This window comes from Lithobates pipiens, unplaced genomic scaffold, assembly GCF_037356315.1.
Source record: "Lithobates pipiens isolate NorthernLeopardFrog02 unplaced genomic scaffold, aLitPip1_a1.2 Scaffold_13, whole genome shotgun sequence".
In the NCBI taxonomy this organism is placed as follows: Eukaryota; Metazoa; Chordata; class Amphibia; order Anura; family Ranidae; genus Lithobates; species Lithobates pipiens.
In genome coordinates, this window is record NW_027507718.1 from 451,596,489 (window position 1) to 451,740,667 (window position 144,179).

Consider the following 144,179-nt stretch of genomic DNA (forward strand, 5'->3'; position numbering starts at 1 on the left):
TCTTTAATAATATTGTCCACCCAAAAATGTGGGGGACAATGCCCCCAGCAAAGGATAGGAGGGACAAATGAGGAGGAAAGAGGGACTTTGTTCAAAATCAGGGACAGTCCCACAAAATCAGCTACAGTTGGGAGCTATGGTAATGCTATACCCATAAGAGGCTCTGAATAGTATAGGATCTCTCATTTATCTTTTATTGCTGATTGCAAATTTTTACTTATGTAGTGCTACCCCCGCAGGAGCCACTGGTGAATATGGGTATCTCCCACCCTGCACAGCCAGGCATAGGAGTTTTCCATTTACTCAGTAGACAAGAAGCAGTCCTTGGTTGGGGGAATTAAACTTGGATGGGGAAGGGTTGTTATGGGATGCCCACTTGTTATACTTCCAATTATATACACACTTCTCCTCTTCTACCTCTAGCACAGACTTGCTTGTAAAACTACAACTCCCAGGATCAACTAGCACTGACTGTTCGATCCAACAAAATCTAAGTTCGATCCTTGTGAATGCCCTTTGCAGGTAGGGACCGGACCTCTTTAGTAGTGCAGCTAAAAAATAGGTCTTTGGTGCTAGCTGTCCTTTCCTGTGGCTACTGCTCCCAGTGCCATCTCTTCAGGCACTGCCAGCTGCCCCTTACACTAGCCATCCTGGCTACTTCTGCACAGTTTTTTCAGACTGACTCTGCATCCATCCCAGACTGCTTGCACCCAGTCCCTTCAGGCATGTCTCTCAGTCCTCTGACTGTAACACTCACCCGCCCATGTGGCTGTCTTCCTTCCTGGAGATTTGACCCACAGTGTCTTCTTGCTGTCCTCTCCTCTTCTTGCTCCTGTGCCTCCTGGTCAGGATCCCTCTGTGTGTCATGAGAAGGGGTCCCTTCTGCACCCAAGTCCAGGCCTGAGTTCACCCCTCCGGACTGGGGGGCCACACTCAAAGCCCCCGACAGCCTAACACTCCATCTTCCACTCAAACTCCACACTGCCCCAGCTGGGCTGACACTGACAATTTACCTAACCTAACAAAAACTCCTATCAATTAGCACTCTAGCCACGCTAGGGGGTGCTATAATCATGCCCAAGGTCACCCAAGGTCATCAAAGGTCACACAAGGTCATCAGAGGGGACCGTCCATAAGGCATGGGTCAGAGTGACAGGCCAGCCTAATCTGCAAAGAAACAAACAGAAAAGCAGCACAGGCAGCTATCTCCCAGCTGTCCATGTGACAATCTCCATTTGTGAGTTATACACTCCAGCAGTCCTTCAGGCGTGGAGATTGGGATGAGGCAGTCTTCTGCTACTGCCATCACATAGTTGCCAACATTGTAAAAAAATGTATAGGGACACTTTTTTGCCTGTAGGCTGAGTCTTATAATAAGGAGCCGTGGCATTTGTTTGTAGGCGTGGCATAGCAAGGAAACAAAAATGTGGCGTGTGTAGCGAAAAACAGGCTTGGTTTAAGTGAAATATTGGGTGTGGCTTACAGGGGCATGGCTCAAAGGGGGTATGGTTAGAGTCTGAGATGTATGAGGGATGGAGGGAGAGAGAAAGGGAGTAAGAGGTAGAAAGAGGTAGAAAGAGGGAGAGAGGGAGAGAGAGAAAGAGAAAGAAAGAGATAGGGAGGGAAGGAAGGGAAGAAAGAGGGATGGAAGGATAGCAGACCCAGATCCTACATCACAATACATCACAATAAAAAATACATGTATTCTATAAAGTTTACCAACAAGCAGACAAAGACACCAGGTGTTAGCACTTCAATCATCCCAGCACCAAGGTTGTTATGGTGTCAGGATGATTGAAGTGCATTATTTCTATTATTACATTGTAATATAAAATGAAATCATTCAACTCACCATAATGCAGAATCAGTGGGAGCCTGAGCGTGTCACTTGCCATATCGCCTGCCACCAGATGCCATCAGGTGCCCCCAGCAGAGTCTATCCTTACATAAGGTGCCCCAGCAGTGTCCAATCTTACATCAGGTGCCCCAGCAGAGTCTGTCCTTACATCAGGTGCCCCCAACAAAATCCGCCCTTACATCTGGTGTCCCCAACAGAGCCCAACCCCTTACATCAGTGTGCCTAGCGGAGCTCCAGTCCTTCCTTGCATCATTGTCCCCAGCAGAGCCCAGTCCTTACATCAGTGTCCCCAACTGAGCCCAGTCCTTACATCATTTTTTTATATAAAAAATTGTATGTTGTTTTGGCACCTTAAAAGTCCTTCTTTTCCTAGTTGTTTCTATTTATCCAATGGGATGTGGTGCCTGATTCTTCATTGCCCTGATATATAGCAAAATACTCCCACACCAGGTCATCCTCCCACTCTCCCCGGGAGTCCTTAATAATGTCCATGATGTTGGGAGGGATAGTCCAGACTCCGCTCTAGAGCTGTTCTGCGCTGAACCTCCTGCTGGAACTTGGAAAAGCTGGGCAGTTCTCTTGGCTTCCCTTTTCCTGGCAGGACGCAAGCTTTGGGGGACCTCTTGACCCACTGATAGAAATCAGCTGCTCTGGTCTGGGTGGTGGAGGGTCTGTTGTAGAAGAGCTTTCTTGCACTGGTAGGGGTTCCTGTGGCTCCTCTGGTTCCCACAGCAAGATCTGGCACATCTAACACCTCGGACTGGACCAGGGAGCCTTCCATCTCCCATTACTCCTCCGATCTACAGTGTGACAACCAATCTGCTATCTCATCTTCCAGGGACCCGAATTCTGCCTGCAGTCTGGGGGAACCCCTATCTTTGGCCCTGTCTCTGCTTTTCCCTTCTGGCTCACCTGAAGGTACATCTCCCTCCTGCATTAGCTCCTTCCAGGGGGGGTCAGCAGAGCACATAGGAGCAGCCAGCATTTTAGGGACATTATTTGGTTCCTGCTGGGCTGTACTTACAGTTACCAGGTCCCCGACTGAGCTGCAGGCCACAGCAGATCTCCATTCTTTTTCCCCAATGTCGCTGGTTTTCGCAGGGGAGTCGCCAGGCCGGACTCAACCTTGCCTTGCTCAGATAGTCCAAGAGAGAGAAAGACACAGGCGCCTCTGAGTAAGACTGTAATTTGTAATAGAAGAGGGTGCATTTAAAATTCACATTTGAGGAATCTGTATAAAGGCACAAGAATGTCCAATGGTTTGCACTATCACCATCCAGGCTGTCTGCTGCAACCACGTCAAGCATGACAAGCATGACAAAAGAGCATGCACTGTGCACATCCTTCCAGTGTGCATGACCTGAAATGTGTCACAAGCATGTCCGTGATGCCATCCCACTCTGCGCTGCTCTCCAGCCCTCTCCTCCGGTCCCTAGCTGTGCTCCAACCCTCGGTTTGGATCATGCTCGAGCACCTGCTGGTCAGGACGCCAGCTCCATCTGGACTAGCAAGACTTGGTTGCAGCAGACAACCTGGGAGGTGACAGTGTGATCCATTGGCATTCTTGTGCCGTCATATAGATACCTCAAATGTGAATTTTTAATGCACCCTCTTCCATTAAAAATTACAGTTTTTACTCCAAAGGCGCCTGTGTCTTTCTTTCTATTTTTTACATGTTTGGAGTGTGGCTTCCACTTCATTTGCAAGGCTTGCCCTGGCACAGTGGACTGTTTCTCAGCAGAGGGCTGGTTAGCTCAAAGGACTCCCTATGGACTTGTATCTCATTTATATATACACCACAGGTTGCACCACTACCCCGTGTATTTTTATCAGATAGTCCAAGGCCTGCACCAGCCTTTCGGGACTTCTGCAGCTGTAAATGGCACACTCCTGACTGCAGGTCAACACGGTAGTACTCTGGCCCCTGTTCACTGGATACTAGCCGGGTAAGCTGCTTGTTGCAATGCCTGCATCGGATCCAGGCACTGACCACTGCAGTTGGTACCCGACATTCAGGACACAGCAGGCATAGTCACTCTGTCCACTCGATCATCCCAAGGTGGAATCCCCGCAATGCTCCAACTGGACACTGGTGTTAACCAGTGTCTGCTCCTGCAGATCAGGCAACCAGGTCAGCGCTGGAAACACACGCCCACACTCCACCATCTTGCTCATCTCTGCTACCAGGGTAAACTGGATCTCCTTTAGGATGTAGCTCAACCCCCAAGCTTACAGATGGGTTGGCTGCAAATCTAATAGGCAGGCCTCTTCCCGCGTGTGTGGCTGCAATCCCTTGTTAGCTTTACTGAAGTTTGCAGGCCCACTGATGCTTACAGAAATTGTCCGGACATGCCGCTTAGCAGACATTAGCAGATGCACTGGAAATATTTGTGATCCATGGGTGCGATTGTCCGCCGTTGTTGCAATGGGTGACAGCACATGGTAAAAGTTCACTGAATAGCAGGTTTGGATAAAAGTGTCCGTCCCAGCCACAGTTGAGGCAACTGGGTAAGCAGGGCAGCAATAACATTTGAAAGGCAGCTCCTACTGGTTGCTATGAACATGGGGCGTCCGCAGAACTTTTTCCAAGGGGGAGCATCGTTTTAAGGCCACCCATGCTCCGCCCCTTTTCGACAATCTCATGAAAATCTTTCCACTGGTAATACATATGTGGTATATAACAGATAATTCATCTTCACTTTGTATTGGAAGTTACTCTGGCGGCTGTGTTCCATGCCCATATAGCCTACAGAATGTACATCTTTTTACATTGCAATACATCTGTTGTGGCCATATTTTGATATCATACTGTTACTGTATAGGCTGTTTTCATCAAGATAAAAATATGGCAACAACAGATGTATTGCAATGTAAAAAGATGTACATGCTCTAGGCTATATGGGCATGGTACGCAGCCACCTGAGCAGGCATGTACTGGCCATCGAAACTACCGGGAGTTTCCAGGTGGGCCGATGGCTCAGTGGGCCACTCTGATGTAAGGGGGCTGCTGATGGGACTCTCTGATGTAAGGGGGCTGCTGATGGGACTCTCTGATGTAAGGGGGCTGCTGATGGGACACGCTGATGTAAGGGGGCTGCTGATGGGACACGCTGATGTTAGGGGGCTGCTGATGGGACACGCTGATGTTAGGGGGCTGCTGATGGGACACGCTGATGTTAGGGGGCTGCTGATGGGACACGCTGATGTTAGGGGGCTGCTGATGGGACACGCTGATGTTAGGGGGCTGCTGATGGGACACGCTGATGTTAGGTGGTGCTGATGGGACACTCTGATGTTAGGTGGTGCTGATGGGACACTCTGATGTTAGGTGGTGCTGATGGGACACTCTGATGTTAGGTGGTGCTGATGGGACACTCTGATGTTAGGTGGTGCTGATGGGACACTCTGATGTTAGGTGGTGCTGATGGGATACTCTGATGTTAGGTGGTGCTGATGGGACACTCTGATGTTAGGTGGTGCTGATGGGACACTCTGATGTAAGGGGGCTGGTGATGGGACACTCTGATGTAAGGGGGCTGGTGATGGGACACTCTGATGTAAGGGGGCTGGTGATGGGACACTCTGATGTAAGGGGGCTGGTGATGGGACACTCTGATGTAAGGGGGCTGGTGATGGGACACTCTGTTGTAAGGGGGCTGGTGATGGGACACTCTGTTGTAAGGGGGCTGGTGATGGGACACTCTGTTGTAAGGGGGCTGGTGATGGGACACTCTGTTGTAAGGGGGCTGGTGATGGGACACTCTGTTGTAAGGGGGCTGGCGATGGGACACTCTGTTGTAAGGGGGCTGGCGATGGGACACTCTGTTGTAAGGGGGCTGGCGATGGGACACTCTGATGTAAGGGGGCTGGTGATGGGACACTCTGATGTAAGGGGGCTGCTCAGGGCTGGACTTACCATTGGGCTTGACTGGGCTCAAGCCCATGGGCCCTGCCCAATAGGGGGCCCCACCGAGATACATAGCCGAGTGTACTCGGCTCCCCACCTCTCACAGTCCCGCCCTATGATGGACATAACACAGGGACTGGGCGTGACTGTGAGCCGAGCCAAGTACACTTGGCTACTCTCGGGACTGCGAGAGGACCCTTAGCCGCCGAGAGATGCCAAGAGACGCTTAGAGGATCCGAGAGCCGCCGAGATAAAGAAGACTATGTATCTCGGCAGCTCTATTTTTAAACTCCAAGACTGCAATGACAAGGCTACAAATGACAAGGCTACAAATGACACTGACAAGGCTGCAATGACACTGGACAAGGCTGCAGGTGGATGGGCAAGGCTGAAGATGGACACTGATAAGGCTGCATTGATGGGCATTTAAATGTAATTTTTTTTTCCTTAAACTTCCCTCCTAAACTTGGGGTGCGTGTTGTACGCCGCCGCCTGTTATAGCCAATAAATACAGTAATGTATAGAAGGTAGGGCCCGAAAGTGACCCAAGCCCAGGGGCCCCCACCACCCTAAGTCCTGTCCTGGGGCTGCTGATGGAACACTCAAAATGTAAGTGGGCCAGTCCAGCCCTGCACCTGAGTAACCTTGCGGATGCCCATGCTTTCAAAAACCAGCCCTGGAAAAAATGTCATACCAGCCTCACAGCATTATTATACCAGCCCAACAGCATAAAGTCATTATTTTTTTGTTCATGAAAGGTAAAAACCCATACATTTTAAAGCATATTTGATGAAGAGAGCATTAGATATAGATATGAAATCACATAGGGCTATATATATATATATATATATATATATATTCAAATTCCAGTTAATAGTGGTAAGTGAGCAATCATCAAGGGGTACCCCAGGAACTCAGAATGTGGGGGGGACCACCTTCTGCAGAAATAAATAAATACTCTGGGGGGGAACAGGGAGGGAGAGCACTGGGGGGGAAAGAACAGGGGGGAGCACTGGGGGGGGGGGAGAACAGGGGGGAAAGAACGGGGGAGGGAGAGCACTGGGGGGACAGAACGGGGGGAAAGAACAGGGGGGGAGAGAACAGGGGGAGAGCACTGGGGGGGTGGCTAGAGAAGGATGGGGAGAGTTGGAGAGCAGGGGGGGCAGCAAGAACAGGGGAGGAGAAAACTGTGGGGGGGGGCAGGAGAGTGTGGTGGTGGTGGAGGAGAGCACTGGGGGGGCAGGAGAGTGTGGGGGTGGAGGAGAGCACTGGGGGGGGAGGGCAGGGAGCACAAGGTGAACTGGGGGCAGTAAAATAAGTTGGATAGGAGAATTGTCAGATGGGCCCCCCTGCAGCCCCCCCGATCCTCCTATCCAGGCAATGTGGCACACAGGGTGGGCTGTACGGGTGGCATCTCCTCCTCTGGATCACAGCACTGGCTGGCTCTGTGTTTGGCGGCCACTCTGTGACATGGCCCCGCCCCCCCAGACTGGCTCACGTGATAGGCGGAACGTTGATTCTCTCTACTATCACACAAGCAGGTCTGGGGGGGGGCGGGACTGTGTTACAGCGCGGCCGCCAAACACAGAGCCAGCCAGCGCTGTGATCCACAGGAGAGAGAGGAGGATGCAGCCGCCAGCGGACTCCGTAAAAAAAAATGCATCATGGTGGCGGCGGCGTCAGACCCTGCTGGCTGCTGCAACACCTTGGGGATTCCAGGGGGGGGCACTTGACCCCCCTTGCCCCCTGCTGCGGACGCCCATGGCTATGAACAACAGCAATTTGCTTTTGAAATGACACTCACACACAGGCAGAGCACTTACAGTATCTCACAGAAGTGAGTACACCCCTCACATTTTTGTAAATATTTTAATATATATTTTCATGTGACAACAACAAAAAGAAATGACACTTTGCTACAATGTAAAGTAATGAGTGTACAGCTTGTATAACAGTGTAAACTTGCTGTCCCCTCAAAATAACTCAACACACAGCCATTACTGTCGAAACCGCTGGCAACAAACAAACCCCTAAGTGAAAATGTCCAAATTGGGCCCAAAGTGACAATATTTTGTGTGGCCACCATTATTTTCCAGCACTGCCTTAACCCTCTTGGGCATGGAGTTCACCAGAGCTTCACAGGTTGCCACTGGTGTCCTGTTCTGTTGTCCTAAAATCTGACCATTAGTACGCTCCTTCTGACAATTGTTGTCCAACTTTCGGCCAACAAATGGATGACAGGCTAGTACATTTTTGGAGGACAATGGTCTGTTGTCTGATTTTTGTATCGTCAGCACACAAGTCCGTCACATTAAGTTGAAAGTACAAACATGCATGATCAGAAACAATGCTCATCAAACACAAAATTATCAGAAGGGGCCCAAAGGGTGGCGCTCAAGAGCTGAAATTCCTTGTAGTACGTCACTACGTTTGTGTTTGTTGGCTGACAATTGTGTACCGTTAGTATGCAAGACAAGTTCCTGGCACATGCTCTTTGGACAAAAATCAGACGCACGGTTGGCTTACAATAGGATCATGTGTATGAGGCTTTAGAAGGTGTTGTGAGATTACATTGTAGTGTTTTAGCTGGCAACCCCCTTTGTAATTTAATTGCTTATTTGTTTATATGAATTCATATTCACATACACTATTCATTTTTGTGACTGCTGATTGGATTGGATTTGCAGGGCTTATAATTTTCCCTTACTCTATACAAAATGAAAATAAAAAAAAAGTTTTGATTTTCGTTCTACTTAAACTAGTTCAGATCTTTGGATGTATGAAGTATGTTTAAGGCCGCGTACACACGGGCGGACTGTATGGCCTACTTAGTCTGTCATACAATCCGACGGACAGTCCGTCATACTTTCGAATGAACGGACTTGACCACACACGGATGCACAAACAGTCCGTCGAAAGCTTGCGCGATGACGTGTACAGCACGTACGACGGGACTAGAAATAGGAAGTCCAATACACAGCAATGCAACCTTCCGCCGTGTAAATCCTTTCTGAGCATGCGCCATTCTTAGTCCGTCGAACTAGCCTACTCACGAGCGGATTGTCCGATGAAACCAAAGTATGACGGACAGAATTTCGAAAAATCCGAAATACTTAGTACGCCAGACTGCACGCTGAAAAAGTCCGCTGAAGCCCACACACGAGTGGACTGTCCGCTGAAATGTGTTTCGACGGACTAAGTAGGCCATACAGTCTGCCCGTGTGTACGCGGCCTAAGGAGTGAACTGTTGAGCACATGCTGATGGCTGCAGCATGTAAATGAGCTGATCTGTGCTAGGTTATATGCTTTGCAGCTTTGGAGAATAGGGGAGACACTCAGGTCTATTAGACCCCTAATGTCTCTATAAAGATATATAATATAATATATAAATATAAATTATATATATATATATATAATGTCACCTGCCCAAGGCTTGACAGACATCCCAAGCCTCCGGGGAGCTGCACACCCGCAAGTGCCTATGTCTTCTGTTCATTCATATTCAGTGCTGAGAAAGGGACTGGGGAAGCTGTGTCCTCAGTCCCATTCTCTGTCTCAAAGGGGAGATGTCAGCGGTCTGTTTAGACCCCTGATATCTCACCAAAGACCCCAAAAGATATTTAAAAAAAAATTCTAAATAAATTCTAAAAAATTAAAGTAAAAAAAAAAAAATAGCTACTGACACTACTGTCCCCTGCCAACACTGCTCACTGCCCCAACCCCCACCAACCCCCACCTGCAAAAAGCATTGTGAAAAAATGAAAAAGAAATTAAACTGTAAAAAAATCAATACGTAAAAATAAAAAACTATTGACACCTTCTACGTGTACATACCTCCACCCTCTTCCCCAGAAGCACTGTGAAAAAATTACAGAGGGAGGTCTCATGTAATCCTAGCAGAGTGGCTGGCAATGATTGGGAGCAGTGATGTGTGAGCTGCTGGGAAAGGTGATAGAAGGGGAGGGGAGGAGAGGCTCACACACTGAGATGGAAACAGAAAAACAAAGAAAAGGTGCCTCTAAGTGTAGAATTAAAAGCTGTTTAATTTCCCCAAAAAGGGTTAAAAACACTTACAAGATATGTAGACTGGCAGAGCATATCATTAATATCCATGTAGGTGGTCCAGCATGAATACAGTGGTCACTGGCATATACAAGTTCTTTAGGCTGTGTGTGTCCAGTAGCAGGGAGGTCCAGGGAATGCCAACGGGAAAACCAGCAGGGAGCTCCAAGAGAACTGACAGGCCAGCCCGCAATCACTGTCTCAAAATACAAGGATCCCGGAAGTGACATCAGCGGCAGGAGACAATAACCAGCAACCAGCGTGGACCACAAACAGGAAGCAAAACAGGAAGGAGTCATCAAAAAGGGACGCGTTTCGGAACATCTCATTGGTTCCTTTATCAACCTGAACCTACCTCACACACTGAGATGACAAGCAGGGAGGTGCAGCGATGAGAGCTGCAGACAGAAAGCTGCAGATGACGGAGGCATATAAACTGACCATGGTGTCAGGCTCAGCAGCCATGATACACCGTGGTCCGTTTACATGTTTACATAAGGGAGGGCAGAAACTGGCAGGATCGACCAGGTATTACAGGTGTTACAGTGGGCCAAATCACATAGCAAAATCACAAATCACATAGCAGAAGTACTGTGCTGTATAACATGCTTTAAAGAAACAGGATCAATATTATTTTTTTAGTTAACAGATGCTTTAAGTAATTTACAGCCAAAAATGCAGATTTTTACAAATCTGAAAATTTGAAAAAAAAAAAATTGAAAAAAAAAAATGCTCTAGAGCTGAAGTGGTTAAAGTGTAACTAAAGGCATTTTTTTTTTTTGGATAGAGAAAAGGAGGGTTATAACCCCTGTCAGGTTTTTTTTTCGCCATCTGCGTCCCATCATGGTGGAGATTTCTCTTTGTTTCCTGTCCCATGAACACAAGAGGAAGTAAGAGGAAACCCCATTCAAAGTGAGGGAAACTTGGGGTGTGACCAGTACTAATGTCCCCATTGGAAGATTTCCCCTCTATTACTTTTCTGAGGACAACCCACAATTTGGTATTTTCTTTTACTTTCAATGATAATGGTAAACAGTACAAATGGAGTGACTCTCCCTAACAGTGGCACAGGCAGCAGTCAAGACCTGGTAGGTGTTCTAATCCCTCTCCACTTGATCCAAAACTAAAATAAACATTTTGACTTTAGATAACTGCTTGCTGAATGCCTGACCGGATGGCAGTTCTACAGTGGATCATGTATATATATATATATATATATATATATATATATATATATATATATATATATATATATATATATATATATATATATATGTGATCCGGCCAAGACCATACAGCGCTTTAACAGGGCAGGTTCCACTCAGAACAGGCCTTACCATTGTTGACCAAAGATGTTGAGTGCATGTGCTCAGCGTCATATCCAGAGGTTGTCTTTGAGAAATAGACGTATGAGTGCTGCTGGCATTGCTGCAGACGTTGAAGAGGTGGGGGGTCAGCCTGTCAGTGCTCAGACCATATGCCGGACACTGCATCAAATTGGTCTGCATGGCGTTTGTCCTAGAAGGAAGCCTCTTCTAAAGATTATGCACAAGAAAGCCCGCAAACAGTTTGCTGAAGACTAAGGACATGGATTACTGGAACCATGCCCTGTGGTCTGATTAGACCAGTGTTTCTCAATTCCAGTCCTCATGGCCCACTAACAGGTCATGTTTTCAGGCTTTCCATTATTTTGCACAGGTGATTTGATCAGTTTCACTGCCTTAGTAATTACCCCAGCTGTTTCATCTGAGGGAAATCCTGAAAACATGACCTGTTACTGGGCCATGAGGACTGGAATTGAGAAACACTGGATTAGACCAAGGTAAACTTATTTTCTTCAGATGGTGTCAAGAGTGTGTGGTGGCAACCAGGTGAAGAGTACAAAGACAAGTGTGTCTTGCCTACAGTCAAGCCTGGTGGTGGGAATGTCATGGTCTGGGGCTGTATGAGTGCTACCCACATTGGGGAGCTACAGTTCTTTGAGGGAACCATGAATGGCAACATGTACTGTGACATACTGAGGCAGAACATGATCCCCTCCCTTCGGAGACTGGGCCACAGAGCAGTATTCCAACATGATAATGACCCCAAACACACCTCCAAGATGAGGACCAAGATGAGGACTGCCTTGCTAAAGAAGCTGAGGGTAAAGGTGATGGACTGGTCAAGCATGTCTCCAGACCTAAACCCTATTGAGCATCTGTGGGGGCGTCCTCATATGGTAGGTGGAGGAGCGCAAGGTCTCTAACATCCACCAGCTCCGTGATGTCGTCATGGAGGAGTGGAAATGCATAGCTCCCAACTGTCCCTGATTTGGAGCAATGTACCTCATTCCTCCTCATTGCACCTCATGTTTTTCTGATCTATATATAGTTGTATATAAAATTCACTTTTTAAAAAAAGTGTTTCCAGTGCTAAATCTTTCATCCAATTTCTAAATTGCTGCATTTGTACATTTTAAAAGCCAATATAAAGGAATAATAGTGGTAAAAAAAAGCCCTTGTGGATTTAATTAAAGAGGGAGTCCACTGGAAAAAAAATTATTAAAAGCCAGCAGCTATAAATACTACAGCTGCTGACTTTTAATAAATGGACACTCGATGGTCCAGCGATGTCGGCAGCCGAAGCTGATCGATCGCTCGGCTCTTGGCCGCCATTCTGGGTGAGGGAATCAGCAAGTGAAGCGTTGCGGCTTCACTTCCCGGTTCCCTACTGCGCATGCATGAGTCGCGCAGCGCAATGGGAATGGTCCGCGCTGTCTCTGGGACCCGTGTGTGTCCCAGCAGACTTAGACAGGTATCTGCACCCCCCTCCCCCCTGAAAGGTGCCAACTGGTGGGGGGAGGGGAGGGTTCCGATGAGCGGAAGTTCCATTTTAGGGTGGAACACCGCTTTAACCTTTTTTTTGGTTAATTCTCCTTTAAGGAGGTGTGGCAGGGGCATGTCCTATGCCTACCTACGTTTGGTAGTAGGTGTCCATCATTCCCATCTCAAAATGTTGGGAGGTATGGAAGAAAACTCCAGTGTCAACCTGTGAAGCTCTGGTGAACTCCATGCTCAAGAGGGTTAAGGCAGTGCTGGAAAATAATGGTGGCACACAAAATATTGACACTTTGGGCACAATTTGGACATTTTCACTTAGGGGTGTACTCACTTTTGTTGCCAGTGGTTTAGATATAAATGACTGTGTGTTGTGTTATTTTGCGGGGACAGCAAATTTACACTGTTATACAAGCTGTACACTCACTACTTTACATTGTAGCAAAGTGTAATTTCTTCAGTGTTGTCACATGAAAAGATATAATAAAATATTTACAAAAATCTAAGGGGTGTACTTACTTTTGTGAGATACTGTGTGTATTATAGCAAAAAGTAAGAAATATATATATTTTTTTTAAATTGTTGTTTTTTTTTTTTTGTTTATAGTGCCAAAAATAAAAACCGCTATCCAACAAATACCACCAAAAGAAATCTCTATTTGTGGGAATAAAATGATATAAATTTTATTTGGGTATGGTGTCGCGCGACCGCGCAATTGTCAGTTAAAGTAATGCAGTGTTGTATTGCAAAAAAATGGCCTGGTCATGAAGGGGGAGGGGGTAAATTATCTGCAGGTCATATACATACCTCCCAACTGTTTGAGAAGGGAATGAGGGACACCTATCAGCAAAAGTATGCAGGCATAGGGCACACCCCTTGCCACGCCCCCTAAAGGAGAATTATACAAAAAAAAAAAAAATTTTTTACCACTACTAACTGTTCCTTTATATTGGCTTTTGGCATTTAGAAATCAGATGAAAGGTTTAGCACTGGAAAACACGTTTTAATAGATAAAAAGTGCATTTTATATACAACTATATAGATCAGACCAAAATTTGGGACAAATGAGGAGTAAAGAGGAACATTGCCCCAAATCAGGGACAGTCCCTCCAAATCAGGGACAGTCCCTCCAAATCAGGGACAGTTGGGAGTTATGTATATTGTTTTCAAACCACAGAACTTTCACAGTTACATAATAGAAAGTAAAACTTAGGGAACCAATGGTAAGAAGCATGTTATTACAAGCTGTGCCTGTAGAGGGAGCTCCTCGCAGAACACACTCCCTCCATTCACATCTCCTGGCCGCTCTTGCCCGGGACTCGCTCGCTCCCACAATCCCCCGGTGTTTCCGGGTCAGGTGTCGCGGCTGCGTTTGTTTTGGGTGATGAGCCCGGGGCATCTTGCTTCACAGTATGGCCAATCTGCCGCCCGGGGATCCTAAACTGGTGTCTCTGATCGTCAATCACCTGAAGAGCCAAGGACTGTTCGACCAGTTCCGCCGGGACTGCTTGGCTGATGTGGACACCAAGGTGAGGAGGGGGGCAGTGCCTGCCTGTGTGTGTGATGGGGGTGAGAGCGGGAGGAGCGGTCACTGAGCCGGGTTGGGGGGCTCCGGACGTCCTCCACGTGGAGCTTGGATTGTGGGAGGAATATTTCTCACCGAGCCCTGCGCCCCTGCCAGTCTGTACCCCCCTCTGTATGGGGGGAGGGGCACACACCATCGTCTCCCTCTTGTCTGTGCACACCCTCCATGACTTATCATCACACTCCTCACAGCAGCCTCCTATTATCTGCTGATGGGCAGAAACATGGACCCTGTATGTCTGGGGGGGGGGGGGCCCTGCGTGTGGCGTAGCCATTGCATGTGTAGCGGCCATAACCCTTTGTAGGGCGGCCTCGACTTATTGGTCTTACCGGTTACCTCTGCTTGGCTTGTTCTTCCACGTCTAGGGCTTCCCAGGGTTGATGCTCAACAACTTTGGACGATGACACCAATAAAGTCCTTTTTTTGAAAGGTTTTATTTTGCAGGGATAACATCCAACAACACCGTCTCGTATAGGAACAGAGGGCAAGGGTGAAGAACTCGGGCACCTTGACCTGTAGACATAAGTCTGTAGTACCACCCAGAGAGCCACTCGCAGCTGGGCGCTTCAAGGCTGAACAAATCTCTAGCCAGAGATTATGGAAATCAGCACGTTGATTCAGAACTTCTAAAAATCTCTGAACGTGGACAGTTGTAACGGAAAGTGAACAGGAACCTTTTTCCTCAGTACCTGGAACGTTCTCTGCCTCCTTGACAGTACTGGAAAAAGCGTGAATTTGTCAATGTCCTTCCCAACTCAGTAACCAGGCACTTCTCAGGATGCCACTTGTTGGCCCTCCTCCGAAGAGTCTTCCCCCGGTAACTTCCACGAGCTGTGGTGTCCCTCCAATCCGAGAGCACACCCGGATGCCTTGAATCCTCTCTGTTACTGCGCCTCTGACCAGCCGGTTCCGAGACTCTGGAACAGATGGATCCCTACCCCAGACCAGGCGGGATGTTGAACACCCCGAGACCCCTCGCAGGGCTACCCTGGTCCTGGAAACAAGAACAGACCGCTCGGGCCTCACAAACTCCTACTGAACATGTGACCTCCACATCTTAAGTACCCCCTCCCTAGACTCCTCAGTGGGCCCGGCACTCCCACTGATTGGTTCATAGAAGGCCGATACCCAAAACATCCAACCAGGCCGGGTTCTGGCCTGTCATGTGCCCCTCACTTTTCACATGACCACGCTACCCAGCTAAACTGATGTCAGAGTTAACCTACATAATTAACCCTCAGAACCCCACTACTGTTCCAAGGCAAAAACTAAATTTACACATGAATGACACTTTGTCTAAAATGTCATCCGCTATACATGTAGTGTGTCCCCTCTATGTGAGGTGGTCTGTGCATGTCGCGAGTCGCTGTGTGTTGGGTGACCCTTGCATTTGAGGCCTGTGCCTATGGGGTTCCCCCTGCATGAGGGGGTTGCCCCTGAGTGTGAGGTAGCTCTTGCATGTAGCATGTTAGGAGGCCTGTGCTTGTAGGGTGACCACTGCATGTAGGGTCGTCCTTGCCTGTGGCATGGTTCAGAGCAGTCCCTGTGTGTGGTGGCATGGATCTCTGTAAGAGGTGTAGGGTGGCACTGGGTCCCTGTATAAATTGCATCTGGTGGCACAATTTCCAGTGTGTGGCGTGCGCTCCCAGTCCATATCATCAGTTTGCACACAGAAGTGATGAGTTCAATAACATGACATTCAGTCCAGGGGTAACAGCCAAGACAATGACTCTCCCATACTTCATTTTCATTTATAGAAGGCAGGGGTGTGTGTGTGTGTGTGTGGTGTTTTTTTTTTATTTTTTTTCCCCCACAAAGGTAACCTAGGTAGCAGGAAGGGGAGGGAACATTGTAAGACTAGTACAGTAAAAACTTTGGATTGTGAGCACAAGTCGTTCCAGAAACATGCTTGTAATCTAAAGCACTTGTGTATCAAAGCAAATTTCCCCATAAGAAATAATGGAAGCTCAAATGATTCGCTCCACAACCATTTATTTATCGGGCTTTCCATTTATAGTCCTTCTGAATAAAAAGATTCTAGCAATGTGATAGGTTGTGTAACCATTAAATGTCCATCTTCAAATGGCAGCCTCCACAAGGGAATTCTGAGTAAAATCCATCAGGAGCTACAGAGTATAAAAGAGAAGAGAGGTGCCTATAAGTGTACCAATATGGTTACATTTAATGGAGGTCCACCATTTAGTAACTCGCATGGCTCATAATTAAAACAGGCACATCTAAGTATGCAGGCATCCAGGGTAAAGCTGTCCACATAGACCATCCTCCGCACTGCTGGCTCTCAGTGCTGTCAGTCTGCAATCATGACCAGGAAGACTACCCTGCAGTAGAGCGATCTGAAAGCGAGGCTTCAAGAGTTCATGGAGCACAGTGTGCAAGGGATGACGACATTGGTGGTGTGGAGACTGGTCTATGTGGACAGCTTTACCCCGGATGCCTGCATACTTAGATTTGCCTGTTTTAATCATCACCCATGTGAGTTGCTAAATGTTGGACCTTCATTAAATGTTACCATATTGCCACACTTGGACCCCTTTCACACCGAGCTGTCAGCAGTAAAGCGGTGCTATTTTTAGCGTAGTTTTAGTGGCGCTGTTCGACCATTAGCGGGGCAGTTTTAACCTCCGCTAGTGGCCAAAAAGAGGTTAAATCTGCCCGCAAAATGCTGCCGCAGTGGCGTTCTATCGGTGGTATTACAGTGCTGCCCCATTGATGAGGAGCGGTGAGTTCATTGCTCCTTCACCACTCCAAAGAAGCTGCTGGCAGGACTTTTTCTGACGCCCTGCCAGCGCACCGCTCCAGTGTGAATGGAGCAGCTGTTCGGGGCGTTTTGCAGGCACTATTTTTAACGCTACAGTGCCTGCAAAAACGCCCCAGTGTGACGGGGATCATGGAGGCGCCTCTCTTCTCTTTTATACTCGGTTGTGACATGACACTACTTGTATATCAAGACATCGCTTGTATATCAAGTCAAAATTTATGATTTTGTTTGTCTTGTCTTGAATTGTTGCTTGTGTTGCAAAACGTTCTAAAACCAACTTACTCTCAAACCAAGGTTTTACTGTATTAAACATAATTCTACTTTAACCACTTGCTTACTGGGCACTTGAACCCCCTTCCTGCCCAGACCAATTTTCAGCTTTCAGTGCTGTTGCACTTTGAATGATTGCACGGTCATGCAACATTGTACCCAAATTTAATTTTTTTTTTTTTTTTTTCACACAAATATAGCTTTCTATTGGTGGTATTTAATCACTGCTGGGTTTTTTATTTTTTGCTAATAAAGACCAAAAATTTTGGAAAAAAAAAACAAATCAAACTGTTTCATAGTTTAAGTTTTGAATTATTATTTTTTTTTTCTCTCCATTGGTGTGCACTGGTAGGCGGCTCTCTCTGAGGGGCTGTTGTCCCTCTGACAGAAGCTGGTGATCGGCTCTTTCTTTACTTCACGCTGACAGCTACGGATTACCGATCTTCTGTACACATATGTCTTTGGCTGACAGCTAATCACATAAGGGGCTGGGATCGGCGATAACGGAGCTTACCACTCATGACCCCGCAATTAAGGCCTGTGCTGTGGCTGTCTTTCGGCTATAGCATGGGCAGCAAGTAGTTAAAGTGTAGCTATAGGAAAAAATATAAAGTTGGTGAACAGGCAGGATCTTTAATGCAGAAGAGACATGTCCATACAGTGAATGAGCTCCTAATCATCTGTGGGAGTGACACCATCTCAGCTCAGCCGATGAAAGTGGTCGGCAATCTGTACCCTGAAGATGCCAGCCGCTGACTTCACTGATGTGAAGGTAAGTATAGTTAGTCACTATAATCATCGGCTTCATCTAATGACCAGAAATCTGTAAATTTTCTCATTGAGGTAATGCAGAGAACTATACTGCATTTTCGCCATTAGATGGAGTTGACATTTGTAGGAAATAATCTGTTACAGAATATATGGGGAAAATTCTTCTAGGCTACGTGAAATTGTGTCATTCATCTAATGAATGTTTTATAAGTAGACCCCATGGTGTATTTCATCATGTGATTTACTAGCTGTTCTGGAATTATTGTACAAGTGAAAGGTGGTGTTTGTAGGACATAAATGCTTCACTAAGTGTCTAATGACCTAAGATGAGTTTCAGGATTAAACAAGATAATTGTAGATTTCCCTAAATCCTCTTCTGGGACAGCAAACTGAGATGATTTGCTTCTCCCTCTATAGAAAACATAAGCCAATACAGTGAAAACCCTCTTCCAACAACCCTTCCCCCGCCTCCTACCATCCCTTAGTTTTAAATTGTTTCCTAACATCCAGGAGCAGTACATCGTTTGTTGTTTATCCTGACCGGACCTGGTGTATTTCCTTTGTGTTGCCTTGGCCTTCCACCTGGTTCGGACGGTTCTCCCTATCTTTCCAGAATTGCGCTCCCCTGGCCAATAAGACCTGTCCTCCTTTTGGGGCCTATGTTATGATGTTGGGTGGCTGTCTGTGTGGAATCCTGAGGATTGCAGGATAGTGAGCACTTGTGGCCAGTCCAGGTTTGAGGACAGCTAGTACCATTAAAGTAAATATTTTGGAAATGTGTCATTAAACTGCAGCTAATGTGGCATAGCAGGCACATCCTGGAGTGTCAATATCCCATACCTTTTCCTATCGGTGACCCCGCTTTAGACTGTCGGGCCAGCCATCACAGGAGCAAGTTACACATCCGAGTCCTACAGTTTTGTGAGATCCCGGATCACTTGGCTAGAAATGGGCTTCAGTAGGGCTGCAACTAACGATTATTTTCAGAATTGTTTTGGATAATAACGTTAAAAAGTGTGATGTATAATTAATATGTAACGTTTAAAACCAAAAAAAAATAAAAAATTATTATTTCTAAATCTCTATATGCAGTGGTAAATATAAATGACCAACTATATGCTTAGGAGCAAAATCTCTAATCCACTCTGAGAATAACAAACAGAAGAGATATACTGTATATACCATTAGAGGTTGAAACTGGTAAAGATCAGACCAGTCATTGCCTGCATTCCTTTGTATACATTTCATCTGTCAGCGGGGGAATAACGATACTCATGGAAATGCTTAGTATCAGTGCAACCCTAGTTCAAAGCAAGTGAAATTTTCAAACATTCTTTCATTCAGCAAATGTACAAAGATTTTTCATATGAATATTCTCATCCAAAAAATCAATAGGTTTATGGCCAGCATAAGGCTCGGTTCACACCTGTGCAGTTTGCTTTTGATTTTTTTTCTGCTGTGCATTTAGTGACTTTTTTTTTTTTTTTTTCCAATTTGTTTCATAGTTAGTTAGGTTGAATAAAGACACCAGTCCATCCAGTTCAACCTGAGTGAGTGTCTACAATTGTCCCTTTTCCTGTACATTGCACACCCACATCGTCCCCTACCCTCAAGGAGCCCACAATCCAAGGTCCCCATTCATATACTAGGGCCAGTTTTGGACAGAAGCCAATTAACCTACCTGCATGTCTTTGGAGTGTGGGAGGAAACCAGAGTACCCGGAGGAAACCCATGCAGGCACAGGGAGAACATGCAAACTCCAGGCAGGTAGTGGCGTGGTTGGGATTTGAACCAGCGATCTTCTTACTTCTAGGTGAGAGTGCTAACCACTACACCACTGTGCTGCCCTTGCTGGGCATGTTAAAAACCACAAATCATGGCAAAAACGCACTACATGCTTTTTTGCAGCTTCTCCATTGAAGCCTTTTAAACCAAAAATGCACATGTTTGCATTTACAAAGTCTTTTTTATCCTTTCCAAATACGCAGCAGCTAAAAAACAAAGCATGGATGTGAACGTGTACCATAGAAAACTATGTTAAATGAACTGTAGTGCGATTCTGCAAAAAGCACCAAAAATGCATAGGTGTGAACCAGGCCTAAGAGTGGCGGTAGTAGTATACTGTGAAACGGTATATATATATATATATATATATATATATATATATATATATATATATATATATATATATATATATATATATATATATATATATATATATATATATATATATATATATATATATATATATATATATATATATTAATTAATATAATTTTTTTTTCTCTGGATTTACACAAAGGCACACCTTGAGCTCTGCAGCTCTCTTGGCCCTCTTATGACTCACCCCCCCCCCCCCCCCCCTTCCTGGCATACTCTCAGAGAGGGAGATGTGCATGATGAGCCTAGGCTAATAACCAGACAAACAGGATGTGGGCTGTATAAGGCTTTTACTTTTTAGGAGATTTAATAGAGGGCAACTTGGAAAAAAAAATGACAGTTCCGCTTTAAAGTAGTAATAAAAAGCGTCTTTTATATTTGGGGGGGGGCACAATACTAGTAAAGGCTTACTTTGAACGTAATTGTGATGCCTTTTATTACCTCCCACCTTCTCTGGGTTCAGATGTTGATCTTCCTGCACACAGTCTTTTATAAAGTGTTTGTTGTTTAGAAATGGTTTTGCTGACGTGTGCTGCACTGTATTTCCTGATATGTGAACAAATAATGCATTCTGTATGTAGGCCAACTAGTCAGTTAAGCAACTAATCGATTAAGAAAATAGTTTAAACTGTTTTTCATAATTATTAGTAGTTTCAGCCCTAGAATTCAGAGTGCTGCAGCATAGAATGGACAAGTGATTGGTGGGACGTTGAGTGGACACACAAGGCTGCAGAGGTGCCGGGTGCGGTAGGTGGGCAGCCACAACCTGTTCCTTCCAGACGCATTAAAAAAGTCAGTAGGGCGTTGGACTTATCCAATTTAAGCCATTTCATTTTTAAATGTGCTGTAATTCCTAATGCTCTCTTAAACCAGTTGTCTTGCCTTGCAGCTGGAAACTAAATGTAGTAGATGTAGGGTTTTTTTTTTTGCCTCTTGTATAATTACAATGGTTTAATGTCCTCTCTCTTCTTGCTTTTTATGTCCTGTAGCCTGCATACCAAAATTTGAGACAACGAGTTGACAATTTTGTATCTAACCACTTGGCAAATCACACCTGGAGCCCCCATCTGAACAAGAATCAGCTGAGGAATAATATCCGGCAGCAGGTGCTCAAGTGAGTTGTGTACAGAAAATGATATTCTACCTGTTTTTTCATTTTGCAGTTCATTTACTGCCTGTATTTTGCATTTTCAGTGTACATTATTGGTTACCATTTATGTTCGCTGATGGTCTGACTGCTGCATGATCTTTTCTTGAGTTGTAATGCAGCATGCCTGTGAGAACAGACCCTTTTCCCATTAATAACAAATAGAAAAATAGATTTGGCCAGAAAAAGTATTTTTAATCGACGTTCTTGAAGTCTAAGCAGTTGAAGAGCTTACAGTTTGACTCCCCTCACAGTTGACAAGCAATGTGGATTGCAAATCGAGAAATCCACACTCTGGAGGTAGCCTCATCCTTTCTAAAGACGGCTAACCCAGTGCTGCTATGACTTTATAGAGGCAGCAGGACACAGATGGAAGACATGCAGCTGAAATTTTATAGGTCATGTGCAGAAAGTTGCACATTTTGTACTGGTTTCAAAGATGTGTTTGGGCATGCCCAAAAATGTGTAATTTATCGTTCCTACTTGCAAGAAGTGTGCTAGGGCTGCAAGTAACGATTATTTTCATAGTCGATTAGTTGGCCGATTTTTTTTTTTTTTTTTTTTTTTTTTTTATTGTTTCGATTAATCGGTTAATAACCTTTAAAAAAAAGTGTGGTGTGTGTAATTTAGTTTGTAAAGTTTTAAAAAAATGCAACTTATTCTTAAGAGCTACAAGCAACAAGACTTCCAGCATGACTTTGGGAGGCAACTTGGACATGACTTGAGTATGAATTGCAGCGTGACTTGGGGCGACTTACAACATGACTTTAAGTCGCCCCAGGCCAGGCGACTTTGGCCATGGCCAATCACAGAATAATCAGCTTTTGGGGGGGGGGGGGGACTCCACGCCAAATTTTAAATAAAAAAACGGCATGGGTTCCCCCTCCAAGAGCATACCAGGCCCTTAGAAACCTCCTATGCCGAAAAACGGCATGGGGGGGGGGTCCCCCGAAAATCCATACCAGACCCTTATCCGAGCACGCAGCCCAGCCAGTCAGGAAAGGGTGGGGTCAAACCGATGTTCATTTTCAACCACAGTGACGGGAAAATTTGGAAATAATAGAAAACTTCTTTGTCAAAGGAATTTTCAGACAGTTTATGTGGTTTTCGGTCAGAAATGACATTTGTTTTAAAAACTCAATGTTAAAAATAAGTGAAATTCAAACCGCATTCCTTTATTCAGCAAATGTAAAAATATTTTTCATCTGAAAATTGAACCGTGTGGCCAGCATAAGGCTCGGTACACCCGTGTTAATTTTGGCAGCAAATTTTGATTTAGGCCTCATGCACACGAGACACTGTTAAACGCGTGTTCAGATGCAGTTGGACACTTTTTTTTTTTTTTTTTCAACTGCCCCTGAACTCATTCAATGTTATCCTATGTGTCCATGCACACAGTCTAATTTTTTGCCGTTTTTATGCAGTTGTGTTTTTTAACCTCGTTTTTCCAGAAGCAAAAAAAATGGGTTTAGACGCAAAAATTTCCACGTTTCAGATGACAAACGCGGCAAAGCGCAGCGCCTGTGTTTGCGTTTATAAGCGTTTTTAAAGGAACCCAATTTTTTGGACCTGAAAACTCAGAAATATGATCTGAGAATGACATTTTGTGACCCAACTTTGGGGGCCCATATCTTGGGGCCACTTATTTCCAGGAACCCCAAATTCTGTATGCAGACACTGTGGAACTAGCACTACAACATATCCAAATTTGAGGTTCCTATCACCAAGTGACCCCGAGATAGGTTATCCCAAAATCGGGTCGCAAAATGTCATGCACTTTTCTGCATCAGAGAATGACATTTTGTAACCCGACTTGTCAGGGTAGGTACGCAGCTGCACATACATGTTTGTGAAATATCCAACAGACATTCGCTGTCCCATCAACGGATGGGTCCAATATCAACGAGCTCTGACTCTGGACCTCTCACGAAATTTGCGACGACGTTGCTGTCTCATCAAGAGCAACATCAGGAACGTTTCCTGACATAAATTCAATATGGGATCCATTTCAAAATATATACCACAGAGAGGCAAATGCAAGTGTACAACTGCTCTCTATGCTTCTGATGCTCTCTCTGATCAAAATAGCAGAAATAGTTAAAAAAAACATGCTTTGGGAGCTTGGGGAGGGTCTACATGTTATCTTTATAAACATAAACACGGCATGCAAACGCACGTTTATAAGCGCGCGTTTCAGCTTTTTTTTAGCAGAGTTTTCACCTGTGTCTCGTGTGCATGAGGCCTTAGTCTTAGGTCTAAATTTTAGTTTTAGTCCAATTTTTAGTTGTCTGCAATTGTTTTAGTCTTATTTTGTCGACTAAATCTCCAGTATGTTTTAGTCTACTAAAATCGGATGGGTGTAATTCAATTGTAATGCATTAGTTAACAATTCTCTACAATTTACAAACTCTTTATATACTGCTGGAGTGAAAAATCTAATATGGTATTTATTACATTGAGGTATGAACATGCACTACAGACCAGTGTTAATTGTAAAACTAAATTGAAATTTGAGTCTTGGTCTTTTGACTTAAATGGCATTTTAGTGTTAATCCCATTTTAGTCGACTAAATTAACACTGCGGTACACACCTATGAAGTCTGCTTTTGATCTGTTTCTGCAGTGCTTTTTGCTGTGCATTTTTGAGCACATGATTTTGCTGCGATTTTAAGTTTTGTTTTTTTGCCAATTTTGTTGTTGGGGCAGATTAAAAAAACACAAATTGCTGCAAAAACGCACTACATGCCTTTCTGCGGCTTCTCCATTGAAGTATATTGAACCAAAAAAGCAGTTTTGCGTAAAAAAAAAAAAAAAAACTCCTGGAAGGGGTTCATTTTTTTTTTTTTTTTTTTTTTTTTTTCTGTAGGACTGTGAAAGTAATGTTTTACAGTAGTGATTATTTGGATTTTTTTTTTTTTTTTTTTTCCCCCTCTCCCATTGTTACTGGCCGAGTAATCAATTCATTTCATAATTGATTAGTTGTAGCTTAATCGATTTGTTGTTTCGGCCCTAAATTGTGCTATATAAGGGGTATGAACAGTTTGCAGTTTGGGACATCAGCTGACAGCGGGCTCCTTAACTGTCACAGGAGTGCAGAACGAACTGCACTCCTGTTATCCATAGAAGTATAGCCAAAGGAGCATTGCCTGTACTTCTCCTTTTTAAAACTCTGAAAGGGACATTACGTGTCCTCATTTATCATTATTTATGTGTCCTCATTTATCAGAAATATTTCTCCTGACCCCCACCATAGAAACCACAGAAAAGGAATGTCATGATATCCACAAGGTAAAGAGCCTCCAAGTTGTATATTTTCACTACTATGGATAAATGGGTTAATTTTAGCCCCAGGAGAATATCCAGGCAGATCATATATTTTGGGACAGTTCCTACTTGCATAGGTTAACTTGTACAGCATTCCTGATAGCAGCACCCAATGAAGACAGAGTAGGAAATCTCTCTACTTCAGACTGACATTCACTCAGCAATGCATTTATCAAGGATGAGGGTTTGTGAGAGAAGTACTAAAACATGGTGTGTGTGTATGTATATATCACCAATACTACATCACCAATCTTGTCTCCATATATCGCCCAAATTGTCCCCTCCTGTCTTCTCAAGACCTCCTACTCTCAAGCTCTCTCATCTCCTCCTCCCACACTTGTCTCCAGGATTTCTCCAGAGCCTCTCCAATCCTCTGGAACTCGCTACCTCCACCGGTCCGGCTATCCCCTACTCTTGCTACCTTCAGGCGATCCCTGAAAACTCATCTATTCAGGGAAGCCTATCGCGTCTCAAACTAATCTCCTACCACTTCCATCAGCTCATTCCCGACAGTTATAACCTTTTGTACAACCTACCCCACCCTATTAGATTGCAAGCTCTTTGGAGCAGGGCCCTCTTAATCCTCTTGTATTGTCTCCCTTTTTATATTGTAAAGCGCTGCGTAAATTGCTGGCGCTATATAAATCCTGAATAATAATAAAATAATATTATAACTTATATTAAAACATTTTTTTTTTTTTCAGTACCCTGTTGGCCCATCCCACCAGCTATGTTCTGTCTTCATTGCATAGAGAAGGGCAGATATCAGTGGTAACATCACTGAATCCAAAATGGGGTAAAAGTGCATGCTCCTTTCCCGCAGGTGCAGTGCGTTTTGAGCCATACAAAATTAATAGCTCAAATCTCACTGCAAAGAATCGTGTTAATATGAACTGGAATACAGTGGTTCCTATCCGAATTGCATGTGGTTCCCCTACCACAATAGTAGTATTCCACCAAATGATCAACTAAGGAAAATCCCAGACAGTAGCTCAAAATAAAAATGTCCATATAAAACCTCTAAGTATTTTATTCAAATTTCATTCAAATGAAATACACACATTAGTTTGGTACTGCTGCTTGGGCTAGAGTTTCTGCATACCGCAGCCACTCTCCTCTCACTCCACTGTGTGCAACTGACAGGTCTCAGCGCTCCACCCATATTTATGTTAGTCATAATCTGAAAACTGTTTGTTTTGTGTCATTTTACCATCATTGCTGCGACATACAGAATATATGTGTATCTTATTTTTATATTTTTCTTCAGGTCTGGAATGCTTGAAGCAGGTATTGACCGCATTATATCCCAGGTGGTGGATCCAAAGATAAACCACACGTTTAGACCTCAAGTGGAAAAAGTTGTACAAGATTTTCTGGCTACGCTACATAACAAGGAAGATGCCAGTGCAAATCATGAGCAGACTGAAGAGAAGTTTGAATCGTTGGTTTCTAACACTGGTAACACTAGTACTTTATTTTTCATTCATTTACAGGCAGTCCACCTTTACATAAACAAATGCACCAACATTGAATTTATACAAATGGGCATGTATTACATTTTTTTTTTTTTCATTCAAGCCTGCAGAGCATTTTTAAGTGTGATCCGTGCACCATGGGTGCAGTGCAGACCTCTGCATTGATTCATTTTAGCCACAGATCCTTATACAGGCAGGGGAAATAAACAATGGACTAAAGTGCAGTAACATCACAGCCCTGCTAACCAGAGGCAGGCAATCCCTGTTGGTGGATGATGTGATGGTGTGTGCTGTTTAGATAATGGAAGGGGGACTGTGTGAGATTTGGGAATGGGGTATATTTATTTATTACAGATACTTGTATAGCACCTTCAATTTATGCAGCACTTTACACATAGCATATTCACATCAGTCCCTGCCCGCAAGGAGCTTACAATCTAAGGTCCCTAACTCCCATACATACACATACTAGGGCCAATTTAGACAGGATCCGATTTCCCTACCAGCATGTCTTTGGAGTGTGGGAGGAAACTGGAGTACCTGGAGGAAACCCTTGCGGGCGCAAGGAGCACATGCAAACTCCACGCTGGTAGTGTCGTGGTTGGGATACAATCATACAAAAAAAGAGCTGTGCTAAATGTATCACTGCACACTAATTCAACCAAAAATATATAAATGTGCTGCAAAAAATCAAAATAAATGTAAACCATGACAATATAGTATAAAGTGAATTATCAAATCCTTATTAGTGTAATATATGCTATTTTGATAATACAGATATAAAAAAAAAATCACAAACTTATTAAATCATTTCACTTTAACTGTTTAAGAGAAGTCCACACAAAATGGCGATCACGTGCAATAGTGTAAAATAACATATAAAAGAAATATTAATAAAAATCGCAGTAAACATATGTTAATTGGTTTGCGCAAAAGTTAGTGTCTACAAAATAGGGGATAGATATATCAAACTTTAAATTTTTTTAAATTTATTTTTTAAACTAGTAATGGCGGCGATCTGCGATTTGTATCGTGACTACGACATTATGGCGGACAGATCGGACACTTGTCGCTATTTTGGGACCATTCACATATATACAGTGATCAGTGTGATTAAAATGCACCGATTACTGTGTAAATGTGACTGGCAGGGAAGGGGTTATCCACTAGGGGCGCTGCAGGGGTTAAGTGTGTCCTAGGGAGTGATTCTAACTGGAATGGGCTACGTGTGACACGACACTGATCACCGATCCCGATCACAGGGAGCTGTGATCAGTGTCCTGTCGCTAGGAAGAATGGGGAAATGCTTGTTTACATCAGCATTTCCCCATTCTTCCTTGAGTCCGCGGGACCCGCGATCACACAGAGCTTGCTGTGGGGCACGCACCCATAATTCCGCATCTTAAAGGGCAACATACAGGTACGCTAATATGCCTGTACAGGCCCTTCTGCTGACGTATATCAACATGAGCCAGTCAGCAAGGGGTTAATCAGTGTTGGCTAAATCTAATTTGCATACTTATCAAACCATTAACCCTGTACACTTCTTTTTTTTTTTTTTTATGTATTTTTCTATTTCATATATAGGTTTTTATGCAGACTAAACTGTTTTATTTTATGTAAAGGCTTTAACCTGCATGTGATTACTATGTCAGAGCTGATCTAGTCATCACATGATGGGGACCACTCTGGTTCCTGATTGTCACTGATGGATTGTACTCACTGATAATCGGGATTCATGTCCACCAGCCATGCAAAGTGCCAGGCTGTCATGGGGGGTTGTTTGTAAACGTTTTTCCAACTTGGAAGGTGCAAAAGCTATAAGAATACTTTTTAAATGCTTATCCAGTTTTGAGTTTCAGTTGTTATATGCATGGAAGTATTGCGACAAATCCTGATTCTTCTGTGTTCTTTCCCAAAAGGTTCCATCTCTACAGTTGGACCTAGCACGAGTGTAGCGAATGATGCCATGTCTATTTTGGAAGCCATAAGTTCCCTAAATCAAGAAGCTACAGCTGCCCGGGCCCTAACAGAAAATGCAAACCATAAAAATGCAGAAAAGGTGTCCAGAAGACTTGCACAGCAGAATGTAGATATGCCACTGGAGAAAGAACGTCCTTCAGAAGAGACCCAGGACAATGAAAAACCTGTCCCTGAAATCCCCAGTGACAGTGTTGAGCAGCTTGTTAAGCAGGAAGATGCAACTGACATTTTACCACCTGTGGAAGAAAATAAAAATGTAGTCAGTGAAATCATTGGCTCTTCTCAAAGCAAAGACATTGTGAATGATATTGATGAGCAACGACCTAAAGCAGCTGAGAAAGCAGAGAAAAAAAATGAGGTAGTTGAAAAAGTTGAAAAGAAGGATGACAAAAAAGAAACCAAGACAGAGAAGAATGAACATGTAAGAAAGACTGATGAGGCCACAAAACAGAAGGAGGAAAAATCTGTGAAGGAAAAAGAGGGTGATGCAGAATCTGTAAAATACATAATTGAAAAGAGCAGCAGTAAGCCGAAGCCTATTGAGCCGCTGAAAGAAGGTATGTGTCTGTAGGTCACACTCCTTTCCTTAGTATATTATGAAGATGTCTCAGAAACGAAAAGAGCATGCTAAAAACCATCCAAGCTTACTTGTAAAAAAAGTGAGTGCTGGCCAGCTGTGCATGCTTTATCCTCCTTCCCCGCCCCCCCCCCTTTTATAAAAAAAAAAAAAAACTCAGCTTTATAGGCCATCCTCATTAACGGCTTTCCGTCTGGTCTATAGCAAAATGACATCCTCAACGGGCCGCTCCTATGTGCCCCTGGTGGTCCCTCGGACACACCACATCATCGATCTCGGTAAGAAGCCTATGATGTAGGCTCTTTACCATATGATCAGCTACGTCCAGTCACAGCTGATCAGTGTAAATAGGCAATGCCAGTTATCGGCTCTCCTCTCCTCACACAAACCATGCGTGAGAAGAGCCAATAAGTGGCTTTCTTCACAGAGGCGATGTGCCCATCAGTGCTTCACATCAGTAGTACCTCCTCTTCAGTGCCGTCTCATCGTTGTAGCCTATCAGCGAAGGAGAAAAATTACTTATTTGCAAGATTTTATAACCGAAGGTAAGAGTTCTTCTCCCTTGCCATCGAAGAGGTGTGCGGGGGCTGGTGGCTTTGTTACATGTTACCCTGAATATGGGGGTAACATGTTACAAAAGGTGAACTTATCCTTTAACCACTTCAGATCCGCGCTATTGCCAAATGACAGCATTAGCGCGGACCTACATTTCCAGGACTACGTCTATTGACGTCGTCCTGGTTACGAGCGGCCTGCGCGCCCCCTGAGGGGCGCGCGCGGCGCGCTCTGTGATCGGCGAGTCCGTGAGACTCGCCTGATCACCGATCCGTGTAAGGGGTCGATCCCGACCCCTTATCACGTGATCAGCTGTCAGCCAATGACAGCTGATCATGTGATAGAACGGAGCCGGTAATCGGCTATTATTCCTCCTCGCGCTGACAGCGCGAGGAGAGAAAAAAAAAGCCGATCACCGGCGGCCGTGATCGGGACATCAGTCCCGATCACGGCCATCAATACAAGGGACCACCTGCCACCTGCCTGTGCCCACCTGCCTCCCGCAGTGCCATCCTGAAGTAAAATAAAAGAAAAAGTGCCCCCTGTCAGTGCCCATAGTGCCCACAGTGCCACCCCACAGTGCCACCCACAGTGCCACCCAATCTGCCTCAAAGGTGCTGCACCCCAGTGCCGCCCATCAGTGCCCAGCAGTGCCGCCCATCAGTGCCCAGCAGTGCCACCTATCAGTGCCACCTATCAGTGCCCATCAGTCCCATCTATCTGTGGTACCTATCAGTGCCCATCCGTGCCACCCATCCGTGCCACTTATCCATGCCACCCATCTTTGCCCATCGGTGCCGCCTTATCTGTGCCCATCGGTGCCGCCTTATCTGTGCCTATTAGTGCCGCCTTAACTATGCCTATCAGTGCCCACCAGTGCAGCCCATCAGTGCCCACCAATGCAGCCTATCAGTGCCGCCTAATCAGCGCACTTCAATGAAGGAGAAAAATGACCCGTTTGCAAAATTTTATAACAAACTATTAAAACATGATTTTTTTTTTTTTTGCATCTTTTTTTGTTTGTTTAGCAAAAAATAAAACTCCGAGCTGTAACTAAATACCACCAAAAGAAAGCTCTATTTGTGGGAAAAAAATGATAAAAATTTCATTTGGGTACAGTGTTGTATGCCCGCGCAATTGTCACTCAAAGTGCATCAGCGCTGAAAGCTGAAAATTGGTCTGGGACTGAGGGGGGTTTAAGTGCCCAGTAAGCAAGTGGTTAAAAAAGGAGGCTGATGGTGTGTGTGTTTCTCTATGATTTAAAAAAATAAATAACTTGCATAGGTGGATGCAGCATTGGTCCCCCAGTGCCTCTAACACTGAGAACCGAGCAGAGCTGTTCGCTCAGTTCTCGCAGCTCCATGAGCAGAGAGCTCCTGAGGGATCTGGTGTATCTCAACTCTGTGGCTGTAATGACACGGTGCCTGGATTGACTTCTGTGACGTCAACAGAGAGCAGTCTTCAGCCCACGCTCTGTTAAATACGGGTCGCAGGAGTACAAAACGGACTGCCCTCCTATGGTCCACAGAAGTACAGCCAACCAAGCTTTGGCTGTATTTCTCCTTTTATGATTCCATTGACTTTCCTCAGGAAGTCAGGGAATTGACTCAAAGCGCTAATAAACCCAAAACCAAAAATGTAATATATTGCAGCTTTCCAACCAATAATTTGTTGTGGTGGCTGCATTTGTTTTCTAATTCTCCCCCTCCCCCTTTCTGTTTTCACTGGGTGATCTGTCAAGGGGCACAGCAGACAGCAGCATTGTCAGTCTGGGGGGTGGGAAGTGATGTATTGGCAGATTTAGATACACTAGACAAAATGAAGCCAAACTCCAGCTAACACTTTTTAACCGTTACAGCAACAATTTTTCTGAAAAATAAAAATAAAGATATTTCATAAATAAAAACTGACAATTGTAATTCTAACTGCAGGACGGAAGTGGATCTCCGTCATGATTCGTCACAAAAAAATTGTGGAGTTGGGGGTGTTTTAAACTAAACTAGGACCTGTCCAATCTGGTGCAGTTTGCTTCTAAAACTACACCGAGTAATTGGAAATCTCCTACTCCTAATGTGTGGGTAAGGTCAGGGCTCTGTTCTGGAATCGGACACAGAATAGTATAAGGAAACAGACCAAAAGGTAGCGGCAATGCTCAATAATATAAGACTGCAAACAAATGCATTTTAAAATATAACAACCTGGAATGAGTCTCAAGGTTGAGCTACAAATCCATAAAATTCTGAAAGAATTTTGTGTAATTACAGATTTGCTGCTGTAATTTACAGAGATATGTCTGCTTATTAATGGCGTTTGTCTCTCAGAAACCAGCACTTTGGCTATTCTGAATTCAACACACTCCACTAAAAAGCAGTACCTTTCAGTGCACACCACTGCAACACAGCGGTATTTGCTGACTTAATGGAAAACAAGGCAAATTGCCTAGTCTGCGCATTTGGGGTTGTGTTGGGCCAAGCTTTCAGTGTAGCCCAAAAGATTTTGTAAATGGACCTTAAAAAGTTGGTGTGTGTGTGTGTGTGTATATGTATGTAGTTTTGTTTAAAGAATACCAGTCAGGCCTATTAATGGTTTTTCCCATATTGTTTTTTTTGTTGCAGAATGCCCATCTATTGATTCAGACCTGGATACTCTGTCAGATGTGACGGTTAGTTCAGTCCACACCAGTGACCTGTCCTCATTTGAAGAAGAGAGTGATGATGAAGATGAGGCTGTGTCAGACAGCACAGAAGAGGGTGAAATTACTTCTGATGGTAGGTCTAGAGCTGATTCTCATTTCTGATAAAATAACAGCAGCTTAATTCTGTCTGGGTGTTTTTTTTTTTTTTTTTTTATGTAAAGTGGAGCTTATGCTTTCTCTTCACTACAGTATGTGATTTTATTTTTTTAGTATGACTTTGGGGGTGTAGTGGAAAATTGGGGCATTACTGTACATCTAGTTCCTTTTTATGGCTTACTATGCAAGTTTAATTTGATGCTAAAAATCATGCTTCTATTTTCATCTTTTTTTACTTTTTGGGTTGTTAAAAAAAATAAAAAATAGTTTATTGAATTAATAAGTATGTTTTCTCTCATTTTGTGACCATGTTTGGTGATACCTGTATTAATCCTTTTTGTTTTACTTCAGATGAAGAGAAAGCAGCTACTCAAAATAAAGCTGGTGAAGCGGGTGAAACCAAGGCAAAGGGCACTCGGCACTCCTATGTGCACAAACCCTACCTGTATTCTAAGTACTACAGTGACTCTGATGATGAGCTGACTGTGGAGCAGCGCAGACAGTCTGTGGTAGGGTTATGCTTCTTTTAACGCACAGGCTGCCAGGAATCTATTTTCCCATGCTAGTAAAGGAACGTCAGTTTTGGTTATTGGCAAATGTAATGGAAAGATACGAAAAGGGCTGAGTCTGCAGATTGTAAAAGTGGATTAAAGCAAAGCCTTGTGCACACTTCAGCTGACCCCTCTTTTTTTTTTTTTTTTTTTTTTTTTTCTGCATCTAAACTCCCCTGAATTTTAGCCTTTGTGTTGATGCACATATAGGCCTTTACAAGAGTTTAGCAGCAGGAGAGTTTATAGACTGGGGGGACTGGCTGAAAAAAAAGCATAAAAGTGCCTAAGAGCTAGGAGTGATTAGCGATTGAGATTATTATTCATTTCAATGGCCAGTATAATTTTAATATAGGCTTGATGCGCCTAAACACGTTTTGAAAAAAATGTCACTTAGGTTCATTATATATATATATATATATATATATATATATATATATATATATATATATATATATATATATATATATATATATATATATTATATAAAAAAAAAATTCTGCTATTCTCCTCCCTGGAGAAAAACATTTAGATGAAGCCTAAGGCCCCTTTTACACGGGCGCCTCCGTGCAGCGAATTCTGCTCGTTCAGCTTGGGAGTTCCGCTGATCCCTGCTGAGCAGGCAGATGACAGGTCCTATCCACTCCACTGTGCAGAACGGACACAGTCCCACTCTAAGGAGAAATGGGATGGAAACGGGACCGCCTGTCCGTTTCCATCCACTCCGCCAGGCGGGTAGAAAATAGGACCACCAGCTGTCTGTTTTTTGCAGGATAGGTGGGTGTCGTATATGCGCCCACTGACATCTATCGCTCCATAGAGGAGATTGCAAGGTTTGATCAGCTCCCCCTGAAAACCTCACAGGCGGACCTGATCGGACAGCTGTGTGAAAGGCTTAAGCTTTGCTAAGAGAAACCTGAGGAATGCCATTTCTTCTTGGTCTCAAATGCTAGTTTCCTTACTGTCACATTTTACCTTCTTGTGTCCATTCTTTGCGTCACCTACCTGGAACAGATAGGCAAATAAGATGAATGGCTTTACTGATCTATATATTTGTGTTGCTGCAATGCACATGTGAAGTGGCCTTAAAACTGAACAAATGCTTAAAATACCTCACGAATCACTTTGTTTCAGTGGTCACATGACCTCAAAGCTGCTGCCTCTTCAGCTAGGGGGGGGGGGGCTGCATGACGAAGCAAATCTACTCTTGGGATGGCACAACTTGGTGTGCATTTATGATATGGTGGTAACTTACCTCAACTCAGTTCTGGTCAATTCTTAGAGAAAAAAACATTTCCTCGCACAGCCTGTTTATCACCTTCCCGTCTGGCCTGTGGCAGAATGTCGGCCAGGTGGTGGCTTTACTGTTATGAGTGGACATCCTATGACTATGCATACTAGTCCATTAAGACCTAAATTGCCCAGCGAACTTTTTTTCCTCTTCTTTTTTTTTTTTTTTTGTGTATTTTATTTATTTTAATTGCCGTTTACTACCGCTTTAATGAACAAAAGGCAACCTATCTCACAGTTCAGTAAACATCTGTTGGCACACAGGTATCAATATAGTGGTGTATAAGAACACCCCAGGATTTGGCATTTACCACCTTCAGTCTGTATGATCCCATCTTTATAGCATGCAGCCCAACCGTACCTGGAGTACCGGAAAGGCATTATGAACTAAGGGGAAGATTGGGCTGTACAGTTTGTTTTATTTTATTTTTTCTTGTATGCTATATTTGACAGGTTGGCGTGGCTTTAACTTGAATTTACTTCTTGCAGGCCAAGGAAAAGGAGGAAAGACTTTTAAGGCGGCAAGTAAAACGAGAGCGATTGGAAGAAAAGCGCAAACAAAAAGCAGCGGAAAAAGCCAAGGCCTTGAAAATGAAGAATCAAGGTAGGGTATCTGGATGAAAGGGTTTGAACAAGATAACTGGTTCTGTCTAGAAAAATACAGGGGTTGGACAAAAATATGGAAACGCCAGGTAAAAGGGCAAAATAGTTACCCAATATGGTGTTGGACTGCCTTTGGAATCCAAAGACCTCCTGAATTCTCCTGGTAATGAAGCAATATGTAGTGGATATAAAATAAATCTACACACTCCTGTTAAAATGTCAGGTTTCTGTGATGTAAAAAAAAAAAATCAAAGGGAAATCATTTTAAACCTTTTCCCTACCTTTAACGAAACTGTACAACTGAAAAACAAACTGAAATCTTTTAGGAAGGGGAAGTAAAAATAAAATGCTAAAATGTGGTTGCAGAAGTGTGCACACCTCTTATAACTGGGGATGTAACTGTTCAGAATTAAGCAATCGCCTTCAAACTCATGTTTAAATAGTAGTCAGTACCCACCTGTCATCATCTTAAAGTTCCTCTGATTAACCTCAAAGGTCAGCTGTTCTAGTAGGTTTTTCCTGACATTCTCAGTTGCATCCTATAGCAAAAGCCATGGTCTGCAGAGGGCTTCCAAAGCATTAGAAGAATCTCGTTGTTAAAAGGTAACAAAATAATTTTCTAAGAAAAAGCTATACCGTGAAACACAGTGAAGACGGTCATCATCCAGTGGAGAAAATATGGCACAACAGCGACATTACCAAGAACCGGAGGTCCCTCCAAAATTGGCGAAGAGACGAGAAGAAAACTGGTCTGGGAGGCTGCCAAGAACCCTACAGCAACATTAAAGGAGCTGCAGGAATATCTGGAAAGTACTGGCTGTGTGGTACATGTGACAACAATCTCCTGTATTCTTCATATGTCTGGGCTATGGGGTAGAGTGGCAAGATAGAAGCCTTTTCTTATACAGGAAAAAACATCCAAGCCCAGCTACATTTTGCAAAAACATATCTGATGTCTCCCAAAAGCATGTTGGAAAATGTGTCATGGTCTGATGAAACCAAGGTTGAACTTTTTGGCCATAATTCCAAAAGATATGTTGGGCACAAACAACATTGCACATCACCAAAAGAACACCATACCCACAGTGAAGCATGGTTGTGGCAGCATCATGCTTTGGGGCTGTTTTTCTTCAGCTGGAACAGGGGTCTTAGTCAAGGTAGAGGGAATTATGAATAGTTCCAAATACCATTCAATATTGGCACAAAACCTTCAGGCTTCTGCTAGAAAGCTGAACATGAAGAGGAACTTTATCTTTTAGCATAACGACCCAAAGCATACATGAAAATCAACAAAGGAATTGCTGCACCAGACGAAGATTAAAGTTTTGAAATGGCCCAGCCAGAGCCCTGACCTTAAGCCAATTGAAAATCTGTGGGGTGATGTGAAGAGAGCTGTGCACAGGAGATGCCCTCGAAATCTGGAGTGTTTTTGCAAAGAAGAGTGGGCAAATATTGCCAAGTCAAGATGTGCAATGTTGATGGACTCATACCCAAAAAGACTAAGTGCTGTAATAAAATCAAAAGGTGCTTCAACAAAGTATTAGTTTAAGGGGGGTGTACGCTTATGCAACCATATTAGTTAAGTTTATTTTTACTTCCCTAAAAGATTTCAGTTTTTGTTCAGTTGAGTTGCAGTTTATAGGTCACATTAAAGGTGGAAAAAGTTCTGAAATTTTTTACACGTCACAGAAACGTAAGTCTTTTGAGGGTTAATGGAATCTGATGCCTCAATCATTCCAGCTCTCGCGGAGGTGCCAGAGGCAAAAAACTGACCTGAGGCTTGTACTCCAAAATTGACCATAGTGGCTCTATGATGAGGTCTGATGACTGCAGCGCCCAGGGCAGGTGTAAGACTTTTGTCTGTATGTTTGTCAAACCACAATTTGACGATGCCAGCTATGTGAATCGGAGCATTTTTGTCTTGGTAAATGGCACTCAATTGCAGCTTGCCTTTGAATGTTTTGCTTATCACGTTCCCTCTGCACAGTTTTTGTGGACATGAGCTTTTGAAGACTGAGATTGAGTTCTGCAGTCACTTTTGCAGCAGCAGTTTTCTTATTCTGGGTCACAATCCTGCACAGCATCCTTTGTCTTTTAGTTTGGTTGACCATGTCGACTGCGCTTATGCTTGTCGAACAACGTTTTCCCAGAAACTGCATGAGCTGCTTATAACCTTTGCGACAATGCAAATGGTCAACTTCAGTCACAGAGACACCAGCTAAGCGGACACCAACTATTTGCCCTCAATTAAACTTTGTAAGCTCTGATATGACTCCGTATTACTAGCAGCGCATGCAGTGAATGACAAAAGTGAGGCTTCCCACCTGTTAGCCAGTTATCTTGTCGCACTACAGAAGCATAAGAATGTTGCATCACTTTCGGTTTCAACATGGAACGTAGTGTCACTCTCGCACCTTCCAATTATAGTTTTTTTTTTCATGTTTTTGTCCAACTCCTGTAGTTTTTGGCTTTTTTTTTTTTTTTTTCTCTATAAATAAGCCCCAACATTTAAAATGTAAATTGTTTTTTATTCACATTTTTTACTTTTACTGCGCAATATAGGTTCATCAAACTCTGTTCATAAATCTCCGAAGGATCAGAAGGCAAAGTCTGCCAGTATGAAAGAGGTTCTCAAAGAACAAATGTTTTTAGAAAAGAAAGTTGCAATGAGTAAGAAGAGGAAGAAGGATAGTAGTGGGTATGTTTTTTTTGGATTTACTGCTATTTTATTGGTTTTCATTGCCCGCCTCCTGGCTGCGTCACTCATGCGCAGTGTCCTGTGAATGCAAAACTACAAGGTGAAATGCTTTGAGGTTCCAGAAACAAAAAATAATAAATGCGCATTCATTTTTTTTTTTCCCCTGCCAAAAATATGCATTTGTTTTGTTAAAAGTTGGACTTATCCTTTTACTGTATCCATTATTTAAACAGGTCATTTTCTTATTTTAATATCTAGATCTTTGAAGATAAAAACTGATGTTCTTGATGAAGACTCTAGAGATACCCAAAAGTCCAATGAGGTGAGTGATCCACGAGTAATTCAAAATACCCTCACTGGAAGTACTATTAGGAATGTACGGTCAGTGAAAGCTTATAGGAATGATCAGTATATCTAATCAGATGAAAGCATATGCAAATCTGGAATTTTCATGAAATAGTTGAACTTGGAACCCATTTCTTCTACTGCTGAAACTCCCCTTTGGTCAGTGAAGCTGTCCAATGAACGCTTAGAAAGAAAGAAGGTGGAGGCAAGCTTATATTTTTTGGGGGGGAAAAAGTTGAGATTTGCATATAATTTTAGCTCTCAATCTCCACAGATCAACTTATTTTGATTTAAAAGAAAATCTATTTTTGTTGAAAATGAGTCCCTGCTTGGGCAGTTTTTTTTATTTTTTTTTTCTCCCCCCCCCCCCCCCCCCTCTTGGGCTCAGTTTGCACTACTGTTAAGAGTATTCACAGGTGAGCAGAGTTAGTCCTGTAGGTCAGTCTCGTAACAAGGGGGGAAAAAAAAGTAAGACACCTTGTACATGATCTTGAACGGGAATTTTCAGTTTTAAACCAGTTTTTGTTTTTTTTTTCAAAGCAAGTCGAAACGGAGGATGTTACTAAGTGTACAAAATTCTCGAACAACACAGGCTTTTTATTTTTTGTTTCTGATCATACAGTCTTTCCTATCTGATTTTTTTATTTTATTTATTTTTTTTTCTCATGTGTACCCCACCTAACAGTTGTATTTGTGTATGCATATGCTACATCTGTTGCTTTAAATTGCCTGTATCAAATTATTATTATTTATTTTTAATTTTTTCTTCTTTTACTAGTCACAGGATAGAATATCCTCCTCCACAAAAGACTATAAATCTGGAAAGTCTGATGGCAAATCCTCAAAAAAATCACTTGACCAAGCAGAAGAGAGTAAAAGTGACCCCAAAACCGAAAAAGAGAGTAAAAAGAAATCCCCTTCATTTTTAGAAAAAATTCAACAAGATGCAGCGACACAGGATACTAGAAAGCAACTTGAGAGACTTGACTCAAACTCTGAAGAACATCAGAAGGCCAGAACACCCAGCAAACCAGACAAACCTGACAAATATTTAAAAAGAGAAAGCATTGACAGTGATTCACTGAATGCAAAGGTTACACCAAGAAAAGAGTCTAAATCTCACAGGAATGAACGTGAACGAACTTTCTCAGAGGATCGTTTGTCCAGCAGACTAGAAGAGCGGACATCCACCAGGCAAGAAGAGCGGTCATCATCAAAGCCTGAAGAACGTTCATCTTCCAAACAGGAGGAGCGGTCATCCTCTAGGCAGGAGGAACGTTCTTCCTTCAAGCAAGATGAGCGTTCATCTCTTAAGCATAAGCACAAGACAGATAATGGACATAAACAAGGAAGTGATGAGTCAGACTCTCAGAAATCCAAGAGGACTTCTACAGTTGACAACCACTCACAGAAACGCAGTAAATCCAGTTCAGAAGAGAGGTCTGATCGGAAAGGGAAGCAAAAAAGTGACATAAAGTCATCTTCATCCTGTAAAGATGAAAGAACATCTGAGCATGCTAGCAAAAAAGAGGATATCGCTCGTCGTGATAGTAGTAAAAAAGACAGACCTCAGTCATCTGAAAAGTCCAGATCTGAGCACCGTTCTAAACGATCAGCAAGTGATTCCAGGGACCACAGAGAATCACAAAGTATTTTGAGGACACCCGGTTCAACTCAGAAGAAGTCGAAGAATTCTTTAGATGATAAAAATGAAGCTGACAGTTCTGATCACTCCAGACAAGAGGAAAACAAAGACAAGAAAAAACTACATAGTTCCTCAGATGAAAGGCTCCACGTCAAAGCCAAATTTAAAAGCGGTAGTAGTAATAAGTTGTCAAAACCAAATGACCAAGAAGAGGCTGACAGTAAAAATGAAAAAGAGAGGGTTGCAGTTGACAGTTCTAGTGAAAAGTACAGAAAATCAAAATCTGAAGATAAAGATGGTGGAGAAAGAAAGGACAATAATTCTCAGGCCTCAAGCAGCGCAGCAAAAGAAATGAGCCACAAGTCTAAGCATACAAGTGATAAATCAAAGGAAAGGCTTCGTCTTGACAGCAAGGAACATGGATCTTCTAAGCTGGACAAGAAATCATTTGGGGAAAGCTCCAAGAGTTCTAACTTAAAGCATATTCACAAAGATTCAAAACGGAAGGAAGATGGAAGGAGAGCAGAAGAGAGATCTGTAAAGAATCCAGATGAAAAAAGAATTCCGGAACGAAGCAGTAGCTCAGATGGAAAGCTTGGTAAAAAAACTGCCTCAGAGTCAAAAAATGAAACCTCTAAGGAAACGGGCCTAAAGAGAGGCTCCAAGTCTGAAATTGATGTTCTCTTAGCTGAATCAGGATGTGGGGAGAATAAAGATCCCAGAGAGAATAAGAAACTTGGGAGTCTAACGGGTGGAAACGAGAAGGCATCTGCAGAGGCAAAGGTTACAGATGCCACAAAAATAAATTCTAACAGCAAATCTCAATCCGTTTCTGAAACCCCTTCTTCCAAAAAGTCCACACCGCTAAAATTCAAGTCAAAACATGAAAGCAGTGACTTGAAGGACAATAAATCTAGTGGTCCTTATGAAAACACTTCTACAGCTTTATTAGGGCATGATCTTGGTTCCATCAAAGACTTGGATACTTCAGCTTCTGAGAGCATAGAGGACAATGAAAAAACTGTCTTCAGGCCAAAAGATGGTGCTGATGTTGCAGAAGAGTCTGATCAAGGAATGCCTTCTAAAACAGCCAGAAATTCACATATGGAGAGAGATGATCTTGCTGGATCTAGCACAGCAAACGGTTCTGCTCAGGAGCCAATGGAATCTGCTCCCACCTCACATAGTAATGACTATTCCTGTGTGTCTCCCAGAGAAGTATATCCTGATGTAGCAGACTCAAATGATGGGGAGATTTCTACAAGTGACTTGGCAGAAAAAACTGGAAAATGCTTGGAAGAAAAGAATATGGAAAGTGACAATATTCCAGTACAATTGGATATGTTAGAGGTTGATGATATTGTTACAGGAAACGAGGTTGAAGGGGATGTGTTTGAGGTAAAAGATTCTTTGTTGGAAAGAAATGAAACCGTTTCAGCTGAAGTAGAAGAACAAAGTAGTTCTACTAATGTGACTGGCACAGAAAGAAATGGAAATATAGGCAGCAGTATTATGGAAAACAATAACAAAGAGATTAATGGCGTTACCCCTAGAGAGAGCAATGAGAGTAGAAAGGAAGCTGAGCATGATGCAACTGCTACCTCTTCCAGTTTCATAATAGAAAATGAGTTAAGACAAGGTGTTGAGGATACTGCCTCGTCTTCCAGTACACCAGTTGATAACAGTACAGATGAGACTTGCATGGAAATGGAAGGGGCAAATCTGGATAACAGCAGGGAATACACCTCTTCAGCTTCTGCAGATGGTAATATTGTTGAAGATGATGGCGATATTGCAATGTTATCAGAGAATAGCTTTGAAGACACTGCTACCTCATCAAGCTCTGATAGGAAACATTACAATGAGGATAGCTTTTTGGAGCCCTTACTGTCAGAAAAAATTAGAGAAAGTACCGCCACCTGCTCCCAGAGTACAACAGATTTGGTGCCAGAAAAAATTGGTAATGTTACCTTTAAAGCTGCTACTTCTTCAAGCGCCCATAGAGAGCTTTCACAAAACACCGGCGAAAATGCTGCATCTTCTTCTGACAATGCAGAAAGAAGTAATATTGCGTTAGAAATTTTAAGTAATGTCAGTGAAACAGCCACTTCTTCTGATGCCAATGCAGAAAGTGCTAGCTCTTGTAGAGCTGAAATTGTTAGCCATGTAGCAACGTCTTCAGAAAGCGATGGAACAGTTGATATTTCTGGAAATATTGCAGCTCAGTCAGCTACCTCATCAAGCTCTTCAGGTATTCACTATGGCCTTGGAATTTCGGAAAGGCATACAGCCACCTCATCAAGCAGTATGATTAATAGTAGTAGAGAACTAAACTTTGGCTCTTTGGTTTCCTCTGAAATAGATAATGAAAATCTAGCAGCATCATCCAGCAATGTAATGGATAGCAGTATAGGCGATGATTCCAGTGAATGGCTTAAAGATGCTTCAGAAAGAGAAAGTGAAGATGCAGCAAGTTCTTCTAGCAATCTTCCAAGTACTTGTAGAAGCAAACCTAACTTTGGTAATGTAGAAGATAGTAAGAATACTAGGGCCACCTCAAGCACCCAGCAGGATGGTGTAAATGAGGCGGGTATGGACATAATCTCCTCAGGCACAATAAAAGAATATCCAGGAAATTCATCTGATCTTGCCATGGATAGCAGCACCGAAGCATCAGTTTCAGTCAGCAGTGAATTTTATTCAGGTAGAGCCACGGGATGTTCCAGCAGTAGAGGGGATCAAAGCCCTGGGAATGATAAATATTTGGAACAGACAAAGGAGAAAGACAATGCAGCTTCTTCCAGTAGTGGAGCATCTTTAGCTCAAACACAGACTGCAGGTGATGAAGCCGCATCCTCTTCAAGCTCTTTTACAAGTAGTGACACTCAGCACAGACAAATTAGAAGCACAATAAACTCTGACAACACAGAAGCCACAGCATCGTCAAGCTTTGCTACAAATAGCAGTAGCGAGCAGTATTTTAGAACTTCTCCAGGAAACAGCTCTGATACTACAGCAACTTCATCTAGCAGTTCAGTTAACAGTGGAACCTTCACAGATGTAAATCACAACACACAACCCACAGCATCCTCAAGTGTTTCAATGGACAGCAGTACTGGTGAAGATCTGAACATGAGTGTTGCACATTTGTGCAGCAGAACAAATACTGCAACATCCTCTAACATTATGGATAGTGCTTGTCTGGAACGTATTACAAAAGAAAGAGGACCTGCCTCTTCGAGCATAATGGGAGTAGACAGAACTGAAGAGAATGTCGAAGGTATTGTTTTTGCAGATAAAGTTAATGAACAAGCAGCTACATCCAGCAATTTGATGGACAGCAGTATGGAAGATGATAAAGCATGTGATGCTCTTTCCAATAATAATCCGTATGCCACAACTTCCACGGGCACAAACCTTGATTTGGATACGGATAAAGATATGGATGATGGGTGTGATGTTAATAGTGAAGCCGCAGCAGCAAGTTCAAGCAATACAGTGGGGTCACCACTGGACAATGGTGACAACGCAACCTCATCAGATTATACCATGGATAGCAGTGTGGAAGGTGTGGGACAGGCTTTAAGCCTGTCAAAGAATATTGAAGCTGCTAGTTCTTCAAGTTTCCAAGATATTGTCACCGATGCATCTGTTAACAGACCAGTGGTCGATGATGCCACAACCTCTTCCAGCATTGAAAGGAAAAATGAGCTAGTTATTAGTGGCATTCATGAAAGTCCTAGCAATGAAAGCAGTTCTAGAACTATAGAAATGGCTGCTGAGTCAAGTTTTGTTGCTAATCATAGTAGTAATGCTATTTCTGGCACGTTACAAGAAGCTGTTGCTCCATTACGGTCAGATGAGGATGATGGACATGTTGAAATGAATGCCACTGATGGAACAAATTCAGTAAATTATGAAAATGATGAAAAAGAGGACACTGTCAGTAGTGCCAGCTCGGAAGAACAAAGGTTTGTTGGCAATTCATCTAGACAGGCCACAAGACAGCTTGCGGATGGAGAAACTGATAGTACTGTCACAAGTGCTGGTACAGATGCACGAGAGTCATCTGTAAATGGAGAAGAGGCCTCTGATCATGTCACCTTTGCAGATAAAGAAGTCATTAATGTTGACGTGAGCAATGTGGAGGCGAACGTTGCTGTTGAGGAAGCTTCTGTTTCCCATGCAAGTGATCAAGATTTCAATGATGATCAAGTATCTGAAGCATCTGCTGACAACAAAATGGCTGAAGAATCTGAAGATGTATCTGTTGAAAATGAAATGATTGCAAACGTAGGTACTGAAAATGAAGTTGCACAGACTAGTCAGTCAATAACTGAAGAAGGTGAAGGGGCTGTTACGAGTACAGGTATAACTGAAGAAAGCTATGGTGATAAAGTTTTACAAGGACAAGATGAAGTTGCATGTTCTGAAGAGACAGAAACAAATGAAAGTGGCAGTATGAATATAGCTGAAAACCTTGGCCCTAGAGCGATTACTGAAGATGATGAAAGTGCCATCACAAGCACTGGTGCTAAAGAGGATGAGGAAGAGGGTGAAGGATTTGTTACAAGTTCTGGCACCCCAGGTGAGGATTCTTCATTTTCAAACACTGTGGAACACAGCCCCTCTACTTTGGTACATTCTGCTGAAAAACCTAAAGAAAGCATAGCAAATGCCAATGAAGAAACGGCTGGGGAAATGGAGGAATTAAACTCGGAAAATCTTGAGTGTGTTACAAGCTTCACCACGACACCAGAACCTCGGGAGGAGGATAACCCTTCTCACGTGAGAGAAGAAAGCACACCCTCTCCTCCTGACAAAAATATTTTGGTGCCCGAAGATGTTTCAACCCAAAATTCTGATTTGGAGAAAGACGACAAACCGGAAACTCAAGAATTCTCAAGTTCTGATATTTCTGAGGGGTCCCCAGGTTGTCCAGTGCAGAGCAATGAAGTCTTGCTTGAGTCTGATTTAAATCGTGGCACTTCACATTCTGAAGTGGCAGATCAGTTATGTGTAGAAAGCTTGTCGCAGTCAGTTGATGTCTTGCACGAGAACAGCACTCCATCAGAAGATCATTTGGAGCACAGCAAAGCACAAATTCCTTCAAAAGATCACATTGATGCCCCTCTTACAGCTGTAGACGTAACTTGCACATTGGCTAAAGATAATGTTGGTTTAAACATTCCTTCAGAATCTAAATCTGAAAGAACTTCAGATGTTTATGATACATCAAGTGGTGATCGTGATGATCCTGCAGGTCAATCTACAAACTCTGATGTGATTTTTACACAAGTAGAAGAAACACACAATGCTACCTCATCTAATGCCTCTGAAGATGGTATCCTTAACTCAGATAAAGGTTAGTCACTCTTCTGCATTTTGTAAACCTTTATTCTCAGTTCACACTGATGCAAATTCTATGTGGCACAGATGCGATATGCAAATCTATGCTTTTTCAGATCGTCAATGAAGGCCGTTCACATATATGTGCGATTCTGATCCGATTTAAAAAAAAAAAATTCGGAGTTTAGTGCCGTGCGCATTTCAGCTCCATAGACTTCAATGGGACGAGACTGAAATCGCAGTCTTGTGTTCACATAAATACAAATATCAGCAATTTTTTTTTTCCATTTCCCAACTCCTGCTCCTTCCCTCCTCTCAAAAACAAGTAACCAATGACTCATCAGCTGTCAGGCATTCCCGCTGACGGCTGCAATTTAAACAAAAGAATGCTGGCAATTTAAAATTTATGGTGGGGGGGGGATACAGTGTAGGTCCCCCATACCAAACACTTAACAATCAGCTTGGTCACAGCTGCTATTAAAGTTCACATTGGAATCCCACCTGATAAACAGAAATCACACTCTGAATTTGCACCAAAACCCCACTCAAAAACAGATGGAATTTGCACTTTTTTTTTTTTCTTATGAGTAAAATGCATAATAATTTTTTATTTCAGAATGTGCCCCGCAGGGTGAACAACCTCAGCCAGAAATCGAAGCTCATGTAAGACTTTATTATTTATTTTTTCTGTTTATTACTGATCTTGGCTCTTATGTATTATGTTTTGGGCTCCTTTCCCACTGGCGTGCTTTTGCCATGCTTTTCCAATACTATTCCCCACTAAATCTTATGTAACTGTTGACACTGCAGGTGCGCTGAAAATTTAAAAAGTCCTGCAGGATAAATTTTTGGTGCAGGCTTTCAAAAGCGCACCAAAAAGGCACCTTTTTTGTTGTAAGTCAATGGGAAGGCATCAAATGTGCATCAGTGTGAATGAGCTAAGCCCTTATGTGCGTAGCTCAGATTTCATGACTAAAGTTTACAACCACTTTAAAGGGGTTGTAAACCCTTGTGTATTTATTATTATTATTATTATTATTATTATTATTATTATCTGTCATACTTCCTTCCACTGTGCAGTTCGTTTTGCACAGTGTCCCTGGTCGTCCTCTTCTGGGGTCCCTCAGCTGGTGACTCCTCCCCGCATCGAGTGTCCACATTGGAGAAGCCCGCTCCTTGGTGGATAATCGTGCAGGTGCTCTCCTGATTCCCACATCTGTCAATTCACAGTGAATGCAGGACTTTGCGCCACGTCATTTGATTGACAGCAGCGGGAGCCAATGGCTGCGCTGTCAATCAGTCTATCCAATCAGGACACTAGTCATTTTCACAGCTTGTGAAGAGGCCTTCCTAAGTGATTGTAATATTTTAACCTCTGCACTACAGAAGTGATTCTGCTATATACCTAACTAAATACATGCAATCAACTGCTAACACCACTGAGATCACCAAGCACAGCAAAAATTATAATATACTCGGTGCAGCCATCCTATATAATACATTTCTATAGAAAATGAAAAATAAAACGACATCTATATGCACTATTCCAATCGATATGCAAATATCATATGCTACAAATGTGCAAATAGTGAAATTACAGTGGCCAAAAAAATATTCGGACCATTGTGAAAAGTTTCATAAATCCAGTATAGTAACATTTATGTGGTAGTTCAAGAAAGCACATCTTCCTCCTGCATTAGAAAAAAAAAATGGGGAAACCCTAAGACATAACCAATAGAAAAGATTTTGATGTAGTGAAATAATATACAAGTTGTAATAGGATTTCTCATCCATTATTGTGGGTTTTATGCCTGTTTTGCTTTATTACATTAGTCATAGATTGTAATGGGGCTTAGCTTGATTTAGCTTTTTTCAGTTGATCCACTTGCATTACATTAATTTATTTTTTGTTATGAATGCTTAGATACAGGTTTTAGAAGATGCAGAAAACACGGAGGTGGAACGGCCAAACAAGAGTGAAAATCTTGATGAATCTGAAGGTTAGAATTGTCAGTCTCCTATAATGAAATGGGGAATATGCAGTGATTCACCGCTAAACATGCAACATACTGCTCCAGGTGATAGACTTGCACTCTATATTTTCATCTCAGGCGCTGGCTTGGATCATCTCCATTAAATCAGCATCAATTACAGTATACAGGACTACATACAGAGATGTAAAATGACAATCTTCCGTTATTAAAATTGCTGGCAGAAAAAAAGTTTTTGACAAAGTGCTGTGAAGAACTTGTTCTTGACGGTTATTTTGTATTCCCGCATTTGATTTGAAATAATCCTAAAACCTAATAATATTAGGGCTAATAATCTACAAATCTGATTTGACCTTCCTGCTAACAAAAAAAGTATTTTATTGTGTTCTTATTGCTCAGGCCAACAGACCAAACGTATAAACACAAGGGGTCTTTGGATTTGAATTCAGTTTTAAATTGGCCCCTGAAAACCAAAGTGGTTAAATCATGACCACCAGGAAATAAAATTTCCCCAAAGGAATTGAAATGTGTCAGATTTGTGATTTGCACTCACTGCGTTGATTTAAAAAAATATATATTTTTCTTTAAGGGTCTAAACAACATATGGAAGAAGATGAAAAAAGTCTAAAGGAGGAGGAGAAAACAATAGAATTGCAGCCTGCTACAAAGTCTGAAGAGGCAAGTTGCTTGTATTAAATGTGTAAAACCACATACACCTCCCCTTTTTTACAGGGTCTCAAAATAGCATCCTGTATGCTAAATGTTGTCCTTTGCTTGCCTCTTATCCGACCCTTGGAGCACTATTCCTTGCTGGTGACACCAATGATGCAATTTTTGTTTTTAACACCTCTGGCCACCAATCGGGATATATTTCATTGTTGTGCCTTTCGACAAATTGAATGTGGCCCGCCCTACTCTTCCTAAAATGACACCAAACCATGTGGTGTCCAACATGGTGGATGGGGGGGTCGGGTTATCGTTGGGCACCCCCTGTTAATGAGGACTAGGGCCCTCTTGCCCAAAATCTTTACCTGTGGTTATGGGGGTCTGTTCGGAATCTAGAAGCCTCTTAAGGACAGTGTGGCTGCATTCTCGGATAAGGATCTAATCTATTATGTATTTTCTTTGCCTCTTTGTTCACTTTACCTGTCATCTGTGAATCCCTGGCTAATCACCACACACACACACACACACACACACACACCCTATGAGGAGGTGAGTTGCCAGCTAGATGAAGGAAGCCCCGTAGACGTGGTGTATCTGGATTTTGCAAAAGCATTTAACAGTTTCCCCATAAACGTTTACTGTAAAAAATAAGGTCCGTTGGCATGGACCATAGGGTGAGTACATGGCTTGAAAACTGGGTACAAGGGTGAGTTCAGAGGGTGGTGATAAATGGGGAATACTTGGTCAGTGGCGGGTATTGGTGCCCCCCAAGGTTCTGTGCTGGGACCAAACCTATTTAATTTGTTCATAAGCGACCTGGAGGATGGGGGTCAATCTCTGTATTTGTGGACGATACTAAGCTAAGCAGGGCAACAACTTCTCCACAGGATGTGGAAACCTTGCAAAAAGATCTGAACAAATTAATGGGATGGGCAACCACATGGCAAATGGGGTTCAATGTAGAAAATGTAAAACTGCATTTGGGTGGCAAAAATAGTAATGCAATCTATACACTGGGGGAGAACCTCCTGGGGGAATCTAGGATGGAAAAGGACCTGGGGGTCCTAATAGATGATAGGCTCAGTAATGGCTGCTGCTAACAGAGCAGACGGAATATTGGCATGCATTAAAAAGGGGATCAACTCCAAAGATAAAACAATAATTCTTACACTCTAGACCAGTGATGGCGAACCTTGGCACCCCAGATGTTTTGGAACTACATTTCCCATGATGCTCCACTACACTGCAGAGTGCATGAGCATCATGGGAAATGTAGTTCCAAAACATCTGGGGTGCCGAGGTTCACCATCACTGCTCTAGACTCTGGTTCGGCCGCATTTGGAATATGCTGTCCAGTTCTGGGCACCAGTCCTCAGGAAGGATGTTAGGAACTGTAGCAAGTACAAAGAAGCGCAAGAAAACCGATAAAGGGTCTGGAGGATATTAGTTATGAGGAAAGGTTGCGAGCACTGAACTTATTCTCTCTGGAGAAGAGATATGACTTCAATATACAAATACCATACTGGTGACCCCACAATAGGGATAAAACTTGTTTGCAAAAGGGAGTTTAACAAGACTCGTGGCCACTCATTAAAATTGGAAGAAAAGAGGTTTAACCTTAAACTACGTAGAGGGTTTTTTACTGTAAGAGCGGCAAGGATGTGAAATTCCTTCCACAGGCGGTGGTCTCAGCGGGGGGCGTTGATAGTTTCCAGAAACTATTAGATAAGCACCTGAACGACCGCAACATACTGACATATAATCACACGCATAGATTGGACTTGTGTCTTTTTTTTTTTTTCTAAACCTCACCTACTATGTAACAAATCCTATGCATTTAGTGAGAAGTCCTTATCCTGTAATGTGCAACGTGTCCATAAATTAAGATCAAAGAATATTTTTGAGATTCATAATTTAATTTAAGGCATTACTCCACCACAGTGTAGGTAAAATTAATCCACAAAGTGCTCGTGTTTTATGTCCTTTGGTCTGGCCTTCCTCAGGTGGCCTGTTTGTTGAACATTTTCCTGCCTGCTTTCTGGACTGATCCTTTGCCTGTGCAGATGGGTCGTTTATTCTGATGATAGTTCTAGCCATTCCCTGCACTCCTGGAACCACAGGAATTCTTTTGTTCAGCCTCCTGTACCCCCTGGCCTGTGAACATGATATTCCTGGGTGGCAGCCATGTATCAGTAGGCTAAGCTTTTTTGACCTATAGGAACTGGGACCGTTCTAGGTGATGCTACACAAAGCCATATTCTCTAACCACTCGTACAGAGGCAGCCATTACAGTATATCAGTTTTGAAACAATCTGTTTATTTGTCTGATGCGCAAAATACAATGTTCAGTATGTAAACAATCCAAAAAGTGAAAGTCTCATACATGTGGTATCGCCATGCATATGAGTAGTATTTAGAATGTGTTTTGAGGTGTAATTCTATGTATGCCATGCTATGTGTGAGAAATGTATTAGATTGACAACTTTTGTATTTAAAAGGGGAAAAAAAAGTAATTTTCTTGTATTTTCTGAACTTGTGGCATTAAAATTAAGTCTTCAAAAGACTCTCCATACTTAAAAACCTTGTGGTGTTTATTCTCCAAAATGTAGTCCTTGTGTTTCCACTGTTCTGCTTCTCCTGTACTTCCAAAAATGTGAGGGAAAGTCAGAAAATTAGAGATGTAATTTTATGCCCTTGAAGGTGCTCTTTGGATTTTGGGCTGCTTTGTGGCTAGGCTGTGAAAGTCTCACGTGTTTATCGCCATATTTTGAGCACCAGAATGTGTTTTGGGGGTGTAATTTTAAGTATGCTTAGGATGTGGGTTAGAAAGATTTTATGAATTGACAACTTTGTTTAATCAAGCCGGCTGAATGACGGCTCGCCATATTAACAAAAGCAATGTTGGGTCCTTCTGTTCCGACAGGGGAGCCTTCATCTGCAAGCCCTAATCTTGTCGGAACTTACAAATGAGCTCCTGGAACGGAACTTGTTCTTAAGTAGGGGACTTGCTGTATACCATAGTTTGTAGAATCTAAGGGGGTTATTTACAAAAGGCAGATCCACTTTGCACTGCAAGTGCAGTTGCTCTGAATCTAAAGGGGTAGATCTGAAATGAGTGGAAGCTCTGCTGATTTTATCATCCAATCATGTGCAAGCTAAAATGCTGTTGTGTTTGTTTGTTTTGTTTTTTTTCCTTGCTTGTCCCCCTCGGATCTATAGCGACTGCACTTCCAAGTGCACGTGCAGTGCAAAGTGGCTTTTCCTTTAGTAAATAACCCCCTTACTTTCCTACAGACTAAATATACCTTGATTTTAGGGTTTTGCCTAAATTAATGAAGGATTATTTGCAAAATTTTTATAACCTAAAAATAACTTTTATTTAAATTTTTTCCAAAATTTTCAGTAATTTTTTTCGTCTGTGGCAAAAAAAACCCCTAAAAAACTGGTGATTAAATACCACCAAAAGAAAGCTCTGCCTGTCTCTAAAAACAATTATATACATTTCTTTGGGTACAGTGTTTCATGCCTGATTAATTGTCATTGAAAGTGTGAGAGCGCTGAAAGCTTGTCTGGAAAAGTAGAGGGTGAAAATGTCTGGTCTTGAGGTGGTTAAGGAGGCTAGTGTGCCCTGGGTCAATGGGCAAACCAGAATCATTTTGGAAGATATTAAATTTACTTTCAGAAATCTCTTTAGTACCATGCCTACTCTTCAGCAAACTATTTATTTTTGTATGTGTGTCAAGTTCACTTTCAATATCCAAAGGCCAACCGCTATGTTCACCTTTTGTAATCACCCACACTTTTCCTGTTTTTAGGAGCCGCCTAAGAGAAAACGAGGGCGACCTCCAAAGAAGCGTACCCTGTCGTTATCTTCAAATGCAGATGCTGGTAAGGTTCTTGAATTTTACATAACTCTTACATGTTTTCGTGTGAGACATGGAACTTATTCTTTTAGAGATGCTGTCAGTTTGCAGACAGTCACTTTTCCTTGACTGAGCACTTGGCTCCCCCCTGACATATATATCCCCAGACACACGTCTTGTTGCCTTCCTGCACTGCCAATGTCTTTGTAAGTAGGGCATGGCTTCTGAATCAGGGGTGGAATGTGCTATCCCAATGTGGCAGCCAGTAAGGGGATGCCATGACATAATTCCTATGTCTAAGCTTCAGCACCAATCAATACTGCCGCTTGGACAGGTGGGAATGCTACAATGGAATGGCAAGGAAGAAGTATGGCTGGTTAAGTGTACATGCTTGCAGTGCCCGGACAAGATCATCCAGTGCCCAGGGCAAAGATGCCAAACTGTGCCAGAGAAGAGGGTGAGGGAGGGCACAGCCTCACATCTTTCTTCCTCTCCTTGCTGCTTCCTGCACTGGGCTGACAGAATTGATGCCACTGTCCCTACTCCTGTCAGCCTTATAGTAGAAGGAAGTTGCGCGCCCCCATCCCTACAATACTCTGTGCCCAGGGCAGCTGTTGCTTCTGCCCATCCCTTGTCCCTGCCCTGCATGCTTGGAAGGGTGGGCTGCATGAGCAGAGTGGGTTCGCTTTTTAAGCTGATCACATTTTAAACCCATTGTATCCTAAAAGCCACAAGGCTACATTCATTTATTTAATTCATTACATTTTTTTTGTTGTAGAAGTGAAAAAAGTAAGTTCTGAAGAACATGCTGTCCGTGTAAGTATTTTAGGAAACCCTAAAAATCTTAAACAAATCATTTTGAATTCAGATCTAAGTAAAATGACTGTTTAATTTTTGGTACTTTTTTTTTTTTTTTTTTTTTTTTTGTTTAGTTTGGTTTGTCATTTGCTTGATTAACATATATATGTGCTATATTTTTTTTGTTTCTTTTCTAAATCCAGCAAAAAAGACAAACTGAGGATGCAGCCAATTTGAATGAAGGTATGTTAATAAATATCAGTGCATTGTTATAGGCCATGCTTAACGAACACCTTGAGAGAATTTTTGTTTAGAAAACTACAATTACTAATGCATACATGTATTAGCAGGAATTATGACTGCTAATTCAATAGCCATGAAATGCATTCTGACAATTTTGGCCTGCCTTGTACATGTGTCCAGAAATTGACAGTCAGACCCTCTGATGCCTTCTAGATCAACATGTCCTAGCACCAGCCAGTGTTGTAAAAAAATTTGGGGGTTTTGCTCAACATTCTGGCTCTGTGAACATAAAGATGCAAACTTAGTGGGTATAGAAAAGAAACTCCCTCTTAAAATAAAATGTTGTTGCTTTACAGCCTGAAGTAAAGACAGACACAGTTTTTGGTTTTTATCCAGCTATATTTACTCAGTCCAACTTATAACATCCAAGTGAAAGATAGAACACCAACATAAGAGAAAAAAAATCACTAAGTTGGAAACGCAATCCGGTATAGCCAATCACCTTCTCAATGGCAAACAAAGCAATATGATGTTCAACTGTTAGCATTTTGATTAGCGAAGCATGAAAAGGGCTTTTCTGGAACTTTAGTCCCTGGTAGTGCTAAACAATTATGGGTGACAAGGTGGTGTCAAAAGATCTCTGGGATAAAGTTGTGGACAGGTGTAGTCGGGAGATGGAATCACAAAAAAATAAAAATAAAAAATTTGGAGGCTTTATCAATGCTTGAAGCAGTGTCTATTAGGAAGTCTATTAAGAAGTGGAAGGTATTTGGTATAACAGACTCTCCCTGGATCAGGACGTTGCTCCAAACTGGATGAAGGAGCCAGGAGGAAACTAGTCAGAGGCTACCAAGTGGCCTACCGCAACACCTGAAGCAGTTGCAGGAATTTATGACAAAGTGGTCATTGTGTGCATGTGACAATAATATCACAAATTCACCACAAATATGGCTTTTATGGGAAGGTTGCAAGAAAAACACCACTCCTCAAGGCCACATGGAGTTATGACTGAGCTTTGCTAAAACACACCTTGAAGATTCTGAGGACACATGGGAAAAGTGTTATGATCAAAAAAAACTAAAATTGAATTGTATTGCCACAACACCAAATGATACCTGAGGGGGAAATTCATCCAAATAACACCATTCCTACAGTAAAGCCTGTAGCTGGTAATGTCCTGTTATGGGGGTGTTTCTCTGCAGCAGAGACTGAAACATTTGTCAGGATGGAAGGAAAAAATAGATGGGGCAGAACAGTCAAATTCTTGTGGAAAATCTGCTGCCCTCTGCCAAAAAGATGCCAATGGGAAGATGGTTTACCTTCCAACATGACAATGACCTAAAGCACACAGCAAAAATGCAGTGTTTTAAAGAGAAAAGTGAATGTCCTTGCATGGCTTAGTCAGAGCCCAGACTTAAACCCCGTTGAAAATCTGTGGAATGATTTGAGGACTGCAGTCCACAACCGGCCATCCTCAAAGGAAAAAAAAATGTGTGTGTATGTATGTATATGTGTGTGTGTGTGTATATATATATATATATATATATATATATATATATATATATATATATATATATATTTACAGTTGGTAGTGACCTATCCCAACAGAGTAAAGGTTGTAATTTAAAGCAGTAGGTGGTTCAACAGAATACTGACACAAAGGGCCGATCGTTTTTCCAACTCTCTGATTCTGTTTCTGCCATATTGGTGTTATATCTTTCTTTCTTTTTTTTTTTTTTTTTTTTTTTTTTTTCTTGTATGTTCTAAGTTGCACTGAGTAAATACAGCTGAAAAAAAAAAAATTCTTAAGGGAGAGGGGTTGGCAGTACCTCCAGGAATTGTCTGTGACCAGCCCAGCATGGGAAAGGGGTGCTCCGGTGCCAGCAACCTGCCTGTGGGCATGCATGCTAATAGAGCCCAGAGCTCTCGGCATGTCGGGTCCGAGTCCCGGAGGGAGGGTGATGTCAATCCGGTAGGTGGGACTTCCAAGGTGGACATATGGCAAGTGGTTCTGGCCATTGGAATGCAGGAGGAAGAGGCTGGTCAACAGCTGGTGCATCCTTCCGGCCCTCGAGTGGTAAGAAAGGAGAGGCTGCCAGAAGGATACTTTTTTAAAGAGTCAGAATGACAGCAACAACCGATGCATAAACCTGCATTGGAAGTATTGCTACAGCGGTTGGAGTGGATACAGGAGCACGATGTAGTAGACACAGAGGTGCCTCTAATCTTACTCGCTGGGTGTTTGCTTTGTTTTGTCCTTCCACAGAAGCCTGGGCTGTCTGCTAGAGGGTTAATGTTTTAGCCGTACAGCAGAATGGGCTAGCTCTGTTACAGGAAAGGGGTGGTTCCTGGCTACATCTCTCCTTTCATTAAAGGCTCTGTGGCACCTGGTTGGACCGTGGGGTTGAAACCACTGCTAAATAAGAGAAAGGTCCTTCTGAGAGGGAAAAAGCACCTCCTGTAAGAATCCGCTGGGGGACTCCTGGCCTAAACCACTCTGTGGGCTATTGCAGGGATAATGAGGGAATCCGTAGTAGGAGCATGCGGAAACCGTGGGGTCTGTACGCTCTCAGTTGAAGAGGAGTTCAGGTTTGGCAACAGAGCTACAGCTCCAACCTTCTGCCACCCACTTCAAAAAGGTGAGAGTGAATCGGAGGAAGAGAACGTTTTCTTTAATCGTACATCACAGGACACAGAGCCATAGTAATTACTATGTGGGTTATAGTCCACCCTAAACAGGAAGTTGCCTCCCATACAGGAGTTTCTGGGTTTTTTTTTTTTTTTTTTTTTCTCGCCAGTGTCTAAGGTGTTTGTCACGAGTGAAGATGTGCTGTGCTGAGCTCCTCTGGAGAAACCCTTGCTGTGGCCAGCTATGCAGCCGGATCCATTCAATGTGTCTTTTAGGCCGAATTGAATGGTACCTGGGCCTTGTGTCCAAAGAAATGAGGTTTTGCCTGTAAATGCTTCTCTTTTTAGAGAGCTGGACCCCGGGATCCAATACTTTTTGGTATTAAGGTCATAAAGTTTTACTGGCGGAGGTGCTATTACAGGTCCAGGTTTGTGGGTTTCCCCGAGGATCCCCAGTTCCTGAAGGTTTAACGGAACCCACTGTGAAGATTGGGTCTGTTGGTTTTACCACAGAAAACCTTGCAGCGGGAAAGGTAAGTGGCATTTCCTAAGAAATTTTTGAATTTTCTTATGAAATGTCTCCTTTCATTAGTAAAGGTTATCATGCCTATGTGTCACCACTGGGGGCTGTATGAAGCACATACCTTCTCATGCTTCCTCAAGAGAACACATTGTGTCCGGAGCAGCAGGCTTCTTTTTCTCTCTAGCCAGCGGAAGGACCCATGGTAAGTCTGGGGGGTTTTCTTTCTCCAGACCCCCCACCTGTGCTGTATTCTCCCCCTCTTCACGAGGAAGAGTGTCGGTAGAAAAACAGGGGTATCCTCCAACGTCCAGCGTGGGAATGTGTTTTTAAAGCACCAATATTACTGCTGTAAGCTGATAGAGGGACACAAGAGGGTAGAGGGGCATGAAAGCGGTTTGGTGACACAAGCATTCCCTTTGACGCATTTACTATTGTATCAGGCTGAGCAATAATGGCAGCAGCAGGGCTGGATTATTGCTAAAGCAATAGATGCGATTTTCTTCTGGTGGTACCTCTTTGTGCATTGGGCTATGTTCAGAAGGGGTGGGGGTTAAAACACCCCCAAAAAGGAGCTAAAAGGGTCTCACTCAAGCTCTGGAAAGCCTACTCTACAAATGGCATCCTCCCCTGAGAAGGGGTGGCTGGTCAGAGTGGGCATCGGGCCATGAAACGTTTGCAGCTGTTTTCAACACTGCAGCCTCTGTTCATTTTACTAAAGATCTTTTTCCTTAGCCATGATAGGTTTTAAAAGAAAATTAAAAATTGCGACTTTAATCGCATCCCAGTGTGGTCAAGATGTGACAGGTTCTCTTCCATTTTCGCAGGACCCTCTGACTGAGGAAATAGGGGCCGGAGTATACGAATTCCCTCAGGGAAGTCACCCAGAGTAGCATTATTTTCCTTTCTAAAAAGCTTTATCCTATGGTAGCAAATTCGCTAAGTAGGGTATACCAGCAATTAACGCTACTATATCCTTTTGTAAGCAAGTTTGACTTGTCCGGCAGACAATACTCAAATACTTAGGGATCCAGTGGATAAAAGGTTGGAACTTCTATTAGAAGAAAAAAAAATTTCTCTGGCAGATTGACTGTCCCAGCCTGCGCTGACAGTAAATAGTTAATCATTGAGAGACCAGTTTAAACAGGTATTCAAGGTTATCTTGCTCAGCAGGCCCAGGAGGCAGCTTTAGGTTTGCAATAGTCGCTATGACAGATTCTATCCTTTAGTCCTTGTGCCCATCGCTAAGTGTCATGCAAGAAGCACCTGCCTAGTCTTCCTTTTTGCGGTGAAACTGTTATCTGGGACTATTTTTGGATATCCAAAGAATTTCTAGTAAAAAAGTACCCATTTTGTCATTTAAGTGAAGGAGTAAATGTGTTTTCATTTCAAAGCTCCTTCTGTGCCAGGGGCATCAGCCTCCAGGCAGTCATGAGGGCTTCTGACATCAGGTTTAAAGGTTAATCCTCAGGGTTAACCCCAGGGACAAGAGCCCCTGCTTGCTTAATGGGGAGAATTCTTTTGCAGTTCTCAGGGATCTGGCAGAATGAGTGTCAAGATGAATGGGGGACTTCCTCAATAGCTCCAAGGTACAAATTGGAGTTCCAAGCGTTTCCGTCTCCTCGTTTTTCTCAGCTCAAACGTGCCTAAAGGTCCAGAGAAAAAAAAATCTCTCTCAAGCACTGGACCATCTTTTGGTCCACAAGCACTGAGGTTCTGGGTTCGCAGCCCAAACATGCCACTTCATGTAAAGAAGTTCTGTTCTTTCTATGTTAAACATAACGCCTGACTCCAGGGACTTCCCTAAATTTATAAAAGGAAGATCCTGCAATGGGAGAGAACAAAGGGCGATTCAACCAAGTCCCCCCCCCCCCCTTTTTTTTTTTTTTTTTTTTTTTTTTTTTCCCCTTTTTTTCCTTTTGTTGTTCCAGCAGTCCTTAGAAAATCAGCATGTTCAGATTCTGTTGGGCAACATGTCAGCCGTTTTTATACCTATACTAGGGCAAGGCGACTGATGGAGCTAGCACATCAGATCCCCTGGGCAGAATCAAAATCTAGTTTCGCTGTCAGCAGTGCACTTGAAGAGCACACAAAATGTCTCCTAAGCCGAAAGATAAAGGAGTCATTGAATCGGGAGATCTGATCTTTTCTAGCTGATACTTTGTGGAGGACCTACTAAGATTTGCTGTCCAAAAGCTTTTCAGCACCCTTTTGTCAAGCAGGAAAAAGGTAACCAGGGCAATTTAGTCCAAAGTTTGTAAGTATTTCCTCTTCCCTCTCCCAAGACAGAATAATCTTAGGGACAGATCTGGGTTTTCTTCCAAAAAATGTCTACAGCGTTCCACCGTATGGGAAAAAAATTATACTGCCCACATTCTGTCTGGCTCCTTCTGGGCCGGGAGAGGAGCCCTTTCACATTACGTCAGAAGAGGTCTTTTAAAATATCTTGATGTAAATAAACACCTCAAAGTCTACCACTCTGTTCATCCTGGCAACAGGAGCACGCAAAGGGAGAGCTTCCAGAAGTACTTTGGGAAGGGGGCTAAAAGCAGATTATCAAAGAAATGCCTGACCTTTATAAGGCACTACAGGTTAGATCTGCTGTCTGCCTTGGATCAATCCTTTGACAGGAAGGTTTTATAAGCTGTGGTCCCACCCTGACGTAAGTACTCTGTTATCTCCAAGGTGTTGTCCTGAAAGGCGAGGGGAGAAAACCTTAGTTACTTACCGGTAACAGTATTTCTATGACCTTTTCAGCACAGCAGCTACTTCCCTCCCTTGCTTATTATATGCATTTATATAGTATCTCTGGTGGTTGGTGTTTTCTATGCTTATATTTTCTAGCATGTCGGAGGAATTCTCGGGGATGACTGATGGCATGGTGGAAGCAGCTGCTTTTAAAGGGTGGTGTCGCAGCAGTTTTTCCTGTGAAGGGTGGAGCTATGCTCTCTCCCAGGTGCTATCCTGCAAGGCTCATAGAAATGCCGTTACCAGTAATTAAGTTGTGTGTTTTTGTTTTTTTGTTTATATGCTTTGCATTCTACTTGAATAAGAACCAGTATACAAATATATCTGTATCGAATAATATAGTGGTTAATTAACATTTTACTTTATATCCATAGGCGCATCTGATCAAGAAACGAAAGATAGAGAGTCCAAAAAATCTGAGGTAGGTCCTTTTTACAGATTGTATATTATGTAACAGGAGGTTGTACCCTCTAAAAGAATTTAACATTTTATTGTGACCTCCCTCCCACAACCTTGTTCAAATGCCGCTCTGAAACAGAACCAATCGGAGAAAGCCTTGTAATCATTCATAAAAGGCCTGAGGCACAGAGAGAAGCTAAAAACTATGCCACCTGGAGTTTAAATGCTTGTTGGGGTCACCCATGGCAGACCAGTTTGAGTAGAACTGTCAGACTAAAACCTTATGCCTATTATTGAGCAGCATTATAGGACCATCTCTATGTTGGATAATCACTAAAGTGACCACGGAGAAGACATTACCTAAAATTTCTCAAAAGAAGGCAATGGTAAACCACTTTGGTATCCTACAGGAAAACCGTAGTGATAGTTGGACTACAATGACATTAGACCCAACAAGAGATTTTAGAGAAACAGTATCCATGTGGTTGCCAGAAGTCAATTTGAGAGAGCTAAATATATTGTGGTGCGCCGCAAGGATCGGTATTGGGTCAGGTTGACATTTTTTCTCCTTCTTTTTTTTTTTTTTTTTTTTTTTTTTAATTAATTAATTTTTTTAATTAATGAGGTGGTGGCTGGAATAGACAATCTTTACTGATTGCACGTTTATGATTTATTAAAACTTAGAAAGTAGTGGTAACCTGGGCAGTGGCCATTGTGACAATGGGTCCTCGTTCTGCAAGGCTTAAATGCTCGTATAGTCTAAATTACTACTTTCCAGACTCCATGATCCAGTGTTTATTATGGCTCGAGTTCCAGGTTTGCTCGGAGCCACCAGCTTCTCTTGTGTTCTCTTCTTTACCTTCTCTCCCTCTTTGTCTCTTCACAATTTATTATATATATATATATATATATATATATATATATATATATATATATATATATATATATATATATATATATATATATATATATATATATATTATATAATTTTTTTTTTTTCTTTACACCACCAGTACAGCGGTACTTTACCTCCTGTTCACTAGTGCTGATGTTCCCTACATAACTTGTTCTGTTGTTGACTTTACTATTGTGTGTTTTCTATATACCCCAGAGGCCTTGTGCCACCAGTTTCATGATTTGTTTTATACTCCTTGTGAACGCTTTGTACTAATAATTCTTCTTAAGACTTAACGAATTTGTGCATTATACAGTACACCTTATATTGGAGAATAATTTTTTTTTTTTTGTGTGTGTGTGTGTGTGTGTTTGTTTGGTTTTTTTTTTTTTTTTTTTTTGTCGTTATAAAAGATTGAACAAGAACAATATGTTGGGCAGCACCACTGCCAAATAGCGGATGCAATCTTGAGATATGTAATGCTAATTTTTTTTTTTTTTTTTTTTGTAAGGCTATCTGGGGTGTGAAATATGCTGCCATAATACTGTAAGAACGATATTCGATTTTACCATTATATAGAAGGGCCTTTTTTTTTTATTTAGATGAATTGTGAGGGCTGATTCAGGGGTCCAGTTTTAAGAAACTGTAAAACTTTCTAAAAAAACGTTTTGGGTACAGTCAATGGAACTGTCTTGATATTTTCTAGGTTACAGATTCTGAAAGAAGTCCTGGAACTGTACCGCGCAGAGGAAGAAAAAAGAGACGTTCACGAAGTTCTTCTGATAATGGTATTCAATGCCCAATGTTTGATCACAAGCACTTAACACTACTGCGTTTTTTTTTTTTTTTTTTTATGCTTATAACTATTCCAACTGCGCTCCAGCAACATTCTACTCTACTGGCCAGATGCTGCAACAATTTTATCATCTTTCAGGCACATCAATCTGCAACCCAAGACTTCATTTGTTTCCCTGTCTTAAAGGGACGAATGATGTTAGAAATTGACCAAAACAACTCTAATCCTGCATATCCTGTAAACTTCAATGCTTTTTGATTTAGTCGTTCAAAATTTGGAAACTATTAAAACTTTGGCATGTTGCTGTGGCTAAAAACTTTGGGAAGCTCCCTAAACTCCCAAGTTTAAGGACTGAAATTGGCTTTTCTTGTAGTCCATATATGCAGAGTTAACCTTTTTAAAAGTGCCCCTATTTTAAAGCAAACCCCCTGTCAGATCTCAGATGGAAAATTGTCTGACTCTTAGATACTAGTTCTGGGACAGTGATCGAAAAGTATTTTGTACTAGTGCTCTGAAGCCACCGTATAGCCTGGGAATTAGAAAATGCTTCCATCTGATGCATTTTTTTGCTTTACGGCAAAAGGACTGTTTCCAAAGTCTGCTCTTAAATATACATCTATTTTTATAAAGCATTTTTAGACTTTTATAGCACACTGAAGTTTTGTTTTGATGCGCTTCCGAACATGCGTTGTAACTGATTAATTTTTTTTATTTATTTTTTTTGGTCAGAGAATTTTAACATCCTCTGGATATCAAGATGCACATAAATGCATACATGGTGCACTTTACACGCAGTGTTATTCATTCCTATAAGAAGTGCACTTTCTGGAATCTGCACTCCACAAAAAGTGTTTAACGCTCTTGTTGTAATTCCCAACAAAAATGAAAAGCTGAATTTGATTTGGCAGCAGCCTCTTGTAATTCTCTTCATAGTAAAACCCCAGGCTGGGAGAAGGAGGGTGAGTGTTGTATGCCAGGTGTGCTGCATGTACACTTGCACACAGGGGCAGTAGTTATGAGCTCATCAGTAATGATACTGCTCAATCAATGTCCAATTTCAGACTGAAGATAGATTATTCACAGGTCTCTAGCCTGTTGGTGCAGTCTGGCAGGACTTTACTCTTAAAATAGGCTGGAATAAAAGAGATCACCTTTTTAGGAGATAACTGCTCCCACGCATTTTAATTCTATATTTATCTATTTGAAGTTTGCTGCAGATCCCCTGCTTTATAACCTTCTAATATCGCATTCCAGGAAACCTTTTGTGTTTTCTTTTTTTTTTTTTTTTTTTTTTTTTTAGTAGTGATTTGCATGAACATATTAAAACCATGTAATAATGGTCATCGAATCAGAAGATTCATTAATGTGTGAACTTCTGATTACCTAAATATTTGCATACTGATCTGCATAAAATCAAACCACTTTGGAATCCAGGTCATTCAGCCTCCTTCACACGGCCGTTTAGCTGCAGCCACTGGATTCCTAAATGGCCATGCAAAGGAGGCCTTATGATTTACAAATTTTGAAATTTTGCCTAAAATCAGGCTGAATAAAAATTATTACAATGTAATTTGGCCTGGTTTATTAGTTGAGTCACTCAGCATCACTGTTTAACTTCTCACACAGCAATATATATAATATACTTTTGTCTGATTTTCCATAACAGAAGGCTCCGATCCAGAGAAAAAGCGCAAGAAGACGGAAAGTACTGAAGAGGATGAAGATCAGGAAGATAGTGATAGCGAAGAAGACGAAGATGACGAAACGCCTAGAGGGGCGACAACAAGAGCTGCCTCCCGCCTGGAAGCCCAGAGGTACACAACATGTGGATGATGGCATAGAACTTGCAGGCCACCAGAGCATTTTACTGTAGAGTTTTGACCTTTTTGTCCCTTACCACATTGCTTAAAATAAACAAAACCTCAGATAAAGTGTTATTGTGAACCACCTTCTGAAAATAGAAGCTTGGTTATACAAAAATACAGATAAAATCAAAACCTTCCTTAGCAGCATATTGGTCAAAGAGGGTCACCATGATGGCTGTGTCGTAACATTTGATATACGATTTAGCAGATGCAGAATTCATGTTTATTTCAGATTAGACATGCTTTCACATGTACGTTTGCGGCTGCTTAATGTGTTTGAAACTGATCCTTCCTCTCTATCAAGTGTTCAGCTCAGGGCCATACAGCATATATAATGGCCTCTGCAAGTTGGTTTCAGTGAAGAAGAAATGGTGGGCTACAAGCATATAAAAATGGTAAGAGCATCCTTGGCACATTGTCAGGCATGTGATTACAATGACTGAGATTTGGGCAGTAACAGTCATGGCACAATGACCAGCCTCTGTACATTAAAGGATACTGCAAGTAGTTTGTGCAATGGTTTAATGACCTAATATCTAGCAGAATATGATTGACTAGCATAGGAACAAAGATTGTAATGTATGGTACATTGATAAATTACTGGCAGAGCAGCTGACTTTCTGGCTTAACATGTATAACTGAATAAGTAACACAACGCTTTTCTTTATGTAATTAATGCACTCATTGAAAATTTCTGGGGTGTTGATTTGATACCTAGTTTAACTTAAAACCATTTGAACAATTCATCACACTCTCTATTAATTTGTACCCCTCTTGTTAAAGCGGAGCTCCATCCAAAAGGAGAATTCTTAGGGGAGGCGTGGGGCTGGAGCTAAGCCTTAAAAACTGTTTTGCCTACAGCCTATTTAGCCAAAACAACCATATGATTTCTCCAATCTCAGGTTCCTGGCAACTCTTGAAATGATGCTGGCAGCCAATGATTTAGCTATTAGGACAGTCAAGTGGAGAACTGACTGCCCCACAGAGCAGATTCTGACCCTTCTCAATCCATCCAAAAGAAAATTGTTTGGCTGGAGATGCACTTTAAATGCAGCTCTGTTTGTTTGCTGGCATCTGGTTATTTTGGAAAATTCTTCATGGATCATATTCACTTTTAATAGCAAGTCCTCTCGGAACAAAAACCAGTATGAACAAAGCTTGTTCACACATGATTCAACTTCATACCTGCATTGCCTAGTGCTTCATTTCATTTGTGCATTTATCATTATGGACACGTGATGCTACGTTTGGGCATTTTTAGATGATTGGGACTAGAGATGGGCTCGGGCGTGTTCAAAATCCCACATTGCCGACACTGCACACGGCTAATCGCAGGCAGTGAGACATTTCCCGGTTTGCAGCTACACAGATTGGGAAATCTCACTGCCTGTGATTAGCCGGCTTCCTGGAGGGATCGGGCACGTGGGATTTCAAACACACCTGAGCCCATCTTGAGTTGGGACTAATAATCATCCATCTGCCTAGTATGTATAGTATCTGTAACTGATTTTGTAATATCTACTTTTAGTAAACTGCCACACAAGCCAACAACCCGAGCAGCTGCAAAATTAAACAGCCCTGAACGACCTTCTTTAGCTGATAGACGACGTAAAATTAAGTCTCCTGAGTCTGGAAAAACAGCAAAGCGGTGAGTTACCCTTCAGTGGAAAAGACAATCTCTTACCTAATTTTTGAAGCCTTGAGTATTTCATGTGGACTTTTAAAAAAAAAAAAAAATATATACATTTGGCAGGTAAATATGAATTATACCATGTTTTTATAGTCTACTTTTGAGCCAGCAGGTGCATCTTTAAGTGTCCATGTTTTTTCAGGTCTATAACGAAAGAAGCCTGTTATTTAATCCGCTCAATGAGTCCTCAGCAAAGATTTAAGGTTTTATGGAGGAGAGTACCAGGTTACTTTCTTTTCACAACAATTATATGTTTGCTTTCAATAAAAGGGTTGATGTGTTCTGGAATACCCTAAACGCACTGGCTTTGAATGCAAACGAAATTGTTTCCGGAGAAATTTTTTTTATTTAGGCTCTTCTTCCTTTTTTTTTTTTTTTTTTTAAGTAGGCTTTGTTCAATATGGTAAAAAAAACCTAAAGCATTTAGACAAACCATAAAAGGGCAAAAGAAAGTTATAATTTTGGGTAGCAGGCCCAGCAGGAATTCAACTTGGTACATGTAAAGGGATCTGACTGACCATCCAACATAAGGGCATATTAGCCACATGCTTAGTATTAATTCAGATAGATCTACACATTATGACTTGTCATATTCTTTTCAGTGAAAACCCAGTGTCAGTTAGCCCCCATCTATATATGTTTATAGCATTAATGGGTGATGTAAGATAACCATAAAGTTAAAAATAAAATAAAGTGGGGGGGGGGGGGGTCGAAGCAAGGACACTCTAGTATAAATACTTGGATAAGATGCAAAAATAGCATTGCATATTTACATTAACTCTTAAACTATCAATCAACTACAACCAAGTCCTTCATCAAGAAGTTGACTGCTGGGAGTCCCAAAGGGGAAGCACTAGCATAGTGATTCCATGTAGCCCGGGTACTGTAAAACTTGTCATGTCTGTCTTTGCGTGTCACCATCCACTCTTCCGCGCCCTTAATTTTGTTTCCTAAACGTCGCCAATCCTCCCCACTAGGAATTTGAGCTGATTTCCAGTTAACTGGAATTGGTTGTCTGGCCACATTCAGGAGATGGGGTAGTACTGATTTATGGTAATGACCTGGAGGGATGGTAGGGACATGCAACAGAAGCTCCAATGGGGTGTCTGGTAGTCTAAAATCACTCTGACCTGAGTTCTGATATCTTGCCAGTAGGGTCTAATCCTGGGGCACTCTCACCAAATGTGCAGGAATATACCCCGTTGTCCACAACCCCTCCGGCAAGCATCAATGTTTGGTAGATTCTACATTTTCCTATCTACAGAGCTGGAATGTGTGAAGCGTTAAAGATGGTCTAATTGTAACTCGGTGAATTTTGCATTTCATGTCTCTCTCCCATTCTCTTATGTAGAGGGTTTCCCCCTTGGCTCCAGTGATTGCAACATCCCATATAACACAGAGATAAAATCTGGGGTCATAGAGGTGGACATACAGAGCTTCTCGAAGGGAGTAGTAGAAGAGTGTGAGCGAATGGCCTGAGGAAAACTGCTAATGAATTAGCAGAGCAGTCCATAGCACCACTCATCCATAGGCAAGCACCCATATTGGTCCCTGAGAGCATCTAGGGTGAGCAGCCCTTGGTCTTGAACAAACCTGCCCCATCGCGTCTCTCCCTCCCCCTCACCCTGATACTCTCTGGATACCCAAGGTGCCCAAGCCCATTTTCAACCCACTCATTTTTATTTTTTTCAGGGGAACCCACAGTTTAGTCTTTTCCCCATGATGCCAGTCCAATATCTGTTGTAAGACAATAGTCTCGTAATATTTGCGCATGGTAGGCACCCCCCAAGCCTCCCGTCTGCTTGGAGCACTGTAGGGTACCGAGGCCAAACGTGGGCTCCTTCCATGACATGTATATCTCAGAAACAGACTGTTAAAGGTCGAAGGATCTGGGCATCGAGATGGGCACCATTTGCAAGTAGTAGATGATTGTTGGTAGCACATTCATTTTTAGCACACTGACGCCCATCCACGAGAATGTCACCCTGTTCCATTTTTTTGTGAAAGTAAGACAGGGTGGCTGGTCGGTCTGTAGTCGGGCCCAATGTATCAACTGGATGGCACAATTGGAATTGTCCCTGGCTTTTCTTCCCGTAATGAAACCTGTCTGGCCAGGATGAATAATTATGGGTTTGAGGCGGTTGGCTAGAATCTTCGCTAATATTTTTTAATATCGTTCAGGAGCGAAATTGGCCTTTAGCTGCTGGGAGCAGTAGGATCTTTCCCTTCCCTGGGAATTGCTGAGAATGTGGGCAAGTAATCCCTCTTTAGGTATTACAGTCCCCGCTGCCAGAGCATTAAATGAGGTACACATTGGGTTAGCTAGTAGCGAGTGAAAAGTGCAGTAATAGGCATTCATTAACCCATCAAGTTCTGGGCTTTTCCCTTTCGGGAGGTCTTTACTTTGTCAGAACTGGCAGCAGTCATTAATCGGTGTTTCCAATTGTGTACTAACCTCCGTACTGAACTGCGGGGAATGAGCTTGTAGGCCAGAAAACGTATTGTGTAGCTGAGTTAGGCATAATAGTTCCAAAAGACTGCAGCTATCTTTTGAGGTGTGAATTACAGTAGACCCTGAAGATATACGGACCTTACATACATATTCTGAGGCGTGTTGTTGTCTAATGGCTCTAGCCGGTAGTTTCCCACATTTGTTCCCATACTCTAAAACTTATGGGAAATGTGTCGTAGATGGGCCCGAGTGTAAAGATTGAAGTTCCACAGCCGGGGTAGTATTGTCTTTGTATTGTGCCTAAGTTCTGCAGATCGGATTTTCAGCAATAGTTTCTGCAATTCCCCTTCCCGTGTCCTTTTTAGTTTAAACCCTTGGGAAATGAGCTCACCCCTGATTACTGCCTTATGGCCCTCCCAGATGGAAGCCACCATGTCGTCTGTGGAATTCTCCGCAAAGTATCGAGATATTGAATCCAAAACCTGTTTAAGCACCACCACCACATCATCAAAGATATTCTCGATCAGATGCCAAGTTCATAACTTTTGGTCAGGGGAAAGGGGATGTGAGTTGATAGAAATTGGGGCTGTGATCAGATCTAGTTAGTGAGCCGATCTATGCATCGGATAGAGACTCCAATGAATACTGATCCATCAGCAGTAGATCTATGCGAGTGTAAACGGCATGGGTTGCCAAGTAGTAGCTGAAGTTTTTATCAGTAGGATGGAGTATCTTCCAGCAGTCGATCAGATGGTTGTTGGCATGTAGGGATTTCCTAAAGTGTTTGAGGAAGGTAAAGGAATAAGCCAGCTTTTTCTTTGTCTGCTGGGTTTGCTGAGTTTTGATGTGATCTTCCAATAAAGAAAGGTGGTTCTTCTGAAGAGTGCGGCAGTCCAGAGTCTATTTTCGTCTGTTGCTGTCGGCAGTTGCCAGCACCTGTGGCTTCAGGGCCAAGAGAACATTTCTGTATGTGCTCCTGGAGCGGTGGGACTTTATTTTCCGCATTATAATCCATGCTCCACTAGTCGGGTCTCCACCTCTCCCGATCAAGGAGGGAGTGGAGGCCAGTGACCACGGAGAGGCCCCAAAACAGGGACATAACTTCAAGGACGTGACCTATTGGGGGTAAGTCAGACAACACTCAGAGCAAAGGAGAGGTCCAGCTCTAAAACCTATAACATTAGTGATATCAAATTCAAACAAACTACTACAATAGCAAACTGGGGTGGGGGCAATATCTCAAAAATTGACAGGATTGCAAAACATAGAGATGACTGAAGAGTTCCTCAAGGCACCATCCCAGGTGGGGAGGAATTTGGAGACTGCTGTGTGGCCCGTGAGGGGCCCCTTCTATTCCTGTTACGACCTCTGTACCTTTTGCCTTTGTGATTTGCCAGGGCTGTGAGCAGGATGGAAGTGGAATCTCGGGGGGGATTACCTCCCATCTGGAATTTCAATTGTTGGCAAATTAAGGTGCTTCAGGTATTGTGGGTAGGTCATCTTTATTCCTCAAAACGTATTGCTGGCCATCCTTGGAGATGGTCAAGTGGAAAGGGAAGCCCCATCTGTAAATAAGCTTAGCATTTTGCAGTGCCTTCAAGAAGCTGTTTGAGCACTTGATGTTGCATCAGGGTTCTGGATAAATCAAGAAAGAAATATAGTTTGGCTCCATCAAAGTCCACGTGGCGGGCACCCCAGAGACTCGACTCGATCCGTTCCTTTATGGTGTATTTCTGGAGTTTGCAAATGTCCCGTGGCTTATCCGGAACTGTGGATAGCGGGCGAAGTGCTCTATGAGCCCGATTGATTTCAATATGATGAGGCGCCTCATGGCCCAGGATTTGCCTAAAGATTCCTTGTCTGTCGGGGACTGTCCCGTGGCCCTGTAGCTTCTGGCAGGCCCCTGATAGAGATATTTATACTGCAGCTCTTATTTTCAGTCATCCATTTGATCTAATAGAGTTAAGCCGTTGGTCTTGTGTTTTGCATCTTTCAGTAAGGGCTTGTTGGTACATGACACATCCTCCCACTGTTACACCGGGGCTTCTACTTTGCCTCCAAATATGTGCTGTGTCAGCCTGCAGGACTTCTATATCCTGTCTCAGTGTCTTCTCCACTCTGAGCAAACCGCTTCAGATCAGTTTTAGTGGGGAGGGACAGAATATGTGCCCGTAGATCCCTAGCATCCAGGGCTTCTCCTAATGCAGAAGGTTCAGCAGGACTGTCTGAGCCTGAGGGTGAGGTAGGGAGGAGGAGCGAGTGCACAGGGACCAGTGGTGATGGAATCGGAGATGCTGCACATGCAGCACCAGTCTTCTCACTGGGTGCCATCTTGTGTCCTGGTGGTCCCCATTGGGTCTCTGTAAAATGGGCATCCAGCGGCCCCGGGAGGTCCGCTGTGGTGATGCCCACTGCTTAGGGGGCATGACTTGAAGTTCCACCCGGTTAAGCTGCCGTAGGTGCAGCTAAGACTGTGGATCTTGCAAAGTTCGGCAAACGCACGTCCTCAGTCCGTTGTAGCCCAGACGTTCGAGGAGTTTGGATAAGAAGGGAAGCAAGGAGGTGGGGTGTAGGTTGTTAGGATTGGATAGGTCCAGGGAGGGCTTTTTAAGTATGGGTGCATATTTTAGAGAGTTGGGGAAGATGCCAGAAGAGGGAGAGATTGAAGATGTGGGTTAGAGAGTCTAGCATAGAGCCAGAGGGTGAACGTGGCATTTGTGAGGGAACAGTATCCAGAGGGCAGGTGGTAAGGTGGACATTACCAAGTAGTAGCAACTTTGTCTATAGTGGTGGGGTTGAAAGAGGGAAGTTATGATTGTGCCTGTGGGCATGAAGTGTTGTGTAAGGTGTGTGTGTGTAGTGTTGTTTTTTTTTGTTTTTTTTTTTTTAGACTTCTAGTAACATCTGTTTGCCAAGGTTCAATGGGTCAGGGCTTGATTCTGTGTTTAGTCAGGGGGGCCAGTGAGGCTAGAAGTGAAGCGTTGTAGACAGAAGTGGCTAGGTTGGTGCAGAATAGGTGTGAGATTTTGTCGTGGAGGTTGTCGATAGCGGAGATGAGAAGGGTTGAGATGACGTAGGTTTCTGCGGTTAAACTTTTTTTTTTTTTTAGGTGGTTGGAGGAAGAGGAGGTGAAGGAGAGGGAGCGAATAAAACTAATAAGGTGGTGATCAGAGAGAGGGAATAGATAGTTGGAGAGGTTGCATGGAGTGCAAAGGTGAGAGAAAACGAGACCAAGGATATTTGCCTTCAGAGTAGGAGCATGTATCCACTGCTTCAGGTCAGAGGAGGAGGTTGAGCTTAGAAATTTGGAAGGGGCAGGATTGTTAGTATTAATAGGGATGTTGAAGTCCCCGAGTGATTGTGGGGATTTCAGAAGAAAGTAGGGTAGCCAGGCAGAGAAGTCATCAAGAAATGTTGATACTGGTCCAGGGGGCCTCTAGATCAGGCTATCCTTGGAGAAATTGGAGTGAAAAGATGAATGCAGTGTGCTTCGAAAGAGGAGAGTGACAGGGAGGTGGCTGAAGTACCTGAAAGGTGCTATGTGGGGCTATAAGTATTCCGACACCTCCTCCCTTACGTCCATTGGATCTGGGGGAGTGAGTCCAGAGAAGACCACCATGGGATAGGGCAGCAGAAGACGGTGTCGGATTCGTGGAGCCAGGTTTCGGTAATGGCTAGTAGGTTTAATGAGTTGGCGATAAAGATGTCATGGAGAGAGGTGAGTTTGTTGCAGACAGAGCTGGAGTTCCAAAGGGCGCAAGAGAAAGGGAGTCTGGTCTTGGGAAGAATAGAAATGGGAACTAAATGTTGTTGATTGCGGCTGCTGCCAGAGGGTGCAGGGTGATGGGTGCATGGGGTACAGTTTGATGATGGAGGCCCAGGGTTTGGGGATATATCTCCAGAGGTTGGAAGAAGCAGGAGGGTGAGGGAGGTAATATGGGTGTGGGATTTATATGAAGGGACATGGCCCAGGGTCGTGGAGATATTCTTATTTTATTTTTCTTAAAGTATTTTATTGGTACAAAAAAATCAAGGTAACATACATGTTCATACAAGAACCATAGCTTACAGCATAAAAAGAAAAGTACAGCTCACTTGTCAATGCAACGTACCCCTACAGTATAAATGCTATTGTCTCCCTTACATACAGCATTCTAGCTTAAGTAAATTATATGGCCTATCAGGCCTCAACACCTTGGAGATTTTTGGTGTGTGTGTGTGTGGATTTAGAATTAGTAGGAGTTGATGGGTGCAGTAATAAGGAGAGGAGAGAAGTGAGGGTGATATATAAATGCTATGGGGGGTAGAGGAGGGGTGAAGGAGAGATGGTTTTTAGGATAGAGGACAGCTGTCAAAAGGAGTGGTAGAGTGCATAGTACAAGGAGAAAGAGCTAAAGAGGTAAACAAGGTCACCTGACGTCTGTTTGGTGTTTTTCAAAGTATTTTCTTGTGCCCCTTCGCTTTGTGCATTCGCTGATGTGCACAGTCAGAAGTGCTTCCACTTAAAGAAATCGCCACTTTGAGGGAGAGCCCCAGTTGCAAATGTGCCCCCTGCAATAGCTTCCCTCAAAAGAAGCTTATCTTTATACTGATAGGGGTGGGGTGTGAGTGGATTTCAATTATCACTCAGGAGGTAATAGAATTTTGCCTGTTAACCAGCCAAGCTTTAACTTCTCATGCCAGCCCTCTTCATAATTTCGCCCCCAAGCACACCCACTTTAATGAACTGGAGGAGGGCTGGCATGGATCAGCACAATGAACTTAGTGGGACGTGAGCCTGATCTTCCTGCTAGCACATCTGAGGTGGCAGAGGCATTTCGCACATTAACCTCTTGCTGACCAGCCGCCGTCATACAGCAGCAGGTCAGCTCTCGGTCTACAGGGAGGTTAGCAGGTGCGCGCATGTTGCTGGAGCATGCCCTGCAGACGGTCTGCCGGCAACCCGTGATCATGGCGTACAGAGGCAGAACAGAATGGTCTAATGGAAACGAGGCAATTCCCCATTCTGCCTAGTGAAATACAGAGTAAAAATTGTTTCAATAAACTGTTTTAAATTGACAATTAATATATTTAAAATCAAATCTTCATTATTTTTTGGCAATGACATGGTGTAAGTGGATTTCTGCCAATGACAGGCTGTGTCACACCCCTCCAGCCTGTGTCTAATTGTGTTTATGTGCTTAAAATAAGAGGGAGGTGAATCGCTCAAATATCCCACCTATATTGTGGTATGTGGGCATGGAGGAGGGAGGGAGTGGGCTGTCATTTACCACTGTGTATGTATGTGTGGATAGAGATATAGTGTGTGTGTGTGTGTGTGTGTCTATAGTCATATGGCCTGCTCAGATGTGAGACATGGACAGGAGGAGAGGGATAGAGAATAGCTGCATCAACCAGGTTTTTTGCAGAATACAGTAAAATGTGGGTTTAATGGCACTCTAAATATTTGGATATTTTGGCTATGCTGACCATGTAAATCCATGACAAAAAAGTACTTTAGAATTTACACATTCTATAACACTGATCATATAAATATTATGTTTCATAGTCTTGTCATTATTGATCTCTGTTCAGGTCAAGCCCACAGCAGACACCGCAAGCAAGTGGAATAAAGAGGAGGAGAGAAGCCAGCCCACCAACACCAAGGACTAGAGGACGGCACACCTCAGGAGAAACGGCAGGGAAAAAAATGAAGCGCCAATGATTGTATAAATTTCATAGGTCATTTTTGTAGTATTGTATTCTAATTTAATACACTGTAAAAAGTTTGGTGTCAAATAAGGTGCTTAGAAATGTAAATTAATATACAATATTAATGCCATTCTATGGGGGAAATGTTTCATATTTTGTTTAGTTGTATGTAGGAGCCCCTCCCCCACTTCATTGTAACTCCGGATTTATTAAATGTACAGAAGAGTCACTTAGGTCTCAGATATAAAAACTGAAGAGCAGCAAAGAAAAGTCATAGCCAATAGCAGCCAATCAGTTCCATCTGTGATTTTTTTCTCTTGCAAGTTAGAAAGTGAAGCACCTGGTTGCTATAGACGACAACAACCACTTAATTCCTTTCCACTAATTTTTCTGAGGTCTGTAGTGTAGTTGCAATATATATGTATAAATATGTAAGATATTGTTTGAAGAACTATAAACAGAAGTCATTGGGCAGTATTTCTGAACCTCTTGGGTTTATAAATTCTCACTTTTTTTTTTTTCATTTTTTTTTTTTTTTTTCTTTCCATGGACCATTCTCAATAGTACATGTATTCAAGGAATGTTTAAACTTTTAAAGATAACACTCACTGAAGGGGTTTCAGAGGTTGGTCAGAAAGTTGGTGTGGTCAAATGTCTTTCATCTCTGTGACGCTGTACTGTGCACATTAGATCCGATCTTCCTCCAGACACTTCTGCCAGAGTGTCAGAGATTCCGAAGACTTCTGTAGATCTAGTAGCCTCCATGGTCTGCTTAGAGACACTGCCAAGTTTCCCATTCAAGGTATAGTGAAAGATCTTATTGCTGGCTTCTTCCATCTCCCAGCAAGGTATACTTGCCAATTCACACCCCCTCACCGCACCCACATTCCGTTGGAGCCCTTGATTCATTGTTTAACAAAGTGGGGTTTTTAAAGATGGGGGAGCATGTGGTCTCTTCCATGTGACAACAGTGTTCCTGAGTTGGTTAGTCACCAGACTGGAACAATGTCATGTGGAGGTGGCCATGACGCTATTTACCTAGGTAAGCTCTGACATCAAACTTTACCCAGAGTGAACACCTGCAGTGGGAAAGTGACAAGGGAGCTTGCATTTCATGGGATTACCTTGCTGGGAGGGAGAAATGGAGAGGCACTGTAACTCTATGCTGAATGGGAACTAACTCTCTTTAAATACAGCTAGAAGTAGCTGTAGAAAGACTGGTTTTGGAGGAACAGACGCATTAAAGCTAGCAAAGTGCCTTCATGTTAAGGATAGCGGTTGGGTGTACAGTTAGTCGGAACTACCTGTGACTCAAAATTTTTCTTAAATTAAGATTTACTCAGCTAGAGCACTCGGAAACCTTGTGCAGCTGTGCATTGTAACCAATCCTCTTCCATATTCAGCTTGTTCAATTAAGCTTTGACAATAAAATCTGGGAGCTGGTTTCTATGCAGAGCTGCATCCGATTTTGCATTGTATTTTTAAAGCATATCTCTGATGCCTAGTCTTTTCTTTGTCCTGGAGGTGCCCAGGCTGTGACTTCAAAAATGATTGCACAGAGGTGAAGGATGCAAACCAGACTCCCTTCCTCCCACTACTGAAACCCTTGTAGTGCATTTCTCTCTTAATGCTTCAGTTACATGTTTCGTTGACAAGAATGTATATTTTGTGAAAACTTTCATGATATAGCCATCACTTATAGAATATGGACACAAAGTTTCTATATTTTTGTTCATGGGGAATAAAAATAACTGGGAAGCTTCTGATGATGCCACATTCCTGGCCTAGAGTAAAGGTGAACTGAAGTCTTGGGAATAACCTCACCATCCTACAATTGGCATGCAGCCCTGGACACGAGAACGTCTATTTCCATCTGAAGTCTTTCTTGCCATGTGTCAGATTCCCATTTTTGTGTTTGATTTAGCTGACAAAAATAGCAATTTACTCTAGTTTTTTGATTTTAATAGGGCAGGGCCAAGATTACTAGTGTGCTGTGTTTACCAACAGCCCATCAAATTTAAACGTTTTCTCCAGAAAGAACAAAATGGAAACCTGTTAAGATGTGTCTTCTGTACATCAGAGTAAAGTTTAAATCGTGCTTGCTTTCATAAATGTATATGATTATAATGCAATGAAAACTAATATGCATTAAACTTTAATTCTGGTGTGCAGACAACTTTACCTACATGAATTTTTTGTATACAGTACCTGCCACAGGTGTACCAGTACAGTGTGATCAGGTTGATGACCTGACTGGTTGCTAGGACTTAAGACATTTTGACATTGTCTTATGAAATTAGCCTTGACATCTTGCCTTTACAAGAAATTGGCTTAGTAATTTCTAGGTAAGTCTTTATTTTTATTTTTTTCGCCTCATGCTTTAGACATGTCTATCGCTCTTGTAGAATCGATAGACTCTTTTCTCATAAATGCAGATTATAAAGCAAAATCGAAGCCACCGCTGTATATAGATGGCAGGCAGTTATTTATTTTCACAATTTGCTGAAATGTTCATGTCCTTTAACTATAAACCGCTGTAAATATACATTGTTGAAGGAGTTGTTTTTTTATTTGTGTTGGCTGTTCTTCCTGTATGTTGGCTGCATGTACTTTTCTTGTAGGACTTGTTGGAGAAAATTAAAAATGGGTAGGCAAGGGTAATGCACTGAAGAGCACAACGGTAAGAATAGTCTTTTTTTTTTTTTTTTTTTTTTTTTTTTTTTTTCTTCATTGAGGGACATCAGAAGTTACCTTTCAGAATTCAGGAAGTCTGTTACCTTCAGGTTATACTGCTGCCTACAAGTGGATTACGCACTGGCAAAAATAAATGTAGGCCAGCCCAGGATAACCCCTCCTACTACCAGCATGCCTTGCTAGTGTGCTAAGAGCTCTGCTGGTTAAAATATCAAGGACGTGGGTTGCTGTGCACTGTAAAATGCAGTTTAATGGCCTTAGCAAAGTGACCACCATGCCAACAAAGGGTGGACCTGTCTGAGGACCCAACCAATAAATTGTTGGAAACCCTCTCTAAAGCACTGTTCTCACTGGTAGGCCCTGCTCCACACCCCATCTTGGCTATGTTTGCCAAACCATAGCTGACTGGTCAGTGTCCCTTAATAAAGGTTCTTTCTAGTGCTGTAGTAGAGCCCTTTGTTATAGAACACTTGGAGCAAATGGCTGTAGCCATAAGCTACAACTGAGATGGTCTGCTGGAGGTTTCTCATCTCCCACATGGGGGTCTTCTATCACACAATGCAAAGGATGCTTTTGTTAAAAGTGCTGGACTGCAGAGCGGGCATCTAGGAAGTGTCAGATTCTCGAGGCCTTCAAAGGATGACACTTTATGCTACCAGTAGGATCCTTGATAATGGTATCCAGAGTAGATCATAAACACCCATCTTCCTCAGTAGAAGAGAAGCAACCCAAGAAACAGACTGCAAAGTCTTCAGCCTCACTATCGGTTACGAAATGTCCACATTCAGTCTCTGCAAACATAGTCTACAAGTTCTGGGGCTTAAAATCTGCCATATCTTCAGACAATCCTTCCTCCGCATGAAGCTGCCTTTCACCTCAACTAGGACATCATTGTTGCTTTGCTCTCTCCAGCTGCAGTTTACCAAAAGTAAAATTCCCTTCCTTGTCTAGATGTGTCTCAGTCTGTCAGTCTATCATTCAGCCACTTTTTTTTTTTTTTTTTTTGCTTCATAAAGACTAATTGACTTTGCTGTTGCACAGTCATCAGATGCCACCTTTTGGACATTAGGTCCTTTTTAAGGAGGCTTTTTGAGCAACAGGTAGTCAGTTTTTTTTTTTTTTTGTTTTGTTTTTTCTTGGGCCTGTTTGGCATTTGCTGTGTTGCCCATTCCCCTGGTTAGACTGCTTTTGGATGCCCCAAGCCTGAAAGACTTCCTTCATAGATGAAAGAAAATGTTTTGTATTCACCATTTAAAACGTTTTCTTGAAATCCATTGAGGGACAAGTCCCACCCATCTGTGTTTATGATCACTCTGTACTCTTTTTTTACTAAAAAAGAGGCCTGCTGGGAGTAGTAAGTTACCCTAGGCAGGTCTATTTTTTTGTTTGCCAGTGTCCATTCCTTCTGTTGGCAGTACAGGCCGAAGGTGAAAGACTTCCTGTGTCCCACAGTGAACGCCTAAAATAAAGGGATTAATGGTGGGTACAAAAATGTTGTCTTGACTGCAAGGATAATTCTGCTTTTCTGACTACCTTAGAAATATAGAAAGACAAAATACCAGAAAATCTCAACTGCATGAGATGCTTTCTCTGACAAAGTTCCTGAATAGGCAATGTCAGTCCCAACTAGATGCCTGCAATGGTCTCAGTAATCCGCCGTGGATACCTGCATACCAACAGATCCATGTCCTGAATCCCCCAAAAGCATAGAAATGCATTTAAAGGAACACCTAATGCTTCTGCCTTTTTATTACAGACTGACGAAAACCTTAACTGCAAAGATTTTGATAGATCTCTGCCCCCGTGTAGAGTACTAGTCCCAGATAGCTGGCCAGTTGTAATCACACCTACTGTATTGCTGCTAAAGGTTCTGATAGTCAACACTTCATTAATGATGCATAACAGTTTGCGTTCACGGATTTGAAAGGGTTGTGATGCAGGTAGCCATGTACGTTTGTTTGCGACTTTCAGTTCAGTATACAAATATCAAGGTAGAAAAGCCATTTCATATGTCCAAGCGTTTTCTTGTTCCAAGTGCAGGAAAGTTTCATGAAAAGCAGAATTCCACCCAAATTTAATTTCTTTTTTACGTTCAGTGTAGTGAGGCTCATTTCAGTCCCACTAGATGTTTACTACGGTATTGTCGTCTAATCCTTGTTCTCCTCTAAAGTTATTTCTCATACTTTACTGGCTGCACAAAATGCTAACGCATGCTTTCACTGCATCCGTTTTGCTGCCTATAGTGGATTATCTAGGACAGTGATGGCGAGCCTTGGCACCCCAGATGTTTTGGAACTACATTTCACATGCTGCTCTCATACACTCTGCAGTGTAGTTGAACATCCTAGTTCCAAAACATCTGGGGTGCCAAGGTTTACAATCACTGATCTAGGAATACATAGGAACCCTGTATGGGGATTGATGAAATTGTCTCCACTTGAACATAATCTTTCCTGGCCAAGACTGGTTGTGTGTATGTGGGAGGTGGGTTTAATTATGCCCCACATTAGTGATTTTATATCCAGTTCAGCTGTGTGCCCCGTAAGACCAATCCTTACACGGAGAACAGTAGTTCATTATGGGTTTTTTGTTTTGCTTTCTAATCTAGTGTGATGAAGGAACAGTTATGCCTGGGTGATCATAGACTACCTTTCATTTGTAAATATGTTTACAGTGTTTTTTTGTTTTTTTTCCTTCCACTCTTTGATCAACACTTGTATAGTCTGTGTTCTTATATTGCTCTCCATGTACATTCTGTCTGTTTCTTGCAAATTAGATTATTTTTAGAAGCTAATGCTTGGATTCAGTATTTTTTCTCTTAATGATACAGGCATGTTAGCAAATGTCATTTTCATTGTGGAAAGTATGTTTTCATTGCCTTTTTGCTTTTATTATTTATAACATATATGTTGAGATTGTTGCCTTTTTTTTTTTTTTTTTTTTTCCTTTTTTCTTTGCACAGTTGCTATTTTTTGTGAAACCTTAATTTCTTACTGACCTTTTCTACATAAATGATAAAAACCATTCGAAAACACTTCTTTGTAATGCATTTTTTTTTCTGGTTTACGTTTGTTTTTTTTGTTTTGTTTTTTTTTATTGGTTGAATGACAATGGTTATATAAACCTTCAGTTATGTTTATTTCCAGGTTCTGGCATTTGGGCACCAACTAAGCTGTCTCTAGATGCAAATTTAAAGGAAAATTTACTTTCAAAACATGTTCCAGCTCCTGCAGCTCTCCCTGTGAAAGTGGAAGGGGGTTCTTCTTTCTACGCCCAATGTCAAAATTTGAATAGCGTGGCTGTGTGGGTTTCTGCCCACACGGGCACATCATTCATTCACACTTTACTGTTAATGAATGCTTACAAGTTCTGTCAGCTATTTTAGCTGATGGCTTGTAGTTCTCAACAAGCTACCAAGGTGCTGGTGAGTGCTCTGATAGTCCATTGATTTTATTACTGCTTTCAGGTAACTGCCTGCCCATGCAAAGAACAGGCAGCCAGCAATGCGAAGAGCCTGCAGGAGATGGAGATTGCACCTGCAATTGCAGGTACAATGTGGTACAGGCTCCTGGGGGAAAAAGTATGTATATACATACACACACATTTCCCACATAGTTTGGGATTTCAGTCTGTGTGATAAATTCATTGCTTAGTACACTGGTTTACCCACGTGACCTGATCTTTGCATGTAAAGGTAGTTTATCTGTTTTCAGGCATTTTTAAAATGCTGTCATTTTATGTAACATTTTCCTTCATATCAATACATTTACATCCCTGCCCTCAAGGAACTTGCATTCTTCTTATGTCTATGATCCCTAAATGGGTCTGTTGATGTTTATTTGCTGTGTTGCCTATCCCTCAATCGGACTGCTTTTGAATGTCCCATGTTTTTATATGAGAGGTTTTACTATAAGAAAACAATTTTTGACTTGCCAGTAAAATGCATTGCATGGTGTGCAGTGCATGACACAGGTCTTTACCCACACTTCTTATGATCTCTTTTGCTTGCTATAAAACTGAAGCTTGCGGTTGGGAACTTTAAATGAGGAGAGTGGCCAACAACCAAATAAACATTGTATATAATAACTTGACATGTTTTATTGTCCTAAAATAATTTAGCAATTCACAGTAAATATGTAAAAGTAATATAATATAGGTACAGTTCATATAAAAGTATGTGTGTTTGTATGTATTGTGCTCCATAAGTTTACATACTCGGAATGGCAGAATTTGATTTCTAGTGACGTTTCTGGATTCTGAGTCATGCAGAAAGCAAAATAATTGTCAAAGGATCTGGGGGGGAGGGGAGGGGGGGAAGGTAGTTGAATTGTATAAAACAGGAAAGGGATATAAAAAGATATCCAAGGAATTGAGAATGCCAATCAGCAGTGTTCAGTCTCTAATCAAGAATTGGAAAATGAGGGGTTCTGTTGAAAGCAAACCATGATCAGGTAGACAAACTAAAATTTCAGCCACAACTGCCAAGAAAGTTGTTCAGGATGCTAAGAAAAACCCACAAATAACTTTGGGTGAATTACAGGACTCTCTGAAAACGTGGTGTGGCTGGTTTCAAGATGCCCCATAAGGAGGCACTTGAAGAAAGATGGGCTGCACGGTCGAGTCGCCAAAAGAAAGCTGCGATTACACAAATGCCACAAAGTATCCCATTTACAATATGCCGAACGCCACATAGACAAGCCTCAAAACCTTCTGGCACAAAGTTTGGGAGCGATGAGACCAAAATTGAGCTTTTTGGCCACAATCATAAATGCTACATTTAGAGGAGTCAACAAGGCCTATGAGGAAAAGGTACGCCATTCCTACTGTGAAACACGGAGGTGGATCGCTGATGTTTTTGGGATGTGAGCTACAAAGGCACAGGAAATTTGGTCAAAATTGCTGGCAAGATGAATGCAGTATGTTATCAAAAAATGAATGGAGGAAAGTTTCCATTCATCAGCCAGGAAGCTGTGCATGGGATGTACTTACGACAATGATCCAAAACACAAGGCCAAGTTGCCCTGTCATTGGCTACAGCAGAGTAAACTGAAGGTTCTGGAATGTCCATCTCGGTCTCCTGACCTCAATTTCATTGAGCCACTCTGGGGAGATCTCAAACATGCAATTCATGCAAGACGGCAAAAGGACTCCAGTTCCGCTAAATTCTTGGGCCAAGAGGAATGGGCAGTTTTACCATCTGAAAAGATAAAGCGCCTCATCCACAAAATACTTCAAGCTATCATTGATGTTAAAGGGGGCAATACATGGTATTGAAGTAGATGTAAACCTGAAAAAAGATGATTTGATGTCATAATGTAGATCATCTTTAGAGCCCAATCTTTCCACAAAGAGTTAATCCAGCTCTGAGCAATCCTTTTATTATTCAGTGATTTAAATCTTCACAAACAGAGAAAAACTTTGTCAAATCCTCCCCCTTGCTGTGAGTGACAGGTGATTTACATATCTTGTGCACTAGCCTAAGAGACATACATTATTTTTTAATTCCCTCCCACTCCTTTCTTCTTCTGCTGCTCTGCCAGGATTGGATGTTCCCCACCTCAGCATGATTGGGCATGCTGAAGTCATGTGGTTACTTTCCTGTCTTTTCACTGGATGTTAGAGATCATAGCAGATGTTCAGTGTAAGGTCACAGGAGAATATGCATATTGACAAGGGGCGTGTAGAGGTGGGCGGGGAGTCTACTGGCATTACGACTCCACCCACCGAGCTCCAGACAACAGACCCACCCACACTGTAGTTTTTCTGGTCTCAGCAGACAGAGGGGAGACATTTGACAGGTAAAGATACATGCAGGAGGCATCTACAGTGGTGTGAAAAAGTGTTTGCCCCCTTCCTCATTTCCTGTTCCTTTGCATGTTTGTCACACTTAAGTGTTTCGGAACATAAAAACCAATTTAAACAATAGTCAAGGACAACACAAGTAAACACAAAATGCAATTTGTAAATGAAGGTGTTTATTATTAAAGGTGAAAAAAAAATCCAAACCATCATGGCCCTGTGTGAAAAAGTGATTGCCCCCTAAACCTAATAACTGGTTGGGCCACCCTTAGCAGCAACAACTGCAACCAAGCGTTTGCGATAACGTGCAATGAGGCTTTTACAGCGTCCTGGAGGAATTTTGGCCCACTCATCTTTGCAGAATTGTCCTAATGCAGTTACATTAGAGGGTTTTCGAGCATGAACGGCCTTTTTAAGGTCATACCACAACATCTCAATAGGATTCAGGTCAGGACTTTGGCTAGGCCACTCCAAAGTCTTCATTTTGTTTTTCTTCAGCCATTCGGTGGTGGACTTGCTGGTGTGTTTAGGATCATTGTCCTGCTGCAGAACCCAAGTTCGTTTCAGCTTGAGTACACGAACAGATGGTCGGACATTCTCCTTCAGGATCTCTTGGTAGACAGCAGAATTCATAGTTCCTTTTATCACGGCAAGTCTTCCAGGTCCTGAAGCAGCAAAACAGCCCCAGACCATCACACTACCACCACCATATTTTACTGTTGGTATAATGTTCTTTTTATGAAATGCAGTGTTCCTTCTACGCCAGATATACTTGGACACACACCTTCCAAAGAGTTCCACTTTTGTCTCATCGGTCCACAGAATGTTGTTCCAAAAGTCTTGGGGATCATCAAGATGTGTTGTGGAGAAATTGAGACGAGCTTTGAAGTTCTTTTTGCTCAGCAGTGGTTTTCTCCTTGGAACTCTGCCATGCAGGCCATTTTTGCCCAGTCTTTTCCTGATGGTGGAGGCATAAACGCTGACCTTAACTGAGGCAAGTGAGGCCTGCAGTTCCTTGGACGTTGTTTGTGGGGTCTTTTGTGACCTCTTGGATGAGTCGTCGCTGCGCTCTTGGGGTAATTTTCGGCGGCCGGCCACTCCTGGGAAGGTTCACCACTGTTCCATGTCTTCGCCATTTGTGGATAATGGCTCTCACTGTGGTTCGCTGGATTCCCAAAGCTTTGGAAATGGCTTTATAACCCTTTCCAGACTGATAGATCTCAATTACTTTCTTTCTCAATTGTTCCTGAATTTCTTTGGGTCTCGGCATGATGTGTAGCTTTTAAGGATCTTCTGGTGGACCTTACTGTGTCAAGCAGCTCCTATTTAAGTGATGCCTTGATTGTGAACAGGTGTGGCAATAATCAGGCCTGGGTGTGGCTAGAGAAATTGAACTCAGGTGTGGACAACCACAGTTATAGTATGTTTTAACAAGGGGGGGCAATCACTTTTTCACACAGGGCCATGATGGTTTGGATTTTTTTTCACCTTTAATAATAAACACCTTCATTTACAAATTGCATTTTGTGTTTACTTGTGTTGTCCTTGACTATTTTTTAAATTGGTTTGATGTTCCGAAACACTTAAGTGTGACAAACATGCAAAGGAACAGGAAATGAGGAAGGGGGCAAACACTTTTTCACACCACTGTATATCCTTATAGATAACCCCTATGGCAGTAGTTTAGAAAGGATGATATTGGGTTTACATCCACTTTAAGAACTCTAAACTTTTGATCAGGTTCATTTGGGTAGTTTCTGTTGTGATTAGGATTTAAAGAGTAAACACGGTTGATTAATAATAAACGGCTTCAGCCAAATGCTAACCATCAGTGAAAAAAAGTTTGTGTTTGTTTAATCTCTGAAAAATGGCCAATAAATCATAAATTCTGCCAGGGTATGTAAACTTATGAACACAACTGTGCGTGTGTGTGTATGTATGTGTATATAATATATATATGTGTGTGTGTGTGTTTGGGGGGGCAGCACATGCCCATTTGTTTATCTATGTAAAAAAAAAAAAAAAAAAAATTGGACAAAAATGGCATATGTGGTATGCATACAGTGGTAATATAAGAACATGGTTGCAACCTACAATGCTTGACTCCTTTTGTGGTAAAGCCACTTCCTCAGGTGCGGATTCACATGTCTGAAAAATATAAAAATTATATATATATAATATAATTTTTATTTTCTCTCTTGTAGTCTGCACCGGAAGCTGAGGCAGTAAAACCAAGCGTGGGGCGACCGCTCCCACAAACCATCCCCTGATGAGATCTCCATGTGGTATTGTGAATTGGCAGAAATTACTCAATGGCGATCTGTGGAATTAGTAAATAACACTCACAAAAACGAGTAGTACTTGTATACATGTAGAGACCAGTGTGCACATGGGAGTGTAGCCATGGACAAAAATAGGTAGGACTTTTGTGTTGGGTGTTAAATGGGTACTCAGGCTTAGTGTAATAAGAAAACAGAAAAAAAAAATAGATACCTTGAGTGTCTACCCTGTGACATGATTCATGTGTAGTGTTCAGCGTTTCCAGGTATGCAGCTATAGAAGCTGTGTCAGTGAGGGATGTCTTATAGGTGTCCTAAGCACCACGCTGGCATGATAATAGACTATGCGTCACCCTCTGGGCAGCACCCGCAGTCTGTGATTTGGCTCCAAGTTTCTCTCCGTTGGAAAGAGCCTGATGTTCCTAGGACAGCATGCGTTAATTTATGCAAATGGGATAATAAACGTTTGGAGGGGAAAAAAAGAAAATTCAGGCAGTTTTCACGAGCAAAGATCCCCAATTTCAGGTTCCCCCTACCTTGTTTGGTAACCCAGCTAGGGGAGAATTGATGAGCATTATGCACACAAAGAATGAGGAACAGAATAAATGTTTTTTTCTGTCTGTTATTGAGGAAACGGTGGCAATGCTTCCTTTCACTACAAGAGAGCGTCAAAAGAAAAACTATTGGCTGTAGCTAAATATTATTATTATTTATTAAAAATTATCTATATATTTATTATAATAAAAAAAATATTAACAAACTGCTTTATTCAATGGACAGCTCTTATTCTTAAGAGGAAACTCTGAAAGCTGTGTCAAAGGCAGGCAGAGGGCAGAGAATAAGTAAACGGTATTGCCTGTGGTCCCCTTGCAGCTGATCCTTTTTACATGGTTTGTTCTGCACTGTGGTTCTGTGTGAAGGCAGCCATCTTGGTAGAAGCAAGGGTTTGTTTATGTTAGAACCTCCAGCAAAGAACAGTGAGCATTGGAGTAGTGACAGCATCAAATCCTTCAAATCTCTTGGGACTAGTAGTCAGAGGTTGCAGTGTTTTTAGATGTTTCACTATGAATTTACAGCTATAAGGCCACAGATCAGGAGTGCCTAGTGAATATTTAGCCTAGTAAAGGAGGAGCCGGTCAGTCAAAGACTCGCTGATATGGTGGTTTAGGGTCCCCGGTGATTCAGTCTGGAAAATCATTCCTACCTCTGAGATGGACAGTGATCACAACAGATGTCTATCCGGATGAGGTGGAGTGATGGGGGTTCAGTCGGCTCAGGGCATCTAGTCGACGGAAGAATCCAAAATGCCGATCAATCTGCTCGAATTGAGCGATCAGGCTGTGCCTCTCCACATGGTCGATGAGACTGCAAGTGCGTCCAATCAGGATCCAGTCGACAACGCCACTGCGGTGGCATACGTCAATCACCAAGGGGGGAACAAGAAGCTCAGCCGCTGCACGGGAGGTTGCTCACATACTTTGGTGGGCAGAGCGCCATGTACCGGCCCTGTCGGCCATTTACATCCCAGAAGTGGAGAACTGGCAGGCGGACCATCTGAGTCGACAGATGCTGGACCCGGGAGAGTGGGCATTGCATCCAAAGATATTCAGGTTGCTGTGCCTGAAGTGGGGCACACCAGACGGATCTGCTGGCTTCCCGTCTCAATTGAAAGGTGGCAAGATTCGTGTCCAGGACAAGAGATCCGTGGGCAGATGCGTCAGACATGCTGGTGGCTCCGTGGGATCAGTGCCAGCTGATCTACGCCTTTCCTCCACTGAAACTGTTACCACGCCTGCTTCGCAGAGTGGAAGCCAAGGGGATCCCAGTGATACTGGTTGCCCCAGATTGGCCTCAGCGTTCTTGGTACGCAGACCTGGTGCGTCTGGTGGCAGACGCTCCCTGGTGACTGCCGTTGCGAAAGGACCTTCTGTATCGAGGTCCGATTCGCCATCTTGCTTTACCATCGCTGGATTTAACGGCATGGCTATTGAGAGCCAGGTGTTGAGGAACCGAGGTCTGTCGGACTCGGTGATCCCAACTATGTTGGGAGCACAAAAATTTTCTTCCTGGAAGATATGCCATTGTACCTGGAAGGCCTACATCTCCATATGTGAGGAGAAGGGATGGCCTCTGCGCTCCTTTTCCATATGCAGGATCCTGCTGCTTCAGCAAGGAGTAGACCAGAAATTGGTGTTAAGCACCATTTAAAGGGCAAATTTTTTTTTTTTCAACGACCCCTGGCATCTCACTCCTTAGTGAGTACCTTCGTTCAAGGGGTAAGACATGTAGTCCCTCCGGTGCATCCACCGTTTCCCCCATGGGATTTGAACCTGGTGTTGTCGGCACTTCAAAAACTGCCGTTTGAAAATATCAGGGAGATTCCCCTGTTGACTCTTTCACAGAAAGTGGTCTTTCTAGTGGCCATCACATAGGCCAGGAGGGTTTCGGAACTGGTGACCTTGTCTTACAAGTTGCCTTATCTGGTTATCCACAAGGATAAAGTGGTGTTGCGTCCGCAACCGTCTTTTCTACCGAAAAGTGGTCTCGGCTTTTTATATCAATGAGGACATTGTATTACCATCTCTGTGTCCTAAGCCTAAAGCTCTGGATGTGGTTCGAGCTCTGAAGGTGTATTTTTCTGCCACGGCTCCCTTTCGAAAGTCAGACTCACTGTTTCGGTGACTGGTCCAAAGAAATGCATGGCGGTCTCGTCGGCCACCATTTTGCAGGTGGATCAGACAGATTGTGGTACAAGCCTACGCCTTGAAGGGGCAGGTGCCCCCCTTTTCGGTCACTGCCCACTCCACAAGGGCAATCGGAACGTCTTGGGCCTTCCAAAACCAAGCTCTGGTGTGTAAAGCGGCGACCTGGTCGTCTGTCCACACGTTTACCAAGTTCTACAAGGTAGTAGGTGGTCGTATAGTTGCAATTGAATATGCAATATATATTTCCTGGTTTTTCGATAAAAACACAGTACTGTTATGTTAATGCACTGTTGCATTACTTCCGCAGTTTTGGTGCGGTTTTGGGTAATCACTCCTGTTGAGGATACCCTGGTTTTTGTGGTGGTTTTTCCACGCACTGTTTCTTTTGTGGGTAAAGTTTCACTAGTTCCCACTTGCCACGGGGAATGAAGTTTATATGCTGTTTTTCCCACCCCTCGTTTGGCACTGCTTGGGGACGTCCCAATGGCTAAGAGGAGCTGTGTCGGTCATAATTATAAGATAAAATAGGATTATTATTTTTTTTGTACTAACCGTAAAATCCTTTTCTCTGTAATTCACTGACCGACACAGCACCCGCTCCTCCTTTTTATCTTTACGTTGTGCTGCTTGTTAACGTACTGAGATCTGTCTGGCAGACTGGAGGATTGTTATCCAAGGGACCCCCCTGGGCAGAACTAAGAGTACTGAGTGTTGTGTTACAACTAATGCCTAGTATCTCCTAGTGATAAAGCTAACAATCCAATGGCTAAGAGAGGAGCTGTGTCGGTCGCTGACTTACAGAGAAAAGGATTTTACGGTGAGTACAAAAAATCCTATCTTTTTTTTTTTTTTGCTTTCCATTGTGGAAAAACAGCACTTCAATTTGTGCCATCAGGTAGGGCTAACAAAAAAATATTAGTTCAGATCTGGTTAGCTATATACAGTATCTCTCAAAAGTGAGTACACCCCTCATGTTTTTGTAAATATGTTATCTTTTCATGTGACAACACTGAAGAAATTACACTTTACTACAATGTAAAGTAGTGAGTGTACAGCTTTTATAAAAGTGTACATTTTGCTGTCCCCTCAAAGTAGCAAACACAGCCATTCATGTCTAAATCGCTGGCAACAAAAGTGAGTACACCCCTGAGTGAAAATGTCCAAATTGGGCCCAAAGTATCCATATTTTATGTGGCCACCATTTATTTTATTTTCGTGCACTGCCTTAACCCTCTTGGGCATGGAGTTCACCAGAGCTTCACAGGTTGCCACTGGAGTCCTCTGCCACTCCTCCATAACATCACAGAGCTGGTGGATGTTAGACCTTTCGCTCCTCCACCTGTCATTTGAGGATGCCCCTCAGATGCTGAATAGGGTTTAGGTCTTGAGACATGGTTGGCCAGTCCATCACCTTTACCCTCAGCTTCTTTAGCAAGGCAGTGGTTGTCTTGGAGGTGTGTTTGTGGTTGTTATATTGGAATACTGCCCTGTAGACCACTCTGGAAGGGAGGGGATCATGCTATGCTTCAGTATGTCACAGTACATGTTGCCATTCATGGTTCCCTCAAACTGGAGCTCCCTAGCACTCATGCAGCCCCCCAATCATGACACTCCCACCACCATGCTTGACTGTAGGCAAGACACACTTGTCTTTATATTCCTGGTTGCCGCCACACACGCTTGACACCATCTGAACCAAATAAGTTTATCTTAAGCCTCGTACACAGAATCGGATTTTCCAACAGGAATTGTGTGATGGCAGGCTATTGGCTGAAAATCTGACCTTTTTGTTTGTTCCATTGGACAATTGTCTGATTTTCCGCAGACGAATGTTGGATGGCAGGCTTTAAAATTTTCTGCGGACAAATGTCTTGTTGAATTTTCTGAGCGTGTGTACACAAGTCCATCGGACAAAAGTCAAACTACAAACACGCATGCTCTGAAGCAAGGACGAGCCAGAAGTCTTGTAAACTAGTGTTCATAATGGAGAATTAACATTCGTGATGTGGCAAATTATGAAATCTCAAAATGCAGTGCACATTCTCTTCTTTAACCACTTGGTTCCCACACTACGTCTATTGACGTCATGGGGTTTCGGTGGTTATATCTAAATGATGCCTGAGGCCACAGACATCATTCAGATATTGCCGTTTTCAGCCGGCGATTCCCTACACCATAAGAATGATCATAGCGGCTGTTCCGCCGCTTGATCGTTCTTACGGGCGGCGGGAGAGGACGCCCCTCCCGCCGCCCTCCGGTGCTTCTACCGACTCACCATTTCCATCGTTGAGTCGGTCACAGGATCCGCCGGCCCCAGCAAGTGATCATAGAGATTTCCGGCGGACTAGATTGTCCCCGGAGTCTCTATGATTGTTCGGAGGCCGGGCGCGATGTTATGACGTCACGCCCGGCCTCAGTATTTAAATTAATGGCGCAGATCTGGCTAGGAAGCCAGGATCTTTTTTTTTTTTTTTTCTTCCCAGCCTAGAGGTGAGATATGGGGTCTGATTGACCCCATATTTCACTGTAAATAGGTCCGATCGTGCCATATTCCTATTACAAGGGATGTTTACATTCCTTGTAATAGGAATAAAAGTCATCAATTTTTATTTATTTTTTTAAGTGTAAAACTAAAAAAATTAAAATAAAATTAATAATAAAAAAAAAAAATTTAAAGCGCCCCTGTCCCCGTGAGCTCGCGCACAGAAGTGAACGCATACGCAAGTCCCGCTCACATATGAAAACGGTGTTCAAACCACACATGTGAGGTATCGCCGTGAACGTTAGAGCGAGAGCAATAATTCTAGCCCTAGACCTCTGTAACCCAAAATATGTAACCAGTAAAAGAATTTAAAGCGTCGCCTATGGGGATTTTTAAATACCAAAGTTTGGCGCCATTCCACGAGCGTGTGCAATTTTGAAGCGTGACATGTTGGGTATCTATTTACTCGGCGTATCCTCCTCTTTCACATTATGCAAAAAAATGGGCTAACTTTACTGTTTGTTTTTTTTTTTAAGCATGAAACTGTTTTTTTTCTGAAAAAACGCATTCGAAAAATTGCTGCACAAATACCGTGCAAGATAAAAAGTTGCAATGACCGCCATTGTATTCTCTAGGGTCTTTGCTAAAAAAAAACCATATATAATGTTTGGGGGTGCTATGTAAATTTTCTAGCAAAAAAATTAGGAATTTTACATGTAGGAGAGAAATGTCAGAATTGGCCTGGGTGCGAAGTGGTTTAATGGGATAATAATGAAGCTGCTTTGCTAGTGATACTGATGGAGTTCTGCCAAACTTATTTTAAAAGGCTTTTATTTTCTAGTGATATCAAGAATAATATTGTGCTTTTTTTTGGGGGGGGGGGGGGCGCGCAAGTTACAACCACACCATTATCCCGTAGTTTTTAAGATCAAAGATAAAACTATGTTGGTGTCGCTTGTCAATTTTAGATTGTATTATTTTTTTAAATGTAACTGCCTACTCCCAAACTGTCATTTGAAGTAAGACACATATCCAAGTATTCTGCACAATTTTGTTTTATTGTGCATTAAAAAAATAAAAATAAAAATAAAATAAAATTAGACATGTTATCTACCAATAGAACTTATCCAAAAAGTGCATTCTATGCATCCAAAAATATATCAAATCATTATTCAACCAAAAAAATAAAAGCCTCATGCATGTGTCCCGATTTCTTAATATAGGGGGTCAACAATGCCAAGTGTTGGTGAAAGCAGGGGTCTGTCATTGGGAGATAATTCCAAAAATCAACCTGGATTATTCTCCTGGAGCTTCCGCAGCAAAGGCATATCACATAATTCTAAAATATAAAAAAAAAAAAAGGTACTAATGCGCACAACCCCGACTAATATCCCTGATAAATGCCTAATACTCAAATTTTACTACGGCAAGCTGCCAGCATAAATAGTGATCTCTACACCATCAAAGAAATATAAAAACAATAGTATGTGGCGCTACCCAACCAAAAAATGATATCAAAATCACCTACAATTAATTAATAAATGAAACATATGTGCAAAATAAGCAATGTGCAAACGATATTGTGTAAATTACTAAAGTGCAAAATCACGCATAAGGTGCAGTAATACCCACACTTATAAGTATATTGTGCAATAATCTCATACGTGCAATACACAAATAAAGTGCAAATAGTAAATGAAGTCCATATATCACAAATGTAGTGATCAGAAAAGGACAAAAGTGTTATTCAAAATCAAATTTCCAATAGTGAAAGTTCACAACATCCATGCAGTGAAATAGGGGTGTATGTAACTCCACACTGTGACAGTCCACCAATAGATGGATACGTCAGTGCTCCACTTGTGCACCCCCTGTTTCCCCCGGCCTCTCACCTCAATATCAGACCACCAAGGGCCATAAGACGCTGTGTAAATACTGGTGGCAATCACACACTTCCTCTGCTCCTCGTGTGTCCAAACCGTCAATATTATCAATTCATCAGCAGTAAAAGAGATCAGAAGAAAGGGGGGCTCTCGTGCAGTATATAAACAGATGCTTTAATGGAATATATCCACACTTATTAGTAGACAATTTTGCGAGCAAACAAAACAAACTTCTGGTCTCGGCCACGACCGGAAGTGACGCGTTGCATCATGTACACGCGACTTTGATATCACTGCATGGATGTTGTGAACTTTCACTACTGGACTTTTGATTTTGAATAGCACTTTTGTCATTTTGATCACTACATTTGTGATATATAGACTTCATTCATTATTATTTGCACTTTATTTGTGGATTGCACGTATGAGATTATTGCACAATATACTTATAAGTGTGGGTATTATTGCACCTTATGCGTGATTTTGCACTTAAGCAATGTGCCAACAATATTGTGTAAATTACTAATTTTGCACATATATATTTAATTAAATTTATTGTAGGTGATTTTGATATCATTTTTTGGTTGGGTAGCGACACATACTATTGTTTTTATGACATAATTGGTCACGATTGATAAAGCAACTAATTTTTGGTTGTAGAAATCATCCTCCTGTTCCTGGACTGGACTTGGGTCAAAGCAATAACGCTAAGGCCAATAATAAATAACATGTTATCTCCTCCGATTCTGCAACGTGTCTGGTTGACGAATGGCTGGTCAGAAACAAACTGAAGCACGAAATGAAAAGCGCAAATCAACACTCGCCAAACTTCTACTAATGCCGCGTACTCGCGATCGGAATTCCGGGCAGAATAAGACCAATGAGAGCTTTTCATCTGAAAATGTGACAGCGTGTATGCTCCATCGGAATTTAGCTGTCCGAATTCCCGCCAGCCAAAAATTGATAGCATGTTCTTAATTTTACAGACGGAAAAACTTTATTGGAAATTCCGATCGTGTGTATGCAATTCTGACACTCCAAAAATCACGCATGCTCAGATTCAACTACAAGACAAGCTATTGGCTACTGGCTATTGAACTTCCATTTTCTAGTCCCGTCGTACATGTTGTACGTCACCGCGTTCTAAAGGATCGGAATTTGGTGTGACCGTGCGTATGCAAGACAGCCTGAGTGGAATTCCGTCGGGAAAACCATCAGAGCTTTTTCCAACGAGAATTCCGATCGTGTGTACGCGGCATAACACTAAATTGGCAGATGGAGCCCAAATGGTGCATGCAAGACAAGTTCCTGGCCAACACCCTTCGGACAAAAGTCCAAGGTTTTGTCTGCGGAAAATCCAATTGTTTGTACAATGCTTAAGTCTCATCAGACCACAGGACATGGTTCCAGTAATCCATGTCCTTAGTCTGCTTGTCTTCAGCAAACTGTTTGCGGGCTTTCTTGTGTATCATCTTTTAGAAGAGGCTTCCTTCTGGAGCGACTGCAATGCAGTCCAATTTGATGCAGTATGCGACATATGGTCTGAGCACTGACAGGCTGACCCCCCCCCCCCCACCCCTTCAACCTCTGCAGCAATACTGGCAGCTGTATGTTCTTGGCTACCGTGCTGAAGCTTAGTTTCTGGGTCTTGGCAATCTTCTTATAGCCTAGGCCAGGGATATGCAATTAGCGGACCTTCAGCTGTTGCAAAACGACAAGTCCCATCATGCCTCTGCCTTTTGGGTTTCATGCTTGTGGCTGTCAGAGTCTCGCTATGCCTCATGGGACTTGTAGTTCTGCAACAGCTGGAGGTCCGCTAATTGCATATCCCTGGCCTAGGCCATCTTTATGTAGAGCAACAATTCTTTTTTTCAGATCCTCAGAGTTCTATGCCATGTTACACTTCCAGTGACCAGTAAGCCCCTGTACACACGGTCGGAGATTCTGCCAACCAAATCCGTCGGATTTTGTCCGTCAGATTTAGTCTGACGGATTGTGTCCGAAACTGTTGCATACACACGGTCGGACTAAGTTGTCGAAAAATCCGATCTTTCAGAACGTGATGATGTAATTTCGTTACGATGGGACTACATTCAGGCTAGTAGCCAAAAGCTTTGATGTAGGAATTTGATCTGAGCATGCGTAGCACTTGGTCTGATCAAAATGCTCTACACATGATCGGATTAGGTCCGACCGGCCCAGTTGGTCTGGAAGTATTTCCAACATGTTGGAAAATTGGGTCGGACAGAGATTCGGACGGAATCAGTCCGATGCATACCACACACAGTCGGATTATCTGACGACAAGGTCCGATAAGACGCATTCCGACGGATTCTCCAACCGTGTGTACGCGGCATATGAGGGCGTGAGAGCGATTCCACCAAATTTAACACACATGCTCTCCATTCACACCTGAGACCTTGTAACTTAGCCAGTGCCAATGCTTGTGCTGCTATCAGTCATTCAATGAAGAGCCAACAAGAGCTGGGGGAAAGCAATGTGGGATCGTGCCCATGGAGATTCGGGGCTCAGGTAAGTGGGGGGGGGGTCATTGCCAGGTGTTTTATTTTTTACACAAGCTTTTACAACCCCTATTAATGGCTGTGTGAGTTATTTTGTAGCCGATACAGTATTAAAACCAAATCTGTAATATTTTGCAGCTTGCCAATCAGATGTGGTGGCTGCATTTGTTTTTCTTTTTTAGGTTTTCCCCTGATGATCTGGCCAGTAATGCACCACCTGTATTAGAGTGCCTCCATTCTGGATGAAGGAGCGCAAAGGCACAGCAGAGAGCAGCATTGTTAATCTTGGGGGTGTGGAGTGTTGGTGTATTTAAATCTGCCAGTCCATCTAACAAATTGAAGACAAACTCCAGCTCGCGCTACAGTTGCACAAGCGGTTATTGCAAAAGTTGTTTTTTTCTTTTGGGGTGAAGGTTATACACAAAAGTTGGTCATTGTTCGCACCTCAGTGGTAAATGGTTTCTCTCAGCAGTGCTAACTGATACATTTGCAGAAGAGTTTATTTGGAATAACAGACTTATTGGCTGGATCGCAAGTTAAAAATAATAAAACACTTATGTAGCCATCACATCTATAGATTTGGTAAGCTGCAATAAAATACAGTGCCTTTTAAAAAGTATTCATACCCCTTGAAATTTTCCACATTTTGTCATGTTACAACTAAAAACGTAAATGTGTTTTATTGGGATTTTATGCGTTAGACCAACAAAAAGTGGCACATAATTGTGAAGTGGAGGGAAAAAGATAAATAGTTCATTTTTTTTTACAAATGGGAAAAGTGTGGCGTGCATTTGTATTCAGCCCCCCTGAGTCAATACTTTGTAGAACCTTCTTTTTTTTTTGGGGGGATGTCTCTACCAGGTTTCCACATCTATATAATTACATTTAGCTCAAGCTCCTCAAGCTCTGTCAGATTGGATGGAGAGCATCTGTGAACAGCATTTTTTAAGTCTTGCCACAGATTCTCGATTGGCTTTAGGTCTGGACTTTGGGCCATTCAAAGCAGATTCATGTTAGATCTGAAGCAGCGTTTCTCAACTTCAGTCCTCAAGGCACCCCAACGGTCATGTTTCAGGATTTCCTTCTGATGATACGGCTATAGTAATTACTATGGCAGTGAAACTGATCAAATCACCTGTGCAAAATAATGGTAAGCCTGAAAACCTGACCTGTAGGGGCGCCTTGAGGACTGGCGTTGAGAAACCCTGATCTAAAGCATTCCATTGTAGCTTTGACTGTGTGTTTAGGTAGGGTCGTCGTCCTGTTGGATGATGAACCTCCCCCCCCCCATCATCTTAAGTCTTGCAGACACTAAAGCCTCGTACACACAATCGGATTGTTGGCCAACAAAACCGTGGACTTTTGTCCAAAGGGCGTTGTGCCAAACTTGTCTTGCATAAAAAAGGCAAGAAATTGTTGGCCAACAAACATGAACGTAGTGACGTACCATGTGGTTTTTCAGCTCCTTAGCACCGCCCTTTTGGGCTCCTTCTGCTAATTTCGTTTTAGAAGTTTGAGTGTTAAATTCGCGCTTTTCAGTTTGCGCTTTTCAGGTAGTTTCTGAATGGCTGTTTATCAACCAGACATGTTGTGGAATCGGAGGAGATGACATGTTATTTATTATTGGCCTTCGAGTTATTGCTTTTGACATTCATTTTTTTTTGGTTGAATAATGATTTGATTTGGTATATTGTCTATATTTTTGGATGCATAGAATGTACTTTTTTTGTTAAGTTCTATTTATAGATAGCATGTCTAATTTTATTTTATTGTTTTCTTTTTTTTTAATGAACAATAAAAAAATTTTATTGTGGAGAATAATGCTTGGCTATGTGTTTTACTTCAAATGACCGTTTTGGGAGTAGGCAGTTACATGTAAAAAAAATACAATGTAAAATTGACAAGGAACACCAACATATTTGTATCTTTTGTTCTTAAAAACTGTGGGATAATGGTGTTGTGGTAACTTGCACAAATAAAAAATACAAATATTCTTTATCACTAGAAGAAAAAAAAACCTTTGAAAATTTGTTTGCAATAACTCCATCAGTATCACCAGCAAAGAAGCTTCATTATTGCCCCATTATTGAATGTGCGCTACATTTCAAGATTCCATAATTTGCCACGTCACAAGTGTTTGTTCTCCATTATGAGCGCTAGTTTACAAGACTGACCACTTCTGGCTCGTCCTTGCTTCCGAGCATGCGTGTTTTTACTTTGGACTTTTGTATGACGGACTTGTGTACACACGCTCAGAAAATCCGACAACAGGCATTTGTCCGGAACATTTTAAAGCCTGCCATCCAACATTTGTTTGCGGAAAATCTGACAATTGTCCAATGGAGCATACACGTGGTCAGATTTACCGCCAACAGCCTCTCATCGCACATTTACTGTCGGAAAATCCAATTGTGTGTAAAAGGCTTAAGAGGCTTTCTTCTAATATTACCCTGTATTTGGCTACATCCATTTTCCCACCAACTCTGACCAGCTTCCCTGTCCCTGCTGAAGAAAAGCATCCCCACAACATGATGCTGCCACCACCATGTTTCACGGTGCGGGTGGTGTGTTTAGGGTGATGTGCAGTGTTAGTTTTCCGCCACACAATATTTTGCTTTTAGGCCAAAAAGTTCAATTTTGGTCTCATCTGACCAGAGCACCTTCTTCCACATGTTTGCTGTGTTGCCCCCTGCAAACGGGACTTTTTATGGCTTTCTTTCAACAATGACATTCTTCCTGCCACTCTTCCCTGAAGGCCAGATTTGTGGAGTGCACGACTAATAGCTGTCCTGTGGACAGATTCTCTCCCTTGCCCACCTAAACTAACAGGCCGGGCAAGGGAGAGGTTTGTCTTGGTAGGTTTGCAGTTGTGCCATTCTTTCCATTTACAGATGATGGATCAAACTGTGCTCCATGAGATGTTCAAAGTTTGGGATATTTTTTTTTTTTTTTTATAACCTAACCCTGTTTTAACCCCTTGCTTACTGGGCATTTAAACCCCCCTTCCTAGCCAGACCAATTTTCAGCACTGATGCACTTTGACAATTGCGCAGTCATACTACACTGATCCCAAATGAAATTTTTACCATTTTTTTCTCACAAATAGCTTTCTTTTGGTGGTATTTGATCACTTGTGCGATCTTTTTTTTTTTTATATATATATATCTATATATCTATATATATATATATATATATATATATATATATATATATAATTTTTTTTTTTATTTTTATTATTATTATTTATTTAAAAAGACCGAATTTAAAAAAAAAAAAAAATTATTTTTGTTATAAAATTTTAAAACCGGTAATTTTTGTCCGTCATTGATGTACGCTGATGAGGCGGCACTGATGGGCACCAATAGGTGGCAGTGATGGGCACTGATCGGTTACACTGATATGCAGTACTTCTAGGTGGCACTGATTGGCATTGATAAGTGGCACGTGTGGGCACTTTCAGGAGGCATAATTGCCTCTTCTGTTTTGGAACCGATGTCCCTTTAAGATAAGCCGGTAAACGGCTTCTTTTTTTTTTTTTTTTTTTTCTCCTCCACTGTCAGCATGAGGAGAAAAAAAAAACGATCACCGAGCTTTTGTTTTGATCATGTGATCAGCTGTCATTGGCTGATCACATGGTAAGGGGCCGGGGCCGGCCCCTTACTCGGAGCGGTGATCACCCAAGTCTCAGTGAGCGCGCACAGGGTTGGCCATCATAAGACTGCCCCCCCGTGAATTCACATCCAAGCTGTGGTCGTCATTCGGCCATGGCGTGGATATCAAATGGTTAAACTTCTCCACAACTTTATCCCTAACCTATCTGGTGTCTTCCTTGGCCTTCATGATGCTGTTTGTTCACAAAGGCTCTCTTACAAACGTGAGGGCTTCTCAGAGCAGCTGTATTTATACTGAGAATAAATTGCACACAGGTGGAATCTATTTACTAATTAGGTGACTTCTGAAGGCAATTGGTTCCACTAGATTTTAGTTAGGGGTATCAGAGTAAAGGGGGGGGGGGGGGTGAATACCAATGCACGCCAGACCCCTCCGATATTTATTTGTAGAAAATTTTGAAAACTATAATTTTCCTTCCACTTTACAATTATGTGCTACTTTTGGGTTGGTCTATCATAATAAATCCATTTACATTTTTGGTTGTAACATTACAAAATGTGGAAAGTTTTAAGGGGTGTAAATACTTTTTCAAGAGGCTGTAAATGTTTGCTTTTAGGTTTAATACTGATTTAAAGGTTTGTTTTTTTGTTTTTGTACTTTTTATGCTTCACATTTGGTTTTTAGTTTTAGCCCTTTCTGAGCTGTTTGTAATGGACTGTGACATGTATGTACAATACTTTTGGAATACTGTACTCTGTTACTCCTAAAGGCAGTTTGCTTTTATTTTTGCACGGTCATTGTGGTAGATGCAGATGCATTGTCGTACACTATATTTTTCCCATGACTACGATACTGGAAAAAAAACAGATACAGTACTAATGAGCAGAAAATGCAGTTTTATTTTATTTTTAGCATAATTTTTATTAACATTTTCTTCAACAAAAAAGAGACCAAAATCTACAGTCATGTATACAGTAAAAAGGCAAAAATATTTCAATTCACAGTGCAGTTTATTATATACAGTGGTGTGAAAAAGTGTTTGCCCCCTTCCTCATTTCCTGTTCCTTTGCATGTTTGTCACACTTAAGTGTTTCGGAACATCAAACCAATTTAAACAATAGTCAAGGACAACACAAGTAAACACAAAATGCAATTTGTAAATGAAGGTGTTTATTATTAAAGGTGAAAAAAAATCCAAACCATCATGGCCCTGTGTGAAAAAGTGATTGCCCCCCCTTGTTAAAACATACTATAACTGTGGTTGTCCACACCTGAGTTCAATTTCTCTAGCCACACCCAGGCCTGATTATTGCCACACCTGTTCACAATCAAGGCATCACTTAAATAGGAGCTGCTTGACACAGTAAGGTCCACCAGAAGATCCTTAAAAGCTACACATCATGCCGAGACCCAAAGAAATTCAGGAGCAATTGAGAAAGAAAGTAATTGAGATCTATCAGTCTGGAAAGGGTTATAAAGCCATTTCCAAAGCTTTGGGAATCCAGCGAACCACAGTGAGAGCCATTATCCACAAATGGCGAAGACATGGAACAGTGGTGTACCTTCCCAGGAGTGGCCGGCCGCCCAAAATTACCCCAAGAGCGCAGCGACGACTCATCCAAGAGGTCACAAAAGACCCCACAACAACGTCCAAGGAACTGCAGGCCTCACTTGCCTCAGTTAAGGTCAGCGTTCATGCCTCCACCATCAGGAAAAGACTGGGCAAAAATGGCCTGCATGGCAGAGTTCCAAGGAGAAAACCACTGCTGAGCAAAAATAATATCAAAGCTCGTCTCAATTTCTCCACAACACATCTTGATGATCCCCAAGACTTTTGGGACAACATTCTGTGGACCGATGAGACAAAAGTGGAACTCTTTGGAAGGTGTGTGTCCAAGTATATCTGGCGTAGAAGGAACACTGCATTTCATAAAAAGAACATTATACCAACAGTAAAATATGGTGGTGGTAGTGTGATGGTCTGGGGCTGTTTTGCTGCTTCAGGACCTGGAAGACTTGCCGTGATAAAAGAAACTATGAATTCTGATGTCTACCAAGAGATCCTGAAGGAGAATGTCCGACCATCTGTTCGTGTACTCAAGCTGAAACGAACTTGGGTTCTGCAGTAGGACAATGATCCTAAACACACCAGCAAGTCCACCACCGAATGGCTGAAGAAAAACAAAATGAAGACTTTGGAGTGGCCTAGCCAAAGTCCTGACCTGAATCCTATTGAGATGTTGTGGTATGACCTTAAAAAGGCCGTTCATGCTCGAAAACCCTCTAATGTAACTGAATTAGGACAATTCTGCAAAGATGAGTGGGCCAAAATTCCTCCAGGACGCTGTAAAAGCCTCATTGCACATTATCGCAAACGCTTGGTTGCAGTTGTTGCTGCTAAGGGTGGCCCAACCAGTTATTAGGTTTAGGGGGCAATCACTTTTTCACACAGGGCCATGATGGTTTGGATTTTTTTTCACCTTTAATAATAAACACCTTCATTTACAAATTGCATTTTGTGTTTACTTGTGTTGTCCTTGACTATTGTTTAAATTGGTTTGATGTTCCGAAACACTTAATTGTGACAAACATGCAAAGGAACAGGAAATGAGGAAGGGGGCAAACACTTTTTCACACCACTGTACATTTGTGAATTGGCAGCCACTGATATTGTAACCAGTACAGGTAATGAACTGTGTATAAGGTAGGAGGAAAGGGGGAAAAAAAAAAAAGAGAAAGAAAGAAACAGATAAACAGACTGGGAACAAGCAGACATAAACAAAAAAAAAACACTTATATAGTGGCAATCAGCATAGGCCTGTATTTTTAAAAATGCATCCAGATGGAAAGCCAAACCCAAATCTACACCATTATTTAAAACTCAATTCAAATTATATTCATAACTCTTATAACCCAATATGTCAAAGCTAAGCTCCAATCTGGGCATTAATAATAAACGTGTGTGCCCACATTACACCGCCCCCCTTCTCTTCCCACTGGATCTGCATTGTATATGAAGATTTCAGCAAGTAGGAAGGTGATTGGCTGCTGGGGAAATGGTGGGGGGAAAAGCCTGTGAGGCCTTGAATCAAGGTATTCCATGCTATTACAGTCCCCTTCCTGGAAACGTGAGGATGTGCACACCTTTCATTTATTTTTATTTTTTTTTCGTAGTCTGGAGTTGGGCTTTATACATTTTTTCTTTTTCCCTCCTAAAATTAAAAGTATGGACATTTCTTTCAAAACAAAATCGATAGGGATAGAAGACGGAAAAAACAGGACCAACAAGGCAAGGTGTATGCAACAAATACGTTTCACATAACATACACTTGGCTACTATGGCCATAGTGCAAAAATGTAACAAGTATTTTTGAAAAATAGCCACACAAATTTTTACATGAACTAAACAGAACTATAGAGAATAAGGACACTTGTTCTGTATAAGTCGTGGATAAACAAACATAGGATCAAGTTTAACTACAAATGTAGTGTTAAAGTGCATTCATGATCTCTTACATCTATATTCTATACATAATTTTAAATAAAAATTACAGCCAAAAAAAAACATTTTTATTTTTATTTTTTTTCAATAGATTTAGAAAGTGTGAGAGATTTTAATGCTGTCTGCTCTGGAGGGGAGATTCACCATCAATACATGTCCTGATGATGGCCACTATCCCTGGGACAGAGAAGAGTGGAGAGCAAAGCCAACATTTCACAGTAATCATCAAACTAGAAATAGGGGGCAATATTTGAATGGACATACTGGTTCCGGTGACCGTTCTCAGTGGTGGGATTTCCTTTTACTTTTTGTTTTGTCTCTGGGACAGTAAAAAGTAATGTAAAGACTCTACGAGGTGTGTCTAAAAAGTTTGGAGAATGGCATCAGAAAACAAATAAAACGTAAGAGCCAAATTAACTTTATTGGAATTCAAAATAATCGCCATCCTTACCAACACACTGTAGCAATGTTCTTAAAGCTTCTGGAAACTGTCGCAGAACCGATGTCACACATTTCATTTTCATGATGCTCTTTAGGCAGGGAAACAAAGGATGGATCCTGGTCACACATGGTAATGAAATTTCCAGAGTTTGCTATCCGTTTTGCTTTCTGTTTGTCTGTCAGCTTGTGGGGGCACAAACTGGAAACAGATCTTCCGCTTACCAAGATCTTCACGGATGATGGTGTGCTCTGTCCCATACACTTGCACCAATATTTCATGCGTCTCCATTGCAGGACTTGATGTTCACTCGTTACTTCATTGCACCCTACCTTTCAAACTGACTATGTTCAACTGCCCGCAGCGGGTTTACCCTGACAGTCGCGTGTAGTCCATGCTAGGTGGAGCTTCTCAACGTGTCTCCGGATAGCCGTGTGCTTGTGCGTGCACGCGACCCATGTTGTCGTTGAGATTTAGGACCATTCACATACATTTTAGAGACACATCTCATAAACCTTTCCTACTCTATACCAAACTAAAATAAAGTTCAACTTCAAATATATAAACTTTCCTGTCCTAGATCAAGAATGATTCCTGCAGGTACCTCTTCTGCGTTGCTCATGCACAGTTACACAGCTGTCACATAATACAGCAATAGTAAAGGCTTACAAAAATTTTATGTTATTGCACTGGTAAATGAGGACAATAAGCACCTTCCAACAACGACCTGGATGCAATTGTGAACAACAAACAAAATACAAAAATACCACACTAACACAAAATAATGATGGATACAATATATAAAAAAATCTAAATAAATTCCTTAAAGAAAGAAAAAGTCCCCTGAGTGACGATCCACAACTTGTGGCAGGTGACGTGGCAGGTGGACAATCCCCAACTTGTGGCAGATGACGTAGCAAGTGGACAATCCCCAAGTTGTGGCAGGTGACATGGCAAGTGACATGCTAAATACACGTACAAGTACACTGCTGCTCTCACAGCTGCTGCTACTCACTCTGGTCTCACAAAATGGATGAAATATTTAAATAATACTGTTTTTTTCTAAATGCCGGTTTCAGCTTTTAAAAACATTTAACAGAGTTTGCATCGGCGTCTCGTGTGCATGGGGCCTTAATTATAAGAGTCATAAAGTCAATATGGAAAGATGTCCCTTCCTCCTTTTCAATGGGAACCCTCTCATGGGGAATGGTAGGTGGTTCACCAACAGGTCATACATGGAAATTAATCAAAAATATTCCCATAGTGTAAACAAGCTTACACATTCACACTGTGGCCACAGGAGGAAAGGTGCTGAGGACTTCTACCTGAACAGACATCTTTCCATATTGCCTTTATGACTGTTAAGTCATCTCCACTTTGGGTAGAGTGTGGCAGGTTTTTGTGTCTTGCTGGCTTTTCATTTATGCTTCGATTGGCCGCCTTCACCACTTGCATATCCTTTATTAGTTTAACTTTTTCAGTTGCGCTACTATTGACACTTGCTGAAGCAACTTCTCCATCCATTCATATATTCCTATGGAGAAACCACTAGAGGATGCACCACAGTGCTTCAGTCACAGTCTGATATATACAGACCTCAGGTGATGAGAAGAGCTCTCAATGGTTAAGCTTATTTGCTCAGTGGGGCTCTGTAACCGTTTCTGATAAGACATTTCTACAATCAATCTTTCCAACACCGCTTCAAGCAGCCATTAGAAGCTAAATGAGAATATTCATATAAGGGTTTAGAAGACAATCATGTTTTCCTTCCTACATATATACAACGTAATGCTATAAATATGTTCCTAATGGCCATCAAGCACTAGAGACTGGGTGATTCTTGAGGCATTAAACATCAAACCCAGCCACCTTTTTTGTTTTTAGTACACTGGTCAGTAGTGTCCTTCTGAATACCAGCTGCACTCATAAGGTGTCCCTGTGAATGCCGTTTCCACCCATATTATTGCTGTCTTTATGCATCAAGAAGGGAAATCCATGAGATCCTAAAAGTGCTTTAAAAATCTTCTTAGACGAATACTTCAGTCCGGTTTGTCCTCGCTCACTTTAAACCTATAAATACAAAACACAGACGTGAGAGTGTTAGAACCATACCAGAACATGTCCTATAGTGCGTTATTCATAGAGATAAGACAAAATCACTATGGTCAGCTGTTGTAAACTATTGCATCAGTTGTATTGATGTTCCTTTAACATGTTGCTATTTATAGAATACAGAGTTTGAAGTCTCTACAGGCACAATGCAAGTCATCTATCCAATGTTGACCTTGATATCTTTACTCTTGGGATGCATAGAAAAGACCTCTCAGTATTGGTGGAAGCCCAGCTTATGTAGTCGAGCCTGAGAAGTCAGGCCTGACTAAAGGGGGGGGGGGGGGTGGTTTAAGAACCTAATGTGAATGTTGCACAAGATGCTTTAGCAAATCTAGCCAAGCATTAGTGATGGATGGTTGGTGGTTTTATTATAAAAGACATTTTTCGGTTTGATGTAATACTGTAAATGTATAACATTTTGGAAAATTTAAACCAATGAATAATGCTGCAGGCTATTCTTATACCAAGTTTGTGTCTGGTGTGATGATCTATCAAAATTTTATACAGGGTTATTTGTGTGACTATTATGTGTTGTTTGTGGTTCCGTGTTGTTTTTTTTAGAAGATTTTGATGTACAATTTCTCATGATTAAAGCAGCAATCGGTGTAATACGGGCATCAATATTTAATGTTAGCTACACGTTCATTTGGCGTGATGTTTATTATAATTTTGCAACATATGTTTAAATTCGTAAGTAACATTATTTGGATGCAATCTACGACATCTGCTGAAACCAGTTCTAGCCTATTAAATATTTTCACAGCTCTAACAATAACATATCGTCCTTCCAACCATAGAGGTTGCTTATTTGATATTGGAAGTGATCCAACAACTGAGCAGTCAAATCTCATCTGACCTAAGCTATGCTTTTTTTTTTTATAGCGGTTGCACAAGAATATAACTAGCCAATCAGAAGAGAGCCATCACTAGGGATAAAATCTTTTAAAAGCTTGTGTTCTTTAGGGCAAACTTTAGCTATATCTTTTGACATGTGTGTGTTTGTAAAGAAAAGCAGGTTTCTATACTTTATTTACACATCCACAACTTACCTTATGGAAAACCTCCTTTGGTGTTTGTTCATGGAGGTGCTGGAAATTAGTAAAATAAAAAAAATGTCAAACTAGTAAAACACAAACTGCTTACGAAAGATTGAAAAGGAACATCTTAGCATATTCTTGACATTCACTTGCCAATTTTGTTGCTTTTAATACATTTTCAAATAGAAACATTCACACATTCCATCACACATACTGTATGACCATAAACTTTCGTTGCCCATTGTTGGCAACCTGCCACTAAAAGTTTCTATTGATACCATAAAACATTTAATACTGTTATTGATGATCTGTTCAATTACTGCATATGTGGGATTTAGGATATGTAGATGGGGGAATTCTCCTGCTGTGCCTTTGTATTCTTATAGCGGTAAGACTTCCCTGCTGTCAGAATACACGATCGGTGATGACAGCTATAGCCGGCAGTGCTGATCGAGCAGCAAAAATCTGACAGGGCGGTTGTACAAAGGTCCATTGGTAGATCGACTTCTGTACAACTACCCTAGCCAAATATGGATTGAAATTCTGCCCCTGCTGAACCAGACAAATTTTGATCCATATATGGTTATCTTTACGCTAGCTCCATTCTATGCAGAGACAACAGAGACACATTTGGACAGCAGCATTGTCTAGGGAGAGGGTAGTGTTAGATGCATTAGCAAATTTTGATGGACATTTTAACTTTGGCTTCCTCACTTTAACGAGTTTGGGAACACACCTCAACATTTAGGTCCATGCACCTGTTTTTCTCCCAGCAGGAGTGTGTGTGATTTTCCAATTATGTGATCATATATATATATATATTTTTTTTTTTTAGCTTATGTTATTTTACATTTATTATGTTGGTACTGTTTTCTCTTAAAAAATAACTTAGACATATATGAATTATATTTTACTATGTATATGTGTGTGTGTGTGTGTGTGTATACATATATAATATATGAGTGTGTGTATATATATATATATATATATATATATATATGTATATATATATATATATATATCAGTTTTTTTTTATATATATATATATAATAGATTTTTTTTTTTTATACATTCTTATTTATATTTTTATTTATATATAATTGTATTGTTACTGGCATCTTGTTATAGGATTGCCACAGGGAGCATAGGGTTAATCCAAAGTCTGGGTGGGCACTGTGTAGTTTATGATAATCATAATGTCCACTAGATGGCAATATAAAGGACTACACAGGTTCCTTCCTAATTCAGCTTGAGAAAGGAGCGCGCAGTCTCCCTGGTTTTTCTCCTACTGCACATGTTCCGAAAGGCGTCACTGCTTAGTGACGTCATCTGGGTGGACGCTGTGTTCCAGTGTGAGTTCCAGCCCTCACTTTGAGCTCTTTCCTCTTCCTACCATCCAGCCGTTGTTCTGTCAAAATAGCTAACTCATCAGAAACTCCAACTTCTTAACTTCCGGTTTCTTTAACCACTTGCCGACCGCCGCACGACGATATACGTCGGCAGAATGGCACGGGCAGGCATATGGGCGTATATATAAGTCCCTGCCTGCCCGCGGGTGGGGGGCCCGATCGGGCCCCCCCCCCGGTGCCTGCGGCGGTCGGCATCCCTTCGAGAGCGATCCGGGATGAGGGGGCGGCCATTCATTCATGGCCACCCCCTCGCGATCGCTCTCGACGAATGGAAATCCCCGGTGACATCACTTCCTCTCCTGTAATGTAAACACAGGAGAGGAAGTGATGTATTCTCTCCTCCGTGTCGGTATTTTTCGTTCCGACACGGAGGAGAGCGGATCGGTGAGTTGCACCAACACTCTACACACACAGTAGAACATGCCAGGCACACTCACACCCCCCCTTTACCCCCCGATCACCCCCCCAATTACCCCTGCCCCCCAGTCACAGTGACACCAATGTCATTTTTTTTTTTTTTTTTTTTTTTGCATTGGTGTCATTTGTGACTGTAATAACTGTTAGGGCAGTTAGAGTTAGCCCCCTTTAGTTATAATGTGCCCCCCTAACCCCCCCCAATAAAGGTTTAACCCCGTGATCACCCCCCGTCGCCAGTGTCACTAAGGCTGGGTTCACATTGCAGCGGTTTATGAGAACGAATGTGATTCGCACCGCACTGCAGTGCAAATCACATCCGATCTCTGTGCGATTCGAGTTCAGCCATTCGCCGCACCCGCCGCCCCCGCCACACCCGCCGCACCCGCCGCAAATTCGCACGGGACCCTTTTTTTGGCCCGCAGCAGAATCGGATCGCATGGGTGTTCACACCATGCGATCCGAGTTTGCAGATCGCACTGCGATATGCGAACTGATCTGGGGGTGTCAGTAACATTTCACTGACACTCCCAGCAGTTCGCATAGGGCAGTGTGAACTGCCGCCGGGAGGCATGCGATGCGGGAACCCGCCGCGGATTCGCGGCGTTTCCGCATCGCTCCAGTGTGAACCCAGCCTAATAAGCGATCATTTTTCTGATCGCCGTATTAGTGTCACAGATGACGCTAGTTAGGCAGGTAGGTATTTAGGTTCGCCGCAGCTTTTTATAGCGCCAGGGACCCCCATATACTACCGCATAAAGCCCCCTGATTGCCCCCTAGTTAACCCTTTCACCTGTGATCACCATATAACTGTTACAGGTGACGCTGGTTGGTTAGTTATTTTTTTATAGTTTCAGGGCACCCGCCATTTATTACCTAATAAAGGTTTAACCCCCTGATCACCCGGCGGGTGTCATTTGTGACTAATAACTGTTAGGGCAGTTAGGGTTAGCCCCCTTTAGTTCTAAGGTACCCCCCTAACCCCCCCAATAAAGGTTTAACCCCGTGATCACCCCCCGTCGCCAGTGTCACTAAGGCTGGGTTCACATTGCAGCGGTTTGAGAACGGATGTGATTCGCACCGCACTGCAGTGCAAATCACATCCGATCTCTGTGCGATTCGAGTTCAGCCATTCGCCGCACCCGCCGCAAATTCGCACGGGACCCTTTTTTTGGCCCGCAGCAGAATCGGATCGCATGGGTGTTCACACCATGCGATCCGAGTTTGCAGATCGCACTGCGATATGCGAACTGATCTGGGGGTGTCAGTAACATTTCACTGACACTCCCAGCAGTTCGCATAGGGCAGTGTGAACTGCCGCCGGGAGGCATGCGATGCGGGAACCCGCCGCGCATTCGTGGCGTTCCCGCATCGCTCCAGTGTGAACCCAGCCTAATAAGCGATCGTTTTTCTGATCGCTGTATTAGTGTCACAGGTGACGCTAGTTAGGCAGGTAGGTATTTAGGTTCGCCGCAGCTTTTTATAGCGCCAGGGACCCCCATATACTACCGCATAAAGCCCCCTGATTGCCCCCTAGTTAACCCTTTCACCAGTGATCACCATATAACTGTTACAGGTGACGCTGGTTGGTTAGTTATTTTTTTATAGTTTCAGGGCACCCGCCATTTATTACCTAGTCTCACTAGTGTACCCCTAAATTTAGGGGTGTCTACTTTCCAAAATGGGGTCATTTGGGGGGGGTTTGTGCCATCTTGGCATTTTATGGCCTTCAAAACTGTAACGCCCTTAGAAAGCCTGAAGGCGGTGCTTGGTTTTCGGGGCCCCGTACGCGGCTAGGCTACCAAAAAGTCCCACATATGTGGTATCCCCGTACTCAGGAGAAGCAGCAGAATTTATTTTGGGGTGTCATTTCACATATGCCCATGGCATGCGTGAGCAATATATCATTTAGTGACAACTTTGTGAAAAAAAAAAAAAAAAAAAAAAGTTTGTAATTTTCCCGCAACTTGTGGCAAAATATAAAATATTCCATGGACTCAACATGCCTCTCAGCAAATAGCTTGGGGTGTCTACTTTCTAAAATGGGGTCATTTGTGGGTGTTTTGTGCCATCTTGGCATTTTATGGCCTTCAAAACTGTAATAGGTAGTGAGAAGTGAACTCAAAAATTTACGCCCTTAGAAAGCCTGAAGGCGGTGCTTGGTTTTCGGGGCCCCGTACGCGGCTAGGCTCCCAAAAAGTCCCACATATGTGGTATCCCCGTACTCAGGAGAAGCAGCAGAATTTATTTTGGGGTGTCATTTCACATATGCCCATGGCATGTGTGAGCAATATATCATTTAGTGACAACTTTGTGAAAAAAAAAAAAAAAAAAAAAAGTTTGTAATTTTCCCGCAACTTGTGGCAAAATATAAAATATTCCATGAACTCAACATGCCTCTCAGCAAATAGCTTGGGGTGTCTACTTTCTAAAATGGGGTCATTTGTGGGGGTTTTGTGCCATCTTGGCATTTTATGGCCTTCAAAACTGTAATAGGTAGTGAGAAGTGAACTCAAAAATTTACGCCCTTAGAAAGCCTGAAGGCGGTGCTTGGTTTTCGGGGCCCCGTACGCGGCTAGGCTCCCAAAAAGTCCCACATATGTGGTATCCCCGTACTCAGGAGAAGCAGCAGAATTTATTTTGGGGTGTCATTTCACATACGCCCATAGCATGTGTGAGCAATATATCATTTAGTGACAACTTTGTGTAAAAAAAAAAAAAAAATTTTTTTTTTGTCATTATTCAATCGCTTGAGGCAAAAAAATAAAATATTCAATGGGCTCAACATGCCTCTTATCAATTTCCTTAGGGGGTCTACTTTCCAAAATGGGGTCATTTGGGGGGGTTTTGTACTGCCCTGCCATTTTAGCACCTCAAGAAATGAGATAGGCAGTCGTAAACTAAAAGCTGCGTAAATTCCAGAAAACGTACCTTAGTTTGTAGATGTGACAACTTTTGCGCAAACCAATAAATATACAATTATTGACTTTTTTTTTACCAAAGACATGTGGCTGAATACATTTTGGCCTAAATGTATGACTAAAATTGAGTTTATTGGATTTTTCTAATAACAAAAAGTAGAAAATATCATTTTTTTTCAAAATTTGCGGTCTTTTTACGTTTATATCGCAAAAAATAAAAATCGCAGAGGCAATCAAATACCATCAAAAGAAAGCTCTATTTGTGGGAAGAAAAGGACGCAAATTTTGTTTGGGTACAACATTGCATGACCGCGCAATTACCAGTTAAAGCAGCGCAGTGCCAAAGTGTAAAAAGACCTCTGGTCATTTACCAGCAAAATGGTCCGGTCTGAAAGTGGTTAAACCACCAGTAATTGGAGATTTTGACGATTTGCTGTTTGGACACAACACGGCAACCGAATACATTTCAGTGCACGATAATATGAGCGAAGATTGTTGCTCCGATACTAGCCCAAAAAAATGGCCACCTTCGATGCAGCGACAACTTTGTCCTCGTTAGCCGCTGTGCTGTCAAAACAGCTAAATCTCCCTGTACCGGACTGTATTCGCCGGTGTTGTGTCCAAACAGCAATTTATCAAAATCTCCAATTACTGATGGTTTAACCACTTCAATACTGGGCACTTTCACCCCCTTCCTGCCCAGGCAAATTTTCAGCTTTCAGTGCTGTAACATTTTGAATGACAACTGCGTGGTCATGCAACACTGTACCCAAATAAAATTTTGATAATTTTTTTCCACACAAATAGAGCTTTATTTTGGTTGTATTTAATCACCTCTGCGTTTTTAATTTTTTACGCTATAAACAAAAAAGTGTGACAGTTTTGAAAAAAACACAATATTTTTACTTTTTGTTATAATAAATATCCCAAATTTATTTTAAAAAAAAATATATATATATATTTTCTTCAGTTTAGGCAGATTTATATTCTTCTACATATTTTTGGTAAAAAAAAAAAATCGCAATAAGCATATATTGATTGGTTTGCGCAAAAGTTATAGCATCTACAAAATATTGGTGCTACATTGGCTTTCCTCCAATCACTTGGTACCATTCCAGTTACCATTCTTTATGGGGCCAATATGGTTTATCCTCCTTTTTTACTACATACGTGAAGAATTCTTTTTTTTTTTTTGCTCTCCTCTACTATGTGTCTTTCGTGTTCTTTCTTAGCCGCCCTAATTGCACCCTTACATTTTTTTGTTGCATTCTTTATAAAGTCTGAACGCTGATAATGATGATCCCTCAACCATATATTTTTTGAAGGCCTTCTCCTTTGCATTTATATGCATTTTTACATTGGAGTTAAGCCATCCAGAACTTTTGTTTGCTCTTTTACATTTATTACCCAATGGGATGCATTGGCTAATGCCCTTATTTAACCACTTCCCTACCATGCATAGTCATATGACACAGGAACCCGTTGTCCCTTAGACTCTATAACTTTTGTGCAATATACTCTTATTGCGATTTATATTTTTTACCTAAATATGTAGAAGAATACATATCGGCCTAAATTGAGGAAACATTTTTTATTTATTATACCAAAAAGTAAAAAATGTGTTTTTTTTTCAAAATTGTTGCTTTTTTTTGTTTACAGCGTGAAAAAAAAACCGCAGAGGTGATCAAATAGCACCAAATCAAGCTCTATTGGTGGGGGAAAAAAAATCATCTAAATTTCAGATGGGTATAGTGTTGCATGACCGCACAATTGTAATTCAAATTGTAACAGCGCTGAAAGCTGAAAATTGGTCTGGGCAGATGCCCTGTATTGAAGTGGTTAATATGCTCTTAAAGCAAACCCATCTTTCCTCCGTGTTCTTTGTTCCTAAGATTTTATCCCAATTTATGCCTTCTAGCAAGGTTTGTAGTTTAGGGACGTTGGCTCTTTTGAAATTCAGTGTTTTTGTATTCCCCTTATGTTTCCTATTTGTGTGATTTATACTGAAGCCAATTGACCTGTGATCGCTGTTTCCTAAATTGGCCCGTATTTCCACATCCGTGATCAGGTCTGTATTGTTGGTAATCAGTAGATCCAGTAACTCTTTATTTCTAGTTGGTGCCTCTACCATCTGAACCATGATATTGTCCTGCAAGACATTTAGGAACTGGCGAGCCTTAGATAAATGCGCAGTTCCCTCCGCCCAGTCTATGTCTGGATAATTAAAATCCCCCATTATGATAACACTTCCCATCCTTGCTGATAATCCAGCTTGTGATAGGAGGTCTGTCTCCCCCTCCACCTTCAGGTTAGGGGGCCTATAGCATACTCCCAGTAATATTTTCCCCTTAGCTTCATCCCTTTGGAGCTCTACCCATAAGGATTCCACCTCCTCCGTAGCTCCTGTATTGATGTCATCTCTCACATTCACTTGTAAATTATTCTTGATATATAAGACCTAAAGATAATAGGTTAATAATTTATGCCATTTTTATTATTATTTTTTTTTTTTACTAGTAAGGCAGTGATCTGTGATTTTTATGGTGACTGTGACATTGTGGCGGACAGATCGGACACTTTTTACACTTTTTTTTTAAACCATTGACATTTATATAGCGATCAGGGCTATAAATAGCCATTGGTTACTGTGAAAATGTCATTGGCTGATAAGGGGTTAACACTGGGGTGGTGATCAATGGGTTAAGTGTTCCCTGACTGTGTTCTAACTGTGGGGGGGGGGTGGGACTGACTAAGGAAGGACACCAATCGGTGTTCCTAAATACTAGGAACACACAATCTGTCTCCTCTCCCCTGATAGGACGTGGATCTGTGTGTTTACACACACAGATCCACGTTCCTGCTCTGTCACGAGTGATCATGTGACGGACACTGCGCCCGCCAGACACACACATCGGCCCCTTGGTGGCATGGTCCACGCACACCCCCTATGCTGATTGGGAAGCCAAAGACATCATATGATGCCCACCTGGAATGAGAGAACCACCTTGCGGACATCATATGACAATACGCAGGATAGGAAGTGGTTAAAGAAACCGGAAGTTAAGTAGTTGGAGTTTCTGACGAGTTGGCTAATTTGACAGAACACTGACCAGAATAGCCTTTGCAAATGGCAGACTGCTGCAGCGCAGGCTTACAAAGCCCCTACACCCGCTGACGTCCCTTGGATGTACCTTCTGTGATGTGCCTGTTTTAACCACCTTCATATGAGTTTTATTCATATAAGCTCTTAATAAATTGTCTCAGAGGCGCCTGCTTTTCTTCTCTCTTCAAAAATGCACCTAAGTTGTGTTTTTTCAAATGCGTTTAGGTCGCATCTAGAGCAAGCACTAAATGTTTAGGCACGTTTTGGTGTTTTTTAAGCCAATGCGCTCCCCTTTTGAATGCACAAGTGATGGGGGTTTTTTTTTGCACTCAGACGCTCCTGCCTCTAAACTCCTGAAAATGCCTACTTTATGTGTGCATGGACACATAGACTAACATGCAGGGGCATTCAGAGCCAGAAAAAGAAAGCCGTCAAACGCCAGTAAAACAGGCGTTTTTTTTTAGCTCAGGGGTGCGTGAGGCTTTATACTCACATGGGTAAAAGTGTGCATTTTATTTAAATCTTAAAACAAGGTAAACACCATCTCTATATACAGGCAGTCCCCTAATTACAAACATCCAACTTACATACGACTTGTATGTAAGCGAAAGGAGACAACAGGAAGTGAGAGGAAATCTACCCCTAGGAAAGGAAATTCACTCCTGTAAGAGCCATCATGGGAAAAATGGGTCTCCACTGAAGCTTTATTTCCAATCCTTGTTTCCACAACAACCCAAAATTTTCACAGGGACAGAAAATGAAGTGAAATCTTCTAAACAGGGGCACAATTTTTTTTGAGTGGGGTTACACTTAAAAAAAATGTAACTTAGGTAACAAAGCCCACACTTTGCTAGCCAGGAAACTGAGGGATAACATCCAGATGTCAACCCCGCACCAGATTAAAATGGGGGCAGGCACCTTGGTATCACACCCGAAGGACACAGTTCATACCTTCGCAGACTTCTATAGGACTCTCTACAATAATCCAGATATCCCTAGCAACCCTCCCGCGCCGGAACTAACCGATCGAATACGATAATACTTACAGGACAGTGGGCTACCCCAGCTTCAATCTAGAGACCTGGACTCCTTAAATGCACCAATAACACCAGAAGAAATAGAGCAGACCATTAATCCCTCCCCAACCATAAAGCCCCAGGCCCTGACAAATTCCCTTATGAATATTACAAAGAGTTTCTCCCTCACTTGCTTCCTCATTTGTGTAATCTATTTAATGCCTTTCTACATGACACCCAGATACCTAGGGACATGCAGAGTTCCTTTCTCACAGTAATCCCCAAACCGGAAAAGGATCCTTCCCTGTGCGCAAACTGTAGGTCTATAGCCCTTCTTAACTCAGACCTCAACATTTTTACCAAACTGCTTTCGACCCTCCTGAACATGCTCTTGCCATCTCTGATCCACAAGGACCAGGTAGGATTTGTTCCCCTACGACAGGCGGGAGACAACACCAGAAAGATAATTGACTTAGTTGAGGTGGCGAACAGGGAGGGCAAGCAGGCGCTGCTACTTAGTTTGGATGCGGAAAAGGCGTTTGATCGCCTGGGCTGGCCCTTCCTGTTTGCCACACTGGGCCACATGGGATTCAAGGGACCCTTTTACAGTGCTATTCAACACCTGTATTTGGATCCTTCATCTCAAGTAAAAACTCCCTTTGCAGTATCTGCCTCGATACTGAAGCGAAATGGCACCAGACAGGGGTGTCCTTTATCGGCTCTACTTTTTGCCCTGTGTATTGAACCCCTAGCAGCCACTATCCGATGGAATCCGGACATTAAAGGTATGATGGTCCGAGATAGGGAATTTAAAATCTCCCTATTTGCGGATGATATAATTCTTACGTTGACCCAACCTAGGACCTCTTTGCTGATTCTTCATGCAGAACTGGAACGCTACGAAGCCTTATCAGGATATAAAATAAATGCATCTCAATCAGAAGTTCTCCCTATCAACACACCAGAAGTGGAGGTGGCACACTTGAAAGCCAACTTCCCCTATAGTTTGAAAACGATGACTTTAAAATATCGGGATCAAACTTACCCCACGATACTCTACCCTCTTTCAGGAAAACTATCCCCCCCTCTTCCACACTATTAGAGGTCTCCTACAACAGTGGAAAAAACACCACATTTCTTTGCTATGGCGGATAGCATCGGTGAAGATAACAATCCTCCCGAAATTACTGTATCTTTTCCAAACCCTACCCGCCCCTGTCCCTTATGGACAATTAATGCTCTTACAGGCAGAGCTCTTACAGTTTACCTGGAATTATAAACGTCACAGAATCCCACGCTCGGTACTGCAGACAGCCCGGAATGATGGTGGACTAGCTTTCCCCAACCTTATTAAATACCATCAAGCGGCGCAATTGAGGGCGATCACCTCCTGGTTCATGCTTCGCTCCTATAATAAATGGACCGAAATAGAGAAACTATGGCTGGCCCCCATACACACGAATAATCTCCTATGGAGTGCAAGGGCAGAGGTAGACCCTTCATGGCTGCGTGGCCCAGTGGTGCAGCTCAGGAAACTATGGCGCAAACTGGCGCAGCAGCATAATCTTTCCTCCACTAGCTCGCTCCTGACTTCCTTTGCTTGTAACCCCGAGGTCCCAGACAGCCTGACCCACCAGATGTCTTCTCCCTGGACCACCAGAGCTCTATTCCACTATGGAAGTTTGGTGGCTCCCTTTCATTCACACAACTGCAAGCCAAATTTGATTTGCCGAAGCAAGCATTCTATGGGTGTCTCCAAATCCGCCACTACGCCTTGACATTTGCACCGCACCTGCAATTCTCCCCACCTACTCCATTTGAGAATCTTGTCCTAGCAGGATCCGCCCAAAGAGGCCTGATCTCTGATATTTATAAAAATTCTTAAAGTGGTTCTGTACCTAAAATAAAAATATTAAAAGCCAGCAGCTACTAATATTGCAGCTGCTGACTTTTAATAAAAATCACACTTACCTGTCCCAGGGTCCAGCGATGTCGGCGGCATCCTTTGTCAGGGAATCGGGAAGTGAAGCATTACAGCTTCACTGCCCGGTTCCCTACTGCGCATGCGCGAGTCGCGCTGCGCGTCTCTTATGGTCCCCCGCTGTGTCTCTGGGAACTGTGTGTTTCCCAGAACACAAAGGGGGGGCGGGGGGTCTGCGGCGGTCTGCCCGGAAGTGGGTGCAGATACCTGGATTATCCAGGTAACTACACCCCCCTCCCCCCTGAAAGGTGCCGATTGTGGCACCAGAGGGGGGGGGAGGGATCAGATTAGCGGAACTTCCCCTTTTGGGTGAAGAACTGCTTTAATGAAAGACCTACTACATTGGTGGGCAAGCATGCTTACATGCTTAAGTGGGAAAAGGCTCTGGGCGAGGAGATACCCATGGATCAATGGAGGATTATATGGACTCAGGCGGCCAAGAGCTCGATTTGCACATTATATAAAGAAAACACCTACACAATCCTATACTTTTGGTACATGACCCCAGATGTGCTTCATTCCATCTATCCAGCTAGCTCGGACCGCTGCTGGCAATTTCTAGAAGCCAAGGGAACACTGTTCCATATTTACTGGGAATGCCCACGGATATTCCCTTTTTGGACTATAGTCCAGCAGCTTGAAAGGGTAGTCCCCAGAATTCCTAAGTTCTTCCTACGAGGACTGTCCCCACTGAAAACATCGGCAACTCAGAGGAAACTAGTTAGACACGTCCTCACAGTGGCACGCTGTTTGGTGGCGCTGAATTGGAAGTGCAGCTCCCCCCCCCCCCCGACTGAAGGAGCTCTATACGCTAGAATAAGGGACATAGAGTTAATGGAGAAAATGACGGCGCGGATTAGAGACTGTCTGGATGCTCATAACGTGATCTGGGAGCTATGGTATCGTAGAGAGGAACAAAGAGACCCGGACAGTGGCACAAGCTGATGTTGACCTAACCTACCCCCCCCCCCCCCTTCTCTATTCTACTTTCTTTCTTTCTTCCTACTAATGGGAGTCCTTATACTCCAACAAATGTTCCGAGTTAAAAGATTTGGTTATTTACTACTTGTGATGGAGAATGAATAACCGGATACTAGCATTTTGGATCTTGTTTTCCAGATAGAGAGTAATTCAGCATTTAGGATATATGGCAGCCGTGCATGCTAAGAAAACGAGTACTTAACCACTTCCCGACCAGCGCACGACGATGTACGTCGACAGAATGGCACGGGCAGGCATATTGGCGTACATGTACGTCCAATATTCGTTGCCGCCGTGCCATCAGGAGCGCGCCGCCGGCGGCGCGCTCCCGCGCTGGTCGGGACCCCCGTGAGTCCGGTCGCGGGATCCGCGGACTCGATCGCCGCGGGCATCCCCGCGATCGTCTCACAGAGCGGCCGAATGGAGGAAATGCTGTATAAACAACATTTTTCCATTCTGCCTAGCAACTAGTGACGCTGATCTCTGCTCCATGTGATTAGAGCAGAGATCAGTGTACACTAAATGAAAGCCCAACCCCCCCACAGTTAGTAACACACCCCTAGGAACACTTAACCCCTACACTGCCACCCACTGGTTAACCCTTTCACTGCCAGTGTCATTTACACAGGAATCACTGCATTTATATAGCAGTGATTACTGTATAAATGACAATGGTCCCAAAAATGTGTCAAAAATGTCCGATGGGTCCCCCACAATGTCGCAGTCACAATAAAAATCGCAGATCGCCGCCATTACTAGTAAAAAAAAAAAATAATAAAAAATTATTAATAAAAATGCTATAAAACTATCCCTATTTTGTAAACGCTATACCTTTTGCGCAAACCAATCAATAATCGCTTATTGCGATTTTTTTTACCAAAAATATGTAGAAGAATACGTATCGGCCTAAACTGAGGGAAAAAATGTTTTTTTATATATTTTTGGGGGATATTTATTATTACAAAAAGTAAAAAATAATGCGTTTTTTTCAAAATTATCGCTCTATTTTTGTTTATAGCGCAAAAAATAAAAACCGCAGGGGTGATCAAATACCACCAAAAGAAAGCTCTATTTGTGGGAAAAAAAGGACGTTAATTTTGTTTGGGAGCCACGTCGCACGACCGCGCAATTGTCAGTTAAAGCGACGCAGTGCCGAATCGCAAAAAGTGGTCTGGTCTTTGACCAGCAAATTGGTCCGGTCTGAAAGTGGTTAATGTGAAACTGTATGAACACTGCACTTGAAATGCATCTGGAATAATACTGAATAAAATTGTTATTGATAAAAAAATTAAAAATAACTTACATATAAATGCAACTTAAAGTATAACTAAAGGCAAAGTCTTTTTGATAGTGGAGAGGGATTAGAACACCTGTCAGTTTTCATTGCTGTCTATGCCCTTATTAAGGAGTCACCCTCTCTATTTATCCTGTTTACCATTATCATTGAGGCTAGGTTCACACTATTGCGATGCGGGAACGCCGCGAATCCGCGGCGTTTTCCCGCATCGCTCACCTCCCGCCGGCAGTTCACACTGCCCTATGCGGACGGCTGGGGGTGTCAATGTTATGTTAATGACACCCCCAGATCCGTCGGCATATCGCAGTGCGATCTGCCGACTCGCACAGGAATCGGATCGCATGGTGTGAACCCCCATGCGATCCGATTCCGTTGCGGACCCAAAAAAGGGTCCTGTGCGAGTTTGCTGCGGGACAGCTGCGAGTTCAGCCATACTATCTGTATGGCTGAACTCGCAGTGCTACGGAGATCGGATGTGATTTGCTGTGCGAATCACATCCGGATCTCCCCCCGCAGCAGTGTGAACCCAGCCTAAAAGTGAAAGTAAAAGAAAATCCCAAACTGAGTTGTCCCCAGAAAACTAATAGATGGGAAATCTTCCAATGGGGACACTAGTTCTGGTGACTTGGGGGTCCCCAAGGAGTTCCCTTAACCACTTAAAGAGGAAGTAAACCCTGATGGGTTTACTTCCTCTTTTTTTCCCTGCAAAGGTAAAGCATAATGGACTACTATGCATCGCATAGTAGCTCATTATGTGTCACTTACCTGACACAGGAGCCAGCGAAGTCGCTGCTGTCACCTGTAGTCCGCCGCATCCATCTTGGTTGTGGCGTCTCTCGCAGCTCCGACGAATGACAGCGGAGAAGCCGCGATGACGTCACTCCCGCGCATGCGCACGGGAGTCGCGTCTCGGAGCTCCGACGCTGCCATTCGGCGGAGCCGCGATGACGTCACTCCCGCGCATGCGCACGGGAGTCGACAAATTAGGCAAATCCATTCTTGGACTTGCCGCATTTAGTGCGCCTGCGCGCCGCTGTCTACGGCGCATGCGCCGTAGACAGCGGTGCCCATTTTCGGGCAAATATCTCCTAAACCATATAGGTTTAGGAGATATTACTTGGACCTACAGGTAAGCCTTAATCTAGGCTTACCTGTAGGTCAAAGTTGTTTGGAAGGGTTTACTTCCATTTTAAAGACCGCCTATCGCATATATACTGCGGCAGGGTGCCTCTATTGCCTGAAATCATGTACCTGTGCTTACTTTCATGCAATAGATACTGTGTGCGCATTGGACAGAGGGGAAGCCAATCAGCGGGTCACCCGCAATTGTACCCCAGAGATGCAGAACGACGGTCTGACAGGGAAAGACACGGAGATATTCTTGTTCCAGGAACAAGGATATATGAGTTCCCCCAATCGGACCATCCCCCACACAGGTACCAAGCACACTTGGTAAACTTAAACCCTTGATTGCTTCTGATGTTAACCCCTTCCCTGCCAGTGTCATTAGTACAATAACAGTGCTTTTTTATTTTTTATTTTTTTTAGCAGATGTCCGATTTGTCCGCCGTAATGTCAAGTCTCGCTAAAAATCAATGATTGCCGCCATTACTAATAAAAAAATTTAATAAATAAAAATGCACAGAAAAATATCCCATAGTTTGTAGACGCTATAGCATTTGCGCAAGCCAATCAATATACGCTTACTAGGATTTGTTGTTTTTTTTACCAAAAATATGTGGCTAAATACACATTGGCTTAGATTGATGAAGAAATTTAGATTTAAATATTTAAATAATGTCACTCTTTTTTGTTTATAGTGCAAAAAATAAAAAAAATCACAGAGGTTATCAAATACCACCAAGAAATGCTCTATTTGTGAGGGATAAAAAGGGACATCAATTGTATTTGGTTACAGCGTTGCATGGCCGCACAATTGTCAGTTAAAGTAATGCAGTGCCATATCACAAAAAAAATCAAAAAATGGCCGTTATGGGGTTAAAACCTTCGGTGCTGAAGTGGTTAATTTGGAGGGATTTTCTCTCACTTCCTGTTTTGGCTATGGGACAGGATGTGAAGGGTAATCTCCAGAATGGGACACAAATGGCAAAAATAAAAATAAAAAACTGATGGGTGATAACCCTCCCGTGCACTATTGAAGATGAAAAAAAAAACAGAAAATTGTATCATACACAGTAATTTTCCTTTCCTGGTGCTTATCCATAGTAGCATACATGTGGTAGTAGCCTCGCCTACTTCTGACAGAACCAGTGCATAGCTATAAAAAGTTTGCACCCACACAACAGCCCATTCCCTGTACATAAATAGTAATGAACTGGGTGGGTTCAGTATACTGGCATGGATAGGCACCTCCATGGCAGCATACATATGTGGTACATCAATAACTAGCTACCAGGGTGGGAAGCTACAGCAAATCCTATCACATAAGAAATGGGCTGTTGTGTGTATGTTAATTTTTTATAGCCATGCACTGGTCCTGTGGGCGGAAGTAGGCGGGGCAACTACCACATGTATGCTGCCATGGAGGCACAAGGGAGAAGTGTTGCCTATAGTTCTGCTTTAAAACCTACAAAATCAATCTTGTTTGTAAACTGGAGACTGCCTGTACATGTTGTCACCTGAACCACGTAATAACTGTTGCTTACTTGACATGACGGAACGGCCACTTTTGAACATTGAAGCAATGTTGACGCAGTCAATGAGTTCCAAGGCAAAAATTAGTTCATTCTTTAAGCTTGTGACCCCGTTCTGGCCTTTTTTCAGCCACACCTGTAACATCTGATATTTTTGTTCCCTTCTATCTCTGGACAGAATTCTACACCTCTCCATTTCTTCATTGCTGACTCTGAGGATCCTCATCAGATGAATCCAGTTATGCTCCTCCACATTCTTTATTAAAAAGTAGAGTTCATATTGTTCAAAATCTGGAGACAGAAACAACTGTTGTTATGTCCAGTCATGTCATAAAAGAAAACATAATACATTTGTGGCAAAAAGAAGAACCTGCTCCAGGTGTCTGCTTCCTAATGATCTCTCCCCTCTCCAGGTGTAGGTGCAGCTCAATATGGAACCAAATGCAAAAATTTAACAAAAAGGTGCGGATGGCCGCACTCCAATGAAAACGATTTCTTTATTATAATAAATCCATGCAGAAAGTATAAAACCACTAACGTATGAAACGCGTCAGTGTTTTATCCTTGCTGCTTGGCTTTAATACATTGGTGGCAGTTTGGTGTTCATAGAGCTTCAGGTCAAAGTGGAGGACAATGAGAGTGAGGAACCTCAACCTGCTACTTGCTGTCTGTCACTTTGCTCTCCCAACCGTGCAAAACTGATAACAGTTCAGCACAGAGAGCACAGGAAGTTATCATCTCACTTGGTTTTGGCAGGATCAGCGGGTATTTTTGGTACTTCTTGAAGAGATATAACAAAACACCTTCAATGTTATTTTTAACAGAAGAAAAGGGACCAAATAAAAGGAATTCATTGTTAGGATTTACATGCACTTTATAGAAAGAAAAAAAGTAGTTACTTACGATGTATTGTTTGTCTTTGGGATATAGCTGAAAAGGGGAAATGAAGTGGCATTAGTAAAGAAAGCCTTTAAAAAAAAAAAACAGAATAAAAAATTTTTATTAAACAAAAAAAAAATCTGCACTGAAAAATATCAATCCAAAAATGCTATTTGACTGGATATCATACACTTATTGAGTTATTGACCCATAAGAGATTTGCAAATCAGCAGTTTAATAAGACTTTAAAATGTAGAACTCAAAATCAATTTTTCAGTATGATTGACATTATGTCTCACTGCATAAAGTTTCCCTATGTAAATAGTTTTTTGTATATCTATTGCAAAGTTTTCTTAACTGGAGATCCTGCCAGTAATGGCAGCTGTTTAAGGCTGACAATGCTAAAGCTGGTCATGCAAGGAATTAATTTAGTCAATTGCCGATGCAACTTAAAGGAAGAAGACCCGCAGACCCCCACAACCACCAGCCAGGGTTGTGGGGATGAGGCCCTTGTCCTCATCAACATGGAAACAAGGTGCTTTGAGGGGCTACCCCCAAAGCATCCTCCCAATGTTGAGGGCATGTGGCCTGGTTACGGTTCAGGAGGGGGGCGCTCTTTCATCCCCCCCTCTTTTCCTGCGGCCTGCCAGGTTGCCTGCTGGATAAGGGTCTGGTATGGATTTTGAGGGGGACCCCCACGCCATTTTTTTGGGGGGACAGGGATCCCCTTAAAATCCATGCCAGACCTGAAGGGCCTGGTATGGATTTTGAGGGGGACTCCACGCCATTTTTTTTTTGGGCACTGGGTTCCCCTTAGTATCCATGCCAGACCTGAAGGGCCTGGTATGGATTTTGAGGGGGACCCCACGCCATTTTTTTTTTGGGCACTGGGTTCCCCTTAGTATCCATGCCAGACCTGAAGGGCCTGGTATGGATTTTGAAGGGGATCCCCACACCGTTTTTTTTTTTGGCGTGGGGTTCCCCTATTCATACCAGACCTGAAGGGCCGCAAAACTGACCTTTTCAGTAGAAAAAGGGTAAAGTAGAAAAAAATCCTTGCCCCAGCCCTGGTCCAGATACAACTGTACTCCAAGTCAGGGGCAAATCCAAACAAAAGCCAATGTGTTGGGGGGGGGGGGGGTCCAAGAGTGCCCCTTCACCTGCTGTCAATTTGAATAGACTAGAAGTTAACTGGACCTTTTAATATTATTTTTTCCAGTGCGATTGCACGCACAAGCCTTGGTTCGTTACGAAAGCATGCATTGAAGTGCATGTGCTGACATTTGTTCTTATGCACTGCTGTTCACTTTTCTTCTTTTTTTTTGTGAAATTACAGCACTGGTCTCCAGAGTGGCCCATGCTGCCAGAGACTAGAACTGTCACAAATCTGTCTCCTTCCTAGCAGCATTGTCTGATGGGGGGACCTGTCTGACTACGCTGCTTAAAATCGAATGGATGGATTTAAATGGGACCATGTGCTACATGCACTTGGTCCAAACAAAAAAAAATATTGGAATGATAGATATTTTTTAAACCAGCAGATTGTTACCTCTCCGTCAGTGACATAAGCAGAAAAATAAATTGCATTATACCTTCCACTGTCTTTGTCAGTTTCGCAATTTTATCTTCATAGTCTTTAATAATTTCTTCTAGACTTCTCTCGGTTGAAGGAGAAGATTGAGGAGGGGAAGCTAAAAAAAAGAAAAAAAAATAACAATTTGTGTAGCTGGTATACCATAATAACTGCAGCAGAAGACTACAAGCAACTCCAGATGGAATTCCCTATATAATTATGCTATCTGGAACAGGGCTCCCTCTCTGGCTTGATTGTCCTGCTGTCCAGGAGCACAGTGCGCAGATTCTCTTCAGAGTAGCTAGGCTAACTGAGAATCTGGGTGGCTTGGGGGCACTGGGCCTTACCTTTCTCCTAGATATAATTGTATACCCTACTCCACAAAAATGTATACCTTACTCCACAAAAACATAATGAGAAAGATGAGGCTGTTGGAAATAAACAGCTAGCTTCTCGTCTGGACATGCCAGTGGAGGTTGATGGCCCTCTCTAATGAGCTCTCAAACAAAAGGCATGCATTTTTCTTTGATCCTCCCAAAACCAAAATATATTTTGAGTTGCTCTCTAAAGAGATACTGTATTTAAATGATATAATTTTCTTATACTAGTTCATGTGAAAAATACTTTATAAGGTAAGTATGTTGACACGTGTTGTAATAATGTACTGCATGGTTTAATGTTTGGTAATTGCAGGGGATTAACTGTGGATGGCGATGTGTCAGCCTGTGTTAGGTCACTTCCTATAAGGGGAATATTTCCATATACACGTAAGCATCCTTATATAGTGTGGGGCGTGGACTTAGTCCCCCTGTGCCATGATTGGCCAAAGGCACCCTGTCTTTGGCCAATTATGGTTCTCTCAGCAGAGCGTGCTGTGATTCAGGGTCAGGTGCATGCTTTGGCTAATCATCATACAGCAATGCACTGCGATCTCATGGGGCATTCTGCAGCACTTGAATTTCCCACGAACACTCCATATACTCGGTTTGTTTTAGAACAAACACCCGATGTTCGAGTTGAACTTACGCTTGACTCGAACCGCGGGCTCATCCCTATTCAGAAGTATATTCTAGCGTTTAGTGAAAGGAAATTTATGTTAGCAACCTATGTTCCATATAGTGACTGAGAAAAATGAAGAAAATATCTCAAAATATTAAACTGGCAAAAATGTAAGAGATAATTCACAAAATAATCTAAATGGCCATTTTACTTTAATATTGGGCTACCAAAAGCCAACTGTGTAGACAAGTTCTGGTTATATATAACAAGGAAGTAAGGGCCTGTGTCAACGGCTTTTTGTTCACATCAGATAGATTTTACATTCCTATAAAAACCTAAGGAAATGCAAAATCCCCTTGAAGCAAGTAAGGCGCAGGTCAGAATAAGGTCAACTGCATGTCAAATGAACCTGTCAGTTAATTTCCGAATGATATTAGAAGCACCTCAAACTGATGCCATCGACACAAGCCCAATTCTCATTGACATAGTAGCAATAGTTAATTTTAAAAAATTACCATCTTCCACTGGAAAATTTAAATACTGGCATAGTTGGGCCCAAAGCCGTAGCACATTGTTACCCCATTCTTCTACAATTGGCTTGAGTACCTCTACTGTAGGAGAGAAAAAAAAAACAAGCATGCTTAGCAGAAAACTAAATGTTAAATACCCACAAATTTAACACTGACTATAGACAGAATGGGGTTAATTTACTAAATCTGGAAAGGGAAAAATCTGGTGCAGCTGTGCACCTGATTTTTCACTCTCCGGTTTTAGTAAATCAACCCCAATGAGACAGTTGGGCAATCATACCAAAGACACTTCAATGTGGACCTTATACACAACTGATGAGCAAAGAGAGTGTATACAATATGGTTAAAGGAAAACTATAATGGATTTGCATTGCATATCAAATAACAAGGCTTACATCGGTGGACCATAGGTTACAGAAGATATAGTACAGAGAAGTCCAGCATGAAAGGTGTTGTCTAGTGTAGGCATAGGTGTGCACCTCAAAGCTCAAACACATATGTGTGTGTGCATGTGTGTGGCGCTATATAATAATAATGTCTGTGTATGTGTAAGTAGTTTTTATTTGTATTACATTTCTTTAAACTATTTTTAACAACTTTATTTACTTTTTTGTATATGTACCTGCATCTGCCTTTACATTAGCTTCCTTTTATTACCTGTGCAGTAGGACCCAGTGGGTAGATGATAACACTCTATGCCACATAGGTGTGCTTAGCCTATTGCATTAGGGTGTGCACCTCAAAGTTCAAACACATATGGGTGTGTGTGTTTATATAGACGTCAGAAGGGCAGTGGATAGTGTCAGTAGTTTTTGTTTGTATTATTTTATTTATTTATTATTTTTAAAAACTTTATTCATTTATTTATTTTTTTAGGAGCCCCATAAGGGGGCTCTAGTGAAATATGAGGGGGAATCTGCGCCATACAGGGTGATTAGGGTGTGCCCTGGCACAACCTGTGCGCACGCCTATGAGTGTAGGCTATATTACCATTGCTAGGAACAACTGAGTATGTATTATTTGCTAAAGGCACCCAACCAGCCAGGGAACAGGTGAGAGGCAAAGGTGACGGCCACTCTGATAGTGACGGGGTGTTATGCTTGGCCCCACCACTAGCCGACTCCCCATATACTGGGACCAAGCTTGTAGCACAGATTGCCTAGAAACATAGCCAGGAGTCACAGGAGAGAGAGATAGAGAGAGATAGCGAGGCCTCGGGAGGAGAACAAGCATGTAGTTACAGTAAATGTTCATTTGGTAGCAACAGTTGGACAGGTCACTAGGCGTGAGGTGACAGGAGTTGCGTTGATGGAGACTGGTGCAGGTTCCATGGTACCAGGTCCTAAATGCTGCACACCTGGGGAAGTGGTTTTTTCTAAAAGTAGCTGTGTCCAGTGTTGCCAGTATTAACAGTGTGAGGAGTTTGGCCATGGATTATGAAATGGTTAACTGTGCAAGCTTCTCGCCTGCCTTAATATCAATTTCACATGACTGCAGTTCCCTGCCTATGGTTAAGGTATTAGTGAGTGCAGTTACACAGTGGCCCCACTCGGGAGCCTTAAGCCACGCCAACAAGCTGAAATATATGAAATCTCTGCTTTTGGGTTTGTTACCTCTTTAGGAGATCAAGCGCCCCACACCTTTTCTCTACTCCCCTTACATCAGTGGTGAAGCGCCACCTTACATTGGTGATCAGTGTTGGTCAATAAAAAGAATGCCACCCTAACAGACAACTAAAATGTTTATTGGTGGCAAGCCACTGATTCTGACAAGGGATGTTGGCCCCAGAACTATACAGGCACTTTAGATGGGAAGTAAGTCTGCCACTGTTTAAGGAATCCCTAGGAACCTCTGCAGGACCTTTGTGGGAATGCTCCAGGAACCTTTTGTCATGAGTGCACCCTGTATTAAATGTAAAATCTTGTAAAACATCAAAGATTATAACTACATAGATAAAACTAACCTAAGACCAAAACAGCTTCCTTCTGTAAACTCAAATTCTGTAGTTATCAACCAAGATGCAAAACACATGCCCACATAATAAGTGAAACAAAGAATGGCAGACTGTTCATAAACATTTATATGGAGATAAAGTGACCGGTAGCTAAACAAAGATAGGTTCATTTTGAATCTTCTAGCTCTTCAGTGGGGTTATATTTTATAATAATCAGAGCTTTGTCTGGTTATTTTAGATCCCTCGGTTTGATAACTATTTGCTCACCTGTTGGCTCATTTACCCAGGAGGCTGACGCCATGTTTTTCTTTCACTTTGCCTAAGAAAAAAAACAAAAACAAACAAACAAGGAGACAATTGTTACAATACATGAGCAACAGGCAATCATTATAATTTGTGGGCAAGGAAAAGGGAATTGTGACAATACACTAGTTTGTTAAACTAACTTCAAGTTTCCCAGGTAGTGAGAGCATGTTTTTTTGCCAAAAGAACATGTCCAGCATAGTTGAAGAAGCTTCCTTAAGCTGTAAGAATAATTTACAGCCAGCAGCACAAGGGATACTTCATGTTGAAGGTAAGTACAGTCTCTTGCGCTGATTTAAAAAAACAAAAAACAAAAAAAACACTTGTCTACCAGGACACATTTTTTTATTTTCTCAACTGTTAAAATCTGCATTTCTTGCTAGAAATGATTGTAAACCTCACAAAAAACATATTTTCTGAAAGCAGAGACCCTGGAGAATATTATGGTGGTAGTTGCAATTTTTTATGTTGCATGATATTTGCACAGTTATTTTTCAAATGCATATTGTCAGGAAGAAATACACTTAAATTAATTTTAGTGCAAACACAATATTATACCCAATTTATTGGTAAAATATAAAAGATGGGGTTGCATCAGGAAAACAGATGCCAAACATTTCAAGTCCTAAAATTGCGCACGCCTGTAGAATCGCAAAGAAAACTATGGTACCCAAAAATCTCTGCAGGTGACACTTTTGGGCAAATCCTTTACAGGTCATCAGTTTAGAGTTAACCATGAACTATGGCCCTAAAATGATTACTTTCACTCCATTGTTAACAACGGTACCACACACGTGTGGAACAATTGATGTTTACATAAATGTGCTCATCCTACACTGCACTTTTTATATGGGGTGTGTGCAGGGGTGACGGGGTTGCTTTACATTATTTAAAATTATTTTTATTTATTTGATCAAATTCTTTTTTTTAAATAACTCTTTATTTTTTTATTTTATTGCCACCCCCAATGTCTCCCCTGAGTATGAATAGTGCAACTATTAATAGTAGTGCACTTAATAATAGTAGTGCATTAATAATAGTGAACTTTTTATATGGGGTGTGTGCAGGGGTGACGGGGTTGCTTTACATTATTTAAAATTATTTTTATTTATTTGATCTAATTCTTTTTTTTTCTAAACTCTTTATTTTTTTATTTTATTGCCACCCCCAATGTCTCCCCCGAGTCTGAATAGTGCAACTATTGAGACTCGGTTCATGTGACATATAATGCACATTGCTTCATTAGACACAAGAGGGATCGGGTTCCCCAAGTTTCTCCTGTACTCGCTGGGGAAGCATTTTTCCTGTGGTCCCTGGTGTAACCGGAGAACCCAAGAACTACTGAAGCATGTGATCGAGTGGCTATAGAGCCACCTGATCACTTTTATTAGAAAGCCCTTTGCTCTTAAAATCAGTTTAAAGCCTACAAGCATCAATTGTGTTGATTTAACCACTTGTCTACTGTAATGTTTATATATGCTTCTTCATAGACAAGTAGTTAAACAACAGCAAAAACCATAGAAACACACCATGAAAGAGTGACAGCAGAAAAAAACAAGTTGTCCATCAAGTCTACCCTTTTTATTTATATATCCAAATCAGGGACAGTCCCTCGAAATCAGGGACAGTTGGGAGCTATGGTACCTGTAATAAATAAATTATGGTTACAAAACGAACTGCATATTTTACATAGCAGTGACAAGAAGATAACAAAAAGGTAACTAGATGAATGAAAAAGTCACAAACAAGAAAGGTGAGATCAGCTGTTATGACACAACCCTAGGTCTTAGGCATTATGGACATCTGATCTTATCTGTAAGTCACGTGTCTTACCGGCAGCATACAGTTGAAGTCCATGCTATCATTAGATGTGTTATATTCCAGTATCTTTTCAGAAATCTGGAGAGTCCCCCTGCTTTACCAGGAAATGCTGCTGTACTAAAATATCACAAGGTGTCACCTTTTAAAAAGCAATGTAATAAGCAATAGCATGTGTAAATGTAGCTGTTTAGTTTTGGATAGTTATGAAGGGGTAGAACTCGTTATTGGCTTTTAATAGCTATTCAAGGTTCCATTAGGCTGCATTCACACCTGAGCATTTTCAGCTCATAAAACGCCTGAAAAACGCCCAACAAGCAAAATCCCATTCATTACAATGGCACCTGTTCACATCTGAGTGTTTTGTCACCTGAAGCAAAATGCCTGAAAAACACTCTAAGCTCAAAAAAGAACATGAGCTTCTTTGGGGCAGATTACAGGTGTTTTTCTGCCTTTTACATTGGTGATCTGAACAAAATTGTGGCAAAAATTCAGCAAAAACCGTGGCAAAAGCTCAGTAAAAACATGCAACTTTGAAACGCTCAGGTGTGACTGCAGCCTTAGAGAGCGTTCCCCCTCACTTACTGTCCTCGTGATGAGAGTTTCTACAGATAAGAAATCTGTAATCTCCCTCTCTGGCCATACAGGGCTGCCTATAGAGAGATAGAGCTGTAACTGTCCTGGGCCAACATGGAGGGGAATTTTTTAATACCTTTGGGGCATGCAGTGCTGGATTTATAAGGGGGTAAAAGGGGAAACTGTCCTGGGCCCCATGATGGAAGGGCCCTGCCATACAAAAATAATATAAGACAATACATAATCAAACATAAAATATATAATAAAAAAACTACTTTCTTTTATTACATGTATTTGGGGAAGTAAGATTTTGTCAGCCACCATTTGTAAAAGTTTTTACTCTGGACTGGTATATTGTATTGTTTTTAACAACAAATTTTGGCAGCTCAAGTGAACCACACATAGACCGCTTACACTCTTAAGGAAGGTGGCATTTAACTGTGTGTTCCCACTCGTGATCTGAGTGATGTTGTGATATGCATTTTAAAAATGTGTGATGCCGCGTACACACGATCAGACTACCAGTATCTGCCGGACAATCCGCCTGTGTGTGGGCTCCGGCAAACTTTTTCTTCCTAAAGGTCAGGCGGACTTAGAAAGAAGTTTTGACTCAAAATTGTCCGCCGGATCAATCCGGCCGTCTGTGTGCTAGTCCGCCGGACTTTTGAAATGAACGGACTTGCCCACACACGGAGAAAAGTCAGTTCATTTTAAGCGCGGCTCCAGGTAGACGAGACTAGTGAAGGCGGTCAATGTCGCCGCCTCCATCAGCAAGATTGACACCTCTCTGGCCCCGTCACCTGGTATGGACTTGGGGAAGCCCTACGCCGGAAAAAACGGCGTGGGGGTCCCCCTCAAAGTCCATTACAGATCCTTATCCAAGCACGCAGCCCGGCCGGTCAGGAAAGGGGGGGGGGCGAGCGAGCGCCCCCCCTTCCAGGCCGCATGCCCTCAACGTGGGGGGGTGCTTTGGGCAAGGGGGACCCTGGAGCCCCCCCACCCCAAAGCACCTTGTCCCGATGTTGATGAGGACAAGGGCCTCTTCCCAACAACCCTGGCCATTGGTTGTCAGGGTCTGAGGGCGGGGGGCTTATCGGAATCCAGGAGCCCTTTAATAAAGGGGGCCCCCAGATACCGGCCCCCCACCCTATGTGAATGAGTATTGGGGTACTTGTACCCCTACGCATTCACCTGGTGCAAAAAAGTGTAAAGAAAAAAACACAACACGTTTTTAAAATAATTTATTGCACAGCTCCGGTGGTCTTCCGTCTTGGGGAGTCTTCTCGCCGGACTCCTCCGCTATCTTCTGCTAGCTCTTTTACTAGCAGAGGAGCCCGAATTTCTTCTTTGTCATCGCCGCCGCCGTCCGGGAGTCTTCTTCCGACTTTAGGAGTCTTGTTCCCCTCTTCGGGTTTTCTTGCCGGGCCTTCACTTTCTTCTTCCAGCTCTTTTACTAGCGGTGGCCCGGTGTTCTGTCTCCGCCGCCGCCTCTTCTTCTCTTCTTCTTCTTCCTTGAGATGTTGACTCAACGCTCTTTATGGCCGCAATGACAGGGACGCGTTGTGCGGCGACTTATATAGGGACAATGGGGGGGTCACCGGGTGATGTCACATGGTGACCCCGCCCCTCACGATGTCACAGTCCCAGCATCCTACGGGACAAGTCCGGGGCAAGTCCGTTCATTTCAAAAGTTCGGACCTAGTCTGGCGAAAAAGCCCGGTCGCGTGTGGGCAGGTCTGCTAGTTCGGAAAGTCTGGCGGACCTCCGCTGCAAAGTCCGGTGGTCAAACAGCTTGTGTGTACGCGGCATGACTGTCATAGAGAATGTAAACCAACCCTGTGTATTTAGGGCCCCCCTGAACCTGAAGTACCCCGAGCCCGCCAAGGTCCAAGAGAGCAAATTATTTACTCATTTTTGGAGAAGACCAATAATTCGTGCTGCAGCTCCCAACATGTTCCAGCCTCTTCTTCTATATCAATCTGCCAGGGCAGGCTAAAACTTTAATTTAAATGTCAGGAGCTGCAGCACGGAAAATTATTCCACCCAACCATGAAAAAGTTAACAGATACAAATACTGTAGCTGCTGACTTTTAATATTAGGACACTTAACTGTCCTGGAATCCAGCGATGTCAGCACCCCAGTCGATGTTGCAATTGGCTCTCGGGTGCTGCCACTGCCATTTGTGGTGAGAGAAACTGGCAGTGAAGCCTTTTGGCTTCACAGCTGGTCCCCAACTGCATATGCACAAAGCCTGCTGCACTTTCTGAATGGCCCAGCAACAGGGGAGGGAGGAGGGGGGCCGAACCTTTTGGGCAGAGCTCCGCTTTAAAGTCTCTTTTTGGTGTGGGGTGAAGGGGGCTGGTCCTGTCAGGAGGGATGTATGAGGGGGTCCCTGTCAGGTAGGCTGTATGGAGCTCCACAAATTCTATTGTGGATCATGAGGCCATATACTAGCAGATTTTCTATTTCAATATTTTTATTGATTTCCACCAAAAACAAAATAACATTATAACTTATGTTAATGGCCTGCAAAGCCTCGCACAGAATCATGACGGTACATATCGGGTAAAATTAATGTGATATGATAGATTCATTTTAGCTTACCATTGGCAAACAATTTGAATAGCTAACAATAACAATCTGAAATATATGTAAGAGGAGTAGAGACAAGTAAATACCTCCTTGTGGATTATATACTCATCTCTGTTACAAATAAAAAGTATTCCAGCATGCTGAAAGTCGGTGTCCACCCCGCCTCGACCGAACCACCCCGCCACCCCATTTGGTTCACGCTGTGGACTGGCGAAATCTGCCCATGCCAGCCAGACAGCAGCTTCATTATCCATAATCCGGACCTCTTTCAGACTGGGTCTTAGGAGGATTGGAGAAGTCCCTACTCTGCAACCCGGTTAAATCTCAATTTTTTTTTAGGAAATCGAAAGAACTTGAAATCGTAATTTAATTGTTACCCTTCATTCTTGCCAAGAAACAGTTTCCCAATGTAAGACTTTGAAGTTTGACTCTTTTCCTTTGTTTTATTAAAAGACAAGAGGAAAATTTAGAGTCTGGGAGTTAGAGTCTGGGACAGTTGGGCAGAATTCCCAGAGGAGAGGGAGTAGAAGGACTAGAGGGGGTTATGTCCACGATAAATAGGTACTTTCATGCATTCTGCCAATGTTCCCAGGTTAATTCAAAGAGATGGACTTTATCTTGAAGTTTGGCCACTATTTGTTCCTGGACATGATCCAGGAAATTTTTTATATTTTGCTGTCAGTAGTGACAGGATTCGATGATTTCTTCCAGGCACCTGTAAGGGTAATTTTAGCACCCAAGAGCATGAAAAAGATTAAGGTCTGAGCACTTTTAGGTGCTTTATCAACCCTGTGGTTCAGAAGGGAGGTTGTTGATTCCTGAGGGACCTCTAACCCCATAATTTTGCATATTAAGTGGAACACCCTGTTCCAGTAGGACCTGATAAGTGGACATGCCCACCAGGTATGGTACATGGAACCAGTCATGTTGCACCCTCTGAAGCACAGGGGGGACGCATCTGTATAAAACCTGGACAATCTAACTGGAACATAGTAACACCTTGTGAGGATTTTGATACTAGCTTTGATTAAGGAGATATTCATAATACCCTTGTAGGACCTTGGAATGCATGGAACCATTTCCCGGTTCTGGAAATGTGGATTTCCAGATCTGACTCCCAGGATTGGGCATAGGAAGGCTTGGAGGTATTGTCTGCCAAGAAGGCCTATTTGATAGAGATGCCTCCCCTCTGATCCATCATATTGGCATACCATAATTCTTGGTTATTAGGTTTGGGAGGTTCAGGCTTGTTTAACCAGATGAAGTGTAAAAAATGGTTGATCTGGGAGAGTATAAACCTCTACAAGTTCGGCATTTCGAGTTTACTAGTACAGTACCCCAATGTCATAGGGCCCAGAGAGGTGAGGAAATGTCCAATTCTAAATAGTCCTTTATTTAGCCACCATTTGAAGGCTAATATATTCATGCCTGGAGGAAATGCTAGATTATGGAATAGATGTGCAAGAGGTTTCATGTCGGATATTAGAGTCTTCTGTTTATGGGGTGAGTCACAAATGGCTAGGGAATGAGATAGTGTGGGGGCCAACACTGTGGGTCTTAGTTTTGGAGGACACCAGAGGAGGTAATCTATTGTGTGAGAAGGTATTGCCTGTCCTTCCATAGTGACCCGATCTGGCTTAGGACCTTTAGAATATACTATGGAATTTGGGTCAATTGTGTGTCCCCCCTGTTTTTTAACCACTTCAATACTGGGCACTTAAACACCTTCCTTCCCAGACCAATTTTGAGCTTTCAGCAATGTCGCACTTTGAATGACAATTGCGCGGTCATGCTAAACTGTACCCAAATTAAATTTTTATAATTTTTTTCCCACAAATAGAGCTTTCTTTTGGTGGTATTTGATCGCCTCTACGGTTTTTATTTTTTGCTAAACTTTTGTTTCAGTTTCAAAACTTTGAAACTAAGTATGTTTTCTCCTTCACTGATGGGCACTGATGGGGCTGCACTGACGGGCACTGATAAGGCGGCACTAATGGGCACTGATGAGCTGGCACCAATGAAGTGGCACTGATATGTGGCACTGATAGGCGGCACTAATGGGCACTGATAGGTGGCACTGATGGGCAACACGGATGGACACTGATAGGTGGCACAAATTGGCACTGATAGCTGGCACGGATTGGCATGGATAGGAGGCATGAATGGGCATGGATAGGCAGCACAGATGGGCATGGATAGGTGGCACAGATGGGCATGGATGGGCACTGATAAGCGACATTGTATTGTATTGTTTTGTACTGATGGATGCCAATCAGTGCCAAACAATAATGCATGCCAATCAGTGATGCCTATTGTGGGCACTGATTGGCATCCATTGTGGGCACTGATTGGCATCCATTGTGGGCACTGACTGGCATCCCTGGTGGTCTAGGGTGGCATACCTGGTGCTGGGCATCCCTGGTGGTCTGGTGGCATCCCTGGTGGTCCAGTGTGGGCATCCTCGGGGGGGCTGTGCTGATAATCGATCAGCACAGACCCCCCCTGTCAGAGGAGCAGCCGATCGGCTCTCCTCTACTCGCGTCTGACAGACGCGAGTGAAGAAAAGCCGATCACCGGCTCTTCCTATTTACACTGTGATCAACCTTGATTGGACATGGCTGATCACGTGGTAAAGACTCTCTGTCGGAATGACACCCCGCAACAATGATTGCCGCAATCAGGATTTTGAAACCACTTTGCAGCCGTCATTTGACTATTGGCAGGCGGCAAGTGGTTAAGATGAAAAGGGGTTTCTTTATTACCCTTTTTTCCCCAAATAAATGTTATTATTTTGGATTGAACTTTCCAAAGTGACTTTTTCTGCAGCGGTATGGGGAGGGCGCGAAAAAGGTATAACAAGCGGTAGTAGCGTCATCTTGACCGCGTTAATCCTCCCTAACCAGGTTAGACCACATTTCAACCATGCCTTTAATTCCTCTTCTACTTTTCGGAACATTGGGGGGAAATTAGCTCAGAATACATTTTCCATTTTAGCAGGCAGTTTGATTCCCAAGTATGGGATAGTGTTTGGTGCCCAGATAAACGGAAAGTGACCCTTTAGCTGATCTATTAATACAATAGGGACTGGGATATTTAATGCTGCCGATTTAGCGATGTTTACCTTTAAGGCTTGATAACCTGCTGAAGTCTTTTAGTAGTTGAAGCAGATTGGGTGTGGAGATTAGTGGGGAGGTGAGAAAAGCAGTAAATCATTCCCTTAATGTCAGGATTGGACCTGATAGCTAATGCTAACATCTCGATCGCTATCACAAATATTATCGGGGAAAGAGGGCATCCTTGTCTGGTTCCTTTTTGTAAATTGACTGTATCCAAGTAGTGACCCATCAGACGGATTTGCGCTGTAGGGTTGGAGTAAAGTGAATAAACTGCACCCAGGAATTTGGGGCCAAAGCCCCACCTCTCTAGTATTTCAAAAAGAAAGTGTCAGGAGATGGAGTCAAAGGCCTTTTGGAGGTCAATTGATAACAGAAAACCTTCTTGCTGGGTTCCCCCATCCTACCTGAAGTTGAGGATGGATATTATATCCCTCCTAATCTGGTCCAGTCCCTGTCTCCCTGGGATGAAGCCCACCTGGTCCTTATGAATATACTTTGCGATAAAACTTCAAAGTCTCATTGCTAAGTTTTTGGTCATTATTTTTAGGTAATTTTTTAACCACTTGCTGACCGGCTATATCGGGCCTGCGATCGTGGGTCAGGGTGATGCCTATATGCCTATGTAATCAAGGCATTTCCCTGTTCTGCCTAGCAACATGACAGGGATCTATTGTTCCCAGTGATCGGGAGCAGTGATCTCTGTCATGTTCAAGTGAGCCCACCCCCCCTACAGTTAGAACATGCTGAGGGAACACATTTAACCCCTTGATCTCCCCCTAGTGTTTAACCCCTTCCCTGCCAGAGACATTTACACAGTAATCAGTGCATTTTTATAGAACTGATCGCTGTATAAATGCCAAGGGTCCCAAAATAGTGTCAAAAGTGTCTGAAATGTCGCAGGCACGATAAAAATCAGCAGATCACCACCATTACTAATAAAAAAAATGGATTAATAAAAATGCCATAAATCTATCCCCTATTTTGTAGATGCGATAACTTTTGTGCAAACCAATCAATATACATTTATTACGATTTTATTTTACCAGAAATATGTAGAAGAATACATTATTGGCCTAAATTGTGGAAGAAATTCGTTTTTTATATATTTATTATAGCAAAAAGTAGAAAATATAGTTTGTCGCTCTTTTTTGTTTATAGCGCAAAAAATAAACACCACAGAGGTGATCAAATACCACCAAAAGAAAGCTCTATTTGTGGGAAAAACAGGATGTTCATTTTGTTTGGGTACAATGTCGCATGACCACGCAATTGTCAGTTAAAATGACGTAGTGCCATATCACAAAATAGGGCTTGGTCAGGAAGGGAGGAAATCCTTCAGGAGCTGAAGTGGTTAATGAGCGAAATTGGGCAGTAGTTGTTAACATCACTCGCTTCTTTCCCTGGTTTGGGGATGACCATGATGAATGCAGAATTTTGATCTTTATTTATGGGGGTTCCATCCCAGAGAGAATTAAAGAACTGAGTCATGAAGAGAGTAAGGGCATTTCCAAATTTCTTATAATAGCATACTGATAGACCATCTGGGCCTGGGGAAGACCTATTTTTTGTGTTTTTATGACCTCCAGGACTTCCTCTGACGAGAAAGGTTGTTAAAGAAGTTCCATGTGGTTATGGGATATTTTAGGGAGGGGTATGTTTTGAAGGAAATTATTACATTTATAGGGAGAAGGGTGTGATTGATCCCTATAGAGCTTGTCATAAATCGTTTCCATGATCTGGATGGGATTTTGGGTTAAGTCACTTGATTTAGAGCGTATCTTGGAGAATGCTACAGTACGTGGCTTTGGGCTAATTTTTGTTGCTAATTTGGAGCCAGTTTTGTCCTTTTGTGAATAAAATTTTGCTCCAGACCATCAAAGGTGTTTTTCCGCTGCTGTGGTCAAGGCTAAGTTAAGGTGCAGTTTCCCTCTGATTACTGTTTTGTGTGCCGCCCATAATTTGGCTGGTGAAACTGTATTGTTATCATTATCTGTGAAGTACTCTTTCAGGGCTTTTTCTAATAATGTACAGTGTATCGGGTTGCTGAGAATTACTTTGTCTAGGCACCATTTGAACATTCCCTTGACCCCTAATGGGCGCTGTATTAGTAGGGTTACAATGGAGTGGTCAGACAGGGTCGTGTCACGGATTGTGGAAGAGAGAGCTAGAGGGGGCATTGTAGATTGTAAGAAGATGTGATCTATCCTGGAGTATGTACGGTGAGGGGCTGAATAGTGTGTGTAATCCCTGACATGCAGGTTCAGTTCCCTACAGATATCTATTAAGCTGTATGAGCTAGGGATCTGTGCTATTTTTAAGCTCTGTTTGGCAGGTCGCTTCATTTTCGGGATCCCTCTAGGTGATTTGTCCATGGAGGGGTCGAATGGAATGTTCAAGTCTCCTTCCATTACCAATGTCCCCCTACAGTGTGGCTGTAGTAGTTGATGAAAGTATAGATCCCTCCACCGGGAGAAATCATCCATCCGGGTCTTTGATCACATTAGAGGGGGAAAAGTGTAAATGTTTGGAAAAGCAGCTACACCTCTTGTTTTGTTTTCAGCATTAGCTAAAAAGAATTGTCGGTAGCTTTGGTGGATAAATGAAGGACTGTAAGAGATAGGGAAGTGAGTTTCTTGTAAAAAATAACATCCGTTTTTAAGGTTTGATATAGTTGGAATAATTTCCTTCTTTTCACTGGGGAATGAATCCCCTGAACATTATGGCATACTACCTGTACCTTCACCTTGCCAATTGTGGGATTAGCCATGGATCAGAGGGAAGTAGCTCATAAGAAATAAAGGACTCATCTTTTTCAGACAAAAGCACAGTGGGAGTGAAAACAGTTTGGTTCCTTCAGGTCGCAGATTGGAAAGTTCCTGGATGCTTCAAGGACAAAAGAACACTGGGAGAGAAAGAAAGCGAAAGACAAAAGAGAAAGGAAAAAGGAGAAGGGACCAGCTGCTTCCTGATCCAAACCAGAAAAAGGGTGATATTCCCTTAATAGGGGAATATAAGTCTGTCCCCGAGGGAATAACATGGATCCCGGGACATCAGGTGGAGGCGCATTGCACGCTACCCAGTTTAAAACATTTTCAACAACGCAAAATATTAATATATGAACAGCGAACCTGTCCCCAGCCATAAGTTAAAGGTGTGATCCTTGTGGTAAACACCCTGATCTCTGCAAACCCTTTACCCTGTCCCCCAAGGTAGGGATAGCTTTTCAGAGGCTAGGGAGACAGGGGACAATCGCACTTATCACCCTGGGAACTTAAATTAGAACTATCAACTGTGCTTGCTAAACTTAGGCCTCCTGTCCTAAGGGCAAGAGTTCTGGTTGATACACAGCATAGGACCTTGTATGTGCTAATGCTGCAGGTAAACCTAAGTAAGGCTGTAGAAAGCAGACCACCCAGCTTGGTTTGTTATGATAACTGGAAGTTCATATGGTAGACTTCAGAGCTGGGCATAAACATGAATTCAGACCTAACTCTACGGGAGACTACTCCAGGGTCTTAGTGTGCTACCTTGCCTAAACTGTGGAGCGCTATATATCAATAAAGTTACTCTCTAAAGTTCAGTCCCTGAAGGTGTAAAGCCAGACATCCTTGTCCACATCCTGGCCCTCTTCCTCCGGTAGGATGAGCTTCCCTTAACTTCTTCGACTGCTGTTACTGCCAGACCGGGGTGAGAGGACTCATGGAGATGGCCTTTTTGCAGAAGAGGAAACTCTGAAGGTAGATGGGATTGGGTTTTCTTGTGTGATCAGCCCCAGGTATAAAAGCAAACGTTCACCCTCTGTGAATGATGAGATATCAAAGGGCTTGTTCCGATAAGAGATATTCAGCCTGAAGGGGAAGGACCAGCGGTAAGTAATTTCTTGTTGCATCAGCACTGGAAGAAGTGTTTTTTAAGGAACTTCTTTTTTGGACTGTATAGGGAGACAGAAACCCGCAAAAATCTGGATTTGATGACCTTGGATAGTGAGCTTGTCAGCGTTGCAGGACCTTTTCATTACCTCTTCTTTTACCACATAAAAATGGGGTTTGACAATAAAATCCCATGGTAGGCCATCTGTGCCTAATGGTTTCAGGGCTCTGTGGGCTCTGTCAAACTCCTGGTGATGTTCTGGTATGGCGGGGATTAAATCTTTTATTGGCTTACAAACTTTCGCTAGTACCTCCTTGACTGACTCGGGTAGGCCCGGATTCTAAAATGATAGCGTCTCGACCTGTTTTCTAGGTCATCAATTTTGGACATTGTAGTCTCTAAGTGATCCTGGAGATCTTGGATTCTGGCTGAGTTTTGATTAATCTTGGCAACCGATTGGTCTGTTTTCTTTTCTATTGTGTCTATCCTTTCTCCAATTTGTTAGAGGTCAGTATGTATGGAGTTAGTGATCTGTGCTGCTGTTTGAGACAGGCACTTTGATAACATGCTGGCAAAGGCCCCCATCATGGAGGGGAAGTCATGGGGGTGAGGGGAGAGCTGGGCGCCCCCATACCAGAAGTGCTTGGGGTAGATAAAACATTGCTCAGTGGTGACAGATTGAGGCCTCCCTTTGTTTACCCAATCAGGGATTCAGTGGATGCTGGGGAGTGAGTGGACTGCTGCCAGGTACTCAGTACGTTGTGCTCCTGTGGGAGTGGTGTGAGGTTTGTCATGTCCTGTGCTGCATCCTGATCAGCAATGGATTCCTCTGCCTCCAAGGCCGGGCCTCGTGTAGTTGCGGCCACCATCTTGATTCGGCCAGGCTGTGGATGTGCTGAGTTCAGCTGGCTTGAGAGGTCCCTGCGTGCAGATCCCAGGGTCATCAGGTGGTTCCTGGGGTATTCCCCTCTCTTTTGGTAGCTGTGTGGGCCGGGGACAGCGTTCCTGTGTGTTGTGGCTGGGTTTAGAGAGCCATCGTGGTGTGGTGCTCCAGAGCTATGTGGCCATCTTGGACGCTTCCGCCATGCATGTGCATACTAGCAGATTTTCAAACAAACCTTTGTAAGAACATTCATACAGACATTTGTATGAAAATTCTCATAGGGGTTAGTACATTCGAGTATCTTTCAAACGTACTTCAAAATCTTGCTTTTACCATTTGATTTTGGAATGAATGTTATTTCCTTGAATGAAAACCACATTTCCTGTTAGAAATTTGTTTGAAAAATAATTGCAATCCTACCTCTTAGAATTTTCTCTTCACTGTGAAAAAAAACGAATGCCGATTTGACCCAGCTAAACGATTTAAAATTTGAATGAACGTTCCTCAAACAAGCTTTAATCTGGCCATACACTGCTTGAATTTTACAGCTTCCGGTTGAATTGGAAAAAATTGTAGCTGTGTCCCTCTTGGCACCACCCATCTCAACATGTCACATACCTGGTAGAAGAGCCTGTGTGCCCCTTTAAGTAAGGGTGGGCTGCCTCCAGGCTCACCTGCCCCCTATCTATCCATTAGAATGCATGTGCTTCTACTATGGAGGCTCTCATAAATTGAGTTATGGACTGCAGAATTATTTGGATGCCTTGGCTTTGGGGCTTTGCAGCTTACGCAAATGTGTGCTAACCCCTGTTTTTAACACAAACTGGCAATCAGCACTTTCATGGTACCACTTGTACAGATAATACACTCACAGAATACAATTTAATATATTTTTTAACACAAAAAAATGAAAATGAAAACACTTCTACATACAAATATAAATAAATAAATGGTTTAAAAACACAGACATAACTCCTTCAAAGAGACTAGGTCAATAGGAGAAATGCCCCTCTATAATAAGGGAGGAACTATATTCAATGTTACACTAGTCTTTCTCAACATGTTTCACAGGATAACCACTTCTTCAGGAGTTTGAGAAGGAGTGAAAATCTATAAGTAAACAGAAAAACATGACAACACACACAACGTATTTCCTGGTGTATAAGGCGACCGGGCGTATAAGACGACCCCCTAATTTTACAGGTTTTTAAGATTTTTTGCTTGTACTCACCGACAAAAGTCGATCCCCCCTTCTGAGGCTTTGGACTCTTCACGACCCCCCCTTCCAAGGCTTGGATAGGCAGAGGCTGTAACATCATCAGCCTGCGCCTCTCTGACTCCAAAGCCAATACGAGCAGGCTACTGTATGTAGCCTGCTTGGATTGGCAGAGCTTGTTACTCCAATCCGAGCAGGCTCTGTTTTCATTTGAATACATCACTCACCTGGATTGGCTCACGGTATATACTGCATGTAGCCAAAGCTACATACAGTATTACCACACATCCAGCAGGCACCTGAGCAGCTGACCCAGCGTATAAGATGATCCCTGCTTTTTGGGCAGTTTTTTTAAGTGTAAAAAGTTGTGTTATATGCCGGAAAATATGGTATAATATACACCTTGGGCACCTGTAGGGCCATATGTATGCAAATAACTATGCATGCACATTGGATCACACATACTCTTAACCAGTATATAGCTACACATTAAACAGATTATAGAAATGAGCCTCATACAGTGCACCAGCCGCACCCCAAAAAAACAGACGTAGAGACAGAAATAGCCCCATATCTTACCTAGCCGGCATCCAGAGGGGGCAATTGCCCCAATAACAAAAGTCTCCCCAGTGGATGTGGGGGTCAGGGGGTAAAAAAAGATAGATCCTAATATAATGAGAATATAAACAATGACTAAGAATCAGATAAATGTCTTACTAGAAAGTGTTTAGACAGCAACATGATACATATACACACCTCGTATAGAGAGCATGTAGTCAAAAACTGGCAGTGTGTGTAGGTGGGCCAAGAATGAGTAAATACGCTGGGTACTCTTAAGCACAGGTCCCTGATGCCTAAATAAAGCATGATGTCATTATATTGTGTACTTACAGTGTACACTTTATCAGTGTGCCTTTAGGAATGAATAAAATAAAATAGGTGCATAAATAGGGGATAGGTACCACTCTCTCTGTGATTTGTATTCCTGGTGGTGATGTTTGGATAGATTGAGCTTATAGGTAAGACGCTACTGTGCAGCCCTATTATGGGATACAATACAGGTAAAACATGTTTGTGGCCATTGTTAATGGATCTGTGTTATACCTTTTGTTGCCTCAGGCTTCTGTGTGCTTTACATCCTTATGCTTTACAATGTATTGAATGGGATTGGAATCATTGGAATTTACTAGGAGCTTGATGTCTATACCTAGATGTGGACTTATCCCTTTATCTAGCCAAAGCTCGATCTGAGAGGTTAGGTGTTTATTTATTTTATTTTATTTGATCTTAAAGGCACACTGATATATGTACACAGTATAATGACATCATGCTTTATTTAGGTTTCAGTGACCTGTACGTTAACCACTTGCTTACTGGGCACTTAAACCCCCCTCCTGCCCAGACCAATTTTCAGCTTTCAGCGCTGATGCACTTTGAATGACAATTGCGCGGCCATACAACACTGTACCCAAATGACATTTTTATCATTTTTTTCCCACAAATAGAGCTTTCTTTTGGTGGTATTTAATTACAGCTGGGAGTTTTATTTTTTGCTAAAGAAACAAAAAAAGATGCAAAATAAAAAAAAATAAAAAATCATGTTTCATAGTTTGTTATAAAATTTTGCAAACAGGTAATTTTTCTCCTTCATTGAAATGCGCTGATGAGGCGGCACTGGTGGGCACTGATAGGCTGCACTGGTGGGCACTGATAGGCACAGTTAAGGCAGTACTGATGGGCACAGATAAGGCGGCACTGATGGGCAAAGATGGGCACAGATAAGATGGCACTGATGGGTGGCACGGATGGGTGGCACTAAGGGGCACTGATAGGTACCACTGATAGATGGGACTGATGGGCACTGATAGGTGGCACTGATAGGTGGCTCTGATAGGTGGCACTGCTGGGCACTGATGGGTGGCACTGATGGACACTGGTAGATGACACTGATGGGCACGGATATGTTGTTGAGGCAGATTGTGGGCACTGATAGGTGGCACTGTGGACACTGATAGCTGGCACTGTGGGCACTGATGGGTAGCACTATGGACACTGATGGAGGGCACTTTTTTATTATTTAGGTGGCACTGGCAGGGGGCAGGTGGGCACTGATAAGCTGGCCGTGATCGGGACTAATGTCCCGATCACGGCCGCCGGTGATCGGCTTTTATTTTTCTCCTCGCGCTGACAGCGCGAGGAGGAAAAATAGCCGATTACCGGCTCTGTTGTGTCACATGATCGGCTGTCATTGGTTGACAGCTGATCATGTGGTAAGGGGTCGGGATCGACCCCTTGCTTCGATCCGTGATCAGGCGAGTCTCATAGACTCGCTGATCACAGAGCGCGCCACGCACGCCCTTCAGGGGGCGCACAGGCTGCTCGTGCACGGGACGACGTCAATAGACGTAGTCCCGGCAAAGCAGGTCCGCGCTGTAGCCGTCATTCGGCTATAGCATGGATCTCTAGTGGTTAATAGTACCCAGTGTTTTTACTCATTCTTGGCCCACCTACACCCACCACCAGTTTTTGACTACATGCTCTCTATACGAGGTGTGTATACAGTGCCTTGCAAAAGTATTCACTCCCTTGGCATTTTTCATGTTTTGTTGCCTCACAACCTAGAATTAACATGGATTGTTTGAGGATTTGCATCATTTAATTTACAGGACATGCCCACAGCTTTGAATATGTTTTTTTTTTTTTTTATGTGAAGCAAACAACAAATAAGACAAAATAACATAAAAAGTCAATGTGCATAACTATTCACCCCCCTAAAGTCAATACTTTGTAGAGCCACCTTTTGCGGCTATCACAGCTCCAAGTCACTATGAGCTTGCCACATCTCACCACTGGGATTTTTGCCCATTCCTCTTTGCAAAACTGCTCCACCTCCTTCAAGTTGGATGGTTTGCACTTGTGAATAGCAATCTTTAAGTCTGACCACAGATTTCTATTAGATTGAGGTCTGGGCTTTGGCTAGGCCATTCCAACACATTTACATGTTTCCCCTTAAACCACTCAAGTGTTGCTTTAGCAGTGTGTTTGTGGTCATTGTCCTGCTTGAAGGTGAACCTCCGTCCTAGCCTTAAATCACACGCAGGTTTTGCACAAGAATATCCCAGTATTTAGAACCATCCATCATTCCCTCAATTCTGACCAGTTTCCCGTTCCCAACTGCTGAAAAACATCCCCACAGCATGATGCTGCAACCACCATGTTTCACTGTGGAGATGCTGTTCTTTGAGGGATGTGATGTGTTAGGTTTGCGATAGGTATAGCGTTTTCTGTGATGGCCAAAAAGTAAAATTTTAGACCAGAGCACCTTCCTCCATACACTTTGGGAGTCTCCCACATGCCTTTTCACAAACTCAAACTGTGCCATTTTGTTTTTTGCTGAAAGTAATGGCTTTCTTCTGGCCACTCTGCCATAAATCCCAACTCTATGTAGTCTCTGCTGTGGAACTCTGCATCTCATCCAGGGTTACCTTAGGTCTCTGTGCTGCCTCTCTGATTAATGCCCTCCTTGCCCGATCTGTGAGTTTGGTGTGCCGCAGTCTCTTGGCAGGTTTGCTGTTGTGCCATGTTCTTTCCATTTGGTTATGATAGATCTAATTCGGATATTTTTTTAATAATCTAACCCTGACTTGTACTTCTCAACAACATTGCCCCTTACTTGTTTGGAGTTCCTTGGTCTTCATGACAGTGTTTGGCTAGTGGTGCCTCTTGCTTAGGTGTTGCAGCCTCTGGGGCCTTTCAAAAAGATGTGTATATGTAATGACAGATCATGTGACACTTAAGCCACGTACACACGGGCGGACTGTATGGCCAACTTAGTCCGTCAGACAATCCGACGGACAGTCCGTCCTACTTTCGAATGAACGGACTTGACCACACACGGATGCACAAACAGTCCGTCGAAAGTTTGCGCGATGACGTGTACAGCACGTACGACGGGACTAGAAATAGGAAGTCCAATACACAGCAATGCAACCTTTCGCCGTGTAAATCCTTTCTGAGCATGCGCCATACTTAGTCCGTCGAACTAGCCTACTCACGAGCGGATTGTCTGCTGAAACCAAAGTACGACGGACAACATTACGGAAATTCCGAAATACTTAGTCCGCCAGACTGCACGCTGAAAAAGTCCGCTGAAGCCCACACACGAGCGGACTGTCCGCTGAAATGTGTTTCGACGGACTAAGTTGGCCAGACAGTCCGCCCGTGTGTACGCGGCTTTAGATTGCACACAAGTGGACATCATTTCACTAATTATGTGACTTCTGATTTGTTGCACCAGAGCTTTTTATGGGCTTCATAACAAAGGGGGTGAATACATACACTCATGCCAATTATCATTTTTTTTATTTCTGAAATACAGTTTTAGGTATATATTTTTCTAATTTTACTTCCCCAACTTAGACTATTGAGTTTCTGATCCATCACATATAATTCAGATTAAAAAACATTCAACTAAAGGCTGTAATGTAACAAAATAGGTAAAAAGCAGGAGTATACGGAATATAGGCAGAGGCTTGCAGCAGCCAGTCCAGCAGCGATAGGGACAGAGACACAGAGACAGAGTGGAAAATGATTGGGCAAAAAGTGACTGGATCCAATCAATTGTAGTTACTGTTCCAGGACTTAGTAATGGGTCCCAGCCGACTGATCAAAAAAACTGAACAGATTCCCTCATCCACACAATTGAGGTGGATGGAGAAATCCTCCTGCTGTGCTATTGTTTTCTGTCAGAATACACTGATCAGCACTGCAGCCGATTGGCTGCATGCACCGATCGAGTGGAAATTGTCCAACATTTCTGTTGGAGAAAAGACAATTGTCAGATAGATGCATTGAAATTCATACGGTCCCTTTTATAGATGCATTTCACTTGAAACACATCATGCTCGCCCCCTCTCAACATCACCATAGAATCCTGACGGCTGTAATCTTTATAGTGTGGCCGGAGACGCTGCCAGTTCTTTCTCTCCATACTACATGCTGGTGCTTTGGAGCCCCTGCTACTGCATGCTTAGTGGCCACTAGAACTCCCCCCGGTTCGGTTCGCACTAGAACCTGCGAACGGACTGAAAATTTGCGCAAACTTTAGAACCTTGTTAAAGTCTATGGGACTCAAACGTTCAAAATCAAAAGTGCTAATTTTAAAGGCTAATATGCAAGTTATCGTCCTAAAAAGGGTTTGGGGACCCGGCTCCTGCCCCAGGGGACATGTATCAATGCAAA

The 144,179-nt window shown here is 42.6% G+C and overlaps 2 protein-coding genes across 2 annotated transcripts in view; one reads left to right on the plus strand and one right to left on the minus strand.

Annotated features, from left to right (window-relative positions):
- The first annotated feature begins 14,000 nt into the window (after nt 1-14,000).
- Nucleotides 14,001-77,514, plus strand: BOD1L1 (biorientation of chromosomes in cell division 1 like 1). Its single transcript, XM_077477772.1, has 21 exons — nt 14,001-14,175; nt 21,201-21,325; nt 25,950-26,140; nt 28,080-28,697; nt 31,888-32,040; nt 32,415-32,572; nt 34,391-34,505; nt 37,067-37,202; nt 37,461-37,524; nt 38,326-44,557; nt 45,158-45,204; nt 46,466-46,541; nt 47,122-47,210; nt 51,014-51,086; nt 51,840-51,877; nt 52,063-52,102; nt 58,373-58,419; nt 59,999-60,080; nt 61,755-61,902; nt 63,482-63,601; nt 71,670-77,514. Exons 1-21 carry the CDS (start codon nt 14,059-14,061, stop codon nt 71,797-71,799), a joined length of 8,799 nt encoding a protein of 2,932 aa, XP_077333898.1. The 5' UTR covers nt 14,001-14,058; the 3' UTR covers nt 71,800-77,514.
- A 20,772-nt stretch (nt 77,515-98,286) lies between these two features.
- Nucleotides 98,287-144,179, minus strand: part of LOC143975399 (uncharacterized) — a 55,291-nt gene continuing 9,398 nt past the window's right edge. The window contains exons 2-8 of the mRNA XM_077477773.1: nt 124,831-124,882; nt 122,595-122,690; nt 121,100-121,198; nt 119,532-119,558; nt 118,641-118,919; nt 102,865-102,903; nt 98,287-101,773 (exon numbers count right to left, since the gene is read on the minus strand). Coding sequence (XP_077333899.1) covers nt 102,893-102,903; nt 118,641-118,919; nt 119,532-119,558; nt 121,100-121,198; nt 122,595-122,690; nt 124,831-124,864 — 546 coding nt within the window. The 5' untranslated portion in view covers nt 124,865-124,882 and the 3' untranslated portion in view covers nt 98,287-101,773; nt 102,865-102,892. The remainder of the gene's footprint in view (nt 101,774-102,864; nt 102,904-118,640; nt 118,920-119,531; nt 119,559-121,099; nt 121,199-122,594; nt 122,691-124,830; nt 124,883-144,179) is intronic.

Excerpts from the sequence above, each read along its gene's own strand:
- BOD1L1 (XM_077477772.1), top strand. The coding sequence starts at position 14,059 with ATGGCCAATCTGCCGCCCGGGGATCCTAAACTGGTGTCTCTGATCGTC. Across the intron at positions 37,525-38,325 it reads ATACCCAAAAGTCCAATGAG|TCACAGGATAGAATATCCTC; the intron begins GTGAGTGATCCA and ends TTCTTTTACTAG. Across the intron at positions 58,420-59,998 it reads GAGAGTCCAAAAAATCTGAG|GTTACAGATTCTGAAAGAAG; the intron begins GTAGGTCCTTTT and ends GATATTTTCTAG.